This window comes from Coregonus lavaretus (assembly GCF_964263955.1).
Source record: "Coregonus lavaretus genome assembly, chromosome: 22".
NCBI lineage: Eukaryota > Metazoa > Chordata > Actinopteri > Salmoniformes > Salmonidae > Coregonus > Coregonus lavaretus.
The window spans coordinates 27614407-27739027 of record NC_140009.1 but is presented as its reverse complement, the minus strand read 5'-3'; the positions used below and the strand labels follow the sequence as shown (position 1 = coordinate 27739027).

General features: G+C 43.3%; 5 protein-coding genes across 5 annotated transcripts; 3 read left to right on the top strand and 2 right to left on the bottom strand.

Annotated features, from left to right (window-relative positions):
- Positions 1-16126: 16126 nt before the first annotated feature.
- On the top strand, positions 16127-30518 carry LOC311149903 (semaphorin-3F-like; the record flags this gene model as incomplete). Its single annotated transcript, XM_084187135.1, has 17 exons — positions 16127-16238; positions 21112-21272; positions 21467-21529; positions 21699-21818; positions 22022-22115; positions 22245-22364; positions 22568-22713; positions 22959-23073; positions 23202-23271; positions 23489-23633; positions 25382-25604; positions 25717-25805; positions 25932-25973; positions 26063-26220; positions 26570-26637; positions 26797-26924; positions 29377-30518. The coding sequence occupies 17 exons, from the start codon at positions 16127-16129 to the stop codon at positions 29956-29958; spliced, it is 2436 nt and encodes an 811-aa protein (XP_084043261.1). The 3' UTR covers positions 29959-30518.
- Positions 30519-32131: 1613 nt separating this feature from the next.
- LOC311149791 (actin nucleation-promoting factor WAS-like) lies at positions 32132-37047 on the bottom strand. The gene is made up of 11 exons (XM_084187018.1): positions 36849-37047; positions 35369-35509; positions 35043-35129; positions 34810-34903; positions 34502-34537; positions 34219-34251; positions 33911-34106; positions 33535-33710; positions 32942-33405; positions 32724-32832; positions 32132-32575 (listed from the first exon to the last, which is right to left on the bottom strand). Exons 1-11 carry the CDS (start codon positions 36954-36956, stop codon positions 32517-32519), a joined length of 1503 nt encoding a protein of 500 aa, XP_084043144.1. The 5' UTR covers positions 36957-37047; the 3' UTR covers positions 32132-32516.
- A 433-nt stretch (positions 37048-37480) lies between these two features.
- Positions 37481-53641, bottom strand: LOC311150377 (sodium-coupled neutral amino acid transporter 5-like). The gene is made up of 20 exons (XM_084187816.1): positions 53535-53641; positions 51475-51544; positions 50752-51332; positions 49598-49761; positions 47270-47392; positions 44976-45116; positions 44707-44791; positions 44417-44532; positions 43351-43424; positions 43074-43166; positions 41277-41358; positions 41056-41138; positions 40851-40909; positions 40552-40689; positions 40288-40367; positions 40065-40165; positions 39741-39865; positions 39262-39406; positions 38907-39010; positions 37481-38764 (listed from the first exon to the last, which is right to left on the bottom strand). Exons 5-20 carry the CDS (start codon positions 47305-47307, stop codon positions 38660-38662), a joined length of 1569 nt encoding a protein of 522 aa, XP_084043942.1. The 5' UTR covers positions 47308-47392; positions 49598-49761; positions 50752-51332; positions 51475-51544; positions 53535-53641; the 3' UTR covers positions 37481-38659.
- A 5244-nt stretch (positions 53642-58885) lies between these two features.
- LOC311149759 (protein bicaudal D homolog 2-like) lies at positions 58886-92526 on the top strand. Its single transcript, XM_084186978.1, has 10 exons — positions 58886-59152; positions 60167-60502; positions 62626-62838; positions 63119-63271; positions 65078-65560; positions 69667-70587; positions 72644-72820; positions 84369-84520; positions 89115-89442; positions 90539-92526. Exons 2-10 carry the CDS (start codon positions 60260-60262, stop codon positions 90542-90544), a joined length of 2676 nt encoding a protein of 891 aa, XP_084043104.1. The 5' UTR covers positions 58886-59152; positions 60167-60259; the 3' UTR covers positions 90545-92526.
- Positions 92527-92809: 283 nt separating this feature from the next.
- Positions 92810-115008, top strand: LOC311149760 (5'-nucleotidase domain-containing protein 2-like). The gene is made up of 14 exons (XM_084186979.1): positions 92810-93279; positions 97567-97751; positions 97880-97954; positions 98047-98102; positions 98178-98271; positions 100211-100339; positions 100874-100934; positions 101068-101170; positions 101676-101777; positions 101865-101946; positions 102034-102120; positions 113588-113728; positions 113901-113965; positions 114104-115008. The coding sequence occupies exons 1-14, from the start codon at positions 92922-92924 to the stop codon at positions 114363-114365; spliced, it is 1800 nt and encodes a 599-aa protein (XP_084043105.1). The 5' UTR covers positions 92810-92921; the 3' UTR covers positions 114366-115008.
- The last annotated feature ends 9613 nt before the right edge of the window (positions 115009-124621 follow it).

Genomic DNA, 124621 nt, shown 5'->3' with positions numbered 1-124621 from the left:
ATATATATATATATATATATATATATATATTATTGTAGGTGCCTGTAAAGTAACAGGGTTGACGATTAAAAAAAAAAAATTTAAAAAGCTGCCATAAAATCCCTCTTTTAACAGGGAGAATGGAAGCTTGTTGTGTGCAACAGGGAGGGGCAATTGAATGCAAGCTCCACCCCAAAAAATGAAATTGTTAAAACATTTCTAGCCTGTCTATCTATGGAGGAACAGGGTTGACGTGTTATGCTCGACCCGCACAGTTTTCCACCACAAAACACTAGAAAATTGCCAAAAAGAGTAGAACCAGCTCACCTGCTTTTACAATAGGGTTTGACTATAATTATGTTCAATGTTTCTTTTGAAAAAAAATTATTTAAAAAGGAATAGTTTAACCATATTAAAATGAGGTTTCAGTTCATGTAACAGGCTTGACCTTAAAATTAGGGAAATTTTTATTGTTTATTTTTTACCTTAAAATTAATCACTTATCACATTAAATAAATAATAATCGCCAAAAATGACATTGTCAAAGCAACATAATGACTAGGAGGAATCTTGGGGTTAAGTGGGTTAAAATCTTCCTAGACATCACAGAGGGTGCACAGAGGGATATTTGAATGCTGACTTTTGGCACTTTAGCACGTTTTTATTCTTTAAAAATATGATTTATTGAATTTACCATGTGGTCTATATTGAAGTGCACTTCATTTAACAGGCTTTTAAAATGTGTGTACAATTTCTACTTAAAATATCAAAGGTATGCAAAAGGCACTCATTTCGTTGAAGACCCGTATATTTTCGTGTAGTCTGTTTAGTTCTTGAGTCAATCATTCAGTTTATGACTCATTTACACTTGTTGATCGGGCTAATCATCACAAAATGGAAAGAATACCAATACAATAATATTAAATTAGGTTTGAGACCGCCAAGATTTGAGAGCATCTCTTGTTGCAAGTGGTCCAATAAAACAATCCTAGATCTTTTACTGACAGGTATTAGTGATAACGTCTTCAACTAAATTTGTCTTGAACTTTTCCTATTGTAAATCTGATCTTTGACGAAGTAAAAAGGTGATATTTTTTTGTTGAATGGTTGTAATAATTTCCCGAACACGTCTCGGATGCACTTCGTACTGAACCAAATCTTGTTCTCAGGGATGACCTAGTCGTGGGTGTTTTCATGGAAGGAAACTGGTTTATTTTAGAGACCATATACCATATAATTTTTTCTTACACACCTGCCATTGTTTGGGGGTATCTGTGTAAAATAAGTTTACTCTACAGTAGTTTGTTAGTTTAATAAGGTAAATATAGGTAATGTGTCACCAGTGTTTTGCCTTTTCTATCATAAATTACTGTGTAGCTGTACACCCATATTAATTCATATTTACACATTTTCTAGTCAATGTATGCATTTAAATTCTTTAAAGCTGGAATCCTTCATGGTGAAACAGCCACGTTCGTTTGCGATATTACAACAAAGAAGTGACTGCAAACAACAAACACTTTTTTCCTCTTGGACGTCATTGCATGCGCGATTGAAGAGCACAATATGTTCTGCAATTATTTACTGTGCTGCGCAACGCTCCTCAGCTCAGCAACAAAAAAGATAACGGTGGTGGGGTGGCCAGTGGCGCTGTTTCCCCCTACTCCAGATTCCATCTTTAAGTATATTTTAACAAATTCATTGCGATATTTGTGTGAAATTCAAAAAGTGTTTAGTTTTTTTGCTGTTTTTGTGTTAATCTTTTAGAAACTGGTATCCATCACATTTACTTCGTTTTTTTTTGGAATAAGTAAAGTTAAGTCACAATGATGATGTTTGAAAGGTGTGCTATTCATAGCGAATATTTGCATTGATTGTTGCTTCAAAGGCATTGATGAGTATGGTCTGATGAAGTAACATAACTGTAGCCAAGGGCTACTCTTAAACTACTGTAACAATACTGGTGTTTTTATGTTATTTCTTTTCCACACAGACTGATGGCATTGGCATATACATATTTAAAGTTAACTTTGTGTGCAGAGTTCAGATCTGTTCAGCTTAAACCATTATCTGTAGCCATCTGGAATTTGAAATATAGGGTACATTAACAGAAAGTTATATTTTGTGTGCTGAATTTTATAGTATGCTGTAGTTTTGAAGAAAATACGTTTTTTTTTAGTTTTTTTAAGGTAAAGCTAATGTCCACATTTTTTTATCAGACTTAATTAAATAGCAAGTTGTTATTTATTTTTGCTTACTGTTTTTAATTGTTTAAATCTTGGTATTAGAAATGAAGTTAGGGTAACACAATCAGCCTGTAATAGCCATACTCAACTGGCAGACTGTGATCCAGACCCAGAACGGGGTCAATACGGGTCCCAACTTTTTAGGAATAATAATAATAATAATAATATGCCATTTAGCAGACGCTTTTATCCAAAGTGACTTACAGTCATGCGTGCATACATTGTTTTGTGTATGGGTGGTCCCGGGGATCGAACCCACTACCCTTGGCGTTACAAGCGCCGTGCTCTACCAGCTGAGCTACAGAGGAACTCAGTCCAGTTCAACTTACTGCTGTTGAGAGTAATAATAGTAGAATGCACATGGTGCAATTTCCAAATCTGGTGGTGTAATGGCAGTTTTCCTCTTGTTATGTCATTCACTGATAGACCTTTAGAGAGCTATTTATAACCTGTCAGGAAATTCCAGTTGTTCATGGAGCTGATTCCAGTCCTTTAGGGCCTGGTTGTTAAATTAGGTTAACTAGTTATACAGTGAGGGAAAAAAGTATTTGATCCCCTGCTGATTTTGTACGTTTGCCCAATGACAAATAAATTATCAGTCTATAATTTTAATGGTAGGTTTATTTGAACAGTGAGAGACAGAATAACAACAAAAAAATTCAGAAAAACGCATGTCAAAAATGTTATAAACTGATTTGCATTTTAATGAGGGAAATAAGTATTTGACCCCTCTGCAAAACATGACTTTGTACTTGGTGGCAAAACCCTTGTTGGCAATCAGAGGTCAGACGTTTCTTGTAGCTGGCCACCAGGTTTGCACACATCTCAGGAGGGGTTTTGTCCCACTGCTCTTTGTAGATCTTCTCCAAGTCATTAAGGTTTCAAGGCTGACGTTTGGCAACTCAACCTTCAGCTCCCTCCACAGATTTTCTATGGGATTAAGGTCTGGAAACTGGCTAGGCTTCTCCAGGACCTTAATGTGCTTCTTCTTGAGCCACTCCTTTGTTGCCTTGGCCGTGTGTTTTGGGTCATTGTCATGCTGGAATACCCATCCACGACCCATTTTCAATGCCCTGGCTGAGGGAAGGAGATTCTCACCCAAGATTTGACGGTACATGGCCCCGTCCATCGTCCCTTTGATGCGGTGAAGTTGTCCTGTCCCCTTAGCAGAAAAACACCCCCAAAGCATAATGTTTCCACCTCCATGTTTGACGGTGGGGATGGTGTTCTTGGGGTCATAGGCAGCATTCCTCCTCCTCCAAACACGGCGAGTTGAGTTGATGCCAAAGAGCTCCATTTTGGTCTCATCTGACCACAACACTTTCACCCAGTTCTCCTCTGAATCATTCAGATGTTCATTGGCAAACTTCAGATGGGCCTGTATATGTGCTTTCTTGAGCATGGGGACCTTGCGGGCGCTGCAGGATTTCAGTCCTTCACGGCATAGTGTGTTACCAATTATTTTCTTGGTGACTATGGTCCCAGCTGCCTTGAGATCATTGACAAGATCCTCCCGTGTAGTTCTGGGATGATTCCTCACCGTTCTCATGATCATTGCAACTCCACGAGGTGAGATCTTGCATAGAGCCCCAGGCCGAGGGAGATTGACAGGTCTTTTGTGTTTCTTCCATTTGCGAATAATCGCACCAACTGTTGTCACCTTCTCACCAAGCTGCTTGGCGATGGTCTTGTAGCCCATTCCAGCCTTGTGTAGGTCTACAATCTTGTCCCTGACATCCTTGGAGAGCTCTTTGGTCTTGGCCATGGTGGAGAGTTTGGAATCTGATTGATTGATTGCTTCTGTGGACAGGTGTCTTTTATACAGGTAACAAACTGAGATTAGGAGCACACCCTTTAAGAGTGTGCTCCTAATCTCAGCTCGTTACCTGTATAAAAGACACCTGGGAGCCAGAAATCTTTCTGATTGAGAGGGGGTCAAATACTTATTTCCCTCATTAAAATGCAAATCAATTTATAACATTTTTGACATGCATTTTTCTGGATTTTTTTGTTTTTATTCTGTCTCTCACTGTTCAAATAATCCTACCATTAAAATTAGACTGATCATTTCTTTGTCAGTGGGCAAACGTACAAAATCAGCAGGGGATCAAATACTTTTTTCCCTCACTGTATAAATGTTGTAGTTATCATGGCCAGATATTGTGCCCAGGGTCCTCGACCACCAGGGTCACTCAGGTATCATATGAACACGCATAATAAATGGCAAAATATGTAGAATTGCAGGAATTTAGCTTAAAAAACTTATCTGCCAACAAGAAGGGTTTGAACAGTTTGGGTTCCATAGGTTGCTAGGTAGGGGTTTATTACTACGCTGATAAATTACAATATCCATATGGACCTTTGGCACCTAGGAACTTAGTGTGACCAGACCTTCTCAAAAAGGAGAGTGCCCCTGTCCTATTAAAGTCGTTCTGGAAATGCAACCTTCTGGACAGAATATATTGCCAAACCAGAAGATGGCAGTATACAGAAGCAAGGATAAATGGTATCACTACTCTGAACTGCTTTTGTAACCCAAATGATGGGTACAGTCAATTTGGTAAAAGAAAATAACAAATAGTACTTTGACTTCGAAATAAAGGCCTACTGTGTATCCAAGGTAACAGCATCCCTGAGCTTACCTTTCTTTGCTCAATGATGATTAAGTATGTATAATACGGTGGATCTCAGCATGAAAGAGCTTGATACCCAGCACCCAAGATGAGATACTCAAATGACAACTGACTTTGACATTATGACAGCAAAGACATATCTATTGTATTTACAATATGTTTAGGTTGGCCAATTCTTATAGGAACAGGCAAAGGGGCTTTGAAGACACCAAACAATATCGGTGTATCATTTATGGTTTAGATGTCAACCTGTATCCCAGTTTAGACATGACGCAGGTGACAGTATGTGATATCACTTAAACATTTGGATTCACATGCTAGCTCTTGGCTCTGAAAATAGCCTCAGGATGGACATTTTTGGACAGGCCCGGACAAAGGAACAGCGGCAATGGTACACTTAAACCCTTGATTCCACTTTTAATGCACAACTATAAATATTCCACTAGCTAAAACCTGTCCTGCTGTTAGCTCCAGAACATATGAGGCATGCATTCTAGGAGGAGCACTTACTATTAATAATAGCTCTGGAAAAAACACAGCATACATACGCCATCAAATGATCACACAACGACAAACACTATCTCGGCCTCATCTTGTTTAATCTCTGCCCACTTTTATTCAGCCCAGTGGATTACTGTACCATCTCTTGGGCTTTAGTGCAAAACCACAAATGCTTTTATGTGTACGAATTAATTATGGAGGTGGTTTCCACAATATTGATCATGGCAAACAGACATACAGATTACAGAGAAAACCATGTAAACCAGAGACGGTTCTGGAGCTTGTTTGTGGTTGCAGCACCATGTGTTAAGACTTTGTTTCATAATGAGTGGCAGATAGAAGAAAAAAGCTCTGTTAGATTCCAACTGGTCTCAAGTCAATGTGATTACACAAATCTCCCTGTTATACAGTAAGTCTGATGTCTACCTTCTCTGGTTTTATCAGGAACGTTACCGAACTCATCAGGCACTTGTAGTGATCCTTGTCCAAAGAGGACCCCCAGCATGTGTGACGGGATAGGCTAAACCATGATCCATAAATTATCTTTGCATCTTAGTACAACATGGTGCCCGGGAAATACCAGCTACTTGACAATGTGTATGCTTGTGTGTGTCACCACCCGTCATAGTATGTACTATGCTTAATTTGTGGTGAGTAAGAGAATTTACGAGAAGTTCTACTGAGCAAGAGAAGGCGTGGAGTAAGAGCGAGGGAGTGAGAACGGAGAGCAAGAAGGAGTGTTGGAGACGCTGAGTGGAGGGAGATAGATGATTGGAGTGATTAGGCCCTGACAGATATGCACAGCAGATGGATGACTGTTATCTGAAAGATCCCAGAGAGCATGGTGACTGCTCTGCTCTGCCCAGTCACAGAGAAAGAGGGAGGCATGATCTCACTAGACTGATGAGTGTGAGCACCCCCCACCACACACACGCTTGTACACACATACACGCCTGCACACACGCTTGCATGCATGCATACACAGACACACACTTCCATGCACACACACAGGCTAAACAGACTCCTACAGTACATGCTGTGCACACCACAGGCTGTAGTACACAAAGAAAGAAGCATCTTTGTACCACAATACCTCCTTGGTTTGCCCTCACTGATTTCTGTTGGAGGACAATTAATTTATGCAAATTACAATGCAGGGACTATTGTCTCGCTATAACAATGAAACACCTGGGGAGGGATGATTGGAGAAAGAGACTGAGAGCGACAGAGACGTTGTTACCCAGGAATAATTGGTTGATTTTCAATTTGATTGAAGTAGATGAGAAGAGAGCTGATTGAAGTGGAAAATGCTTATGTTTGCCTAATGCTGAATATTGTTTGAGAATCTGACTGAGTATGTCTGGTGTCTGTGCATGCAAGTGAGTGCTATTCTCCCTTCAACAGCTTTACTGACTTCACAAAGCGGATCTCCACTCTCCAAATGGAAGAAGAGAAAGGTAAACATGGGAGGTGATTATGGCACCACCAGTAAAGATGGAGAAGAAGTGGAGGTTTTAATGTCTGTTCAAAAATAACAGTCCCTTTATTGCCCCAAAATCCGCCATAGAGAATCCATATTTAATGAGCCTTAGGAGCATTAGCACGCTCATCCATTCTGCGCTTACCAAAGTGGTGACAGATACACTGTACATTTACTCATCCCTGTAGCATTTTTCTATATCCTTCATTTTTTCACCACCCCCCTGTATTTTTTTATTCTCTTTTTTAAAGAATTATTCTAAAACAGCTGTCTATTCACCCAGATGCATTTTATAGTGAGGGAGAGTGCCAGTGTTGTCTTCTGTGCAGATGGTGACTGAATGGCTGGCTAAGGCTTGGTGAACACGTCATACCGCCAGCCGTACATATGCAGAAAGACGGCTTCAGAGAGGGAAGCTGCCGCCTTCCTTCACTGTAAAAACCTAGAATAACCCGGCTTCCAGTTCCAATATTGTACAAGTATTGACTGGAATGTATGAGCGCCACATATGCACTCTTCATGTCAGGGATGTTTTCTTAACTTGTTCTCTTTTGATATTAATTTGAGCATGAAATGTATGCATGTCACTTACAGCACCTGTTCCCTATCATCTAATTATCATTGTACTTTTAATTAAAGGTTTTTTTTTCTTTCTTGGCAAACGCCTTTTATTCTTTTACATTCTGACAAGTGTGAAGCTCTTGTAGGTGTGAATATTCTGAACAGTCCTAAATGATAAAAACCTGAATAAAATATCGTCCTAAATCTGGTTCATATTCAGACCATCCGTCAGTGTAATAATAGGATGTATTTCCTCTTAGGGCCTTGGTTTTGTCCTTGGACATGTTGTTTTGATTGATGTATCTCGGCCCCCTCTCAGGGTCAGAGGTGCTGCTTCAGGCTCTGTGGGCTGTCTGTCTTACAAGGTTTTCAATTCCATAGTAATCACATAGCACATTACCTGAGGGTCAGATGGAGAGGTCCAGAGACATAGACAGACTATGAATACAGTACATGTTCACAGATGGGCCCCATTGTCCGTTGTACGTGTTATGTTTGCAGATGTACTCCTACTTTTATAGGAGACTGTCTACAAATGGAGACTGTCTAATGTACTTGAGATGTGGAATTGAACAGTAAGTCTATTTTGATCATGTGTTTTACGAATTATTGCAGAACCTGCTCTTCCATTGTACTGTTTCTTTTAATAATATTGCAGAAGTGTCCTTTCAAATCAGAGCAATACAAATATAATAGAAAAAGGTATTCCTGTGTACATTCACAGAAGGAAAAAACATAATTCCCACTCACCCAGTGGGTTTAGGCAATAGTGGGTGGACACGGGGCCGATAAGCCCAATAAAAGGCCCATATCAGTGACGTTAGTGGTGCCCTGTAAAGCAGTGGGAGCCAGTCAGTGTGGCGGTGTCCATGGCTGCTCGGGGTACAGAGTACGTAGTACGGAAACCTGAGCTCAGCACTGACTCATGACACATTTCCTCAGCTGGAAAGAGAAGGATGCCTCCCACAGAGAGCAAGACAAAAAATAACACAAAGACCTCATTGCTCAGTCCCACCTAGATGTACTTTACATGAAAGTAACCCAAAGGTCTCTCCTGCCCGATGAGCCAGCCAGAACAATAGGGATGAGTGAGAGTGTAAATAAATGCAGCTTCCAACTGTGCCGACCTGGGGAGCGAACAAGGGCAGATGGAAGGGTACATTGCCCTGAATGGAACGCAGCCCCCGTCAGTACGGACAGTGCACACGGCTGACCATTTATTCGGCACACACAACGGCACTGTCTAAATGTCTAAATCAAGTATCAACTGACTCATCTCCCTCAACCCATGACACCATGATGTGCAAATCAAACACACTATCTGAAACGGTTAAATCCTGGCCTTAAGCTACTTATTTGAATACATCCCTGTGCCTTTTCATCTTCTGTATGCCTGATTTGTCAGTCAGAGCTTTCCACAAAACCAATGGTGGAGAGAGGAGAATGGTGCTTAGTAATTTCAGGCATAGAGCTGGTTTGAAAGAATGAATGTCTTCTTTAAATATCCCCCTCCTGGTTACTTTGTGACCGTTGTCGTGAGCCCAGGGGTCGGTCCATCAGGAATCTGAGGAATCTGTAGGACTCTTCTGGCTCTCATGCGGAGCTAAACAGCTCAAGATGGAGACATCTTTCAGAGCACAGCACAGGGCCTAAATTTACTGTGACATCGGAATGACTACAGTATTCATGTAGGCTACTGCATATGCACAACCAAGGTGTAGAATCCATTAGCCTAGTTGTACAGATGGAGAAGTACTGTATATAGGGGCAATGTATATCATTTGAAATAATAGCCTGAAATTGTATTTTCATTTCTAAATCACCCTGTATTTGGTCCATATATTAACTTTTCAGAATTTAATGTATTTTCATCATTTAGAATTCAAGTTAATTTCAATTACCTGTTTACTTTAGCCTAATATACAGTGCATTCAGAATGTATTTAGACCTCTTGATTTTTTCCACATTTTGTTACGTTACAGCCTTTTTCTAAAATTGATTAAATTACTTTTTTTCCTCATCAATCTACACACAATACCCCATAATGACAAAGCGAAAACAGGTTTTTAGACATTTTTGCAAATCTATTGAAAATAAAAAACAGAAATACCTTATTAACATTAGTATTCAGACCCTTTGCTATGAGACTCGAAATTGAGCTCAGGTGCCTCCTGTATTCATTGATCATCCTTGAGATGTTTCTACAACTTGATTGGAGTCCACCTGTGGTAAATACAATTGACTGGGCATGATTTGAAAAGGCTCACACCTGTCTATATAAGGTCCCACAGTTGACAGTGCATGTCAGAGCATAAACCAAGCCATGAGGTCAAAGGAATTGTCTGTAGAGCTCAGAGACAGGACTGTGTCGAGGCACAGATCTGGGGAAGGGTACCAAAAATTGTCTGGAGCATTGAAGGTCCTCAAGAACACAGTGGCCTCCATCATTCTTAAATGGAAGCAGTTTGTAACCACCAAGATTCTTCCTAGAGCTGGCCGCCTGGCCAAACTGAGCAATCGGGGGAGAAGGGCCTTGGTCAGGGAGGTGACCAAGAACCCGATGGTCACTCTGAAAGATCTCCAGAGTTCCTCTGTGGAGATGGGAGAACCTTCCAGAAGGACAATAATCTCTGCAGCACTCCACCTATCAGGCCTTTATGGTAGATTGGCCAGACGGAAGCCACTCCTCAGTAAAAGGCACATGACAGCCTGCTTGGAGTTTGCCAAAAGGCACCTAAAAGACTCTCAGACCATGAGAAACAAGATTCTCTGGTCTGATGAAACCAAGATTGAACTCTTTGGCCTGAATGCCAAGCATCACGTCTGGAGGAAACCTGCACCATCCCTACGGTGAAGCATGGTGGTGGCAGCATCATGCTGTGGGAAAGTTTTTCAGAGGCAGGGACTGGGAGACTAGTCAGGATCGAGGGAAAGATGAACGGAGCAAAGTACAGAGAGATCCTTGATGAAAACCTGCTCCAGAGCGCTCAGGACCTCAGACTTGGGTGAAGGTTCACCTTCCAACAGGACAACGACCCTAAGCACACAGCCAAGACAACGCAGGAGTGGCTTCGGGACAAGTCTCTGAATGTCCTTGAGTGGCCCAGCCAGAGCCCGGACTTGAACCCGATCGAACATCTCTGGAGAGACCTGAAAATAGCTATGCAGCAACGCTCCCCATCCAACCTGACAGAGCATGATAGGATCTGCAGAGAAGAATGGGAGAAACTCCCCAAATACAGGTGTGCCAAACTTGTAGCATTATACCCAAGAAGACTCAAGGCTGTAATCGCTGCCAAAGGTGCTTCAACAAAGTACTGAGTAAAGGGTCTGAATACTTATGTAAATATGATATTTCAGTTGTTGTTTTTTAATACACTACCGTTCAAAAGTTTGGGGTCACTTAGAAATGTCCTTGTTTTCGAAATAAAAACAATTGTTTTGTCCATTAAAATAACATCAAATTGATCAGAAATACAGTGTAGACATTGTTAATGTTGTAAATGGCTGTTGTAGCTGGAAACGGCTGATTTTTAATGGAATATCTACATAGGCGTACAGAGACCCATTATCAGCAACCATCAGTCCTGTGTTCCAATGGCATGTTGTGTTTGCTAATCCAAGTGTATCATTTTAAAAAGCTAATTGACCATTAGAAAACCCTTTTTCAATTATGTGAGCACAGCTGAAAACTGTTGTGCTGATTAAAGAAGCAATAAAACTGGCCTTCTTGAGACTAGTTGAGTATCTGGAGCATCAGCAATTGAGGGTTCGATTACAGATTCAAAATGGCCAGAAACAAACTTTCTTCTGAAACTCGTCAGTCTATTCTTGTTCTGAGAAATGAAGGCTATTCCATGCGAGAAATTGCCAAGAAACTGAAGATCTCGTACAACGCTGTGTACTACTCCCTTCACAGAACAGTGCAAACTGTCTCTAACCAGAATAGAAAGAGGAGTGGGAGGCCCTGGTGCACAACTGAGCAAGAGGACAAATACATTAGAGTGTCTAGTTTGAGAAACAGACGCCTCATAGGTCCTCAACTGGCTGCTTCATTAAATAGTACCCGCAAAACACCAGTCTCTACATCAACAGTGAAGAGGCCACTCCGTGGATGCTGACCTTCTAGGCAGAGTTGCAAAGAAAAAGCCATATCTCAGACTGGCCAATAAAAATGGGAAGTCTGAGATATGGGCCTCTGTATGCCTATGTAGATATTCCATTAAAAATCAGCCGTTTCCAGCTACAATAGCCATTTACAACATTAACAATGTCTACACTGTATTTCTGATCAATTTGATGTTATTTTAATGGACCAAAAAATTGCTTTTCTTTCGAAAACAAGGACATTTCTAAGTGACCCCAAACTTTTGAACAGTAGTGTACATTTGCAAAAATTTCTAAAAACCTGTTTTTTGCTTTGTCATTATGAGTTATTGTGTGTAGATTGATGAGGGGGGAAAAACTATTCAATCCATTTTAGAATAAGGCTGTAACGTAACAAAATGTAGAAAAAGTAAAGGGGTCTGAATACTTTCCGAATGCACTGGATTGTTTAAATCAGACTTATCCCCTTACCAGAATCAAGAGGGTTAAAAGTGGGACATCTTGAGCTTTACCCTAGTACTGTAATGATCACAGGAGTAGGAGGGAGGGAGCAGGAAGACGAGGGGGGAGGAGAAGAGGGAGCCAGCGCCCCAAACACCTGCAGTCACAGACCTTCACAGCATAGGACCCTCATGAGGAGACGACATACGGACCTGTATTATTCTCTTATTTTCAGGTGGATGGGGGCAATGAGAATACAACCAAAACAGTTGAAATGATCATTCTATAATTCTTGATCTGAAATCTATGGGATATTTTTCATGTGGTTTGGAAATAATTCGAGAGAGACTAAGAAACTCTGTGGCTCTAGGCTATAGGGTTAGAATTGAGTGAACGTTTAAGCATTTAAGACCTTTTCAAACGGATTTCGTTGTTTTCGTGTGGGACTTCAGTATCTTAAATTGTTGAGCGAGACGCCCGAGGAATGTAGCGATAACATCTTATTATGTGAGTTTCGGGTTTCCTACACCAGAAAAAGAAAAAGGTAGGCTACGTTGGTAAGTTTTCTCTAGACACTTTTTCAAAATCACAAGTATTTGTTTGTTTGTTTTAGTCAGTGTGTTGAGGGACCAATGTAATTACCAAGAACGAAGGGGGTAGCCTACATCTGGAGAGAGCGTCTACTCGCTCTGTCTTTTGATGTGTGAGTTCACAGGTAACTGCGATGTTATCAGGAGCCATTGATGGACGTCATGGTCATGAAATTAATTCCTGCATAGTATGATTTTTCCCCCCCTCAAACAATTCCAAGATTAAAACATTTACAATATAATACATTTTAAAATGAGAAATAATTGTTTTTATAATGTTCACAGGACACAAATGTACACAAGTCAAATTTGTAGGCAGAGAAAAAATGGGCCATGACAAAGGTTAGGTAATGTTAGGTTTATCATTGTAGAATAAGTGCTTTATAAACCACAGCCTGATATTTATTGCTGGACACAAATTTCCCCACTCAAGGGAACAGATTTTTATTAATGTATTTATATTCTATTTATGAAGTTCTATGAAGTGCTTTAAATAATTTGCTATTTAATTTCCTCCCTTTTGTGCAATATTGTAGCAGATGTAGAAATACTCTGTGGCCTACTTGATATTTTTTGTCAAAAAAATAAGAGCATTTCAGGGCGCGTCTGATAAGTACACCTTTGGGGAGACAATTTAATGGATGTTATGGACTCAGCTTTTAGTATTCATAATTTATAAACAATCCTTTTCAGCAAAGTGCAGATACTACATAATGAATGCTTACATAAAAGTAAAACAGTTACCTGACAACACCCCTAAACTGTCAGAAATGGTTTTCAGATGTTCAACTGTTTCTTTTTCAAGCAATGTATTTTGAATCATGCATGAGGCATGAAATTCACTGTAACTGTGTGTCTCAGTATAACTGTCGAGCACAAACAGGTCTATGAATTCTGTCTCCCATGCCCTCACTCAGACACTCACAATCACGCATCACACAGTGATAGATGTCTCTCTCTCTCTCTCTCTCTCTCTCTCTCTCTCTCTCTCTCTCTCTCTCTCTCTCTCTCTCTCTCTCTCTCTCTCTCTCTCTCTCTCTCTCTCAATTCAATTCAATTTCAATGTAATGGCTTTATTGGCATGGGAAACGTATGTCAACATTGCCAAAGCAAGTGAAGTAGATAGTAAACTAAAGTGAAATAAACAATAAATATTAACAGTAAACATTACACTCAGAAGTTCCAAAAGAATAAAGACATTTCAAATGTCATATTATGTATATATACAGTGTTGTAACAATGTGCAAATAGTTAAAGTACAAATGGGAAAATAAATAAACATAAATATGGGTTGTATTTACAATGGTGTTTGTTCTTCACTGGTTGCCCTTTGCTTGCGGCAACAGGTCGCAAATCTTGCAGCTGTGATGGCACACTGTGGTTTTCCACCCAGTAGATAAGGGAGTTTATCAAAATTGGGTTTGTTTTCGAATTCTTTGTGGATCGCTGTAATCTGAGGGAAATATGTGTCTCTAATATGGTCATACATTTGGCAGGAGGTTAGGAAGTGCAGCTTAGTTTCCACCTCATTTTGTGGGCAGTGTGCACATAGCCTGTCTTCTCTTCAGAGCCAGGTCTGCCTACGGCAGCCTTTCTCAATAGCAAGGCTATGCTCACAGAGTCTGTACATAGTCAAAGCTTTCCTTAAATTTGGGTCAGTCACAGTGGTCAGGTATTCTGCCACTGTGTACTCTCTGTTTAGGGCCAAATAGCATTCTAGTTTGCTCTGTTTTTTTGTTTGTTCTTTCCAATGTGTCAAGTAATTCTTGTTGTTGTTGTTGTTGTTGTTGTTGTCCTGGGGCTCTGTGGGGTCTGTTTGTGTTTGTGAACAGAGCCCCAGGACCAGCTTACTTAGGGGACTCTTCTCCAAGTTAATCTCTCTGTAGGTGATGGCTTTGTTATGGAAGGTTTGTGAATCGCTTCCTTTTAAGTGGTTATAGAATTTAACGGCTCTTTTCTGGATTTTGATAATTAGCGGGTATCAGCCTAATTCTGCTCTGCATGCATTATTTGGTGTTTTTCGTTGTACACGGAGGATATTTTTGCAGAATTCTGCATGCAGAGTCTCATTTTGTGAATTCTTGGTTGGTGAGCGGACCCCAGACCTCCCAACCATAAAGGGCAATGGGTTCTATAACTGATTCAAGTATTTTTAGCCAGATCCTAATTGGTATGTCGAATTTTATGTTCCTTTTGATGGCATAGAAGGCCCTTCTTGCCTTGTCTCCCAGATCGTTCACAGCTTTGTGGAAGTTACCTGTGACGCTGATGTTTAGGCCGAGGTATATATAGTTTTTTGTGTGCTCTAGGGCAACTGTGTCTAGATGGAATTTGTATTTGTGGTCCTGGCAACTGGCCCTTTTTTGGAACACCATTATTTTTGTCTTACTGAGATTTACTGTCAGGGCCCAGGTCTGACAGAATCTGTGCAGAAGATCTAGGTGCTGCTGTAGGCCCTCATTGGTTGGTGACAGAAGCACCAGATCATCAGCAAACAGTAGACATTTGACTTCAAATTCTAGTAGGGTGAGGCCAGGTGCTGCAGACTGTTCTAATGCCCTCGCCAATTCGTTGATATATATGTTGAAGAGGGTGGGGCTTAAACTGCATCCCTGTCTCACCCCACGGCCCTGTGGAAAGAAATGTGTGTGTTTTTTGCCAATTTTAACCGCACACTTGTTGTTTGTGTACATGGATTTTATAATGTCGTATGTTTTTCTCCCAACCCCACTTTCCATCAATTTGTATAGCAGACCCTCATGCCAAATTGAGTCAAAAGCTTTTTTGAAATCAACAAAGGATGAGAAGACTTTGCCTTTGTTTTGGTTTGTTTGTTTGTCAATTAGGGTGTGCAGGGTGAATACGTGGTCTGTCGTACGGTAATTTGGTAAAAAGCCAATTTGACATTTGCTCAGTACATTGTTTTCACTGAGGAAATGAACTAGTCTGCTGTTAATGAAAATTCAGAGGATTTTTTTGAGGTTGACGCATATCCCACGGTAGTTATTGGGGTCAAATTTGTCTCCACTTTTGTGGATTGGGGTGATCAGTCCTTGGTTCCAAATATTGGGGAAGATGCCAGAGCTAAGGATGATGTTAAAGAGTTTAAGTATAGCTCATTGGAATTTGTGGTCTGTATATTTTATCATTTCATTGAGGATACCATCAACACCACAGGCCTTTTTGGGTTGGAGGGTTTGTATTTTGTCCTGTAGTTCATTCAATGTAATTGGAGAATCCAGTGGGTTCTGGTAGTCTTTAGTAGTTGATTCTAAGATTTGCATTTGATCATGTATATTTTTTTGCTGTTTGTTCTCTGTAATAGGGCCAAAAAGATTGGAGAAGTGGTTTACCCATACATCTCCGTTTTGGATAGATAGCTCTTCGTGTTGTTGTTTGTTTTCCTATTTTTTTTCTCTCTCTCTCTCTCTCTCTCTCTCTCTCTCTCTCTCTCTCTCTCTCTCTCTCTCTCTCTCTCTCTCTCTCTCTCTCTCTCTCTCTCTCTCTCTCTCTCTCTCTCTCTCTCTCTCTCTCTCACACACACACACACGTGACAATTAATTATTATCTTTCAGACCTGTTTCTGCTATGGATAGTGCCAAGACAGTGACTCGCACTCTACTCCTCCTGTTGGGTCTCTGTGTTTGCAGTACCTCAGGCCTCCAACAGTCTGCTCCAAGGATACGCCTGTCTTTCAAAGGTGAGTCACTTGACCAGAACATTTAGTGAACTTTTCAGCAATCTCAGAAAGTCTTGTGGTTTACATGCACACAATCACGTGCAGGCACGCACACATGCACATACACACACGCAATCACACAAATACACACACACACATACACACACACATACATATGTTTCCTCTTTTATACATATGCAAAAAGCTTATATCCTGCCTACTGGCAAACAGTTCATGAGAGAAAACAAAAGGTGGATGTTGCCATTGAGTGGGTGGTGGGGGTGGTGGTCTCTAGTGCCCTTCATAACAGTTGAGCCCACTCCCTAAGCCCTCATTGCGATAGTACAACATTTTTATTTGATATATGTTAATGATTCAATGACAACATTTAACTTTAGAGATGAGAAAGATTTCCTCCAAAATCGGTTATTCGATCGGCTAGACTAGTGTGAACTGCTTGGTGAAACTGTACTGGGTGAATACAGGTTAGGGCATTGTGTTTGTGGGGTCATTTCTGTAAGAGTTAGGGATATTCCCACGTTGCCTCCTCCGAGCCGTCATTAGCTGTAATTGTATAGTATAGGATTCCAAATACCTGGATGAAGGCTTTGATCAAAATAATACTGAAAGATTACAGTGATTACCCCATGCACGCTGTCATCACTCCTCGGCTCACAAACGTGCGAACATACACACCTTTGATTTCAATACAAGATGTACTGAAGGGTGACTCACCTGAAATGCCTGTAAATAAGAATTAACAGTAAGATTCAGGCACGGGGAAAATCACTACTGTTCTGATATACCACAACATCAGGACTGACGTGTTGGGAGCAGGTTGAGTCCCTCTCCTTCAGAATTATAGGTCTGGTCTGAGAACCAGAACTGTTAGGTTCTCTATTAGAAAGCAATTGGGTTTTGCATAGTAGCGATTATGCCAATACTGACAAGGCTGAGAATTTTTTTGATTTTAGTACTTTAGAATATAATAACTCATGTTTGAAGTATGTGGCGCTGAAATAAGGAAGAAAATAGCATGTACAGTACACTGTGAGTACACTGTGAGTACACTGTGAGTACACTTTAGAGTATTATAACAAAGTTAAATAGGTCTGTCGCCTGACTGGCCTCACAGCTGAGCCTTCTGATGAAAACTACCCCATTGAGTGTATAAGCTATTTGCTGAATGAGATTAGGGTTAAAGGAAAATACCACTCAAAAACTATCTTTTGGTATTTGTTTAATTAGTCCACTGTTGAAACAGTCCCAAAATGTTTTGCACGTCATCAATCAAGTTTTCAAGACATAGAACTTTCAAAATACAAAAAGTGTCACCATATGGTGCGTTTTGGTAATGAAACAAATACCAAAAAATACAAAACGTTTTTGAGTGGTATTTTCTTAAGGGTCAAGGGCCGTATTCATGAAACGTCTTAGAATAGTACTGCTGATCCAGAATTGGTTTTCCTTTTAAATCATAATGAATAGATCAGCACTCCTACTCTGAGATGCTTTGTGAATGCAGGTCCAGATCAGCAAAGTATTGTGTTTTCATTCAAGCTACAACATTAGGCCCCTTACCATAAAACTTCAATTAAACGCAGTCTCAAATAGCTGCTTGTCCCTTTTAAATAAATGCCTGTTTCAAATAAACGCTGTGTCTAAAGGAATTATTACCATGAATTACCATGAATTATTTATGGGTTTAGTGTTTGATTTGTTACATTAAATAATTAAGTAATCGCCAGTAAGAAACTGCTAGCCTTTGGCTACTAACTGCTGAGAACTGCTAGCTAACTGGCAACCACAAAAACAGTCAACAACTTCGGGAGTACAGACCCCCAGAAATAGTCTGATTGCCCTCTAGTGGCGAAAGTAATAACTGCCGAAAATGAACAGTGAAAGAGGAGAATAATTATTCTGTCAAGAAAACAAAAACAAATTTGAAGTAGAGGCATACTAAGACAAAATAAACTTGAAATAGTGTGTAAATGATAACACATTAGTGCAGGAAATTAAGACTGATTAAAATGCTGGAAGGGAATGCTGGAATAAAATAAATGAGCAAAGGCTATGTGCATTAAGGAAATAGAAGCCTGGCTCAAATAGCGTGTCTCTAATAAGCGCCTGTTTTGTTCAGGGATTTAGGCAAATAAACTCCTGGGGTATTAATTGAAGTTTTACGGTAGTTCAGGTACATATAAGCTTAGTTGGTTGCAATGTGATGTGGTAGAGTTTGTCACAGAAGTTGAGCCCAAACACCAGTGTTTGCATAATGGTCGCTAATAGTAAGGGTAAGCCTGAACTGGTGGTGAACCAACCAAATGGTATTATATTAGATTGCTATCATACTGGATTGTATTGGATTGCTGTGGATGATATTACATTTCTTGTTTCTTGTAACTGTCTCTCACCCATTTCCATCATACACAGAGTGGTGTTGGTTTCACAATGAATGCAACCACTGTGTAAAAATCTCACTGATATATTTTGTCAGTCAAATCCGTGTAAAGTTCTCACTGATATCGTTTGTCAGTCAAATCCACCCACTCATCCACTCACCCCTAGAACCCAATCATCTCCTCCTAATTTCCAAGAATAGGTGGAAAATTGGGATTTGCTCCCCTGCTCTGTGTTTTCTGACATTCCAAAGATTGATTGTTCATTGTTTGCAACAGGGACTCTCTTTGTTCCATAAGGCGCCTGTGGAGGAGGGTTTTTTAGGGAGGGGGGCATGAGACTCCCTCCCATGGACGTGATTTAGAGACTGGGACTGGGACTGGGACTGGGTGAGTGGGGCAGGAGGAGAGGAGGACCACTGGAAAGATGCCGGATCAAGATCGTGTTTCCTGGTTGATGGGAACTGTGTCTGAGGAAGGGACAAAAAAAAGTTATTCCATTGACCTAGGACAGGGTGTCAAACTCATTCCATGGTCATAGTGTCTGCTGTATTTTGGTTTTTCTTTTTAATTAAAATCTAGACAACCAGGTGAGGGAAGTTCCATACTAATCAGTGACCTTAATTTATTAATTAAGTACAAGGGAGGAGCGAAACCCCGCAGACACTCGGCCCTGAGTTTGACATGTGTGACCTAGAATGCCAGGTAGAAATATAGCCAGAGAAATATAGATTTTAGGTTGTCTTCTGCATTATGGAGGCAATGGTTTAAAGCCTCATTTTGACTTATTTTACACTTTAATATGGTCAGATCGGGACATTTGTCTCAGGTCTTTCATGTCTGGACCTGGTTTACCTGAATCAAATGAGGTATGATGATACATTAAGTGTTTTCTATCAGATTGTGCCAACACATTGTTATGGCAAAGAGGATGGGCGCAGCCAGGCACGGTGTCAGGATCCGGGGTTATGTTGTTGTTGGCATTTTGCTAGTTTTAGCCTGTGCTGTCCACTTTGCTCCAGTGGACGAATCAGATGGAGGTTTGCCAGAGAGGCTTGTTATCCTATGTTTACCTCGGAGGAACAGAACCGGACCTTGCCCCACCTTTTAAGAACCATCCCGTGTCAGCCAGGAGCAGATCCGATTGCGCAGCAACTTATTTTAGCAGCACATTGACTGCATCCTGTTAACAGTATTCAGACAAACAGTCACCCCAAAGGAAGACGGCAGAGCACTTTGATGTAAACACAGATGTCCTTACTCCGGCCAGGCTAAAACAGTATGTGCACTTTATGCTGATGTTTGTTCACAAACCTTTGTCAAATGCCATGGGACATTTATCATATGTCCCACATGGACAAACTGAGTGATTTTGTACAGATTACACATCTGTGTTTCTACGGTACTTATTAAATACATCATAGTACATACAAGTTTAAAAGCTATTGTACATAGGTCCGTTTTATTTAACCTTTATTTATCCATTAAGGTCAATATACTTTATTTTACAAGGGAGACCTGGCCAAGAGGGCAGCTCCAGTAAAAATAGTAATTATGATGACCAGATACGAGGAGACGTGACGTCTCTTGTCTCTGAATTAATGGGTGTAAAACTCACTCATGGTGCTTTTCCATTGAGACTTACCCTCACACCAGTGTTTTATGTTAATGTAAGCTCTAGTGTTATTGTGTTTCCATCAGGAGTGTGACACAAAAGATTTGTGGCGAGCAGAATCAACAACCTCTGCATCATTCAAGATTGTGTGAAAAGGTTTTAATGTTCAGTTGGTCATTATTATGTAAATGCCAGCTGCCTTGGCTCCAAGTCAGAGCAGGACCGCCAGAGCCATGGCTCAGTGCGACATGGGTGCCGTTCCGCATAGATGGAAACAGAAAAGTCTGAGCCTTTTGGGTAAAACACTCGGGTGGAAGAGAGAGACGGAACACTCCGGGGAAATGCGCCATCAGAGAGTGGGTCACAGAACAGACCTGGTTTAAAGGGTTTACTCAGAGTTCCTGTTACCGTGTGTCCTCAGAGACCTGCATTAGCATCCATAAAGTTGCACAGTACATTCAGTCAATGCCACAAACTCAGTCAGAAGCTTGCAACACATGAAATATTGAATTCTTAAAAGCCTCTGGAATACGTCCTGAGATAAGTTACATATTTAGTCATTCACACATTTTCTCTTACTCTGAGGATGGTGTTAGTCTATGTTCTGTAAGTGCTGCTGAGAGTGAGAAATGAAGCACTTGTAGTCTTTATCAGGGAAACTGCATGGGACAGATTCAAGGCAATAATCAGAAATAACTCATGGCTCCCCCTGCTGGATATTAAGATTTTACCATTCTCATCTGGTACAGAACTTATTTTGCATATGATTTACACTAACGTTGTGTCCCTGTGTGCGTGCGTGTGTCTATGCATATGTGTGCATCCATGCGTGTGTGTCTGTGTGTCTATGCGTGTGTGGGTGGGTCTCTCTCCTCCCAAGAGTTGTTGGACACCAGAGCAGCCCGTCCCTTCTCCTTCTCCTTTAACACCAGTGACTACCGCATCCTGCTGATGGACCAGGACCAGGGCCGTCTCTACCTGGGCAGCCGGGAGTACCTGGTGGCCCTGGACATGCACAACGTCAACAAGGAGCCACTCATAGTAAGAACACGCATAACCACAACTCCCTCAAAAAGGCCAATGAGACAGGAGGAATCTTGAGGGGATTCTTTCCTGTGTATGCATAGCTTCATGACAGTTTAATGTGGTAGTACAATGTGGTAGTACAATGTGGTAGTAAAAGACCTCAAGTAAAATGATCCTTTAATGTGTTTGGTATCATTTGTCCCTGACAGATCCATTGGCCAGCATCTGACAAAAGAAGAGGGGAATGTCGGATGACAGGAAAAGGAGGACAGGTGAGAATGCCTTGTCTTTGTAAAAGAACCCTGGCCCCTTTACTTTACAGTATTAACTAATGATGTCCCACTTTCATGGGTCTTATTTCACAGCTTTGAAAGCGATAGCCTTGAGAATTTTCATACGGCAACAATTGATAGCATTCCCATGTCTGTGTACACACACCAGGGTGAGTGTGCAAACTTTGTGCGTATGATAGAGCCATGGAACCGCACCCATCTGTACACCTGTGGGACTGGAGCCTACCAACCCATCTGCACCTTCATCAACAGAGGCTGGAAGGCAGAGGTGAGAGGTTCAATATGCCCAAATTCATTCTAAAAGACAATTAACTGCAGCATATCTGTGGATATTTACGGCCAGCAGCTCGGATTACTAAAAACTGTAGTACTCAAAACTAGGGCTCAGATATTAGCTATTTTTCCCTATACATTTTTGCCATTTCAATACATTTGATCCGTATATGGTCTTTCTGGTCTCTCTCTTTCCAGGACTATGTGTTCAGGCTAGTTCCTGGATTTACGGAATCAGGGAAGGGCAAATGTTCCTACGACCCTTCCCAGGAGAACATTGCTGCTCTTATCAGTAAGCTTCACCTCACTTGTGCATACACTTAGACTGCCCAAAATTGAAAACAACAGGTCCTCCCACTTTCACTGTTTACTAACCTCTCCTCTCCATCTCTTTCTCTTCCTCCTCTCTCCTCCTCTGCAGATGGGAATCTGTATGCGGGGGTCCATGTAGACTTCATGGGGACAGATGCAGCCCTCTTTAGGACCATGGGGGGTAGAACAGCAGTCAGGACGGAGCAGTATGACTCCAAGTGGCTCAATGGTGAGTTACTACACCTGAAAAAGACTGCCATCTTGTAAGGGTGGATTCCAAAAATGGTGCCATTTTTTTTCATGGTCCTTCAAGCCAGATATGAACCAGCGAGATCTGGATCTAAGAAAACATGGCAAACTGCTGCTAATGCTGCATGATTCTCTTTCTTTCATCACTCCTTTCCTCTCTCTCTCTCCCCCCGTCCGTCTCAGAGCCCGTGTTCATTCAGATCCAGCAGATCCCTGACAGCGCAGAGAGGAATGATGACAAACTCTACTTCTTCTTCCGTGAGAAGAGTCTGGATGCAGGGGGAGGGTCCAGCCCCAGTGTCCTGGCCAGAGTGGGGCGAGTGTGTCTGGTGAGAGGGCCTTGCTCGCACCTTGCGGGTTGCCCCGTGAAACTGCGCTACGCCACTGTTCTATAGACTATTTTTAACTCTATTACATTAATTACTCACATATTTATAGTCTGACTGCAACATTATGGACAACATTGTGGATGGGGGAATGATTAAGGGTAAAATAATTAAGTGTCTTCCACTGAAACAGCCTTCCATTACCTCTTCCTTCCTTTACATTACTTCCTTCCCTTCCCTCTTCCCAGAATGATGAGGGGGGTCAGAAGTCCCTGGTGAACAGATGGACCACCTTCCTGAAAGCCCGTCTGGTGTGCTCTGTGATTGGAGAGGATGGGGTGGAGACCTTGTTCGACGAATTGAGTGAGACAGACCTCAATGAAAGATTTAGTGATTTAGATACAGATTTAGAGATCATTAGTTGTCTATGGAACTGAATCCTTCATCTATTCTACAGGAAAATAATTTATGTCTCTTTCGTCATCCTTCAGGGGATGTTTTTATCCAGCCCACGCAAGATGAACGCAACCCTGTGGTCTATGCCCTCTTCACAACTGCTGGGTACGTCATCATTGTATCTGTCTTACATCACCTTTTATAGTTACCCTCTCTCCAATTTCCCTTCTCTCTAAAGGCCTGCCCTGTTCTCGCTCCTCAAGGGTTTTCAACTCTCATCTAGCACCTGTTGGTTTGCCTCTCTCTCCTCCCTCTTCCACTTCACTGGTTGATGCTGACTGCATTCCCCCTCCTCTCTTTTTTTACCTTCTTTCTCTCCCAGCTCTGTGTTCAAGGGCTCAGCAGTCTGTGTGTACTCCATGGCTGACATCCGCAACGTCTTCAATGGACCCTTCTCCCACAAACATGGCCATAACTACCAGTGGACAGCCTACACCGGCAAGATTCCCTACCCTCGCCCTGGCACAGTAGGTTTAGACCATTTACTCACTGAAAACAATCCATATACAGTGGGGGGGAAAAGTATTTAGTCAGCCACCAATTGTGCAAGTTCTCCCACTTAAAAAGATGAGAGAGGCCTGTAGTTTTCATCATAGGTAAACGTCAACTATGACAGACAAAATGAGGAAAAAAATTCCAGAAAATCACATTGTAGGATTTTTAATGAATTTATTTGCAAATTATGGTGGAAAATAAGTATTTGGTCACCTACAAACAAGCAATATTTCTGGCTCTCACAGACCTATAACTTCTTCTTTAAGAGGCTCCTCTGTCCTCCACTCGTTACCTGTATTAATGGCACCTGTTTGAACTTGTTATCAGTATAAAGGACACCTGTCCACAACCTCAAACAGTCACACTCCAAACTCCACTATGGCCAAGACCAAAGAGCTGTCAAAGGACACCAGAAACAAAATTGTAGACCTGCACCAGGCTGGGAAGACTGAATCAGCAATAGGTAAGCAGCTTGGTTTGAAGAAATCAACTGTGGGAGCAATTATTAGGAAATGGAAGACATACAAGACCACTGATAATCTCCCTTGATCTGGGGCTCCACGCAAGATCTCACCCCGTGGGGTCAAAATGATCACAAGAACGGTGAGCAAAAATCCCAGAACCACACTGGGGGACCTAGTGAATGACCTGCAGAGAGCTGGGACTAAAGTAACAAAGCCTACCATCAGTAACACACTACGCCGCCAGGGACTCAAATCCTGCAGTGCGAGACGTGTCCCCCTGCTTAAGCCAGTACATGTCCAGGCCCGTCTGAAGTTTGCTAGAGTGCATTTGGATGATCCAGAAGAGGATTGGGAGAATGTCATATGGTCAGATGAAACCAAAATAGAACTTTTTGGTAAAAACTCAACTCGTCGTGTTTGGAGGACAAAGAATGCTGAGTTGCATCCAAAGAACACCATACCTACTGTGAAGCATGGGGGTGGAAACATCATGCTTTGGGTCTGTTTTTCTGCAAAGGGACCAGGACGACTGATCCGTGTAAAGGAAAGAATGAATGGGGCCATGTATCGTGAGATTTTGAGTGAAAACCTCCTTCCATCAGCAAGGGCATTGAAGATGAAACGTGGCTGGGTCTTTCAGCATGACAATGATCCCAAACACACCGCCCAGGCAACGAAGGAGTGGCTTCGTAAGAAGCATTTCAAGGTCCTGGAGTGGCCTAGCTAGTCTCCAGATCTCAACCCCATAGAAAATCATTGGAGGGAGTTGAAAGTCTGGGTTGCCCAGCAACAGCCCCAAAACATCACTGCTCTAGAGGAGATCTGCATGGAGGAATGGGCCAAAATACCAGCAACAGTGTGTGAAAACCTTGTGAAGACTTACAGAAAACGTTTGACCTGTGTCATTGCCAACAAAGGGTATATAACAAAGTATTGAGAAACTTTTGTTATTGACCAAATACTTATTTTCCACCATAATTAGCAAATAAATTCATTAACAATGTGATTTTCTGGATTTTTTTTTCTCATTTTGTCTGTCATAGTTGACGTGTACCTATGATGAAAATTACAGGCCTCTCTCATCTTTTTAAGTGGGAGAACTTGCACAATTGGTGGCTGACTAAATACTTTTTTCCCCCACTGTACATACATCCCATCAACTGTCACCTCTTTCCAATAGTGAAATGCATTGCTTACACTCTCTCTGTCTCTGTCTCTGTATCTTACTCACTATATAATTCCTCTCTTCCTCCTAGTGTCCAGGAGGAACATTCACCCCAGGCATTCGCACCTCTAAGGACTTTTCAGACGAGGCTGTGAACTTCATGCGTGCCCATCCCCTCATGTACCACCCTGTGTACCCTATCCACCGCCGCCCCCTGGTGGTGAGGACCGGCGTGGACTACCGCTTCACAGCCCTGGTGGTGGACCAGGTGGACGCAGTGGACGCCCGATACGAGGTGCTCTTCCTGGGCACAGGTGAGTGTCTCTCTGTCACAGGGCAATAGGCTGACTGAAGGACTTCATTGCATGTTGGAATTTCACATTTGGTTTTTTGTCCAAATTTGACATCAGACCTCTCTTGTTTCAGATCGTGGCACAGTCCAAAAGGTCATAGTTTTGCCCAAGGACCCGAGCACCATGGAGGAGCTCACCCTGGAGGAAGTGGAGGTTTTCAGGGTATGTCTATATGATTATCTAAATATTGTTTACATTATAGCAAAGGTCTCTAACTACTGTCCTTGGACATTCATTCAATGGTTATGCTCTGTTGATCCTGAGGTGAGACATTACATTTAATTACAGACACGTGCTGCGGTCAAAACAATGAAGATATCATCTAAAAGGGTAAGCTGAACTCTCTCTTTCTTAATCAACAGGAAATACTAAAGAGATATTGTTGATACTGAGCTCTTGTTTTCATTCTGTCACTATAGCAACAACTGTACGTGTCATCGGAGGCAGGGCTTACCCAGGTATCTCTGCATCGTTGTGGGGTATATGGGAGGGCCTGCTCCGACTGCTGTCTGGCACGGGACCCTTACTGCGCCTGGGACGGGGAGAGCTGCTCCGCTTTTACCCCCGCCACCAAGAGGTCAGGACCACAACACAAACCCTCATCTGATATTGACAGGGAAGGAGTGTCATAAAGCTTTATTAATCCTATTTTTTTAGTCATTTAGTAGACGCTCTTATCCAGAGCGACTTACAGGAGCAATTAGGGTTAAGTGCCTTGCTCAAGGGCACATCGACAGTTTTTTCACCTAGTCGGCTTGGGGATTAGAACCATTGACCTTTCGGTTACTGGCACAACGCTCTTAACCACTAAGCTACCTGTTGCCCTTTACTGTGTCTGTCTGTCTGAATAAATGTGTGAATGACTGAATTAATTTCTTTACTTGTGAAATGTGTTTGATGAACTCTGCTCTGTCTCTCTCACTCAGGAGGAGCAGAAGACAGGATGTGAAACATGGGGATCCACTGCGACAGTGCAGAGGCTTCAATGCCAAAGGTTAGATAAAACACGATCTTTTATCAGAATTCAGTGACACAATCAAATAATCTAATTTTAATAATATTAATAATAATCTAATAATGCAAATAACTGGCATTTAAAATAATCTGTCCCTCTCTCCCTCTCTCCCTCTCTCCCTCTCCCTTCCTCCTTCAGTGGAGAATCGTCCGAGAGAGATAGTCCAGTTTGGTGTGGAGGGGAGCAGTACCTTTCTGGAGTGTCAGCCTCGCTCTCCTCAGGCCACAGTCAAGTGGCTCTATCAGAGGGAAGGAAGGAGGAAAGCGGTAAGGAGGAAAATGCATGCATCTATTTCTGCTCTTTGAAAAGAGACCAGTATTATTAAAATATCAAATTCATACCACATTAATAGGTTACGCTTGAGCTGTTGGAGCAGTTTTCACAAAGGGGATATCCATGTTTGATTGACTGAATAAACATCAGTGAAGTGTTTCCTGTAAATATTAATAGTCAGCCAATGTTATTTCAGTTGGAAGAGGAAGCGAAATATTGACATGACCTTTCAGCGTTATGGATGTCATACAGTGCATTCGGAAAGTATTCAGACCCCTTGACTTTTTCCACATTTTGTTACGTTACAGCCTTATTCTAAAATGGATGAAATACATGTTTTTCCTCATCAATCTACACACAATACCCCATAATGACAAAGCAAAAACTGGTTTTTAGAAATGTTTGCAAATGTATTAAAAATTAAAAAACAGAAATACCTTATTTACATAAGTAATCAGACCCTTTGATATGAGACTCGAAATTGAGCTCAGGTGCATCCTGTTTCCATTGATCATCCTTGAGATGTTTCTACAACCTGATTGGAGTCCACCTGTGGTAACTTCAATTGATTTGGAAAGACACACACCTGTCTATATAAGGTCCCACAGTTGACAGTGCATGTCAGAGCAAAAACCAAGCCATGAGGTCGTAGGAAATGTCCGTAGAGCTCCGAGACAGGACTGTGTCGAGGCACAGATCTGGGGAAGGGTCCCAAAACATTTCTGCAGCATTGAAGGTCCCCAAGAACACAGTGGCCACCATCACAAGAACACATTGGCCACCATCATTCTTAAATGGAAGAAGTTTTGAACCACCAACACTCTCCCTAGAGCTGGCCGCCGGCCAAACCGAGCAATCGGGGTAGAAGGACCTTGGTCAGGGAGGTGACCAAGAACCCGATGGTCACTCTGACAGAGCTACAGAGTTCCTCTGTGGAGATGGGAGAACCTTCCAGAAGGACAACCATCTCTCCAGCACTCCACCAATCAGGCCTTTATGGTAGAGTGGCCAGATGGAAGCCACTCCTCAGTAAAAGGCACATGACAGCCTGGTTGGAGTTTGCCAAAAGGAACCTAAAGAACACTCAGACCATGAGAAACAAGATTCTCTAGTCTGATGAAACCAAGATTGAACTCTTTGGCCTGAATGCAAGTGTCACATCTGGAGGAAACCTGGCACCATCCCTACGGTGAAGCATGGCGGTGGCAGCATCATGCTGTGGGAATGTTCTTCAGCGGCAGGGACTTGGAGACTAGTCAGGATCGAGGGAAAGATGAAAGGAGCAAAGTACAGAGTGATCCTTGATGAGAACCTGCTCCAGAGCGCTCAGGACCTCAGACTTGGGCGAAGGTTCACCTTCCAACAGGACAACGACCCTAAGCACACAGCCAAGACAACGCAGGAGTGGCTTCGGGACAAGTCTCTGAATGTCCTTGAGTGGCCCAGCCAGAGCCCAGACTTGAACCCGATCGAACATCTCTGGAGAGACCTGAAAATAGCTGTGCAGCAATGCTCCCCATCCAACTTGACAGAGCTTGAGAGGATCTGCAGAGAATAATGGGAGAAACAGGTGTGCCAAGCTTGTAGCGTCATAACCAAGAAGACTTGAGGCTGTAATCGCTGCCAAAGGTGCTTCAACAAAGTACTGAGTAAGGGGTCTGAATACTAATGTAAATGTGATATTTCAGTTGTTTGTTTTTAATTAATTTGTCAACATTTCTAAAAGCGTGTTTTTGCTTTGTCATTATGAGTTATTGTGTGTAGATTGATGAGTGTAAAAAAAACAATTTAATCAATTTTAGAATAAGGCTGTAACGTAACAAAATGTGGAAAAAGTCAAGGAGTCTGAATACTTTCTGAATGCGCTGTATATCAAGTGATCATGGAAAATATCCATAGAGCAATAGTCAATCACTTTTGAATGACAAATGAGTCACATGTGGATCTTGTTCTCCCTCTCACTACCATAACACTCTCTCTCCCCCTCACTACCATAACACTCTCTCCCCCCCTCGCCACTCCCTCACTACCATAACACTCTCTCTCCCCTCACTACCATAACACTCTCTCCCCCTCACTACCATAACACTCTTTCTCCCCCTCTCTCTCCCTCTCACTACCATAACACTCTCTCTCCCCTTCACTACCATAACACTGTCTCTCCCCCTCACTACCATAATACTCTCTCTCCCCCTCACTACCATAACACTCTCTCTCCCACTCTCTCTCCCCTTCACTACCATAACACTCTCTCTCCCCCTCACTACCATAACACTCTCTCTCCCCCTCTCTCTCCCCCTCACTACCATAACACTCTCTCTCCCCCTCACTACCATAACACTCTCTCTCCCCCTCACTACCATAACACTCTCTCTCCCCCTCACTACCATAACACTCTCTCTCCCCCTAACTACCATAACACTCTCTCTCCCCCCTACCCCTCAGCTCAACCGGGACAGAGATCTTCTGAAGACGCCCCACGGGATCCTTCTGAAGTCCCTCAGCCAATCGGATGCCGGGCTGTACCACTGCTTGGCCACGGAGAACAACTTCAAACACACGGTGGCCCGGGTGTCACTGCGTATCCTGGACCGAGACATCGTGCTGGCCCTCACCTCCCCTGACAACGACCCCATGACCTCCAACAGCCCTCCCACTGGATGGGGGGGACAACGTGACCCCCAGCAGCAGAGGGTCCCTCCAACCCCCCCTCTCACAGACACCCTGTCCCAGCCGGAGATCAGGCTGATCCACCAGTACTGTCAGTCTTACTGGGAGCAGCTGGGGCTCAAGCAGCAGCAGCCCAAACGCACCTCCAGGAGACACACAGAGAGCCAGGAGCAAGAGCAGGAGGAGCAACAGCCCAAACGCACCTCCAGGAGACACACAGAGAGCCAGGAGCAAGAGCAGGAGGAGCAACAGCCCAAACGCACCTCCAGGAGACACACAGAGAGCCAGGAGACCCAAGGAGGATCGAGGACTGGACTTCCAGCACTAGCCAGCCAGGACACTCCTATGGTAGACTAGAGATCCATGAGTTTCATCTCCCTTTGTACATTGAATGACATGTGATACCGACCCTCACACAACCCAGTATCTCAGTATAGAAATGTAATATATTGATACGTGTATATATCATAGGATCATAATAGATCCTTGGTTTATTAATGTATAATGATTATGATATAAAAAAATATGTATATATAAACATTTGCCTTTGCACGCTTTATTCGGTTGGAAATGTGTAAATTTTGCTGTTCAATGTTGAGAGATAATGTTATGGTGTGATGTACAGTGCCTTGCAAAAGTATTCATCCCCCTTGGTTTTTTTCCTATAATGTTGCTTTACAACCTGTAATTTAAATGGATTTTTATTTGGATTTCATGTAATGGACATACACAAAATAGTCCAAATTGGTGAAGTGAAATGAAAAAAATAACTTGTTTCAAAAAATTCAAAAAAAATAAATAACGGAAAAGTGGTGCATGCATATGTATTCACCCCCTTTGCTTTGAAGCCCCTAAATAAGATCTGGTGCAACCAATTACCTTCAGAAGTCACATAATTAGTTAAATAAAGTCCACCTGTATGCAATCTAAGTGTCACATGATCTGTCACATGATCTCAGTATATATACACCTGTTCTGAAAGGCCCCAGAGTCTGCAACACCACTAAGCAAGGGGCACCACCAAGCAAGCGGCACCATGAAGACCAAGGAGCTCTCCAAACAGGTCAGGGACAAAGTTGTGGAGAAGTACAGATCAGGGTTGGGTTATAAAAAAATATCAGAAACTTTGAACATCCCACGGAACACCATTAAATCCATTATAAAAAAATTGAAAGAATATGGCACCACAACAAACCTGCCAAGAGAGGGCCACCCACCAAAACTCACGGACCAGGTTAGGAGGGCATTAATCAGAGAGGCAACAAAGACACCAAAGATAGCCCTGAAGGAGCTGCAAAGATCCACAGCGGAGATTGGAGTATCTGTCCATAGGACCACTTTAAGCCGTACACTCCACAGAGCTGGGCTTTGCGGAAGAGTGTACAGAAAAAAGCCATTGCTTAAAGAAAAAAATAAGCAAACGCGTTTGGTGTTCGCCAAAAGGCATGTGGGAGACTCCCCAAACATATGGAAGAAGGTACTCTAGTCAGATGAGACTAAAATTGAGCTTTTTGGCCATCAAGGTAAACGCTATGTCTGGCGCAAACCCAACACCTCTCATCACCCCGAGAATACCATCCCCACAGTGAAGCATGGTGGTGGCAGCATCATGCTGTGGGGATGTTTTTCATCGGCAGGGACTGGGAAACTGGTCAGAATTGAAGGAATGATGGATGGCGCTAAATACAGGGAAGTTCTTGAGGGAAACCTGTTTCAGTCTTCCAGAGATTTGAGACTGGGACAGAGGTTCACCTTCCAGCAGGACAATGACCCTAAGCATACTGCTAAAGCAACACTCGAGTGGTTTAAGGGGAAACATTTAAATGTCTTGGAATGGCCTAGTCAAAGCCCAGACCTCAATCCAATTGAGAATCTGTGGTATGACTTAAAGATTGCTGTACACCAGCGGAACCCATCCAACTTGAAGGAGCTGGAGCAGTTTTGCTTTGAAGAATGGGCAAAAATCCCAGTGGCTAGATGTGCCAAGCTTATAGAGACATATCCCAAGAGACTTTCAGCTGTAATTGCTGCAAAAGGTGGCTCTACAAAGTATTGACTTTGGGGGGGGTGAATAGTTATGCACGCTCAAGTTTTCTGTTTTTTTGTCTTATTTCTTGTTTGTTTCACACAAAAAAATATTTTGCATCTTCAAAGTGGTAGGCATGTTGTGTAAATCAAATGATACAACCCCCCAAAAATCAATTTTAATTCCAGGTTGTAAGGCAACAAAATAGGAAAAATGCCAAGGGGGGTGAATCCTTTCGCAATCCACTGTGCATGTCTGTATGTATTTGTCTACTAATACCATATGTGATATTGTAATTGTGGTGACTCTCTTGTTCTCTCTAACACCTTTGTGACCTATGTTTGTTTGAGGACTTATAGCTATACAGTATTCTTTAAATTATTTTGAGCGTTGATGGTGTTGGATTGAGAGGGAAATGAGGGATCTTTCCACAAAACAGATAATATCTACATCATGTGTGTGCATAATCTTTGTATTATATTATAATACTACATTCCAGCGATATCAAATTGTCACTTTTAATGGGAACGGGTATAAAGAAGACTTTGTGAAGAAGACCTCACCATCTTTTCTAATAATATTGAGCAATATACTGTAATGTGTTGTACATATTCAGCATAAGTCCTACACTGGAAATGTTCAAACGATAAATATAAAGATATGTGATCCCATCAAACCTTTCTCTGTCCTACGTTCTGTTGATTTCTCTCACATTTGGGACTTTCACATCATCCTTATCTGTAGCATTCTTCAGGTGTACATCTACATGAGTCACCTTCCAGTCAGCAACTGATACTAAAACACCAACACAAAAGAGATGAACCAGATAAACCAGACTGTGGAGTCCATGGTTACAGAGTGGAAAATAATACAGTAAGGAATGCACTCATCAGTCTTCCCATTCATCATCATCTTCATCATCATACCCTCCTTCTTCTTCACCTTCATCTGAAACAGAAGAGAGTTATGTCTGTTATGCAGATTTGTAATTCTAGATTCATGAGGACGAATCACAATGCATTTGATTTAATTTACACATTTGTAGATGGAATATAATAAATGAATGAATGAGAGATTAGGATGAGAAGGTGTTTACCAGAGGAGTGGATTACTTTACTCCTCTTCTGCATGACCATCATCAGAGCTCCTACGATGCCCTCTGAGTCTGTCTCGGCAGGCGGAGGTGGCTCAGGACTGTCTGGGACCTGGGACACACAAAGGTCAAAGGTCAATGATCATGTAAACTGAAATATATAGACTTCACTCTCATTGACAAAGACAATTTCTGTATTTGAGCAACAAAGTTTAGTTTACGTTTTTGAGCTTCCTCCCCAGGCGGATCTGGTCCAGCAGAGCTCCTCTTTCACCTCCTTCACATCCGCCCCCTCCTCCTGTAGATGCAGGAGCAGGAGGCGGGGGAGGAGGTGGAGGAGGCGCTGGGCCTCCTCGGCTGTGGGCGGATGAAGCAGGCGGAGGAGGGGCAGGCATGGAGTGCTGGTAGCCAGGGGGAGGGGGAGGGGGAGGAGAAGTATAGGACACAGAGGGTGGAGGGGGTGGGAGTCCGCCTCGGCCGCTTGGAGGGGGTGGAGGTGGCAGGGCTCCACGTGATAGAGGGAGATGGGAGGGGGGCGGGCCTCGTACTGGCTGTCCTGGGGGAGGGGGCAGGGGGCCAGAGCGACCCCCCCGTGGAGGAGGGGGGGCAGGAGAGGAGGAACAGCTGCCTAGTACGGGGGGTAGAGGACCCAGCCTACCAGGCGGAGGGTGAGGAGGCCCAGGATCTATATGCCATGGGTTGAAAAAATGCCAATTTATTGGATTACAAAAACGGATTGATTTACAGTTAGTTATAAAAAGTGATGAAGTTGGTAACTCTACACCAGTAGGCGGACACTCAGAATGACACTCACCAGTGTTCATGGCCTTTTTGACTGCCTCCATGCCGCCTGAGTTCTCGATGACTTGTTGAATGAGTTGGGAGGTCTCCTCGTCCTTCAGCTCAGCCTCACTGATCCCAGCACAGGACAACAGCTTCTTCAGGTCAGGGTCCAGGTTGTTGGGATCCCAGCCCACATGACTGACGTGTCTGAGGAGGGGAGGGGAGAGGGAGTGGAACATACACCTGAGTGAGTACCTTAGAAAGGTATGAGTGGCAAGCTTGGATTCTATCTTGGTTTGTAAATTAAACAAATTGAGGACAGTGTCATGTAATTACATGTATCTTGATAGCTTATGAAGGCTTTATTTAACTGCCTGCTTATATGTTTGTGCTTAGTATCCACTCACGTGAACCCACTGGGCGCTCCAATGTCTGCTTTGGAGAGTTTGCTGCCCTTCTTCTTGTCCTTTTTTTTGTCCTTCTTTCCCTTACTGACAAAGGCAGGGGCGGGCACAGGTGTGACGGAGCGGTAGCGTGAGGCCTGGATGTCTGGGTTCTGGATGTCTATGGTTGCCATGGAGGGAGAAGTGGGACTCCCAGGTCCTGGATTACAATTGACGTGTACATGTATGAAACACATTGCATGTTTACATATTGGGTCAGTTAGTTATGGTGCCTGAGGTATAACACGTCCAAAGGGATAAGGGATACTCACCTTTACCAGGGGGTGTAGGCAGCCCCCCTCTGTCTGTAAGTAAAACACACAGAATAAGAAAAGGAAAAGGTTTATTTTGTGATTACTTGACTTTATGTTTTTTACCCCATATGTAACTCTGTGTTGTTTTTATTGCACTGCTTCGCTTTATCTTGGCCAGGTCGCAGTTGTAAATGAGAACCTGTTCTCAACTGGCTTACCTGGTTAAATAAAGGTGAAATAAAAAATAAAAAAATAAAAAAAGTGCATCAAAATGTCCATAGTATTCGTATCTCAGTCTTACCATTGGAAAGCAGGGGGCGCTGTTTCTTCTCTGAGACTATGAGAAGGAAAAAAGGAGGGAACAGGAAACCAGAGGATGCCAGTTTAGGTAATGTCTTCTCATCTCCACCACAACCTTTTCCTTTGAAAAGCCACAGCTACCCTCTATGGAACCGCATCTTATAATATCTGTTATGTTTTCCAGTATCAGAGATATATTAGTTCAAATATGACAAACAACAACCACAGCTCACAACAAACAGAATTTAATTGACTACCAAATAACTCAACACAATGTTTCTGTCCTGGATCCTACAACAATGACCTGACCTTGACGGTTTCTCTGGTTTATCTTGTCTTCCACTGCATTTAGGAACGTTTCAGCCTCTTGTTCATTCACAAAGTTCAGCCCCACTTGGCAGTCCTGCATTGTATTGGAGTGAACTATGACATATCTTGGCATACATTTGGAGAATGATAAATAAAAATGGACAATCACTCAACTTTGGATTTACAGTCAAGCCATCATCATGAGTATCCAGTGCATATACATGTTTGCTTACATCTGCAGCAAATGCGTGGAAGAAGGGTCGGGGGCAGTGGTAGACCATTTGGTTATAGAGCTCCTGATCCCAGGTCAGCTGTCCTTTCTGGGAGAAAACAACTGTTAGCATAACTGTAGCATAAACTGACAGTGGCCGATATTTCAACTGAACCTTCAGGCTCTCAGCTCATGGTAAACTCAACAGTGGATCAACAAAGGATCCTTATCTAGACTGGGTTACTATACACACTTTGTGACAACTGCTAAGGTAAAAATGGCTTTATAAATAAATATGATTGATTGATATTCTCCATCATTATAGCTGACGTTACATATTCCTGTTACCTTGACATCGAAGAGGCGAATGAAGTAGGAGCGGCGAACGTTGTCCTTGACGAAGCAGGCCACCCCAGTGTGCTGCAGGCTCCAGCAGGTGGGACTATGTGGCAGGGCCATAAACAGCTGCACTACAGCCGTGGCCAGGGACTACACACACACACACACACACACACACACACACACACACACACACACACACACACATACACATACACACACATACACACACACATACACACACACACACACACACACACACATACACACACACACACACACACACACACACAGGGTATGGAATTAGTTTATATGTTGGCTTCTGATAAGTGCACATCGGAAAAGTGCAAACTCAAATACTGACTGTACATTATTTTCCTTACTCTAGATAGGCTGTGCTCAGGTTAAGAGCAAACGTTTAGGACAATCGCAAGTCATTGCATTTATCAGGAGTCGACTGTACAGAGCCAAGTTACCTGTGATAAGTGCTTACAAGCTGCTGCTTGGTACTCTGTTGTGGTTCGGAAAATTATTGGGTAGTTGTCATAGCAAAGACCTGCCCCATTAATGTCATCACATTTTCTGTAGTAGGACTTTTTAGATCTTGTGTTTTGTTAGAATTATCAGATACCACTGCAGGCTTAGGACTACCTCAGAAACCAGGAAGTTGGTATGTCAAAAAAAAGCAGACTGCACATACTCATATGTGACTGAGTTTAACTGCTGCCTCTAATTCTGTTCCCAGAGGAAGTGGTTTACACCAGCATTTCCTGTCACAAACTCATGTCTGTTTTAAAGTCATTGCGTAGATACTCTTGGTGTACATGCAAAATGTCAGTTAATTGTTTGAATTTCTAACATTGATTACTTTTAAAGTTACCAAATATCCATATTACATTAAATGCCATTGCCAATGCACTATATTAAACATAGCAGGCCACAGAACGAGTGGTTCATTCAGTCCCTGAACAAGAAAAAGTGAAACAATAATGATGAGGCTGAACTACTGGCGACCAAAAGATTGCCCAATCATATCTTGCTGTAAACACAGAAGTTGTAAAAAACTTTTTGGGCCATGGCCCCATGGGAAATTGACAAACAGGGAAATTGATTAAAGGTTAGAATTCACAGATATACCAGAACAACCTGTAGTTATAGGTGCTACATATTCTCTCAGCTAAGCACTCTCGGCTGGCGAACGCTACCGGTGTTTCCGTGCCTTTAAAGTGCCCTCATAACCCCACACCAACCTGCAGTAACACGCTAACCATATAGTTTCCTATACCAGACACCCAAACACCAACCAAAGACTCTCCTACATACCAAACAATCAAACATCAGTCATATTGTTTCCTACATACCAACCATCCAAACACCAACCAACCAGTTTCCTAGTACCAATCATCCAACCAGATAACTTCCTACATACCAAACATCAACCAGATATACCAATCATCCCCTCCCTCCTTGATTCCCAGGAAGGACTTACAGCACACCTCCTCCCCAGGAGGTCCTCCAGCCTCTCATTCTCCTGTGGGCTCAGCAGAGAGCTGGGACTGTACCCCTGAACTCCTTTAGACTTAGATCCCCGACTCATGGTTCCCTCTCAGAATATCCACTTAGTACCAAAGAGGAGCTGATCATTGATGTGCCAGTCTGTCCTCTTCCTCAAACAGTGACTGTTAGTCAGTAACAAGTTGAGATGACGCAGGTGGTTTCTCTTCTGCCTTCTACAATGTGTTATATGCACACCAAGACTCAAAGCAGGAAATTGACAATTACAGTTTCCCCTCCCTTTTATCTTGCTCATAATGCTGATCATGATTGAATGGTGTTACTTCTATTTCATGGTCTGACTATGAAGTCTCTTTTACAGTTTTTTCCAACTGCTTACACACGTTTTCAAAACTATGTCTCCTTTTTTTCAAAACTCTACACACAATTCCCCAAACTGCACTCAGTTTCCTCTACTTAGACCACACATTTCAATGTGATAGATAATAGAAAAGAGAACAAACCAGATTCAAAACATTTCATTACATGAAACTTTTATTGGACAAATAACAAACAACTACATTTTTAAAAGACCAAAGAAAAAAACACAGACTCCATGTTCTCTTAAAAATGTCGGTCCATAGTTAAATTGACCCCATCTTATACAGGACTCCCCTATTCGGAGTTTCTCTCAGACTTACTCAGAAAAGCCAAGTCTAAAGATAGCAGATGAGATCATGCTACTTCTGCTCTCTGACTGACTAGCGACGCTGAGGTCAGAATTGAGTTTGTGTTGAGTGTGCATTTGTTTGTATGATCACACCAACAGCCCTCTCCATGCATATTCATGTGCATTCCATGATGACTTGACAGAGTAAATTTGATATATTTTTTGGTATGTACCACATGACAGATAAAAACAATATAAAAGTTTTAAATATCCATTTCAAGTTACTGGATATAGTATAAATACAGTTCACATAAAAGTTTTTAAATTAATCAGTCATGAAGAATTGGGAGGGTTATCCCTTCTGGCATTATCACGGCTGATAGCTGCACTTATAGGAAAATGTCTGACTGTGTTATGCTAACATGAGCTTGGTACCATGGAAAAAACTAACAGGAATGATCAAACCTTAGGATACTCTAGAGTCAATACACCTAGCAATGTGTATGGGTATAGGGCAAAACACTGCACAAATTCTGGATTTGATTTGATTAAAAATAACACACATTCCTTGATGAATAAATGACAATCATAGAGAAAATTACATAACTGTACAATCTTATTTGAAAATAAAAACTTCCCATAAAGAGAAAAAAATCTGCAACATGCCAGAATAATAGATCCATTTAATTTCTTTTTTTTTCTTCATGTGTAAAAATATCTCATTGAAAATTCAAGGGAGGTAGATAAGGAGGGTAATGATGACTTTGGCAATGATGAAGCCATTCATTGGTACACTTATAACATAAATACTATCATTACCCTCAGAACCTGTTGTCTCTGCGACAACTTTATTAGTGCCTCGAAACAACATACTGAAAGCAAACCATAATGTTTGTCACCTCAGAGCTGTTGCTTTGTGTTGCTGGTTCTGTGTTTCCCACCCCATACATGACCTACCACCACATGGAACGTAATGCCATCTTGTGGGGGAATTTTAATGATATATTATTTTCCATGTCCAGCCGAGGCCCTCTCATTTGGCTATGGTTAAATAATGGGCACGTCGTGGGGAATTTGATGTTTGGGAGAGCTTTGGTTGGCATTTTGCTGGTATTACTGTTTATTGTGGTCTGTTGCTAGTGCCCGCCTCCGCTCCGAGACTCTCCGGACACCCAACCAATGATGATGAATGACATACTCATCACCATGAAGACGAAGCCTAACGCAGCAAAACAGGCAGCCTGCAGAGAGAGAGAAAGGGAGGCAAAAAGAGAGGGATGAGAGCAAATTCTCAGACATTGATTAATAAGCTTGACTGTAATTACTGAAGACTATTTACTGCTACATTGCTAAACAAGATGAGACAACAGATTGAGGTTTTACCATCATCTTTGGTATGGATTTTAAAGGCTCTGTTTCTTCAGGAACAATCCTGATGTAGAAGATTCCCGGGAGGATGAAGATTAGGCTGGGTGCAGAGGTCGCCCCTAGGGTGGGAAGGGGGAACAGGTGGACGAAAGGACGAAAGGAGGGAGTGATGAATGTAGGGGTGAAGAGGAGGAGGGATGGGAGAGGTCGAATGTGAATATTTTCAATAAGAACAAAACTATTAGAGGCCATTAAAGTAGTACTCATTTTAGTTTCCACTTTGGATAACAATAGTCCCTGAATCTAAACTAGGTTTGCAATGAAACCACAACCAGTCATTTTACATGTCTCCGTCTTTCTGCACACTTACCAATGACGCCGAAGATGTCTCGAATGGTGGGCACGAAGATGACCAGTAGGTTGACGATGATGAGGAGACACACGGCGATGGAGATGTGGTGAGCCCAGTGGAAGGGCTTCTCAGGGAACAGCAGCTGCAGCAGGGCCCTGCGGATCTGCAGAGGGGGGAGGAGGGACAGAGAGGTGTCACCAGGCCTGCATCACACACCGTGGCTGTGTCCATTTGGGATGCAGACTATGTCTCAGGAGAAGCAGGTCAAATACGTTCTTGAAACCTGTTAGCCAATTAGCGACCTAGAAGGAGGGTCTTGAGGGGTCTAGAGCTTAATTATCCTCATGCTCATACTGCAGTAACTTAAGTGCTTATTTTGTAATAAAGATGAATTCTTGTAACATTACTGGGCCCTTCAAGACAATAGGAGAATACATAAACAAAAGGCTAGCACGCACTCATACTGTTCAGGGCTGCATGACAGATTTGAGTCTCACCGGAAAGAGTACCACAGGGACAGTAAGAGTAACAGCCACCAGCACAGCCATACGCACACACAGGATCAGGGTGTCTAAGGGGTTCACTTTAATGTATGTATGAAGGAGCACTGTCTCTACTCCACCTGAAACACAGAGGAACAGAGAATGGTGGTTATACTTCTAGACACAGATGCCTTAAAAAGGTCATAACCATAAAGATACGTTCATTTACCAGTTCTCCAATTCCTGACTTCTCAATACGGTTGCAACATGGTAACAAAATGAGTGAACAGTCTGAACAAGTACTTCAAAATTCTCATTGCTTCAGGAGCAGTGTCTTACCAAAGAAGGTGAGGTAACCGAAGATAGCGGTTAGCCCGTACATGACGAACATGGCCAGAATGGAGATGTTGGCAACCGTCTGCATGCGTTTCTTGGTGGCGCTAAGGTCAAAGTGGACAGACAGAGATAGATTAGTAGCTGAATTTGGCAGTAACTGTATGTGTGTGAACCATGCAGATATGTGTTGCATCTCTAATCTGAATTGAGTCAAGTCATGACTTACTCTCGTAGCTCTGTGTAGATGGGAAGCACCTCAGGATGGCAGACAAAAGCGAAAGCCAGGATGGGGATGGTATATGCTGTCTGACAACAAAACAGACCACGAATTAAATGGTTAAAAACTACAAACAGAGCTTGCAGCTCATTGGAGTATAATAAACACATACTGTATATTGCCACAACAAATCCTTAACTCCATACAGTATACCATTATCTTATTTAATTTTAAATATAATATCTGACTGTATAACTTGTCTTCCTCTCTGACCTGCATGTTGATGGTGAAGAACTTTGGTTCACAGAAGTCCACATCAGAGGTGCCGTACGCTGGGGAGACGAATGAGTGGTTATCATGACTGGTTATCTTCTCCAGTGGACACGGGATGTTGAACTTCTTATAGATCACCTAGTGGGAGGGACCAACTGACTTTTTAGTCAAGCAAGCACTGTATTGACCATTACAACCATGGGAGTTGGCAAGACAGCACAAACAGATCTGGGACCAGGCTATGTATTGTTGAGTTGGTTGGGAGATTGGTTTGAAGGTTGAAGACAAAGAAGACTCACGGAGATAAGGAAGAAAACCATACAGCAGAGAGAGAAGCCACTGGTGTAGCCCAGGTACCCTGTGAAGTAATGACAAGAACACACTGTGTTAAATAGAGCCATGTCATGTTACTCTGTGCATGTATCATTATCATTACATTATGTTACAAAAAGTATGAAATATGAAAAATGGAGACGAGAGAAATTAGTGATAGAGGAAACATACCAAGATGTCGCATGAGTGAGAGTGGTAAGATGATGATGACGCTTACGGTGATGATCAGGTACTTTCCATCTAAGTACCACTCTCTGACAGACAGCAGGAACATTAGACAACATAGAACAGGTCAACTTTCATAGCAATCTATCAAATAACACTAAAAAAGGACCTGTTTTATAGCCTACATTATGAAATAACAATAACAACTGCCCTCTAGAAACACTTACCCAGTATTTTCCGTCAGGCCCAGAAAGGCCTGCATGACCAACGGGAGCTCAGACTTTACAATGAAGAGGTAGCTGGACATCGCTATGGGAAATGGAAAACAAAACGCGTTTACACACACACAGTATGACGGAAGCATTTTCAATGACACTTGTACTTGCACTTAAGTGAGTACATACAGTACCAGTCAAAAGCTTGGACACACCTACTCATTCCAGGGTTTTTCTTTATTAATATATATTTTTTTGCATTGTACAATAATAGTGAAGACATCAAAACTATGAAATAACACATATAGAATCATGTAGTAACCAGAAAAGTCTTAAACAAATGCTTTGCCTTGATGACAGCTTTGCACACTCTTGGCATTCTCTCAACCAGCTTCATGAGGTAGTCACCTGGAATCCATTTCAATTAACAGGTGTGCCTTCTTAAAAGTTAATTTGTGGAATTTCTTTCCTTCTTAATGTGTTTGAGCCAATCAGTTGTGTTGTGACAAGGTAGGGGTGGTATACAGAAGATAGCCCTATTTGGTAAAAGACCAAGTCCATATTATGGCAAGAACAGCTCAAATAAGCAAAGAGAAATGACAGTCCATCATTACTTTAAGACATGAAGGTCAGTCAATACGGAACATTTCAAGAACGTTGAACGTTTCTTCAAGTGCAGTCGCAAAAACCATCAAGCGCTATGATGAAACTGGCTCTCATGAGGACCGCCACAGGAATGGAAGACCCAGAGTTACCTCTGCTGCAGAGGACAAGTTCATTAGAGTTACCAGCCTCAGAAATTGCAGCCTAAATAAATGCTTCACAGAGTTCAAGTAACAGACACATCTCAACATCAACTGTTCAGAGGAGACTGTGTGAATCAGGCCTTCATGGTCGAATTGCTGCAAAGAAACCACTACTAAAGGACACCAATAAGAAGAAGAGACTTGCTTGGGCCAAGAAACATGAGCAATGGACATCAGACTGGTGGAAATATGTCCTTTGGTCTGATGAGTCCAAATGTGAGATTTTTGGTTCCAACCGCCTTGTCTTTGTGAGATGCACTGTGGGTGAACGGATGATCTCCGCATGTGTATTTCCCACCGTAAAGCAGGGAGGAGGAGGTGTTATGGTGTGGGGGTTCTTTGCTGGTGACACTGTCTGTGGTTTATTTAGAATTCAAGGCACAATTAACCAGCATGGCTACCACAGCATTCTGCAGTGATACGCCATCCCATCTGGTTTGGGCTTAGTGGGACTATCATTTGTTTTTCAACAGGAGAATGACCCAACACACCTCCAGGCTGTGTAAGGGCTATTTTACCAAGAAGAAGAGTGATGGAGTGCTGCATCAGATGACCTGGCCTCCAAAATCCCACCAACCTCAACCCAATTGAGATGGTTTGGGATGAGTCGGACCGCAGAGTGAAGGAAAAGCAGCCAACAAGTGCTCAGCATATGCGAGACCTCCTTCAAGACTGTTGGAAAAGCATTCCAGGTGAAGCTGGTTGAGAGAATGCCAAGAGTGTGCAAAGCTGTCATCAAGGCAAAGGGTGGCTATTTGAAGAATCTCAAATATAAAATATATTTTGATTTGTTTAACACTTTTTTGGTTACTACATGATTCCATATGTGTTATTTCATAGTTTGGATGTCTTCACTATTATTCTACAATGTAGAAAATAGTAAAAATAAAGAAAAACTCTGGAATTAGTAGGTGTGTCCAAACTTTTGACTGGTACTGTACATGAGGCTTACATATAATAACATATGCCAATCATGGCCTGACGGTCACATAATATACTGTACCTCCAATGTTGTGCATGGTGATGATGGAGCCAGCCAACACTTTGCCTGGTTGTCCAAAGGCACGGTGCCCTAGCTGCTCATAGGCACGGATGCCTGAAATAACACATACACATGCATGTTAATATTGTCTCTGTGGTTGTTGCTTTCAGGCGAACCATTACATCCTTTAGCCACGTACTGTAGTTCCTTGGACATATTAAGTAATGGTAGGCTATACTACAAATGTTCTTGGTTTCAATAAAGAGATAGGTATCTTGGTGAAATACCAGCATCTTACCTACAACTCCTGCACTTCTCAGGAGGAGGTGGATGGAATAGGCTGACAAAATGGCGATGCATAGCAACAGGATACTGAAAACAAACACACACATCAATCAGAACCCTGATCTCGTAACAGGGTAAAGATCTGTAATTAGTCTAACTAGCTAAATCAACATATCAGTACTACATTTGGCACGGCCTCATCAATGCCTCAGTAGTCTCGCGGTTCTAGACAGCTTAACGGCTGAAGTTAAGGCTAATGACTCAGTAACTCTGCCGCTGACCCAATTTCTCTCGCTGTTGTACTACTACAGTACGCCTAGGTTATATGAATGACCATCACAAGTGTGATTTGTTTGTGATGCAGCTCACTGGCCTGCCAGTCCAATGGACACGCAGGACTGATCCAGGCAGACCTACCGTGGATCTGTTCTTATCACTACAAGCTATTTATAACCACAAATCTGATTTAGGAGAGCATCGTGTGTATGAGCACTAATATACACACACTGATAGGCCAGCCCACATACTCAGACACAGGCAGCGACCGTGAACACACACAAACGGTGACACGGACGCACAACACAGATCAGGCTAAACCGTATCCCTCGATCACCCCTTGTGTGTGCACCCTTGGCTCCACCCATCTAACAAGCATGTGACTAGTAGAGTCAAGTGTTTATACCAGTAAGTGAACAGGTTATACACTCAACAGACTTCTCAATAATGTACACACACACACAGCCAGAAAGTCACACCCACAATAGCCCTACTGTTTTCTTGTAAAACAAACAAACGTTTCCCTTGATGGATCTGCTGGCGAACATTGGGTCTGGTATGGCCTGGAAAGTGTATTCATCATAGTGTCATCCCAGTGTAATGACACTATAAAAATAACCAGTGTCATTCTTTAACCCTATTGGGTATATAGCCTGGACCCAGACACACACACATCGTTCAGCTCAGATCTGTCTGATCTGAGGTCATGGTAGGGCTGTGACATCAAGCCTTAAGGAACCACAGTGATATTGCCAAAGAAGGAGGACTAGTGCGACTTGTGTTGTGTTGGCATGGTAACTTACAGGAAGAGGACGATTCCGGTGTTTGACATAGCGTACGCTAGTCCCAGAATTCCACTACCCATGATGGCATTGCTGAGATTAAAGATGGACATTCCAAATGACGTCTTCCCCTCAAACTATGGCCAAGAAAGAAAGGAAAGAATCACACACACAGAATCGGCTGTAGAACATCTAGTTTTAGTTTACATTTGCTCTTATACCTGTGTAGTAACAATGTAATTACTCTAGTAACAAGAGACTGATTTCCCATGCTCCCACGTTTGACCTTTGAACTAAGGCTGAGCACTCACATCAGTGAACTGAGGTGCTTTTATTCCTGGGCTCTTCCCTGGCAGGAACTCATCCCGCTCTGCTATGAACTCCAGTCCATCAAACCTAGAGAGAAAATAAACACATTTAGAAACAAGAAAGCTCACGTATACAAAGATTAAGGGATAGCAAAATCATATGTTCATTACCCGTCCATTAGCATTGCTGTGAGTAATGAAATGCAGACAGGTAGCCTGTTGATGCACTTTTGTGTTCAGTGTTAGGGTATCTGGTGTAGCAAGAGACTTACCCATCTTCTAAATTGAGCTTATCTGGACCAAGGTCCCTGCTATGTTGCCCGTTCATCTTTTGGAGCTCCATACTTCTCCCTACATCAATGGCTGTGCTGGGGATGATGATCCTGTGGACTAAGCCAAGTCTCAAATGCAACCTATGGAAATAAATATAACTGATGTGTCTGAAGAGGGTTCTAAAGACATTATACTGATGCTGATGATTACACATGGTGCTATCAATCACTAGCCTAATTCTAATAAAAGTAATGTTAAACACTATGTGTTCTTTAAAAGCTAAATAAGATAGTAGGACTAGACTTTGTTAAACATACTCCTGGAGGATAACTGTCTGACAGTCTATATTTGGCTCTTAGAATAAACAAGACGTTGTTGGGTTGTCCAGACAGAAAGTCTGTTGTGGAAAGCAGAGATGTAATGTGGAAAGCATGGTACTGGTGTAATGAGATGAATATAACAGCTGACCTCAGGACAGACCTAATGACTTTAATAAAGTCATGATGACACTGGAGTTAGCCTAAACTCTCCTGACCATGGATGCAGTCACTAGGCTTCACGTGACTAGGTAAAGGAAAGCCACTGGGTTCGGAGAGAAACGCTGGACTGAGAACACAATGAACAATTGTATATTAAAAAGACTTGAGAAAAGGCTAAACATTATCTGTGTTAATTGATTTGAGCTTAATCTGGATAACCTTATTTTCTGCCCTATAATACAGCTTTGTGCTCTGGATGACCATTTAAGATACTTTTTATCCAGAAATGTAATAAAGGCTGCATGAAGGGCTACTCTCAGACTGTTGACCTAGGACAACCAAACACATTTTCTTTATTAACCAATGCGTGTCCACAATATTTAAAACCCATTGACAAGATAAAGGGAAATACTGTTGAAGCATGGGGGGAAATGTAAAGCTATTTAAATCGTATGTGCCAGGAAAGGCTTTAAATAACAAATGTTGTCTAAGGACTTAATGTTGTGCTAATCTTCTCTGGGCAACACAAAGCAAACATGGAGAGTAGTTTCTGTGTTCACAGTTCACACTCCCTAGTCTCACTGCCACTGTGTCTGAGTTCCATCCCAAATGGGACTGTATTCCCTGTAGTGCACTACGTTTGACCAGAGCCCATATAGCTTTGGTAAAAGTAGTGCACAATGTAGTGAATAGGGTGCCATTTGAGACGCAGCACCTAAACTATCAACTCTCGGCTCTCTCTGAGGGTCAAGCTGCCCTCTGACAGCAAACCCATAGGGACTGACTGCTAAGGCACTTCACATGAATCTCATTTGCCTTTCTATACTCCTTACTAATCGTTGAAAAATTCCTATTCACCAGAAACAGAGCACATTACTGGCTGTGGTTCAACAGTAGTAATCTATCAGGAAGGCAAGTATAGGCTGCTGTGAAAAGACAGCCCCATGAGCCTGGTTTCATAGCTTCAGGGAAAACCTTCCCCCAAATGGTGGTCCAAACCAAAATAGCTTCCTAAAGCCAAATGTTTCACTACTCAGGAACCACAATGACCAACCAATAACATAACAAACAAGGCGCTGGATTGGTCTCTAGTGTCTAACCTAAGGGAATGGGCACTTAAAATCAATTGTCTGTCTGTAATTTACTTACCTTAGAGTTTCTCTTTGGCTTTTAGTCAATTTGTAATATTAGCATCAAGATTTTGGGTGGTTCGCCATTGTCATTCAGCTTGTTGTCGTTACTGTTAATAATGAGCTATACAACACTCTCATTTGAAAAGGCAACAGTGAGTTTACTATGGGTTATATACAGTATGCTTTGCATCGTTTTGTGAATGAGAATAACTAGACAGAACTGGATTGCTACCAGTTGGTTTGCTACCAGTTCTGTTTTAGAGGAGTTTTGATCAGGAAAGACAGCATGCCTCCACCCTTCATTGGGTTGAACTCGCCCAAGGACTATAAAATAACCACATCTGAAATAAAGTTGCTTTAACTTACAAACATAGCTCATAACCTATTCCTCTAAATAGCTATTGCCAAAATATGACAATACAGCATATAGTCTAAGTGAAAGGTTGATAAAACAATGGCTGATACTATCAGTTTACTAAGCCTTTATGTCATAGACCTGAGTAGAACAGACCATCAGTGTGTCATGAGCCTCCCAGTCCACCACAGTAGCAGTGCTGTGCTTCAGACTTCCACCACATGGCCCTTGTCTGATGCAAAACCGCCTCTATTGACAGTTACCCTTCCCTTGTTTCAACAGCTCACACACTACTACAACACACTACAACTCACACAGCTACTTACCCAGATAGTGGAGGGGAACTTCTGTTTCCTTTTACCATAGGATGGATATCCTTTTCGAATCCACCACTGTCTGTGTTGTTGATATCCACTGAGGACTTTATTCCCTCTCTAAAGCTCCTTGGGCTGAGGAAGGGAGACAGAGAGAGAGCTTAGGACATACTTGAGAGAGAGAGAGAGAGAGAGAGGGAGAGGGAGAGGGAGAGGGAGAGGGAGAGGGAGAGAGAGAGAGAGAGAGAGAGAGAGAGAGAGAGAGAGAGAGAGAGAGAGAGAGAGAGAGAGAGAGAGAGAGAGAGAGAGAGAGAGAGAGAGAGAGAGAGAGAGAGAGAGAGAGAGAGAGAGAGAGAGAGAGAGAGAGAGAGTCTGATAACACACCTCCCCTCTTTAACCCTTTGTTAAACCTGTCGGTCAGATAATGTTGAGTTACAGTCTGGTTGTGAATGGAATGTAGTGGTATGTCTACATTCAAATAGATCATGTTTAACTTGATGGACGTGAGCCAAACATTTACTGTATGTTTTTCATATTTCTGGTCCCAAACTATGAAACAACCAGGAAGCTAACAGTACAGTCTAATAATGGGTAGCCATCTCCATATCTCCATAGTAATACTATCAAAGTTAGTAGTTAGGGGTGGCTATTTAACATTGCCATTTGAGCTATTCTGAAACAAAACCTGGGTGGTACTGGGTAGACGGGATCAGCGAGGGAGTTGCATCCTGCTCGATTCAAGGCCACAACGCCTTAATTAGCTTAGGCGATAAGTGCATTTTTTTAAGGTTACCTGCATGTGCTTCTGCTTTAAGACTGTAAACATTCCAAACGCTAACATTTTATCATGTGCTTGAACACAGATGGACACCAGTTAGGTCTACATAGACAGAGACAGGCAGTGTTGAACTGAATAAATATAAAATTGTCAAACAATCATTGGGTTCTGCTTGGGATAATCCCCACTCTCATTAAGCCTAATGTTTACACTCATAGAAAGATGTGTAGTAAAAGACATACAAAATGTAGGCCACTAGTTGTTCAAAGGGGGTTTGACCATGTCTATCTATTCTGTCTATGTTCTGGTTTGTTAATAAAGTACAAACTAAGTCAGTTAGATATGAGTTTGGAATGCACACCCCCAACCAACACCTACATCTACCATGACACGTCTTTCTCCAAGAAAGGCTTGAAAGGAAGAAGGTCACAGCTACCACCAACACAAAAAGATGACAGTTTCCATTGACTGAAAATAGTGCTATAGATGGGAAAAGTAGCCATAAGCCTTCCATAACCATAACAAAAATATTTCACTGTTCAGGTCCAGTACATTATGTCCTTGTAGTATTTTACAATTGTAAATTATCCTTCTGAAATTTGACTGACATCACCACTGTATTTCTTAATTGTACTGCAGTGGGCTAAATCAGGGTCACACAAAGTGTTTCTTGGTAGTCTTAAACAAATCTACTTTGAAACAAAGGTATACATCTCACACACATGATTATGGGCTTAAAAAGAAGAAGACACCTGTACCATGTCAGATATAGAGTTAAAATGTCTTCAATTTTGAGTTTACATCCCAATATTGCACTTTATATACATCACAGAAGACTGAAATATAAGAATATAACAAAACCGTTTGACATACAAACACCAGATTTTCGGCAGGTTGTTTGAAATAATGTTGATTAATTATGAAATTATGAAAACTATTAATAACATTTCACCCATGAGGCCAATAGAGGGAGATTTGGTCATTTGACTGCAGGAAAGGCCTATGACTATTTACATTTAAGTCATTTAGCAGACGCTCTTATCCAGAGTGACTTACAGGAGCAATTAGGGTTAAGTGCCTTGCTCAAGGGCACATCGACAGATTTTTCACCTAGTCGGCTCGGGGATTAGAACCAGCGACCTTTCGGTTTCTGGCACAACACTCTTAACCACAAAGCTACCTGCCGCCCCGGCTATGGCTGGTATTCAATTAAAACTGCATTTTGGTTAACACGCCATGAAGATGAATGACACTGTTATTTCGATTAAATTATGCATGATTTTTCCCATTGCATGTTTGATTGAAGGTCATCTCAGTACTTATAGCCAAATTGAATGTAAAATAAAGAATTACTTGAGTTAATCTCAACACTAAGTTTACAGTATAAATGTAATCTTACTTTTAATCTTACTTACTTTTAAGTACTTTTACTTTGAACCTTACTTTTAAGGTTGTTACTATTGCTACATTCAAAAGTGAAAGTACTGTACATTTCATGACCCACATGGCAGACAGCAGAATGGTGTCAGATAGTAGACAGCAGGATATGTCTTTGTACTCACCTCTCTACTGGTCTGTAACAGACAGACAGGTCTCCTCAAGAGCAGAAAGGTCAGCATCCACCAAGGAAGAATGGCCAATATACTGTAAATGCTTCAGTTGCAGGTAATGCAGCTGCTCATCAAGTTCCAAGTGAAGCTGGTAAGCCAGGGAGTCCTCTTTGGAACTGCATGAGAGGAGATGGGGGGGGGGGGGAGAGAAAATGCGCGGGAGTTGAAGGAGATACTTCTACTTAGCCACTCCCAGTACTTACAGTAAAGCCTTGAGGTGTTCTGTTCCTTAGCACAATCAAGAGATCATCACTATGAGGAGTACATAATAGGGGAAAGTTCACTCAGGGGGAAAACTATTATCTACAGCAGGTTTTCAAATTCTCTACTACAATAGATACAACGAAAAGACACTGAAGCTCTGTGCCCTAAATATACAGTACCAGTCAAAAGTTTGGACACACCTACTCATTCCAGGGTTTTTCTTTATTTGTACTATTTCTACATTGTAGAATAATAGTGAAGACATCTAAACTATGAAATAACACATATGGAATCATGTAGTAACCAAAAAAGTGTTAAACAAATCAAAATATATTTTATATTTGAGATTCTTCAAAATAGCCACCCTTTGCCTTGATGACAGCTTTGCACACTCTTGGCATTCTCTCAACCGGCTTCATGAGGTAGTCACCTGGAATGCATTCCAATTAACAGGTGTGCCTTGTTAAAAGTTAATTTGTGGAATTTCTTTCCTTCTTAATTCGTTACAGGGGGGCGACGGGGACGGCCCGCACAGGACTGCCTTCCAGAACCCCCTCAGTGACCCCTTCCTGGAACATGAGGGGTCTACAATAGGTTCTGAAGCCAGGGCCTCGTCCTTCCCCTTGTTCTGACTACTGACACTGACATTCTCTATGGTGCTGCCAGATGCAAGGACTCCCATACAGACACCCAGGGGATATTCTGTGTCCATGCCTGTAATTGAGGGGACATTTTGTCTTGCAGAATATCCTCCCCTGAGTGTCTGTGGCTGTGATGGGGTCACTTCATTCCTCTCCTGTCCCCTTTCACTCTAACTCCCTGGGGCTTCCCTGGTTGGGGTTTGGGCTTGAAAAAGGCTAACAGGCTGCCTTGAGGCTTTGGGCCAGCCTTTAGTGTCTTACTCTTTTTGGGACAAATGACTACCGCTAACATCCTCTTCTTTCCAGAGCTTGTCCCTGCTCTCAGTGGATTCAGGTCTTGGGTCTCCCCAGCCTCCTGAGATCCTGGTCCCTGCAGGCCTAAGGTTGTTGTTGGTCCACCTTGACCAGGAAGCGTGAGAGTTTCTGCTGTCTGCCAGCGAACTCTGGTAGGTGGCGGGTACAGAGGAGAGGCAGCTTGGAAGGAGGGGGCAGCTGAGTTTCCCCCAGACAGGGCAGTGATCAGACTCCTCCACCTCTGGCCTGATGTCTGCCGCCACAAACCCAATCTTAACCAAGGGATGGTCAGTGAAGATGTAGTCGATGCGTGTGCTATAGTTGGTCTGCCTGGCTCCAGTCATAGTGTTTCAACAGGTGAAAGCCTTGGAACGTGTTGGGTGAAAACGGCAGAAGGTGTCCAAACTTTCCGCTGCGGAGGGGTTTTATTGAGGTTCTCTCAGACTCTTCCTCATCGTTATTCTCTTGTTCAAACTTCCTTTCCTTCACTGTCATCAACGAGGAAAACATTTAGCCATTTCCTCCTTGGGTGATCCTCAAAAATCATCCTATTCAAAGTAAACAGACAGCAGGAGTAACAATATGACAGCTATTAATAAACAGATGTCAAAACGCAAAAGTAAATATAATTATGTCTGTGAATGAGGACATCAAACCATCACCTGAAAGATTTCTGATTACTTCACTTACTATTTCATCTGGGTCACAGTGATCTATGGGCCGGTGGGATGTATTCACATCTTCCAAGACGATATCATGGCTGGGTGGAAGAGTCAGAGAAAACAAAGAAAAATGAGACTTCCAATAAAATTAATTGAGCAAATCTCCTATCAGTTTGTCCTCTTTCATGACACCCACACAACCCAAGTCCCCCTGCATATAGCCTACTCACCTCCCAGCTTCCAAAATGGCTAGAGCCCGATATTGAAGCAGCTTGTAAAACTGCAGTTTGAACATGTCACGCCCTGGCTCTGGGGACTCTAATATGTTGAGCCAGGGTGTGTAAAGTATATGTGTTTTGTTCTAGGTTTCACATTCTAGTATTGTTTGTCTATGTTGGCCAGTGTGGTTCTCAATCAGAGGCAACGTGATTCAGCTGTTGCTTGTTGTCTCTGATTGAGAACCATACTTTAGCAGCCTGTTTCCCCACAGAGTTTGTGGGATCTTGTTTCTAGTTTGGTTTGTGTTAGACCGTGAACTGTCACGTTATCGTTTTGTTTATTTTGTATATCTATCGCCTAATAAAGAGTATGTTTGCCTGCAACGCTGCGCCTTGGTCCTCATCTCTAACCAACGATCGTGACAGAAGATCCCACCAGAACTGGACCAAGCAGCCTAGTGAGGAGCAGAGAGGGTGGACTTGGGAACAGTGGAGGAAGAGCTTCGACTGGGTCAAGCCGAATGAGGAGCTGAATGGTGGGAATTGGAAGCAGAAGAGCGAGAGTTGGGCGAGAACCATAGAGGCCTGGCCCACGGGGAAGAGAGACTCCCAGAAAAATTTTAGGGGGGGGCTCACGACGTCGGGGCAGCAGGAGGCCGCGATAGAGCGGCCCAGCGGGTTGGCAGAGGAGGCCGCCAGGTTACGGGGGCCACTGGTCGAAGAGGGGATGGAAGGTGTAGAGGCACGGCGAGAGGTACTGGGGTGTGTTGCCAGTCCGGTCCGGCCTGTTCCTGATCCCCACGTAGGGCCAGTGGTGTGTGTTCCCAGTACGGTCCGGCCTGTTCCTGCCACTCGCACCAAGTCTACGGTGCGCGTCGCCAGCTCGGTCCGGCCCGCTCCTGCTCCCCGCACCAAGTCAGTGGTGCGCTTCGTCAGCCCGGTCCGGCCCGCTCCTGCTCCCCGCACCAAGTCAGTGGTGCGTTTCGTCAGCCCGGCTCGGCCCGTTCCTGCTCCCCGCACCAAGTCAGTGGTGCGTTTCGTCAGCCCGGTCCGGCCCGCTCCTGCTCCCCGCACCAAGTCAGTGGTGCGTTTCGTCAGCCCGGCTCGGCCCGTTCCTGCTCCCCGCACCAAGTCAGTGGTGCGTTTCGTCAGCCCGGCCCGCACCTGCTCCCCGCACCAAGTCAGTGGTGCGTTTCGTCAGGCCGGCTCGGCCCGCTCCTGCTCCCCACACCAAGCCAGTGGTGTGCGTCGTCAGTCCGGCACGGCCCGTGCCTGTTCCACTGGTGGCTGGTCCGGCACCGGTCAGATGCTTCACGCCGGAGCTAGAGCAATCCGCTCCACCAGTGTGCAGTCCAGTTCCGGCCAGCGGGGCCAGACCGGACCAGGGGTACTTTGGGGGGTTGGAGAGGGAGCGGGGATCAGGCCCGGAGCCGGATCCGCCGCCTAAGCGGAGTGCCCACCCGGTCCCTCCCCTGTGGTATTTGGTGGGCGCGGTCGGAGTCCGCGCCTTTAGGGGGGGGTACTGTCACGCCCTGGCTCTGGGGACTCTAATATGTTGAGCCAGGGTGTGTAAAGTATATGTGTTTTGTTCTAGGTTTCACATTCTAGTATTGTTTGTCTATGTTGGCCAGTGTGGTTCTCAATCAGAGAACGTGATTCAGCTGTTGCTTGTTGTCTCTGATTGAGAACCATACTTTAGCAGCCTGTTTCCCCACAGAGTTTGTGGGATCTTGTTTCTAGTTTGGTTTGTGTTAGACCGTGAACTGTCACGTTATCATTTTGTATATCTATCGCCTAATAAAGAGTGTTTGCCTGCAACGCTGCGCCTTGGTCCTCATCTCTAACCAATGATCGTGACAGAACAGTTTACATTCAGGCTTTTCTGGGTCAGCTCGTGGGATCACCGTAACTGTTTCATGTCAGTCTTCACACCTGTGAAAAAGCAAATGGGCACACAAACAGAAAGAAACAATCAGATCACATGAGAAACACATGACGGCTTTTCAGTACAAGAACAAGTTAACAATTGATACATTCCATGACAATATTTCTGAAAATATAGAAAGTCATGGGACAAATCATATAAAATTATTTTTTCTCCCCTGTGCCGTGTGAGAACAGCCCTTCCCTCATTGTCCAGGACATGCTGCTCCTTACTGGAGAACTCTCCCTGGTCTCCATAGCATTCAATGGTCCTCTTGTGGTTGGTGGTCAGCAGGCCGGTCAGGCCCTCCTCCGCAGCAAATGGGGTGGCACTGTCTTTGCAGTAAGTATCAACTCCTATTTAATAAACAGATTAGGAAGGTACATACAGTGGGGAGAACAAGTATTTGATACACTGCCGATTTTGCAGGTTTTCCTACTTACAAATCATGTAGAGGTCTGTAATTTTTATCATAGGTACACTTCAACTGTGAGAGACGGAATCTAAAACAAAAATCCAGAAAATCACATTGTATGATTTTTAAGTAATTAATTTGCATTTTATTGCGTGACATAAGTATTTGATCACCTACCAACCAGTAAGAATTCCGGCTCTCACAGACCTGTTAGTTTTTCTTTAAGAAGCCCTCCTGTTCTCCACTAATTACCTGTATTAACTGCACCTGTTTGAACTTGTTACCTGTATAAAAGACACCTGTCCACACACTCAATCAAACAGACTCCAACCTCTCCACAATGGCCAAGACCAGAGAGCTGTGTAAGGACATCAGGGATAAAATTGTAGACCTGCACAAGGCTGGGATGGGCTACAGGACAATAGGCAAGCAGCTTGGTGAGAAGGCAACAACTGTTGGCGCAATTATTAGAAAATGGAAGAAGTTCAAGATGACGGTCAATCACCCTCGGTCTAGGGCTCCATGCAAGATCTCACCTCGTGGGGCATCAATGATCATAAGGAAGGTGAGGGATCAGCCCAGAACTACACAGCAGGACCTGGTCAATGACCTGAAGAGAGCTGGGACCACAGTCTCAAAGAAAACCATTAGTAACACACTACGCCGTCATGGATTAAAATCCTGCAGCGCACGCAAGGTCCCCCTGCTCAAGCCAGCGCATGTCCAGGCCCGTCTGAAGTTTGCCAATGACCATCTGGATGATCCAGAGGAGGAATGGGAGAAGGTCATGTGGTCTGATGAGACAAAAATAGAGCTTTTTGGTCTAAACTCCACTCGCCGTGTTTGGAAGAAGAAGAAGGATGAGTACAACCCCAAGAACACCATCCCAACCGTGAAGCATGGAGGTGGAAACATAATTCTTTGGGGATGCTTTCCTGCAAAGGGGACAGGACGACTGCAGCGTATTGAGGGGAGGATGGATGGGGCCATCTATCGCGAGATCTTGGCCAACAACCTCCTTCCCTCAGTAAGAAGCATCTCAAGGTCCTGGAGTGGCCTAGCCAGTCTCCAGACCTGGACCCAATAGAAAATCTTTGGAGGGAGCTGAAAGTCTGTATTGCCCAGCGACAGCCCCGAAACCTGAAGGATCTGGAGAAGGTCTGTATGGAGGAGTGGGCCAAAATCCCTGCTGCAGTGTGTGCAAACCTAGTCAAGACCTACAGGAAACGTATGATCTCTGTAATTGCAAACAAAGGTTTCTGTACCAAATATAAAGTTATGCTTTTCTGATGTATCAAATACTTATGTCATGCAATAAAATGCAAATTAATTACTTAAAAATCATACAATGTGAAATGTTTTGGTACCATTCCCCAGATCTGTGCTTCTACACAATCCTGTCTCGGCGCTCTATGGACAATTCCTTCGATCTTATGGCTTGGTTTTTACTCTGACATGCACTTTCAACTGTGGAACCTTAAATAGACAGGTGTGTGCCTTTCCAAATCATGTCCAATCAATTGAATTTACCACAGGTGGACTCCAATCAAGTTTTAGAAACATCTCATTGATGATCAGTGGAAACAGGATGCTCCTGAGCTCAATTTCAAGTCTCATAGCAAAAAGTATGAATACTTATGTAAATAGGTATTTCTGTTTTTGATTTGTAATACATTTTCTGAAAACCTGTTATCGCTTAGTCATTGTGGGGTATTGTGTGAAGATTGATGAGGATTTTTTACAAATGTAATACATTTTAGAATAAGGCTGTAATGTAACAAAATGTGATAAAAGTGAAGGGGTGGGAATACTTTCCGAATGCACTGTATCTGCAGTAATAGAGAATTGTAGTGTTTATCAAAGTAAAAAAAATAATTAAAAAAAGCCAGACCAGCTCTTGTTGTCAAACTGGCAGGCTGCATTGTATCACCTTTAATACGGACTACTATTTTTGTAGTTCATTATTTTCTTTGTCAAGAATTAGTGATAATGCAACTAATGACCGATGCAATCTATGTCATGGGAACTAATTCAAACAGACGGGCTCACTGTTGGCAGGGGACACAAGGTCACTGTGGCTCGCTCTCTGATATAAAAGAGATTATGTGGGTTTGCCATGTCCGCAGTTTTCTGGAAATATTGGTCTACTTTCAAAACGATGTAGCGGTTGCAAATTTATTGGTTTCGGGTTTTTGGCCTACTTCTAAATCGCACCGCGGCCGCCATGGCAACTTCTTAAAAATATATATTTATTTCACTGTGACCTGCTGCTGCAGACTATCAGGCAGTCTGTTTCTGAGCGAGTAAGTGGTGGGGAGGGGAGGGTGTGTGTGTGTGTTGAGACTGCGCGCTGCAGCCGCTAGCTGAGTCACGTGTGTGAGAGGAGACAGCGCAGCAGGCTTGCACCTCTTTACAACTTTTTACCAATTGTAGGTCGGATATTTAGATTGTCATTATGGAGACACTTATTTCCAACCCTTTTTCCAGAAACATTAACGGGCTAGAACTGATGTGCATCAAGAAATAACGGTGACAAATCACAGGAAAACGACTTTAGTCGCTGTAGAGCGCATTAGAGAAAGTCGCTCGGATGTGGTTTAAACTCTGTCTAATTTGCTTATGGAAAACCATATCAAGCGAAGGGTTTTATGCATGATCAGTTCTTGGGTCTCGAGCGCTCCGCGAGTGGACATTGGAAAAGGAAGTTATGGAACTCCCTTGCGTGCTTCTGTTATGGGGAGAAAAGTCCACAATATAACTGACAATAAATGTGGAGAATGATACATTTGCATATGTTGGCCATCAATTAGCCTGTTAATTTATATGCCTATGTAGGCTACTGTAGTCTACCATTTTATACAATAAATATGTTGAATTGCAAATCAATTTGTGCCACACTAGTGTTGCATACCTGGAGCTTGCAAACAGATTTAATAAATAGCCTATAACTTCAGTTTATTGTTGTTGTATCCTTGTGTTATTATGCAATTATTAATGGGCATGTTTAGCAGTGGTGGGAACAGTACTCAATTGTCATACTTGAGTAAAAGTAAAGATACCTTAATAGAAAATTACTCAAGTAAAAGTGAAAGTCACCCAGTAAAATACTACTTGAGTAAAAGTCTAAAAATATTTGGTTTTAAATATACTGAAGTATCAAAAGTAAACGGAATTGCTAAAATGTACTTAAGTATCAAAAGTCAAAGTATAAACCATTTAACATTCCTTATATTAAGCAAACCAGACGGCACAATTTTCTAGTTTTTTTTATTGACAGATAGCCAGGGCACACTCCAACACTCAGACATAATTGCAAACGTAGCATTTGTGTTTAGTGAGTTCGCCAGATCAGAGGCAGTAGGGATAACCAGGAACCTTCTCTTGCTAAGTGTGTGAATTGGACCATTTTCGTGTCAAAATGTAACGAGTACTCTTCGCTATTCTTGTCGAATGTCAATTTGAACTAAGCAAGCTGCTAAATCGTTACTCTTACATATTGCCTAAGCTACTGTGTAGGCTATCTGCAATTAGATGTAGGCCTATCAGGGGCTTTAGGCTACCTGCATCTAGCTAACCAAACTATGACAAAGTTTAATTACAATCATAAACCCAGGTTTTGGTCAGTAGGCCTAGCCTATGCCTATTGAAATGACAAGTCAATCTCCCAAATAGGCCATTTATAACGGTTTGTAGTCTTAACATCTGGCACATAATAAAGGCACAATTCCCAGAAAATAGCTTAACATTCGTATTTTAAGTTGAAGAAAGGCGAATTATCTTTTCTCTTGCGACATATTCAAACTCCTTTATTAGTCACATTAGCTCACAATAATTATTATTTTGATGGAAAACCGAATTTTGCTTCTTAGGTCGTTAGAAGTTAAATCTAGATTCCTTCTTAATTCGGTTGATAAAGTTATGGAAAAGGGTTTATTGGCTAAATGTGGCAACTCCCATCTTGCAGCGAAACATATATTTTTGGACTAGTTTTCAGGCCTTGTGGGCTGGTTTTTAGTAGCCATTGATCTATACTTTTTTGCTAAACCTTGCAACCCTGGATGAAAACGACTGAATCTGGGTTTGCGTGATCCTGAAGATCAATACTTTGGAAAGTAATGAATGATCCCAACCTGAGTAGCCGCTGCGTCCACGACTGAAGCTGAAATAGGAGTTCTAAACTTCAATAGGAGTTATAAATTTCAACAACAACAGTCCTCCTTTCACAGACAAACACAGAATGACAGATACAGTAGCTTCTGTTATATTGCCAGAGTTCAAATTGAAGCAGAGAAGTGACGTCACGTGTATTGTACAATCACACATTTATGATATTGGTTTATGTTAGATTATCAACCTAGCCTGAGTGCAAGTCTGTTTTTACTATCATGCCAGTCAACTCTTTGTCACTCATTGGCATGCCAAACATGTTTAGCTTGACAAGAGCCTTTTTAATTCCACCTTTGAGTCCTTATGTAATTAATGTTCCAAGTGACAATCTTTAATCATGGTTTTAGAGCACTCGTGACAAACTTTTCACGTTTTTAACATTTTTTGTACAAAATGTGTAATTGAAAATGCAGCCTGAAAAAACGTGCAGACTGGATAACAAGGAAGTAAACCGGAAGTACGTGTATGTATGAAATAAATAAACTTGATATCAAGAAACCCTCAATCAGAAAACGCCCCTAATTGCGGTCTGCAATTACATCCTTCTCGTTATTTTTGACTTTTATTTAACATTTGTTAATTATTCTTGCAACAAAGTAACAATTTATAAAAGTAAAATAATATTGTAAAAAATTAACTATTCTCTGTAGCAATGTAATTCCAAACTAATTCCACATTCCAAACGTTGTTACTCTGGACGTTGCTAGGGGGCAGTCTTTTACTACTCTGTCATAATGGTCTACTACTCCCGTTGCTTCCGCGCGCAATGACTTTCAAAGTGCTCAAGCTAGCAAGCCAAAGAAGAACACATTGGTAGGAAACCTGGGTGGGTAGCTAACCGTTAGCTAGCTAGTCCAAGCAGAAATTCGACTTGAGGACTGGGAAGTGTCAAATAAACTGAACCCTGCCGGTTAGCTTGATTTCGATATACGATTATGAAATAACGTTGACTTTTGGCGACACAAGTGAATCCATATTGGAGGTGAGTGATTTAGCTAGCTAGCGATGCACTTGACTTGTTTTAGCGCTAGCGGCTGATGATGGCTAGCTATCTATCGTTAAATAGCAAACGTTAATTAGCCAAGCAAGTTAGCTAGTTAGTCTGACCACAGATGGCTAGCTAGCTAGGAGTCTTTGTTTTGACAGTTCTGACAACTAACGTTAGCTACCTAAAGACAACTAGTTAGCTAGCTAACATATAACTAAGACAATGGGAACGTTATAGCGCGCTTGCTAGCTAGCTAAAGTAGTTAACTGTTAGCTAGCTGCGAATCTTCGTGTTGGGTAGAATCAACTCTGCTAACGTGACCTTAGTTAATCCATCTTGAACTAACTAGTTAACTAGTTAGATAACGACTGCTAACTAGCTTAAAAAATGGTTGTCAAGTTAGCCTATCTAACGTTGATTGAATGACACCTGCTAGCCAGCCAATTAGTTAGCTAACGTAACCTAGTGTCTGGGAATTGTAGGTAATTAATTGGACAGACTTGAAATTAATTTGTGACAGCCAGTCTACGTTATAGCAGGAGACTGACTGTAAAAGTGATCTAACGTTAGATGCTGCAACAATTCCCCCGCAGATATGCAGATTTATAAATGTATAAATTATGATAGTTAGCTTCATGCTCAAGTGGGAGAATGTTAGGCTAAAAACTGAGCATGTAAACAAATGCTGTAACATCATTTACAGACGTATCTTAGTTGCTTTTTTATTTACACTCATTGGCCTTTACCCTGACAACAACGATCACAATAAATTGACAGGGGAACCGGTTAAACTCATCTAACCACCTAATCTGACTCTTGATGACTGTGACTGGGCTGACAAATGTATTAGTCTCTTTATTTTAGCTAGTTGTCAGCTGTCAGCATCTCTTGTGAGTCAAATTAAATAATATTGTTTTACCTTGGGTTAGTTAAGTTTTCAACTGTAACATCATTGGTTACTGTTTGTGGCTATGAACAGTATGATGATGCCTAAATGCCCCTGGGCAGTGTGTTTCCTTCCTCCACTCCCACAGTGAACAGTAATGATTCAGTAGGTGTCCCGGTGGAGCATTGGGAGACAGCAGGCAGGAGGACGACAGGATGCTGGAGGTAGAGGAGGCAGGCCCAGCGGGGGAGGAGGGAGATGAGGAGGTGGGGGGCAGTGACCTGAGAGCTGAGGTGGTGAGGCTGAATTTGGAGCTCCAGGAGGCCAACGAGGAGAAATTGCAGGCGGCCCGGTATGGCCTGGTGGTGCTAGAGGAGAGCGCCGAACTGAAGAAGAAGCACACCCAGCTGGAGGAGGAGCACGAGACTCTCAAACAGGAGCTGCAGCAGCTTAAAGAGGTCAGCAGAATCCCAGTAATTATCTCTAGAAAGCAGAAACACTGTAGTAATCATAGTGTACCTTGAAGATAAGCAGGCCAGTAAAATAATAAATGTACAATATAGCTATTATGAACCTTACTTGCACACCTATAGCTACTACTATGTGTGCATGGTGGTGACATTGTCTGTGATTGAGTTGAGACAAGACCTTTTGTTCATACATTTCTTATGGCTTTGTCTAACACTAACTACTTCAGTGTGAACAAGTGCCAGTCACACATGGCTATGTATTGACCATCCTGGGATTAGCCAAACAATGGGCTTGCTGTTAGGACACACACGCTTTTAGCTCAGTTGTTCTAAACCAATAAATATTCACAATCATAATGTTGCTAGGTAGCTGTTAATCCAGTGTTGCATAGCAAGTTATTCATTGCCTACTGAACATTTGATAGGTTCCTTCAAGATACTCTTATCATGTAGAAGCATGTTACTAGCTTGGCTGAATGACAATTCCCCAAGACTTGAGATGAGGCCTAGTGTTCATATGAATAATTCAGTTTGTGTGATCAGGAGGACCGGTCAGTTTCTGCTTCTGTAGTGTCATAGGATGTTGATGTGTATAGATGTGAGACTGTTTATCTCTACTAGGGATCTGTGATGAAGGGATGAGAACACATTAGTCAGCATATCCATGTTGGAAATGGGAACCGGAATTACACTCAACAAAAATATAAACGCAACATGTAAAGTGTTGGTCCCATGATTCATGAGCTGAAATAAAATATCCCAGAAATGTTCCATATGCACAAAAAACGTATTTCTCTCAAATTTTGCGCACACATTTGTTTACATCCCTGTTAGTGAGCATTTCTTCTTTGCCAAGATAATCCATCCACCTGACAGGTGTGGCATATCAAGAAGCTGATTAAACAGCATTATCATTACAGAGGGACACCTTGTGCTGGGGACAATAAAAGGCCACTCTAAAATGTGCCGTTTTGTCACACAGCACAATGCCACAGATGTCTCAGGTATTGAGGGAGTGTGCAATTGGCATGCTGACTGCAGGAATGTCCACCTGAGCTGTTGCCAGAGAATTTAATGTTCATTTCTGTACCATAATTCAGTCCAACATCGTTTTAGAGAATTTGGCAGTATGTCCAACCTGCCTCCCAACCGCAGACCACGTGTATGCGTCATGTGGGCGAGCGGTTTGCTGATGTCAACTTTGTGAACACAGTGCCCCATGGTGGCGCTGGGGTTATGGAATGGGCAGGCATAAGCAATTTGAATGCGCAGAAATACCGTGATGAGATGAGGCCCATTTCCTTTAAGGTATCTGTGACCCAACAGATGCACGTCTGTATTCCCAGTCATGTGAAATCCATAGGTTATGGCCTAGTGAATTTATTTAAATTGACTGATTTCTTCATATGAACTATAACTCAGTAAAATTGTTGCATGTTGCGTTTTATATTTTTGTTCAGTATAATTCCAACGCTCAGCTGAGCTGCTCTGTCTGATGCAGACAACATTAGACATTAGAGGGGTGAACAGGGCAGGGAAAGATACTTATCAGAGTCAAAACACATCATTATCACTGTATAAAGGTTATTAAGCGGCATTCATATAAAGAAATAATCGAATTAAACTGAAAATATTGTAATTGAACATAGTCACATTTAGGCTAATTGTTTTTGACCACTCATTCCAACTAGGCCCCTAGCCTAGCTTCTAACAGACCCTTCACAAATAGGCCTACCATTCTGTTTTGAATGCTTCAGCAGAGTTTATAGTTACATATAATGCAATGCATTTGAGTAAATACCACATTTTATGTAACTGAATGTTTTGTGCACATTTTAATTTTGTAAATTACATCATGCAACAACAAGACCGAGAACCCAACAAACTGGTGTTCAATTGTGTAAGTTAGTAGACGCTCTTATCCAGAGCGACTTACAGTTATCAGGGTCAGTAGAGGTAACTGAAGTAGGCCTCAAAGGTTTTAGGTTGATTGCTGCTGTGCTCAGAGAGTCTGTCTCCACCTGCACTCCCAGTATCAACCAATTGACTCTGGATGACACCCAAATAAATGCCGCACTTTTTGCTTTGTCTCTGTCTGTGTGTATAACTAGGCTCTGTCAGACTCTGTGACCAGCCACAAGCGTGCAACAGCATATGGGGAGACCCGGGAGGAGTGCCTGCTGGAGGAGACTGCCAGCAAGGAGGCTGCCATGGCAACCAGCATGGCTGAGTTGCAGGCCGAGTTACGGCAGACGCGCCTCGCTCTGGGCAACGCTCACGCTGAGATAGACCGACAGGCCGGCCTCTCCTCTCAGCTAAAGAAGGTATTAATAGTGTGCCTATCATTCACCGACATACGTAATGCTTTACACACCACTATTCACTTAGATATGGAACAATACAACTATTTAGTAGCATTTGTATATCTCTCCATCTAACAGAGAAATGTAGGTCTAAGTTAAATAAGGAAATAGGCTCATTTTACGCTCTAATTCCTGGTAGTCTCTTGTGTGTGTTCAAATGTCAAGAGCAGTGTGCAGTGCTTCGATAACATTGTGTTATTAGTTCAACTGTATACTGAGAGCACGTGTGTGTGTTTCCCAGGAGTGTGAGTGTTCGGAGCTGGAGAAGGGCCACATGAGGCATGAGATGAAGGAGTATAAGGTGCGGGAGGTTCGTCAGCTCCAGGACAACAGTGAGCTGGAGGAGGAGAACACCTGTCTGCAGAAACAGGTGTCTGTACTCAAGGAGAACCAGGTCAGAGCCCCTCCCTTCTCACCACTCGCCACACTGATAATAACACTCAGGTAACACAACAGGGCCTTGTTCAGTAGGGAGAATTGTTTTTGAAACGGGGAAGTAGTAGCTAAACCTGTCCAGTAAAAACACTGCTTTTAGTTTTCCATTGCATAAAGTTTTGCTACAGTGTGCCCTACTGAACACAACCCTGGTCTCCCATCGGCACCTCCAGTACAACAGCCAGTAGTTGGGCCAAAATACTCCTATTCTTCTCAAAAGGCTCATGGAATGCTTACCTCGAATGACTCAGTACCTTGTGTAACCGCTGAAAAATGTACAATATCATAACAAACATTAGGAGTGTGTTCGTTTTTAATGGCCAATAGGGGGTTTCAGATCATTCTGTGGTAGTGCTGAGCGATTAGTGCTTTTTTAGGTCGTTTCTATTATGAGAAAATAATCGTTTTTTTGTTTCGATTATTTTGGTTGAATGCTGTAACACAGAATAAAACAATACATTACCATGATGGTAGTGACTGCCGATTACTGCTTATCACTTATTAACCATTTATTCACATTACTTTACTTGAATAAAATATTTCAGTTGTGTATATTACATTTGTTATATTTAATGACTTTATTATTTCATTCCAAGTCATCATCTCATCTCTATAGAGCTGCTACCTATGCTGTCTGACAAAATTACTACTTTGTAAATAAGGCCTACTTTTGACTGCTGAATATCAACTATCAATCACTTTGATGTATTTTCAGGTAGAGATACCTTGCGAAGCAACATTTGCTCTCTATATCCCTCATGATCGTGCATTCTTGTCTCTTTTGTAGCAGGCGTAAAAGAAACACAGACCGGACAAGTAGATGTGAAATGGATTATGGTCATTGTAGTTAGTTTAGTGCATAAAATGTGGTAATTATGTAGAATAATGGCCTGTTGGAAACTACATCTCCCTACTACATCACATAGTTCAGGCTGGATCTGATCTCTCTAGAGAAACTGTGCAATGTGCGCATTGAGCTCACAGAAATAAAACAAAGAAAATAGAATTCTAATAATTGAACCGACATAGGTCAATTAGTTGTTTAAAAATAACAGAAATGTAGGTTAATCGCTCAGCACTATTCTGTGGTTAGTAGGTTTCGATTCTTCCTGTCCATTTAAGTCTCCGTCTCCTACTGGGTTTAGTATCTGAGGGTGTGTGATGATGATTCTTTCCCAGTGGTTCATGAGTAAGGGATAGCCTTGTCTGGTGTATGTGTGCTGGGTTTGGGTTTGGCTGACAGTGCCTTCCCCTGTCGATCTGCCTGACACAAACACTCATTGTAGGGGAGTCATCTCAGATGGTGGGAGACAATGGCATCTCTCAAGTGGGAAGTCTCAACGAACAATCGGGACCGATTTGATTCTCATCCTGGTCACGCATAAGCATACTGTAAATGTGATGTAAACTCATCTTACTCATTTGTCAGCTTACTCATCAGTTGGCCAAGTAGTGTAGATCAATTATTGAGAAGGTTTTAAAATAATTTACCAACTGCCAGTCCAAAAGTAACAGATGTAGAACATTCCTGTCTGTGATCTATGTTCTAAGGTCAGAGTAATGATCATCTATGTAGTTGACAGTAACACATTCCTAGTTCAGTTGCACCCAATAGACATAAGATTCATTTGTATTGTCCCTTAAGAAAAAAATATCTGGGACGTTCAACACACCACTCCCACAGTGACCCGTAACATACTCCTACTCAGGCCTACACTCTCTGAGTCTCTGTCCTCACATGCTCTCTCTCTCTTGTCCTCTGCAGGTGGAGTTTGAGGCGGTGAAGCTGGAGCTCACCCACAAGGAGGAGCAGGAAGAGGTTCTCCAGGCCCAGCTGGAAGAGGCGGCGCGGCTAAGGGAGATCGCTGAGCGTCAGCTGGACGAGGCCTTGGAGGCCCTCAAGGAGGAGAGGGAACAGAAAAACACCCTGAGGAGGGAGCTCTCGGCCCTGACCCTCAACCCCTTCGACTCGGTCGGCCACATGGAGATGCAGCTAGATGACAGTGGGGACAGTGGAGGGGGCCAGAGGAGCTCTGAGAACCAGGAGCACGAAAAGGATAGTGGTTACAATAACGGCCCGGGGTCTGGTTGCGCTCCTACTAACCCCAAGGCTAATGGGCACGTCCAGCACTTCTCCACACCCAGGAACCGTGATGTGTTCCTGAGGCCTGCGCCTGGCCTGGTGTCTGACCTGCTCAGCGAGTTGCACCTCTCTGACGGACAAAAACTCAAACAGCAACTCATGCAGGTATGCAATGGGATCAAAACCACATACAGTGAGGGAAAAAAGTATTTGATCCCCTGCTGATTTTGTACGTTTGCCCACTGACAAAGACATGATCAGTCTATAATTTTAATGGTATGTTTATTTTTAACAGTGAGAGACAGAATAACAACAAAAAAATCCAGAAAAACGCATGTCAAAATGTTATAAATTGATTTGCATTTTCATGAGGGAAATAAGTATTTGACCCCTCTGCAAAACATGACTTAGTACTTGGTGGCAAAACCCTTGTTGGCAATCAGAGGTCAGACGTTTCTTGTAGTTGGCCACCAGGTTTGCACACATCTCAGGAGGTATTTTTTCCCACTCCTCTTTGCAGATCTTCTCCAAGTCATTAAGGTTTCGAGGCTGACGTTTGGCAACTCGAACCTTCAGCTCCCTCCACAGATTTTCTATGGGATTAAGGTCTGGAGACTGGCTAGGCCACTCCAGGACCTTAATGTGCTTCTTCTTGAGCCACTCCTTTGTTGCCTTGGCCGTGTGTTTTGGGTCATTGTCATGCTGGAATACCCATCCACGACCCATTTTCAATGCCCTGGCTGAGGGAAGGAGGTTCTCACCCAAGATTTGACGGTACATGGCCCCGTCCATCGTCCCTTTGATGCTGTGAAGTTGTCCTGTCCCCTTAGCAGAAAAACACCCCCAAAGCATAATGTTTCCACCTCCATGTTTGACGGTGGGGATGGTGTTCTTGGGGTCATAGGCAGCATTCCTCCTCCTCCAAACCCGGCGAGTTGAGTTGATGCCAAAGAGCTCGATTTTGGTCTCATCTGACCACAACACTTTCACCCAGTTCTCCTCTGAATCATTCAGATGTTCATTGGCAAACTTCAGACGGGCCTGTATATGTGCTTTCTTGAGCAGGGGGACCTTGCGGGCGCTGCAGGATTTCAGTCCTTCACGACGTAGTGTGTTACCAATTGTTTTCTTGGTGACTATGGTCCCAGCTGCCTTGAGATCATTGACAAGATCCTCCCGTGTAGTTCTGGGCTGATTCCTCACCGTTCTCATGATCATTGCAACTCCACGAGGTGAGATCTTGCATGGAGCCCCAGGCCGAGGGAGATTGACAGTTATTTTGTGTTTCTTCCATTTGCGAATAATTGCACCAACTGTTGTCACCTTCTCACCAAGCTGCTTGGCGATGGTCTTGTAGCCCATTCCAGACTTGTGTAGGTCTATAATCTTGTCCCTGACATCCTTGGAGAACTCTTTGGTCTTGGCCATGGTGGAGAGTTTGGAATCTGATTGATTGCTTCTGTGGACAGGTGTCTTTTATACAGGTAACAAACTGAGATTAGGAGCACTCCCTTTAAGAGTGTGCTCCTAATCTCAGCTCGTTACCTGTATAAAAGACACCTGGGAGCCAGAAATATTTCTGATGGAGAGGGGGTCAAATACTTATTTCCCTCATTAAAATGCAAATCAATTAATAAAATTTTTGACATGCGTTTTTCTGGATTTTTTTGTTGTTATTCTGTCTCACTGTTCAAATAAACCTACCATTAAAATTGTAGACTGATCATTTCTTTGTCAGTGGGCAAACGTACAAAATCAGCAGGGGATCAAATACTTGTTTCCCTCACTGTATGTACTGGTGCATACTGTATGGACTCTAATTCATTTCAAGGAATAATCTATTTGTCTTCTCTTTCAGTAAATAATTATTTGAATGCAAAAATATTGTAACAGAGACGGTCTGTAGACTAGTAGTTACCACGTTTCAATGTATAGATTTAGTTCTCTGATCATCAGTACCTCTTGCCATGGCGGATGTTCTATATACAGTGGGGAGAACAAGTATTTGATACTCTTGCGATTTTGCAGCTTTTCCTACTTACAAAGCATGTAGAGGTCTGTAATTTTTATCATAGGTACACTTCAACTGTGAGAGACGGAATCTAAAACAAAAATCCAGAAAATCACATTGTATGATTTTTAAGTAATTAATTTGCATTTTATTGCATGACATAAGTATTTGATACATCAGAAAAGCAGAACTTAATATTTGGTACAGAAACCTTTGTTAGCAATTACAGAGATCATACGTTTCCTGTAGGTCTTGACCAGGTTTGCACACACTGCAGCAGGGATTTTGGCCCACTCCTCCATAAAGACCTTCTCCAGATCCTTCAGGTTTCGGGGCTGTCGCTCGGCAATACAGACTTTCAGCTCCCTCCAAAGATTTTCTATTGGGTTCAGGTCTGGAAACTGGCTAGGCCACTCCAGGACCTTGAGATGCTTACGGAGCCACTCCTTAGTTGCCCTGGCTGTGTGTTTCGGGTCGTTGTCATGCTGGAAGACCCAGCCACGACCCATCTTCAATGCTCTTACTGAGGGAAGGAGTTTGTTGGCCAAGATCTCGCGATACATGGCCCCATCCATCCTCCCCTCAGTACGGTGCGGTCGTCCTGTCCCCTTTGCAGAAAAGCATCCCCAAAGAATGATGTTTCCACCTCCATGCTTCACGGTTGGGATGGTGTTCTTTGGGTTGTACTCATCCATCTTCTTCCTCCAAACACGGCGAGTGGAGTTTAGACCAAAAAGCTCTATTTTTGTCTCATCAGACCACAATATCTTCTCCCATTCCTCCTCTGGATCATCCAGATGGTCATTGGCAAACTTCAGACGGGCCTGGACATGCGCTGGCTTGAGCAGGGGGACCTTGCGTGCGCTGCAGGATTTTAATCCATGACGGCGTAGTGTGTTACTAATGGTTTTCTTTGAGACTGTGGTCCCAGCTCTCTTCAGGTCATTGACCAGGTCCTGCCGTGTAGTTCTGGACTGATCCCTCACCTTCCTCATGATCATTGATGCCCCACGAGGTGAGATCTTGCATGGAGCCCCAGACCGAGGGTGATTGACCGTCATCTTGAACTTCTTCCATTTTCTAAAAATTGCGCCAACAGTTGTTGCCTTCTCACCAAGCTGCTTGCCTATTGTCATGTAGCCCATCCCAGCCTTGTGCAGGTCTACAATTTTATCCCTGATGTCCTTACACAGCTCTCTGGTCTTGGCCATTGTGGAGAGGTTGGAGTCTGTTTGATTGAGTGTGTGGTCAGGTGTCTTTTATACAGGTAACGAGTTCAAACAGGTGCAGTTAATACAGGTAACGAGTGGAGAACAGGAGGGCTTCTTAAAGAAAAACTAACAGGTCTGTGAGAGCCGGAATTCTTACTGGTTGGTAGGTGATCAAATACTTATGTCATGCAATAAAATGCAAATTAATTACTTAAAAATCATACAATGTGATTTTCTGGATATTTGTTTTAGTTTCCGTCTCTCACAGTTGAAGTGTACCTATGATAAAAATTACAGACCTCTACATGCTTTGTAAGTAGGAAAACCTGCAAAATCGGCAGTGTATCAAATACTTGTTCTCCCCACTGTATAAGTTGTAAAGGTTTCAGTCAGGTAGGTTTTGCATGACTGAGCTGCCCATGTCTCTACTGCTTTCTGCTATAGACCACATCCTGCTACAGATATCATTGGATCACTTAGTGGAACTCTACTGTCAGTAAATGTTTGAAACAGCCTATCAAACACCACATTGCACTTTTCTAGACTTTTATTTAGCTCTACAGTATGCTCTGTCCCAACCCGTACTTTCTTGTCCTATTTCCATTGTGTAAATGTAGCATTTCTAAAGCACTTAGCCGGGGGTTGGTATGCTGCTGCCAGACCCAGCAGATATTAGGAGTACTGAACAAGCATGTTGAGGCTGCGTGTCTCAATTACTGCTCCACGTCATGAATAATACAGAGAGATTGAAGTCACTGGAGGGTGAAATGTGTGTTTACAGTCTGAGAGAACCTCTCCTTTTGTCTCACAGCAAAGATGTATCAACCTGATGAAATGTATTACTGACATCATTTGTCTAGTGTTGAATGTGCTGTTTAGTTCAGCCACCCAGATGTTTGCTACAGTAATCTGGTCATGACGCACTTTGAAATGCCATGGATAATGGAAAATGGCATTTTATGCTTTCTACTATATATTTAGCTATAATGCCTCTTTCAAGCACAGCTGTTTTAGTCTTCTTTTCTGTTTCTCCATGTCTCTTTCCCCAGGCTGAGAGGGAGAAGACTGGTCTGGCCAACACGGTCCAGGACCTCCAGAGGCAGTTGGAGCTGTCTCAGCAGGCCTTCAGTGAGCAGGAGGACAAGGTGGGCTTCCTGACCCAGCAGCTGGAGGCTGTGCAGCTGCAGAAACACATCCTGCCCCAGGAGAAGGCAGCAGGCGATAAGGGGGACGGGAGCACCAGAACCCTGGAGAACGGGGCGGCTGACTACGACTATGAGCTGGACGTGAAGAGCACAGAGGTGCTGGAGGCCCGGATGAAGGCGGCCAGCGAGGAGCTGCTGAAGCTGCGTGGGGAGCTGTCCCAGGCGGGGAAACGTTACTCAGCCCTGGAGCAGCGCTGCCGGCAGGAGAAGGAGAGGTGGAGGGGAGAGGCCCATGAGCTGGCTGAGAAAATCCGCCAGTGCATTAAGTCCAGCCGGCAGGATCAGGAGCGCATCAGCGAGCTGGAGAAGGAGATCGGAGCGACGAGGAAAGTGGCTACTGATTCTGAGGGTCATCTCAGTGTGGCACAGGAGGAGCTGCTGGCCTTCTCTGAGGAGCTGGCCAACCTCTACCACCACATCTGTGTGTGCAACAACCTCACGCCCAAACGCGTCACCCTGGATTACTACCGCGACGGGGCCAGGGTCCAGTCAGGGGGGAGTGGAGGGAAGTCCAACCACCTGCACCCCCACCCCCATCATGGACGTAACAAGCGACGCTCCAATGAGTTGTTTGCGAAAGCAGTGCACGGAGGGGATGGAGACAGTAGGCCTGGTACTCCCCAGGATTCCCGTGACAACTCCCCCTCACCACGCTGCTCCTCCCCCGCCCCAGTCTGCCCCAGCTCCCCCACCATGGACTTCAGGGACCCCTCCAACGTTTGCAATCTGGTGGCTGTCATCCGCTGCCAGATCAAACACCTCCAGGTACGAGTGCCGCCGCCATATTGTCTTCCACTCAACATGCATATTTAATAGCCAGTTCAGTAAGGTCATACAGTGAGGGGAAAAATGTATTTGATCCCCTGCTGATTTTGTACGTTTGCCCACTGACAAAGACATGATCAGTCTATAATTTTAATGGTAGGTTTATTTGAACAGTGAGAGACAGAATAACAACAAAAAAATCCAGAAAAACGCATGTCAAAAATGTTATAAATTGATTTGCATTTTAATGAGGGAAATAAGTATTTGACCCCTCTGGAAAACATGACTTAGTACTTGGTGGCAAAACCCTTGTTGGCAATCCCAGAGGTCAGACGTTTCTTGTAGTTGGCCACCAGGTTTGCACACATCTCAGGACGGATTTTGTTCCACTCCTCTTTGCAGATCTTCTCCAAGTCATTAAGGTTTTGAGGCTGACGTTTGGCAACTCGAACCTTCAGCTCCCTCCACAGATTTTCTATGGGATTAAGGTCTGGAGACTGGCTAGGCCACTCCAGGACCTTAATGTGCTTCTTCTTGAGCCACTCCTTTGTTGCCTTGGCTGTGTGTTTTGTGTCATTGTCATGCTGGAATACCCATCCACGACCCATTTTCAATGCCCTGGCTGAGGGAAGGAGGTTCTCACCCAAGGTTTGACGGTACATGACCCCGTCCATCGTCCCTTTTGATGCTGTGAAGTTGTCCTGTCCCCTTAGCAGAAAAACACCCCCAAAGCATAATGTTTCCACCTCCATGTTTGACGGTGGGGATGGTGTTCTTGGGGCCATAGGCAGCATTCCTCCTCCTCCAAACCCGGCGAGTTGAGTTGATGCCAAAGAGCTCGATTTTGGTCTCATCTGACCACAACACTTTCACCCAGTTCTCCTCTGAATCATTCAGATGTTCATTGGCAAACTTCAGATGGGCCTGTATATGTGCTTTCTTGAGCAGGGGGACCTTGCGGACGTTGCAGGATTTCGGTCCTTCACGGTGTAGTGTGTTACCAATTGTTTTCTTGGTGACTATGGTCCCAGCTGCCTTGAGATCATTGAAAAGATCCTCCTGTGTAGTTCTGGGCTGATTCCTCACCGTTCTCATGATCATTGCAACTCCACGAGGTGAGATCTTGCATGGAGCCCCAGGCCGAGGGAGATTGACAGTTATTTTGTGTTTCTTCCATTTGCGAATAATCACACCAACTGTTGTCACCTTCTCACCAAGCTGCTTGGCGATGGTCTTGTAGCCCATTCCAGCCTTGTGTAGGTCTACAATCTTGTCCCTGACATCCTTGGAGAGCTCTTTGGTCTTGGCCATGGTGGAGAGTTTGGAATCTGATTGATTAATTGCTTCTGTGGACAGGTGTCTTTTATACAGGCAACAAACTGAGATTAGGAGCACTCCCTTTAAGAGTGTGCTCCTAATCTCAGCTCGTTACCTGTTTAAAAGACACCTGGGAGCCAGAAATCTTTCTGATTGAGAGGGGGTCAAATACTTATTTCCCTCATTAAAATGCAAATCAATATAAAACATTCTTTACATGCGTTTTTCTGGATTTTTTTGTTGTTGTGTCTCTCACTGTTCAAATAAACCTACCATTAAAATTATAGACTGATAATTTCTTTGTCAGTGGGCAAATGTACAAAATCAGCAGGGGATCAAATACTTTTTTCCCTCACTGTAATGTGCTGAATTCTGATCCCACAGTACAGAATGTGTTATTTGGCCCCCGAAAGCTTTTAAGCAGCTTGTCTGGCGCTTGGCATTGATCGGGAAGTGGATATCTGTAGACTGTAGAGCGTAGTAGACCACTAAGACCACATATGTAATAATATTTCAATTGTGGTTATTTGTCTTTCCTTATGAGAATCATTGTGGATCATTTTGGCGTCCTTGCTTTATTTCTGTTGATAAACATTGATAAAGGCTGGGACGATAACCAATTCTAACACGTGTTTTGCTGAGTGGTCCATCACTTTAGTGAAAGTAATACCTAATAATGATACTAGCACGATCACTCATCATGGTTGTGTGAACTGCCTGCCCCCCCCCCCCCCACCAGGTGGCGGTGGACCTGTGTCGCCAGAGGGGTACGTTGCCCTATTCGGGAGGGATCAGCTGTGGAGGGGAGCTGGAAAGCGAGGCCCTCATGGAGGAGGTGCTGAAGCTCAAGTCTCTCCTCAGCACCAAGAGAGAGCAGATCGCCACTCTGAGGACGGTCCTCAAAGCCAACAAACAGGTACAGCATAGCAGACAAATCACGCAATGTGCACGCTAAGTTGAACACGCACACATACACACACGATGCAACCAATCAGACTCCGACTAGGGCTGTTGCGGTGACCGTATTACCGCCACACCTGCGGTCACGATTCATGAAGGCAGTTAAATTCCACATGACCGTTTAGTCACGGTAATTGGGCTTCTCCAAGCTCTGATGCTGCTGCTGGTCATTAGTAGCCTACCAAACTTGCTAACTGCCTGGTACTCAGCACTCTACTGTCCCTCTAATCACTCTGACATCAATGCAAATGTATTCAAATCTAATCAAACACTTCATGAGAGCCCATGAACTCATGTTGCGCAACATTTCTATAGACTATGCAATTGCGGAAGAAAACAGAGTGATTTGCTGCTAAGAAAAAGAGGAGGATCCCATCAGCTTTCTATAGGCTAGGCCTACTATATTTATTTCTCAACTTTCCTAATATTAAGCAATTTGCTTATATTTACAACAGGAGTATAGCCTACCTGGCTGGCATGAAAATAAACCACGGGGAAAAGCGTCCTCCATTCGCTATTTAAGTGCATAGATGACATGTATTTTTTTCCGCTGCCCCTGTTTCGGTACAGGTGCATGATAATGGTCCATTCTAAATAAAAACAAATGTCACACATATTATTTAGTATATGTAAAGAGATTAAATCAAGAATAGTCTGATGGGTGACAATATTAGCCTATCACTTATGAAATATATATTGAATCAAATGTTATGTCACATACACGTGTTTAGCAGATGTTATTGTGGGTGTAGCGAAATGCTTGTGCTTCTAGCTCCGACAGTGCATTAATATCTAACAAGTAATATCTAACAATTTCACAACATTTACCAAATACACACATCTAAGTAAGGAATGGAATTAAGAATATACAGTTGAAGTCGGAAGTTTACATGCACTTTAGCCAAATACATTTAAACTCAGTTTTTCACAATTCCTGACATTTAATCCTAGTAAAAATGCCCTGTCTTAGGTCTGTTAGGATCACCACTTTATTTTAAGAATGTGAAATGTCAGAATAATAGTGTATAGAGTGATTTATTTAATCACATTCCCAGTGGGTCAGAAGTTTACATTTAATTAATTAATATTTGGTAGCATTGCCTTTAAATTGTTTAACTTGGGTCAAACGTTTCGGGTAGCCTTCCACAAGCTTCCCACAATAAGTTGGGTGAATTTTGGCCCATTCCTCCTGACAGAGCTGGTGTAACTGAGTCAGGTTTGTAGGCCTCCTTGCTCGCACACGCTTTTTCAGTTCTGCCAACAAATGTTCTATAGGATTGAGGTCAGGGCTTTGATGGCCACTCCAATACCTTGACTTTGTTGTCCTTAAGCCATTTTGCCACAACTTTGGAAGTATGCTTGGGGTCATTTGTCCATTCGGAAGACCCATTTGCGACCAAGCTTTAACTTCCTGACTGATGTCTTGAGATGTTGCTTCAATATATATCCAGATACTTTTCCTTCCTCATGAAGTGCACCAGTCCCTCCTGCAGGGAAACACCCCCACAGCATGATGCTGCCACCCCCGTGCTTCACGGTTGGGATGGTGTTCTTCAGCTTGCAAGCTGCCCCCCTTTTCCTCCAAACATAACAATGGTAATTATGGCCAAACAGTTCTATTTTTGTTTCATCAGACCAGAGGACATTTCTCAAAAAAAGTAAGATCTTTGTCCCCATGTGCAGTTGCAAACCGTAGTCTGGCTTTTTTATGGCGGTTTTGGAGCAGTAGCTTCTTCCTTGCTGAGCGGCCTTTCAGGTTATGTCGATATAGGACTCGTTTTACTGTGGATATAGATACATTTGTACCTGTTTTCTCCAGCATCTTCACAAGGTCCTTTGCTGCTGTTCTGAGATTGATTTGCACTTTTCGCACCAAAGTACGTTCATCTCTAGGAGACAGAACGCGTCTCCTTCCTGAGCGGTATGACGGCTGCGTGGTCCAATGGTGTTTATACTTGCGTACTATTGTTTGTACAGATGAACGTGGTACCTTCAGGCGTTTTGAAATTGCTCCCAAGGATGAACCAGACTTGTGGAGGTCTACAATTATTTTTTATTTTTTTTCTTGGCTGATTTCTTTTGATTTTCCCATGATGTCAAGCAAAGAGGCACTGAGTTTGAAGGTAGGCCTTGAAATACATCCACAGGTACACCTCCAATTGACTCAAATGATGTCAATTAGCCTATCAGAAGCTTCTAAAGCCATGACATCATTTTCTGGAATTTCCCAAGCTGTTTAAAGGCACGGTGAATTATACAGTGACTTGTACGTGAAATAATCTGTCTGTAAACAATTGTTGGAAAAATTACTTGTCATGCACAAAGATGTCCTAACCGATTTGCCAAAACTATAGTTTGTTAACAAGGAAGTGGGTGAAAAACAAGTTTTAATGACTCCAACCTAAGTGTATGTAAACTTCCGACTTCAACTGTATATTATCACTTGTGAATGATGCCCAGCATAAGAAACATTGCCTTTTTCTGAGTCGCACACCTCATGTAGCCTAGCCCATAGGCCTATATGTTTTTAATAAGGTTTGTATCATAACTAAAGTGGACAAATAACTTCTTAAAATTAAGCACATTTAATCCGCTTTACAAGGGATTAGCCTAACTGACACATATAAGCAGCGTGTGAGTTTCAATTTTGGGGAAGATAATGTTCACCTTAAAAATGCACCTTTGTAATAAAAGCATTACATGCATAATTGCATCTGCGGTCACTTTTGACAATGGTGTTTTCCGCTAATGGAACATTTGCGCTTATAGCCTACTACTATGTGCGCATTGCTGCGCTTATAATGTGAAGAAATAGCCTAATAGTATATCAACATTTTTTAAGATGATTTGTTGCGTCAGCCACATTGCATAATTTTTTTTGGGGGATTCTAGTGGTTGTATTAATTTGGGATCTATTGCATCCCACAACTGTCCCAGACTATGTTTGTAATATTTATTTCTTGCACAGAATAGAATAGGTTGACTTTTGTACTGTGGGGGATAGTAGATTGACATAGGCTAGTGCTTTTGCTGTTCATTAGGCCTACTCATCTTGTTGGCTGACGAAAAGTAAATGTGGGCAGTTCTTCCAATATCTTCAATATGCACTTCGGAGTTGCGTCCCCGATATGTCTGTCTTAACTTGTAGCCTGTGAGAAAGACCCGATCACGTGACGGAGAGCCGTGTGAGTGAGAGACGCTTCAGATTGTGCAACACACTCAGGGAGAAGGGCATAATGCAGCACTCCGGGCCGCAAAAGGCATGGATTTTTTTAGGGTGCATTACGGCCACAAAGGGGATGTCGCCGTGAAATTCGAGGCATTATCAAGTGCTTGTCAAATTGTGAATGAGAGACTATTGGAGTGTGTACAGCCTGCACAAAAAACAAAGCAGATCTCATGCCTTTCAAGCAACTTTTTTCAAATCGTCATTAGTCTCATCATGCAGCCTTACAATGTATTAAAAATCAAAACAAATATCCCAACGTTTGTAGAACAACTAAAGTTACGTTAATAACCCTAAATTTAGCAAATAGGAGTACCTATTTCTTTGTTAAACGCTCAACACAGAATAGCCGCATGTGCGCACTCCCTCAAATTGTTTGGAGAAAATATGTATATTTTATTCAACTTTGTTCAATTGTATTCTTCATACTATAAAATAATGCCTCGGAATTATAAGCAAATCTTGTCTGCTAAATGAACTAGTGTAACCCATAGCCATTTGGCATAGCCACATCAGGACCTAACATAACGACAACTCAGAGTATGCTATTATTTTCTTCTGCAATAGACTACATTTTCTTCATATCATGCTTCTTTATACCTGTCTAAAATAAATAATGGATTTATTGTGAAGGTGTAGGCAATATTACATGGATTTATTAGACTTTTTAAAATGGCTTGTAGGCTATGTGTGTAGCCAGTAGATGCTAAATGTGTTTGTTAATTAACGGTCAATTACCGTGAGACCGACAGTTATTTGCTTGACAATCACCGGCTGACGAAATTTCGTGACCGCCACAGCCTTATCTCCGACAGGTCACCGTAAATCACTATTAATCTTGAAATCGGTCATCAATGAGCGGTGTCTATTTTAGTGTTGAAAATAAGTTTCATTCCCTGAAGGATTTATTCTTCCATTGAGGGTCTGGCTGACTGACTCTCAGCCTAACCAGTCCATGACCTGTAATCCTCAGACCAAAGTCGGTAGAGAACATTATAACTCGATATCAACAACATTTAATAGGACTTCCTTTGGTCTTTCTCTACTTTTTGGCTTGCTGTGAAGGTTTTCATCCTGTTCCAATTCCTTGGCTTGTCAATAAAGCCTAGGGTATCTGACCCATAGCAACAACAGTAAAGTTTTGATCCTGTTCCAGTTTCAGGGACTGCTGTCTTTCAATAAACCCCTTCTGACTGCTAGCACCACCAGTCTGCCTGGAGGGGATGTTCCTTTGTTCAATTCAGTCTTTAATCTTTTTTTGCGATCAATATTTCCTTTTTCCATGAACAACTGAAATGATATTCCCTAAGAAGAGGGGGAAGGGGTAGGCTAGACGTCATTGGACGGTCGAAGATGGAGAGCTGTAGTAGGAATAACGGTTCCCTGTAGCTCAGTTGGTAGAGCATGGCGCTTGCAACGCCAGGGTTGTGGGTTCGTTTCCCACGGGGGGCCAGTATGAAAATGTATGCACTCACTAACTGTAAGTCGCTCTGGATAAGAGCGTCTGCTAAATGACTAAAATGTAAAATGAGTATGATGACGTCTTCCTCAGAGATCTTCCAGTACACTGCTCCGTCCTCCCATCTACTCTGTATGCCTCCAGACATGGCTGACCTGATTCTGCTGTCAACCCCCTTCTCACTCTCACTTTCTCTCTCACTTGCTCTCACTCACTCGCTCTCTCACATGCAAACACACACACTGTAAGGCTAATCTTCGCTCGTTTAGGGTAGCCGCTCTGTCACGGGTTAGACACTGAATTCAGTTGTCTGGCTCAATCCTTTTTTCTACTGTGAAAAATGTAGACAGAACTGTAATATTTATTAACTTAATCATTAAAGACTTCTGCTTAAGCTTTCTTTGTTCCCCACAGTAGCACACAGTGCTAGAAATAGTATTTGTCATTCAGTAAAGCCTTGCAAGCCTCATTAAGCAGTATCATGTCTGACTGTACTGATGAATGCCAATTAACTTTAAAGTAAGATATTTACCAATTCATTCTTGGTAATTTGCTTTGACAGGGTACATGCTGTAGTTCTTGTTTCTGTTTAAATAAAGGGTTGATATTTTCATCGCTACAAATATGTCCCCATCTGTGTTAATTTTGTCAATAAAAATAGACAAATATTTGTGAAACACCTATTCAGTGGCAATTGACGAGACTATAACTGGCTAAATAGAACAAGAAAAAACTAAAATTATTTTTCATTTCAGTTGACAAAATTATCTCTTGACTACTAAGTGGACATGACAAGAGTTTTTAGAGAGATTGAGAGCTTTTCAGTGATGAGCAAAATTAATGTTAGCAGCACAGAAGCGCAGCCCACGCCACACCCGGCACACAGCCTACATCAGCTGGTGAGCTGCGGGGGAGCAAGCGATACGTTTGGGCAGACAGACAGGCTCCGGCTCCGATTATACACATCGTGCAGGCGACTCTTGCTTCCCCGTAGCTAACCAGTCACAACCAGCCTTCTAATTAGCTACCATTTCTCTGGATAAAAAACAAGCTGCTTTACGAAATTAAAAACAATCGCAGCATTCCCACTGGGCAAAACCTGGTTGAATCAATGTTTCCATGTCATTTCAACCAAAAAATGTAATGTGATGACGTTGAATCAATGTGGAAAACTAATTGGATTTGCAAAAAGTTATCAACGTAAGGGAATTTTGTCATTTTTTTCACCCAACATTTAAACTAAATTCAATGACAGGGTGACATTTTTGGTTGAATTCATGTTAGTTGACAACAACCAAATCAAAACTAGACTTTGAACTGACGTCTGTGCCTAGTGGATTGAGTTTAATAGTAAAACAAGTCTAGCTACAGTGCATTCGGAGAGTATTCAGACACCTTGACTTTTTCCAAATTTTGTTACGTTACAGCCTTATTCTAAAATGGAGTAAATAGTTATCCCTCAATCTACACACTACCCTATAATGATAAAGCAAAAACAGGTTTTTAGAAATTCTAGCAAATGTATTAAAAATAAAAACTATCACATTTACATAAGTATTCAGACCCTTTACTCAGTACTTTGTTGAAGCACCTTTGGCAGCGATTACAGCCTTGAGTCTTCTTGGGTATGACGCTACAAGCTTGGCACACCTGTATTTGGGTAGTTTTTCCCCATTCTTCTCTGCAGATCCTCTCAAGCTCTGTCAGGTTGGATGGGGAACGTCGCTGCACAGCTATTTTCAGGTCTCTCCAGAGATGTTCGATCGTGTTCAAGACCTGGCATTGGCTGGGCCACTCAAGGACATTCAAAGACTTGTCCCGAAGCCACTCCTGCATTGTCTTGGCTGTGTGCTTAGGGTCATTGTCCTGTTGGAAGGTGAACCTTCGCCCCAGTCTGAGGTCCTGAGCGCTCTGGAGCAGGTTCTCATCAAGGATCTCTCTGTACTTTGCTCCGTTCATCTTTCCCTCAATCCTGACTAGTCTCCCAGTCCCTGCCGCTGAAAAACATCCCCACAGCATGATGCTGCCACATCCATGCTTCACCGTAGGTATGGTGCCAGGTTTCCTCCAGACGTGACACTTGGCATTCAGGCCAAAGAGTTCAATCTTGGTTTCATCAGACCAGAGAATCTTGTTTCTCATGGTCTGAGAGTCCTTTAGGTGCCTTTTGGCAAACTCCAAGCGGGCTGTCATGTGCCTTTTACTGAGGAGTGGCTTCCATCTGGCCACGCTACCATAAAGGCCTGATTGGTGGAGTGCTGCAGAGATGGTTGTCCTTCTGAAAGGTTCTCCCATCTCCACAGAGGAACTCTGGAGCTCTATCAGAGTGACCATCGGGTTCTTCGTCACCTCCCTGACCAAGGCCCTTCTCCCCTGATTGCTCAGTTTGGCCGGGCGGCCAGCTCTAGGAAAAGTCTTGGTGGTTCCAAACGACTTCCATTTAAGAATGATGGAGCCCACTGTGTTCTTGGGGACCTTCAATGCTGCAGAAACGTTTTGGTACCATTCCCCAGAAATGTGGACAATATGGACAATTCCTTCGACTTCATGGCTTGGTTTTCGCTCTGAAATGCACTGTCAACTGTGGGACCTTATACAGTGAGGGAAAAAAGTATTTGATCCCCTGCTGATTTTGTACGTTTGCCCACTGACAAAGACATGATCAGTCTATAATTTTAATGGTAGGTTTATTTGAACAGTGAGAGACAGAATAACAAACAAAAAAAACAGAAAACGCATGTCAAAAATGTTAAATTGATTTGCATTTTAATGAGGGAAATAAGTATTTCACCCCTCTGCAAAACATGACTTAGTACTTGGTGGCAAAACCCTTGTTGGCAATCAGAGGTCAGACATTTCTTGTAGTTGGCCACCAGGTTTGCACACATCTCAGGAGGGATTTTGTCCCACTTCTCTTTGCAGATCTTCTCTAAGTCATTAAGGTTTCGAGGCTGCTGTTTGGCAACTCGAACCTTCAGCTCCCTCCACATATTTTCTATGGGATTAAGGTCTGGAGACTGGCTAGGCCACTCCAGGACCTTAATGTGCTTCTTCTTGAGCAACTCCTTTGTTGCCTTGGCCGTGTGTTTTGTGTCATTGTCATGCTGGAATACCCATCCACGACCCATTTTCAATGCCCTGGCTGAGGGAAGGAGGTTCTCACCCAAGATTTGACGGTACATGGCCCCGTCCATCGTCCCTTTGATGCGGTGAAGTTGTCCTGTCCCCTTAGCAGAAAAACACCCCCAAAGCATAATGTTTCCACCTCCATGTTTGACGGTGGGGATGGTGTTCTTGGGGTCATAGGCAGCATTCCTCCTCCTCCAAACACGGCGAGTGGAGTTGATGCCAAAGAGCTCCATTTTGGTCTCATCTGACCACAACACTTTCACCCAGTTCTCCTCTGAATCATTCAGATGTTCATTGGCAAACTTCAGATGGCCCTGTATATGTGCTTTCTTGAGCAGGGGGACCTTGCGGGCGCTGCAGGATTTCAGTCCTTCACTGCATAGTGTGTTACCAATTGTTTTCTTGGTGACTATGGTCCCAGCTGCCTTGAAATCATTGACAAGATCCTCCCGTGTAGTTCTGGGCTGATTCCTCACCGTTCTCATGATCATTGCAACTCCACGAGGTGAGATCTTGCATGGAGCCACAGGCCGAGGGAGATTGACAGTTATTTTGTGTTTCTTCCATTTGCGAATAATTGCACCAACTGTTGTCACCTTCTCACCAAGCTGCTTGGCGATGGTCTTGTAGCCCATTCCAGCCTTGTGTAGGTCTACAATCTTGTCCCTGACAAGCTCTTTGGTCTTGGCCATGGTGGAGAGTTTGGAATCTGATTTATTGATTTGCTTCTGTGGACAGGTGTCTTTTATACAGGTAACAAGCTGAGATTAGGAGCACTCCCTTTAAGAGTGTGCTCCTAATCTCAGCTCGTTACCTGTATAAAAGACACCTGGGAGCCAGAAATTTTTCTGATTAAGAGGGGGTCAAATACTTATTTCCCTCATTAAAATGTAAATCAATTTATAACATTTTTGACATGCGTTTTTCTGGATTTTTTTGTTGTTATTCTGTCTCTCACTGTTCAAATAAACCTACCATTAAAATTATAGACTGATAATTTCTTTGTCAGTGGGCAAACGTACAATATCAGCAGGGGATCAAATACTTTTTTCCTTCACTGTATAGGCAGGTGTATGCCTTTCCAAATCATGTCCAATCAATTGAATTTACCACAGGTGGACTCAAATTAAGTTGTAGAAACATCTCAAGGATAATCAATGGAAACAGGGTGCACCTGAGCTCAATTTCGAGTCTCATAGCAAAGGGTCTGAATACTTATGTAAATAAGGTATTTCTGTTTCATTTGTAATACATTTGCAAACATTTCTAAACCTGTTTTCGCTTTGTCATTATGGGGTATTGTGTGTAGATTGATGAGGGGGAAAAAGGTAATTTAAACCATTTTAGAATAAGGCTGTAACCAAATGTGGAAAAAGTCAAGGGGTCTGAATACTTTCAGATGTTTTAATAAAAATGTAATGTTTTTCTCTGCCTACTTTTCTATGCTTGAATTTGTAGTCTCGTTCAACCCTCCCACTTTCCCCCACTGCATTTCATAGCCAGATTCTGTATCCAAGTCTCCCTCTTTTCCTCAGAGAAAACGGATTGATTCTAACCCTTACCGTTCAAGAGATATGACCCTTAATACCGCCGCTACTTTTTTTCTTTTTATTGTGCATTGGTTGGCTGGATTTTACATTCATAAAGCATATCGCGGGTCATTCTAAAACTAGACTACTTGCGGACCGGACCGTTTAACCTATTAAGGATCGGACCCTTTTTTTCAATTTTCGCCTAAAATGACATACCCAAATCTAACTGCCTGTAGCTCAGGACCTGAAGCAAGGATATGCATATTCTTGATACCATTTGAAAGGAAACACTTAAGTTGTGGAAATGTAAAATTAATGTAGGAGAATATAACACATTAGATCTGGTAAAAGATAATACAAACAAAAAAACGTGTTTTTGTTGTTGTTCCATCATCTTTGAAATGCAAGAGTAAGGCCATAATATCATATAGGAGTTTAGGCGCATTTCGATTTTGGCCATTAGATGGCAGCAGTGTGTGTGCAAAGTTTCAGATTGATCCAGTGAAGCATTGAAATACTGGACTATTTTGTATCAAGTCTGCCCAAATGTGCCGAATTGGTCAATATATAAATTGATATAAAATACATAACTGTAGAGAACATACAAAAATGATATGGTAATACAAAATCTAAGTTTACACACTCCCAGGAATGTCATACATAATGGATCATGAGCTTATACACTAACTTTCACACATCTAGATGGCGGGGTGGGTGTGGTGCCAGAGACAACAAGGGTTCAAACTGTAGAACACAGTTCCTACATTTTGAATATAAAAATTGATTTTATCAAACAAAACTATGCTACGTTTTATCTCTGGGACCCTCAGGATGACAAATCAGAGCAAGATTACAGAATGTAAGTACTTTATTTACCTTCAGAGGTGAATGTATCAAACCAGTTGCCGTGCTAAGTTTTTTGTTGTTGTTGTGCACTCTCCTCAAACAATAGCATATAAGACATGTCTATGTCCTGGAAGGTTTTCTGTTACTTACAACAGTCATGCTAATCACATTAGTGCACGTTAGCTCAACCGTCCCGTATACGTGACACCGATCCCATAGACGTTAACCATATGTTTAGGCTACACCTTGTTCCGTCATGTTACTTCATTAGCAAGCTATAGCGAACAACCTGGGGTGCGTTCAGCAGGACGCAACGTTTTGGAACGTTCAGATATAAATATTCTGTGTAGAACAAACATGCCTCTCTGACATGTTGAATAAGGAATAACGTCGGCTCGTTTCATGGAATTTCTATCTGCGATGTTCGAAAACGAAATGCAACTGAACATGACCCTGGTAACATTACCAGTAGCCTATATGCAAACATTTGGTGGCACAGAAAGAAAAGAAAAGGGATAGTAAACAATTGATTGAGTTAATTCCTCTTGGCTCTACACTATATCTGACTGGGTAAATCACTTTTATTTTGAGTTAATGTGGACCTAGTGACTCAGACTTGAGCACTTGGACCAGGACTCGAGCACTGGGACTCGGACTTCAGCCATAGGGACTCGTAACTCAGCTCATGACTCAGACTTGGATTCGAGCACAGGGGACTTTGGACTTGATTCGGGCTCAAAGTTTAGTGCAACCCGTACTACTTTGCCAATACTTTGCGGCACCATCTGGTGATTGTGGCGCTGTCTCGCTCTCACTCTCGCGCTCTCTTTCTGCGCATGTGTGTGTCTGTTTGGTTTGTATGTAATGTGCAATATCTATGTAGGCTGAATTAGGAATTTTCATGGGCAGATAATTCTTATATGTTTGTCATATTTCTGCTGTTGTGAAGAGAATAGGGTGTTCTGCAGAACAATATGTTGGTAGGACAAGGTTATATGTTTGTGACCATGGCAGTCAGTGATTTCTGTTTACTATAGGTTAATGAGGCAATACAAATGTGATGTGTCTAAAATGAAAGGGCATTTAGTTGACTAAAGTGGCCCACTGTTTTTGTGATTTTGACAATAGACTAAATCATTATTAAAATGACAAAAATTTGAATGAATGCCAGAATTAACACTGCCCCATCTACGCAATCATGGTCATTTTTTGTTAAGTTGCACTGACAGATGAGAGGTAAACTTTGAAGTTTGTTTTTTACTTGATGTATTCTTCCCAGCTCTAACAATGAGCCATAATGTTTCTATTCCAGACGGCAGAGTTGGCTCTGAGCAACCTGAAGACCAAGTATGAGACCGAGAAGAGCATGGTGTCTGAGACCATGGTGAAGCTGAGGAACGAGCTCAAGGCCCTGAAGGAGGACGCTGCCACCTTCTCTTCACTGAGGGTCATGTTCGCCAGCAGGTACAGTCATTTATATACTGTCCTTTTATACTGAACAAAAATATAAACGCAACATGTAAAGTGTTGATCCCATGTTTCATGAGCTGAAATAAAAGATCCCAGTAATGTTCCATACGCACAAAAAGCTTATTTGCTTACATCCCTGTTAGTGAGCATTTCTTCTTTGCCAAGATAATCCATCCACCTGACAGGTGTGGCATATCAAGAGGCTGATTAAACCGCATGATCATTACACGGGTGCACCTTGTGCTGGAGACTGTAAAAGGCCACTCTAAAATGTGCAGTTTTGTCACAACACAATGCCACAGATGTCTCAAGTTTTGAGGGAACGTGCAATTGGCATGCAGGAATGTCCACCAGAGCGGTTGCCAGAGAATTGAATGTTAATTTCTCTACCATAAGCCGCCTCCAACGTTGTTTTAGAGAATTTGGCAGTATGTCCAACCGGCCTCACAACCCATGACCACGTGTAACCACGCCAGCCCAGGACCTCCACATCCGGCTTCTTTACCTGCAGGATCGTCTGAGACCAGCCACCCGGACAGCTGATGAAACAGAAGTATTTCTGTCTGTAATAAAACCCTTTTTTGGGGAAAAACTCATTCTGACTGACTGGGCCTGGCTCCCTAGTGGGTGGGCCTATGCCCACCCATGGCTGCGCCCCTGCCCAGTCATGCGAAATCCAATAGATTAGGGACTGATTAATTTATTTTAATTGTCTGATTTCTTTATTAACTGTAACTCATAACTCAGTAAAATCGTTGAAATTGTTGCATGTTGCGTTTTATATTTTTGTTTATATTTTTGTTCACAATCACAGAGAATAACACCAATCTAGACCTCCTGAGTTGGAGAAGCACAGTAATGTTTTTTATTGATTCATTTGACAAATTAGAAACAGAATTCAGCCTCAAATGTACAGTCGTGGTCAAAGGTTTTGAGAATGACACAAATACAAATTTTCACAAAGTCTGCTGCCTCAGTTTTGATGATGGCAATTTGCATATACTCCAGAATGTCATGAGTGATCAGATGAATTGCAGTTAATTGCAATGTCCCTCTTTGCCATGAAAATGAACTTAATCCCCAAAAAAGCATTTCCACTGCATTTCAGCCCTGCCACAAAAGGACCAGCTGTCATCATGTCAGTGATTCTCTCGTTAACACAGGTGAGAGTGTTGACGAGGACAAGGCTGGAGATCACTCTGTCATGCTGATTGAGTTAGAATGACAGACTGGAAACTTTAAAAGGAGGGTGTTGCTTGAAATAATTGATCTTCATCTGTTAACCATGGTTACCTGCAAGGAAACACGTTCCGTCATCATTGCTTTGCACATAAAGGGCTTCACAGGCAAGGATATTGCTGCTAGTAAGATGCACCTAAATCAACCATTTATCGGATCATCAAGAACTTCAAAGAGAGCGGTTCAATTGTTGTGAAGAAGGCGTCAGGGCACCCAAGAAAGTCCAGCAAGCGCCAGGACCTAAAGTTCTCCTAAAGTTGATTCTGCTGCGGGATTGGGGCACCACCAGTGCAGAGCTTGCTCAGGAATGGCAGCAGGCAGGTGTGAGTGCATCTGCACGCACAGTGAGGCAAAGTCTTTTGGAGGATGGCCTGGTGTCAAGAAGGGCAACAAAGAAGCCACTTCTCTCCAGGAACAACATCAGGGACAGACTGATATTCTGCAAAAGGTACAGGGATTGGACTGCTGAGGACTGGGGTAAAGTCATTTTCTCTGATGAATCCCCTTTACGATTGTTTGGGGCATCCGGAAAACACCTTGTCCGGAGAAGACAAGGTGAGCGCTAGCATCAGTTCTGTGTCATGCCAACAGTAAAGCATCCTGAGACCATTCATGTGTGGGGTTGCTTCTCAGCCAATGGAGTGGGCTCACTCACATTTTTGCCTAAGAGCACAGCCATGAATAAAGAATGGTACCAACACATCCTCCGAGAGCAACTTCTCCCAACCATCCAAGAACAGTTTGATGACGACCAATGCCTTTTCCAGCATGATGGAGCGTGATAAGGCAAAAGTGATAACTAAGTGGCTCGGGGAGCAAAACATCGACATTTTGGGTCCATGGCCAGGAAACAACCCAGACCATAATCCCATTGAGAACTTGTGGTCGATCCTCAAGAGGCGGGTGGACAAACAAAAACCCACAAATTCTGACAAACTCCAAGCATTGATTATGCAAGAATGGGCTGCCATCAGTCAGGATGTGGCCCAGAAGTTAATTGACAGCATGCCAGGGCAGATTGCAGAGGTCTTGAAAAAGAAGGGTCAACACTGCAAATATTGACTCTTTGCATAAACTTAATGTAATTGTCATTAAAAGCCTTTGACACTTATGGAATGCTTGTCATTATACTTCAGTATACCATAGTAACATCTGACAAAAATATCTCATAACACTGAAGTAGCGAACTTTGTGAAGACCATTACTTGTGTAATTCTCAAAACTTTTGACCACGACTGTATACGCTGTATTGAAAATCTCTGAGGATAACACAAAGTATTTACATTTTGTGCATCAATTAGTGTTATGCTACAATCCAAAATATACATATTGCGTGACATTTGTCTGAAGTCCTGTGGTAGGTCTACTTTTAGATTATCGTTCTAGGCCTATTTTCCACTCGGCTGCACATCCACAGACTAGCCTTTCTCTGCTGCTGCGAGCAGATTTAGACCTAGCAGCGGACAGACTCATTCCAGTGGAAAGAATTGTTCTCCACCTTAAAGCAACTAACGTTAATCGTCATGTTTAGGTTTTGTGCTCTTGTTTAGATGAGACAGTCAGACATGTCATGACATGGTAGACTAGAGTTTGTGTACGTCCTAAATGGAGCCCTATCCCTTTATAGTGCACTACCTTTTAACCAGAGCCCTATGGGCCTTGGTCAAAAGGAGTGCACTAAATGGGGAATAGGGTGCCATTTAGGACACATCCTAGAGATTGTCACTACAGTGTCATCTAATCGGATTAGAGGCCTCTTACCACTCTGCAGTCCACAACAATCCCTCTTCTCACATGCAGATTAGCACACACATGCACTGCCCTGTTTGGAGCCTCAGCCTGGACCGACCTGTGCGTCAAGTCGGGTCAGGGAAAGCGACTCCATGCAACGTTCCCTTCTCCCTCTCCCACCCCTAACAGACTGTAGGGATAGCTGCTAGCAACCAAGAGTGGACCGAGACAGTTAACCTGTGCAGAACGTAGGCTATGCCCTGACTCACATGTGGTGTTCTGTTTGTTGATAGGCAGATACAGTATGTGTTTTTGAGTGTTGGCATGTGTATCCTCAATTAGTGTGTGGCAGGACAAAGCGATTTTGTTATTTGTGTCTTGATGTTGGTTACACAGTTCTGTACTGGACTGTCCTGTACTGTAGTAGCTACTGTTGCTGTGTTTGTAAGGTTTGCCTAAGTGGATGTGGGTGTTTTACCAAGGGTAAAAGTAGATTTAATTTCTTCCCGGTACAGAACCTCCTCTATGTGTGCACACATGCACTAAACATTTTTATGGGCCTAATAACAGAATTACATAATACACTGAGTGTACAAAACACCTAATATTGAGTTGCACCCCCTTTTGCCCTCAGAACAGACTCAATTAGTCGGGGCATGGACACTACATGGACTCTACAATAAGCTCTGTTTCTTCTATAGAGGCAGTAAATAAGCTGAAATTTGATTAGGCCTAGACATCTGATTCTGACTGACAGTATTTAGCACTGACCCTCTTGAAATTTGACTTGCTAAACTTTGTGTAATGGTGCCACCAAATGGACATTTAGAGCAACTGCCCCACAGTGTCATGTTGACCTCACTCAGAAATTTTAACTATTATTCAACGAATTCAGAAATGAAATGTTGCTTTCTTTGTATTTTCTTGGCTTTCTCTCTTCTTGGGTTTGTCCCATGTGATCTTACTGTCGGTCTTCTCTTCTAGAAGCTGAGTGTACAAAATCTTAGAACAGCCTCAATTCGTCAGGGCATGGACTCTACAAGGTGTCGAAAGCGTTCCACAGGGATGCTGGCCCATGTTGACTCCAAAGCTTCCCACAGTTGTGTCAAGTTTGCTGGATGTCCTTTGGGTGGTGGACCATTCTTGATACACACAGGAAATAGTTGAGTGTGGAAAACCCAGCAGCGTTGCAGTTCTTGACACACTCAAACTGGTGCACCTGGCACCTACTACCATACCCCGTTCAAAGGCACTTAAATATTTTGTCTTGCCCGTTCACCCTCTGAATGGCACACACCCACAATCCATGTCTCAATTGGCTTAAAAATCTTTCTTTAACCTGTCTCCTCCCCTTCATCTAAACGGATTTGAAGTGGATTTAACAAGTGACGTCCATAAGGGGTCATAGCTTTCACCTGGTCAGTCTGTCATGGAAAGAGCAGTGTCCTTGATGTTTTGTACACTCTGTATGTCTGTCATCTTCCTCTCTCTGTGTTTTCATCATAGCTGTTGATTTATATGTTTTGTCTGTGTGTACAGTTCATATAACACATTTATCTGTCTAACATGTCTACTAAATGTGTGTTAATTTGTTGCTCTAACATGCATGTGTCTCCAGGTGTGACCAGTATGTCACCCAGCTGGATGAGATGCAGAGACAGCTAGCAGCGGCAGAGGATGAGAAGAAGACCCTGAACTCCCTGCTCCGCATGGCCATCCAGCAGAAGCTGGCCCTGACCCAGCGCCTGGAGGACCTGGAGGCCCATTTGTCTCCCCACAGCCTCTGCAGCAGCCCCCGCCGCGCCAGGGCTAAGGAGCTAGGCACCAAGACGGGCCGGAGCCCCCGCCGCAACAGCCCCCGCTCCAGCCCGGTCCTCACCAACAGCGTGCCCAGCACCGCCACCCACCACCTCCGAGCCCTCACCCGCAGCTTCCACACCAGCCCTGTAAGAACCCTGTCTTCCACCACTACCTCCTTCCATCCTGGCCCTCTTCCTCCCCTATATACCTCTTCCTCCTCTACCCGTACCGCTCCCCGACCACGCAGAGGAGCCAAGCTCCCCAGGGATGCCACTTTCATTAGAAGTCGTAGTGTCACTGATGTGTTCCGAACAGGGCTGAGTCCTTGGGAGGAACAGGATGACATCCACCCTGGATAGTGCCGTCTTTAGCCGTGCTCTTGTAAGTGGCGCCAGACGGGCTTCAGGCCTTAATCATGAAGGCACCTTTTTCACCAATTGCACTTTGTACTCCTCGTCCTCTGCCACCAGAGTAAAGTCTTCCTATTCCAGATCGATAGAGAATCTGGCCTCTTCCAGGTCTTGCTGTGTCCCTTCTGTCAACATATTGGACCCACAGGGCACTGTTAAGCCAGTGTTAAAGCCAACCTTGGAGGTTTCTGTTTGTAGAGAACAACACAACGTTGTTTACAAATCAAGTTCTTCAGAGATGACATCCACAAGCTCTTCCCATTCAAATTCTGCACCAACCAAAAGGTGCCTTACAGCAGCTCCCCCCAGTTAGTCCAGTAGAGCAGGTAGAAAGACCAGACAGGCCCAGGTCATAGAGACACTGAAGAATCACAGAGTAGTTTGAGTAGGCCTGGTTCTAGAGGCACCAGTGATCCTCACCCACAACCAGCCAGGGCTCATAGGTTATAGCCCAGTAAATCAACCAATGACACTTTGGCGTTTCATCAGCATACGTTTTCTCTAGTCACAAATAGTCTGATTTAACCATTACCACTACCTTTGCACTCCTTTAGCAGTGCTCAATAACTTTGCCCAGGTTAGAGAAAGTGAACAAGCAAAATGCAATACACCCAGCCTCAGCATTGGTTTTGTACTAATAGCACCACAGAGTCCCAGAAACTATTGTCAAATGCCAACCTCTTCATACCTGTTGTCTTAATCAATTGTTGTGTTTTGCTATGCTGTTTGGATCAGTGACCATATCCTTTTTCAGTTTGTTTTGGTCCTTTGGTTTATTACTAAATCTCCTTTTTTTTTATGCATCTGCCTCCCCCTCCCCCTGTCTCTGCAGCGGTGAAACCAGTCTTCCATCATGATCACCCCAATCCCCTACTCCTCCATAAGGACCGTATTCTCCATGTTGACCTCCTGAAACAAACACCTTCCCTTCCTCCTGAAGTCATCATTCCTCCCAAGACCACCTCTTCATCCCAGACCTTCTTACTCTACTCATCAGACCCAGTGGACTGGCTGCTCCTAACATATCTCCCTACCTTCTGTATGGACCAAAGATGCCTACCTGCATGCAACCAGTAAAGGAGTGTAAAATAAGCAAAAAGGCTTTGATTTTATTTATAATATTTTTTATGAAGTAAAGGACTGTTTTCCTGACCGGCACAGTATTATTTAGCCTTTATTTTTCAAACTGAAAAACGTTGAAAAGAAAAACCCTGTCCTGCTGTGTTCTCCTGCTGTTGATGTATATTTATGCAAGGTTATATATTCCACTTTGATGCTGCTGCATGTCTTTTGACACTAGTGAAGACTTTTAGCCTAGCAACATGACAAAGCCTGTCGGGAAACAGGCTTCTCCTAGGAGTGTCAGACCGCGTCCCCCTTTAGACAACCACTGCATAGTCTGACCACCATGGCGCCATCTGAAATGGCACCCTATTCCCTATATAGTGCACTACTTTTGACTAGGGCTCTTAGGGATTTGGTGAAAAGTAGTGCAGTAGGTAGGGAATGGGGTGCCATTTCGGACGTGTCCCATGTCAACACAGGTTTCATGGGCATAAAAAAATAAAATGGCAGCCTTACTAACCATATTGAAATACTAAACGCACAGGGAAGAGTGTTGTCTCGCTCTTGTCTTGATGTTTATTTATTCCTTTAGCTCATTGCATTTTCTACCGGCGGTAACTGTTAAATCGTTGTCTTTATCCTTTGACGTTCCTCACTGTTCGGCTTCGGCCTACCAGCCATGCCCTTCAGTCAGGAGATCAATATCACTGATTTGAAACTACAAAGCCGTAGTCTCAGCAGTCAAGGTTAATATTACAGTTTAATTAACTAGCTCAAAAACATATTTGGGAGATATGTGATGAGCATGCTTCATTCCAAACTATGCACATAGTTCAGCAGAGCCTGTGTGATATCACTCCTGCTGAGACTGAAGACCCTGCAGACATCTGTTCTTCAGGACCTCTGTGAAGGCTGGGCCTCTGAGGCTGATGTTTCCATAGAAATATAATTATTACTACAGGCATCTATTAATTCTAATTGTATTGGATGGTTCTCCTCTCTCCTGGCAGCAGAGCTGCAGTGGTCTTGGGCCTTCTTCTACAGGGGCCCTACAGGACCACACTGCCAGCCTCATACAGTACAGGACCAATGGGATGACAGGACAGGAGCCGAGCAGCAGATCCACATATGATCATATCTAGTAGCCTAACCTAAATGTTTTTTGGAGATAGCCATTTTTTGAATATTTAAATAAGGAAAAAAGGAAGGCTGAAGTCAACTCCGTACAATTGGGTTTCCGTCCTGTGTTTAGTGAAGGTCAATACATGATGCTTATTGGTGGTTCTAATTTTTGTAATAGTGCCTTGGTTTTACGGCTCCGGTCAGTTGATTTTAGGCTAAATCATATTTTAAAGTATAAACGGTATGATTCAACACTGTTGAACTGATGAGATGTGTGTAGTGTATTTGTTGTACATTTATTATGGAGCTTTATTTGTTTGATTTTGAGGAAACTAATAGGCTCTTTTTTGGTACATCATTGAGTAGTTTGAGTTTGTACATTTTTCTGCCCTTTTCATCCCCCATTTTCTCACTTTCACCAATGTGTTTGTACATGTATTCTAAATGTAACTGATCATCATACAACATCAATATGTATCATGTGGACGATGTATCTTATCTGTAAATTGATTTTGTGTCGATAGAACCCAAATGGTGTTCATCAATTTCTGTGTATGTAAAGTAAGTTAATTTTATTGACCTGTGCACCACTTATTGTGTGATGGAGAATAAAGCAACACCACTGTCTGTGTATGTAATTGTTGGGTTTATGGTATTCTAATCAAACTGTTTTCCTTTTTTACATTTTTATTTCGAGTTCCCTCCCCTAATATGACTTGGCAATTCAGAAGCAGAGGTAATGGTACTTTTGAAGCAAGTTATGTAGCCAATTTACTTGGTTTCATTCGTTACGTTGTATCTACTGACGTATCCCTTTTGGATTAACGCAATTTATTGTGATTGGTTCAATGAACTCCAGGCCCTTCCCCCTACAACAGGGGGCGTAGCGTGAGAAGGGAGGCCTGTCATATCTACATATTATTTCTTTTCTGTAAGCAGTTACCAAGTGCATTGGTAAAGTTCCGTTAAAGCGATTGTAAACTATACCGATATATTTTTACGCATTGGTTTCGCCGTTTTTTCTTAGAATGGCCTGCAAAAAAGTGGGTACTACACTGGGCCGTGCATTATGGCAAAACGGTAGCAGGACACCACCTCTTTCAAGATCTTCGAAAATTAGAAACTTTTCAACAAGCAGGGAATTGAAAAGTGGAGAGAAGAAATGTAAAGATCAAAGCTGTGAATCAAATTGTAGGTCTGCAGCGATGCCTTTACCTGCCGCTTGCTCCTCTACACCTGCCGCTCAAAGACATCAAGTTGGGGGCAAGAAGGGTCCGGAGGAGCCGTTGACAGTGTCTGGACGATCGTACTCCTCCACCGCCCCAAAAGCAGATCATAGGACATACTTATGGGCACGTTATAATGAGATGAAACGGCTTGTGCACGGTAAGTAGTAGACTGACCTCACAGTTGTCCTTTGTCATAAAACCCCCCCACCCCCCAAACGTACTGCAAATTGAGAAATCATGTGACTAAACTGAATAAAAATAAGAAACTATACTATGAAACAAAGATGAATGATAGTAAAAAGCTTTGAAGCACCTTAAATGAAATGTTGGGCAAGAAGGCATACTCAGCTCCATCATTCATTGAATCAGATGGCTCATTCATCACAAAACCCACTGATATTGCCAATTACTTTAATGATTTTTTCATTGGCAAGATTAGCAAACTTATGCATGACATGCATGCTACAAACGCTGACACTACACGTCCAAGTATAACTGATCAAATTATGAAAGCGTTGTAATTTTGAATTCTGTAAAGTGAGTGTGAAAGAGGTGAAAAAAGTGTCTATCAACAATGACACGCCACCGGGGTCTGACAATTTAGATGGAAAATTACTGAGGATTATAGCGGACAATATTGCCACTCCTATTTGCCATATCTTCAATCTAAGCCTACTAGAAAGTGTGTGCCCTCAGGCCTGGAGGGAAGCAAAAGTAATTCTGCTACCCAAGAATAGTAAAGCCCCCTTTATTGGCTCAAATAGCCGTCCAATCAGCCTGTTACCAACCCTTAGTAAACTTTTGGAAAACATTGTGTTTGACCAGATACAATGCTATTTTACTGTAAACAAATTGACAACAGTCTTTCAGCATGCTTATAGGGAAGGACATTCAACAAGCACGGCACTTAACCAAATTACTGATGATTGGCCTAGAGAAATTGATGATGAAAAGATTGTGGGAGCTGTTTTGTTAGACTTCAGTGTGGCTTTTGACATTATCAATCATAGGCTGCTGATGGAAAAATGTATGTGTTATGGCTTTACACCCCCTGCTATATTGTGGATAAAGAGTTACCTGTCTAACAGAACACAGAGGGTGTTCTTTAATGGAAGCCTCTCCAACATAATCCAGGTAGAATCAGGAATTCCCCATGCCACTGGCTTTGAGTGAAGCCAGTGTGTCTATGTATGCGGATGACTCAACACTATAAGTTAGTCCTAAATATTTAAAAAACTAAAAGCATTGTATTTAGGACAAATCATTCACTAAACCCTAAACCTCAACTAAATCTTGTAATAAATCATGTGGAAATTGAGCAAATGGAGGTGACTAAACCGCTTGGAGTAACCCTGGATTGTAAACTGTCATGGTCAAAACATATTGACACAACAGTAGCTAAGATGGGGAGAAGTCTGTCAATAATAAAGCGCTGCTCTGCCTTTTTAACAACACTATCAACAAGGCAGGTCCTACAGGCCCTAGTTTTGTTGCACCTGGTCTACTGTTCAGTTGTGTGGTCAGGTGCCACAAAGAGGGACCTCGGAAAATTACAATTGACTCAGAACAGGGCAGCACGTGTGGCCCTTGGGTGTACATGGAGAGCTAACATTAATAATATGCATGTAGATCTCTCATGACTAAAAGTGGAGGAGAGATTGACTTCATCACTACTTGTTTTTGTAAGAAGTGCTGACATGCTGATTGCACCAAGGTGTCTGTTTAAACTACTAGCACACAGCTCGGACACTCATGCATACCCACAAGACATGGGACTAAAGGTCTCTTCACAATCCCCAAGTCAAGAACAGACTATGGGAGGCGTACAGTACTACATAGAGCCATGGCTACATGGAACTCTATTCCACATCTGGTAACTCATGCAAGCAGTAGAATCAGATTTAAAAAACAGATAAAAATACACTTTATGGAACAGCGGGGACTGTGAAGAGACACACACAGGCACAGACACACATGCACATGATAAGACACGCACTCTACACACGTACACATGGATGTTGTATTGTAGACATGTGATAGTAGAGTAGTGGCCTGAGGGCACACACTTAATGTGTTGTGAAAAGTGTTATGAAATGTAATGTCATGTAACTGCCTTGGCAGCAGTTAATGGGGTTCCTTAATAAATACAAAATACAAATACTCTCAATGTGGGCCGGGTAAACTTCAAAGGATTCCCATCATTTGTGATGTGCATACACTTATAGTGATGGGTGCTGATGGGGAGTGGTTCAGTATTACTCCCCATCAGCTACTGATGTGAGTCTTGTCATGTCCTGGTTGAAGACATTACTGTATGCACAGGGATTGAATGAGTTCATCCTCTTCTAGACCAGTGCTGTAACAGTTCATCCCTTCCCTAGGTTTGAAAGTGGGTCAAACATGACAGCTGGATGGCAAGCCTGTCATTGGTATTTTCTGAGAAAATGAAAGTGAACCAAATTGTTGTAACCAACATACTCTGTAATTCTACAGGCTAAATTTAAAAAACAAGCTCAGGACCAATCCCAAACCCCTACAGGACAGGTAATGGTCTCTGACTCACTCTTTCTTTCTCATTTACCCACTAGCCATATGATTGCATATTCTGATTCATTATCTGGTCCTTCTTTAGATTGTCATCATTATTTCAGCACACAAATATAAAGACATAAGAAGGATCATACTTGATAATGTAGGTAGAGGCAAAGTTAGAGGAGAGATACAGACTTGAGAATGAGGTTTCAAGCTAGATATGGTACATCTATCACATTGAAGGCCAGCTGCTGTCACTCCTCTCTCATCTAAAAGGTCATGGCCCACTTATCTGTCATAAACAGCTCAAAATGAAACATGGTACCGTCGTCATATTCCAGGGATTTAGTGACAGATTGGGAAACTGTTGGTGAGTCTGTGTGTTTGCTGTGTGGCTGTTATGATTGCTCTGGAAGAACAGGGTTGTAAACACGCAGAGAGCAATACAAAAATATACACTAACCATGTTTCCATAAACTTTTTTGCGAGTTAAGTACAGGCCTGATTGAAAAAACATTTTTCAAAAACGTTCCAAATGTCGACAAAACAAAGTACACTAGACAAGGTGGGCTTTTTTTGTGTCGGTAAAATGAATTCTGCGAGAAATGTCAGTGGAAACGCTTTTATGTGCAAATATTGATATAATAACCATCATATCGAAGTAAACTTGGAGTCACACTATGACATGTTGTGTGGTCCTCCCAAAGCATGCAGTTTATTAGGCTAGAGATTAAATAAATGATGATGAACTTCACAAGGTGGGGAAAGTGCACGGTGATGAGCTTGATGTTCCTTTCCAATAAATATCGAGGATCTTATTCTGATTACATGATAATCAATGCTTGGCTGCAGCTTGACAAATAATAATAATCTCGCTCTTTTATCCATAATAATAATCTCATCATGTAGGCTATATGTGCGTTCTAGCCAACAAATCGCAGATAGCGCTGTTGGCTAGAGCGCACGTGCCAATACCAGAGTGGGCACACTCGCTATATAACGCAAAACATTTTTGTGAGAAAAACATATTTTATTCGGTACATAGGAATTTAACCTCAAAAGGTATTTGTATGTGCACTGGGCCTAGATCATCACGCACAGTCTTTTATCTGCAACGTGTCAATTTGATGGAAACATCTCTGGTGGGAAAATGCGCATATGGTTTTTATGCAGATTTGAGAATATTCGCATGAAAATCAGGGATTTTTCTCAACTTTTAGGTCCAGTGATCTAGTTTATAAACACATTCTGCTATTTGTTTTTTTGTGTGTGCAAAAGTTAATTTGCCTCTAAATCCTGTTCGGTATTTCAAATGTCAAACCCTCTATGATTTCCCTGTAATCCTGTTGTTGCTTGCCTCACTAAACTCAGTGCTTTGCTTCAGGTACAGTGCACTCCTGCTGTACAACTGGAAGCACCTAAAAAAGATTAGTACTTAACATTGAAGTCCCTAAATGGTATCAAATCAAAAATCAAATCACATTGTATTTGTCACATGGCTGAATACAACAGGAGTAGACCTTACAGTGAAATGCTTACTTACAAGCCCTTAACCAACAATGCAGTTTTAAGAAAAATAAGTGTTATGAAAGTATTTACTAAATAAACTGAAGTAAAATAAATATATATATATATATATATATAATAATAATAATAATAATAATAATAATTAAAGAGCAACAATAAAATAACAGTAATGAGGCTATATGCAGGGGGTACTGGTACAGAGTCAATGTGCGGGGGCACAGGTTAAACGAGGTAATTGAGGTAATATGTAGATGTAGGTAGAGGTAAAGTGACTATGCATAGATAATAAACAGAGACTAGCATCAGCTGTTCAGGAGTCTTATAAAGCTGTTGTTATGTCCATTATGTTGTCTCTCTATTATGTCTCTGTGCTGTCTCTTTCCAGACCTGATCCCACCAAGTGTGTGTAACCTGCTCAACTCCTCCACTATCTACGCCAACAACGAGGTCAGCCTAGCGGAGGTGGACATCTATGGGTTTGACTATGACTACACCCTGGCCCTCTACTCCGATACCCTCAACACTATGATCTACAACACTGCCCGAGACTTCCTCATCGAGCACTTCAAGGTGTTTGTGCTCTAACTAACCCGCCAATAGACTAGCACATACTGTATATTCAGTACTCCTGATAATTCCATGTGTGAGTACAGTTGTGGACCATTCTAATCTGATAATCTTCTGCTGTTGTTTGACAGTACCCTGAAGGTATCCGCAAATATGACTACATCCCCAACTTTGCTGCACGGGGTCTTCACTATGATATTCAAAAGGTAAACCCCATAAAGCAGTTCTTCCCCTCTTTTAAACATCCAATCTCAAGGTACAGTGGGTTTACAGTACTGTACGTTTTGTCCTCCCCCAGGGCCTCCTGATGAAGATAGATGCTTTCCATTACATTCAGCTGGGGACTGTGTATCGGTGAGTTCTGTTTATGGGGTAGGTGAATAACACTGCAATGTCAGTCAGTGTACTAAAACTGTGTTGACCCTATAGGGGGCTGAACCCAGTTCCAGATGAGGAGGTCCTGAGGCTCTATGGGGGGACGCACCATGTCCCCCTGCACCAGGTCAGCGGCTTCTATGGAAAGGTCAGTCACTGTGTCCTTGAAGAATACATTACCTCCAGAGTTGCCTGTTAAAATATTCACACTGAGTGCATTAACAGGATCAAGGTATTTTGTTTTAATCTGCTGCCAACAGTTATGAGGAGAGGTCCTACTTAAAATGACATTACTTTTATGTAAGCATTGTAAGCTCAACTTTTGTCACCACATTACCCTTTTAGCAACTGACAAGCAACATTTCACTAATCAAGTAAAAGAGCTCATCTGCAACAGGATGTTATCGTTAAAGCCTTTTTGTAGTTTGTTTGTAATTACAGGTTATTATTGGACAAATCTTAATAAATCTCTAGATGTGGTCTGACAGTCTGACTGTGGCATGGTAGTGTTTGTTAATCTGGTTCAGTCTGTAGGGCCAGGGGCTTTGATGTTTTCACACAGGTTCACATTCTTCTACGTCTATTGAATGCAGCACTGTGGAGGGAGCACACCATGCCTCCCCTGCCTTATAATCTTCCATCACAAACATACGCCCACTACTCACAATCCTCTAGGTCTGGCACTGGGCTCTCTGTCTTCATAAATTAGGGATTAGCTCTGTGTACAGGCCTCGCTCCCTGTGGACACTGGTTTATTTTTTCCTCCTTGGAAAGAAACTGGTTCTAAACATGGTGCCTCATTTGAGCTAGAATTATTGGGTGGTAATATAGTGTTTATACATACAGTGCTATGAAAAAGTATTTGCCCCCTTTCTAATTTTCTCTACTTTTGCATATTTGTGATGCTGAATGTTATCAGATCTTCAACCAAAACCTAATATTAGATAAAGGGAACATAAGTGAACAAATAACACAACAATTACATATTTATTTCATTTATTTCATAAACAAAGTTATGCAACACCCAATTTCCCTGTGTGAAAAAGTAATTGCCCCCTTACACTCAATAACTGGTTGTGCCACCTTTAGCTGCAATGACTCCAACCAAATGCTTCCTGTAGTTGTTGATCAGTCTCTCACGTCGCTGTGGAGGGATTTTGGCCCACTCTTCCATGCAGAACTCCACCATGCTTGACCTTTGGTATGATGTTCTTACTGTGACCACATGGTTCCAGTAATGCCTGGTGAAAACCAAACGCTGCATTCCACAGTAAGAACATCATACCAAAGGTCAAGCATGGTGGTGGTGGTGTGATGGTTTGGGGATGCTTTGCTGCCTCAGGACCTGGACGACTTGCCTTAATAGAAGGAACCATGAATTCTGCTCTGTATCAGAGAATTCTACAGGAGAATGTCAGACCATCCGTCTGTGAGCTGAAGCTGAAGCGCAGCTGGGTCATGCAGCAAGACAATGATCCAAAACACACAATCAAGTCTACATGAAAATTGCTAAAAAGCAACAAATTGAAAGTTTTGGAATGGCCTAGTCAAAGTCCAGACCTAATCCCAATTGAGATGTTGTGGCAGGACTTGAAATGAGCAGTTCATGCTTGAAAACCCACACGTCACTGAGTTAAAGCAGTTCTGCATGGAAGAGTGGGCCAAAATTCCTCCACAGCGACGTGAGAGACTGATCAACAACTACAGGAAGCATTTGGTTGGAGTCATTGCAGCTAAAGGTGGCACAACCAGTTATTGAGTGTAAGGGGGCAATTACTTTTTCACACAGAGGAATTGGGTGTTGCATAACTTTGTTTATGAAATAAATATGTAATTGTTGTGTTATTTGTTCACTTATGTTCCATTTATCTAATATTAGGTTTTGGTTGAAGATCTGATAACATTCAGTATCACAAATATGCAAAAGTAGAGAAAATTAGAAAGGGGGCAAATACTTTTTCATAGCACTGTAAGTATTTTATGTCCATTTTGTAACCGCATTTCTCTAATCACACCCAATTTAGAGTCATGGTAATACTGTATCTTTTTTATAAGCATACAATAAGCAGCTGATTTATCATCCATAGGGACCCAAGGTTAAGCAGTTCATGGACATCTTCTCCATCCCAGAGATGACCCTCCTGGCTGTGGCCAATGATTTCTTCATCTCCAATGACATCGAGTACGATCCTGAGCACCTCTACAAAGACGTTTCAGTGAGTGTCTCAGCACACTCTCATGCCATTTCTCACCTTGTGTAATGTTCTTTCCCTCCGTCTTGCTGGTTTTCCAAACCCTCTGCCAGGTTCATTTGACCGTTTGAGCACAGTGGGGATTTCCAGCACCAGGTTCAGATGTCTGTCCTCCTCCTAGAGAGTTTGCCAGGGATTCAGACATGTGCACTAATGAACAATAGCTGTTCTCATTCCACACTGGGGTCAAAGGGTTTAGATTACTGTTTGGCCTTTTCAGATTCACTTTGTCTGCCAGAAGAAACAGAAGTGATCGAGCTCTGACTTTATCCTCCCTCGTCCTTTTTGTAACCAAGCTCTTCTGCCTGTTAGACTGGGTCGGAGTAGAGAGTGTGAGATTCAAAACCTGAATATATGCAGTATAAGCATGTTGAATTTATCATTATCTATAGGTACATACTGTAACTGAATGTAATTAAATGTATGTGCACTTATTATTTGCGCTCCCTAAAGGCATAATGGAAACATTTATGTTTTTATTGATGTTTTTATTCTCAGGAAGCCATTGGAATGGTTCACATCAACGGCGACATGTATAAATGGATCATGCAAGATCTGGGTGAGCATTGTTGGATTCTGTTTGTGGTGTCTAGTCAAATACCTTATTTTCAGAAGCCTGCAGAATGTAAAGGTTTGACATGTTGTTGTTGTTGTTAATGTTGTTACATGTTCCCTTCATTTTCCATCCATAGAGAAGTACATTCTGGGAGGGGATGAGACTTATGCTGTTCTGCATCGCCTGGTCAGCCACGGGAAGAAACTGTTCCTCATCACCAACAGCCCCTTCAGCTTTGTGTGAGTGTCCATCTGAGGATGAAGACCCATGGTCATGTTGGTTTGAATGACGTATTGATTGGTTGGTAAATTGACCATAATTACAATGGATCGTGGAAGAGGATGAGTCATTCTCCTAATGTCAATTACTTGTTTTCATGATTACCCAACATGATTGACAGAGGAAGCACAAACACTAACGTATCATTCAGTCAGAACAGTATTGATGAATGGGAAGAGTAGGCAGAAGCACAGTATATTTTGGTGAATGGAATGAGCAACAGCTCTGTTGCTTTCTCTGTAAGACTGGTCCAATCCACAGGAGGTTAGTGGCACCTTAATTGGGGAGCATGGGCTCGTGGTAATGGCTGAAGTGGAATGAGTGGAATGGTATCAAATACATCAAACACCTGGTTTCCATGTGTTTGATGCCATTCCATTCGCTCTGTTCCAACCATTATTATGAGCTGTGCTCCCCTCAGCAGCCTCTTGTGGTCCAGTCACTCTCTGATATCTCTGATTGTAGGGATAAAGGCATGAGGTACATGGTTGGGAAGGACTGGAGGGACTTCTTTGACGTGGTCATTGTTCAGGCAGACAAACCACACTTCTTCAATGACTGTGTCAAGTGAGTATGGAGTGTTCTTGTGGACCAGGTTGTCATGTGTTTTTGGGACCATATTCAATTTGCTCTCCAATGTTGCCCCTCTTACAGACCATTTAGACGCCTGGATGGAAATGGTGACCTCCAGTGGGACAAAATAAACAGTCTGGACAAAGGACAGATCTACAAACAAGTGTGTACACCTTCAATATTAAACTACAATGCTTATGACCTCATCTCCCCCTGAACAGAATACTGAGGCCTTTAGTTTGTGTTTCAGGGGAACCTGTACGACTTCCTGAGGCTGACAGGCTGGAGAGGGTCCAGTGTGCTCTACTTTGGAGACCACCTCTACAGTGACTTGGCTGTGAGTGACTATTTTATCTCACTATGATTGAAAAATATGGGTTGGTTACAAAATCGAAGGACCATTCAAATAGATAGAAAACTCAGGTGCTGGTTTCCAGGTCGGTAGTAACCACTACATCAATGTCCATCCAGAACAATGAGGAGATAGTATTTCCAGTTTAGGGGTTTTTAATGGACAGACAGGATCCACACACACACACACAGGTCTGACCACTCTTGAAACTGACAGATTGTGGTTCTGTAAGGGCGATAATAAAAACGTAGGCATATTTTCCTGCTGCATGGCTAGAGTCTATCTACCTACTAAACAGGCTAATGGGCCAGTACATAAACAACAGCAATACAGAAATGTCTACATAATATAAACACCATGAGCGATTTACATGTATAACAAAGGAAATGGCCTATCATCACAAATGACAAATGCTAACAAATGGCTAATGCTACTAGGCATGCTAACATACTAATGCATTCTTAATGTAGATGCTAAAGCTAGCGCTAATGCTAGCGGGAGCGCGAGCTAGCTAATAAGCTCATCATAAATGGCAAAATACAACAGGCAATAGGCTTAGCTCCAAAACCAACTGGACATAAAGATCTTAAGGCACTTACATTTTAGATACATGCATAATAAAATGTCAGACAGCAAGGACATTGTCCACAAGAGGAAAAAGGTGGCAGAAGGGAAAAAGGTGGTGCTTGTCAGGATGGAAAGCAATGTTATCTAAATTCATTAACCTGAAGTCTTGGCAATAGATGCTGCTGATTGGCTAATATAAGAATGACTGGCGTGACCTTGGCCAAAAACAAAACTAAAGGTGGTTAGGGTCTGAAAACTGCCTGACTAAACTAGCCAGAAGGGAGTGCTACAAAGCTGGCCGTTTTTTACAGCCGCCACCAAATGTGTTGAACGAATTTGCTTTAACTGACAGGCCAGCTAAGGGTCAGTAGCTTCTTGAGGAAGGGCGGACAGCTGGATAAGCCGAGCGACAGGACTGAAGTAGGTTCTGTCCTTGACTTGGATCTCCGCTGTCCTCACTTTCCCGTCTGCTTCAGGGATAACTGACTTGACAGTTCCAATTTGCCAGAGCGCTCTAGGAGACTGATTGTCCATGATCATCACAACGAGCCCCACTGCAAGGTCTTCCTTATCCCTGTGCCACTTTTGGCAGGCTGGAAGTGCAGGTAAGTAGTTCCATGTGAAGCAGTGACAGAAATTATTATCTAGAACCTGGCTGTGTCTCCATCTATTGCGACTGAGCAGTTTGGACTCTGGGTAGTGACGAGTCTGGCCGCCTCATGAGAAGAGAGTTATGAGTGAATGGATCCGGAACCGCAAAGTCAGAGGACACATATCCCAAGGGCTTGGAGTTCAAGATCCCTTCTATTTCAAATCAAATCACATTTTATTTGCCACATGCGCCGAATACTACAGGTGTAGACATTACAGTGAAATGCTTACTTACAAGCCCTTAACCAACAATGCAGTTTTTTAAAGAAAAATGTTAAATAAAAAATGTTAATTAAGAAAAAAATAAAATAAAAGCTAAAGAGCAGCAGTAAAATAAAATAGCTGTAGGGAGGCTATATACAGGGGGGTACCGGTACAGAGTCAATGTGCGGGGGCACCGACTAGTCGAGGTAATTGAGGTCATATGTACTGTTACGTTCCCCAGTTTCTATGTTGTGGTTTGTGTATTTACATGTAGGTATTTCAGGAAATGGGTTCCTGAAATTCCCCAACAAGCAGCTGATTGATTTGAAAAACATTGATGATTGGAGAGCTGACACCGCGCCCTCGTCAGGACGCAGCTGTCTCCAATTTACCAACTCCTCCTGAAGCTATATAAGCCCTAGTTGCTCAGAAAAGGCAGAAAAGGGGAACCAGAATTGCTGAGAGTTACAGCATGTTGGTTGTATGCTAAGAGTTTGGTATGTACTGTGTTGTTGTTGCTCTGAGAACCAATTGTAATGTTTTGTGTTAGTTTGTGGCTCAGAGTTTCTTTAATGTCCTGAGTTAGTTTTTTCTCAGGTTTTGTTGTAAACCAGTTTGTGCTATTTTTGTTTCATTTGTTCCCAAGGGGGAAGGGGAAGGCACCTAGGGAGTGATAGGCAAGAGGCCCGCGGGCATACATTACCCGTAGAAGTTGACTGTCTATGCACACTAGGAAAGACCTGGGCGGACCATCCCTTGTATTTTGGTTAGTGCACCAGGTGGTGCTAGTTAAGTAAGTAGTGGGTAGGCAGGTAAGGTAGGAGAGGGGGCTTTGATATTTACTTTCTTTGCTTTGGTTCCGTCCAGCCCCTTTACCCCAAACGTACCGTGCGAAGGAATAAATTCCCTGTTAACGGTATTCTCTGCCTTTTGTCATCCTTACTCACACCTACAGTCCCATACTTCTTTCACACCACGGAGAGTTGAGTTGTAGCAGGGTGTTGCGTTCCCTCTTCCGAGAGGCGTGCGTAACATAATGGGGGCTCGTCCGGGATGTCATTAAACCCACCGGACCCTGCTGCACTGAGCTCTCTGAGTTGTGATTGAGGTGTGATGGTAGGTTGTGAGTTTGGGTGACTTGTTTAGTTTGTGTGTATTCAGGAGGCTGCTGTATACAAGATGGCTGCCTCAGCCATCTCCAAGTTCATTGAAGCGCCCTCTGTTGATAGTTTGGTGAGGTTTCGGAAAACAGATCTTTTCGCTATTGCTCACCATTATGAAATTGTTGTCCCTGAGAAAGCCCTAAAGGCGGAGCTTTTGGTGCTAGTCAGGGAGGGTTTAATGAGAGAGCGAATTCTCTCATTTCAAGATAAGGAGCGGGAGGCTTCAGGAGAGGAGACGGGTAGACCTTCCGATGCCAAGTCGGAGGACAGGACGGAGGAAGGAGTTGCTCGTACCCCCTTTACATTGCCCCGATTCGATCCTTTATATTCTGCTTCAGGTCGTTCAAGCGGGACCGCTAGGCTAAAGGTGAGGCTGGCCCGGTTAGAAATTGAGCAAAAAGATAAAGAGAGACAGATGCAGTTTGAACTTGAAATAAGGAAAATGGAAATTGAAAAGGAAAAGGAGGTGAGAATCCGACAACTGGAGCTAGACGCTGGCTTCAGTGCGACTCCACAAACTGCTTATCATCAAGCCCACTTTGATGTAAGTAAAAATATAGCGTTAGTCCCTCCATTCCGAGAGTCGGAAGTTGATTCCTATTTCTTTGCTTTTGAGCGTGTGGCCGCTGCGCTACATTGGCCATGCGAGGTTTGACTGCTCCTGTTACAATGTAAATTGTCTGGGAAAGCCCAGGAAGTAGTATCTGCTCTCTCCCTGGAAGACAGTTTACAGTATGATACAGTTAAAACTACCGTGTTGCGGGCTTATGAGTTGGTGCCTGAAGCTTATAGACAGCGCTTCAGGAACCACAAAAAAACATCTCACTGTACTTTTGTTGAGTTTGCAAGGGACAAAGAGTCTCTGTTTAATCGCTGGTGTTCAGCCAGCAAAGCTAACACCTTTGCTGACATTCGGGAGTTGATGCTGTTAGAGGATTTTAAAAGCAACCTCCCTGATAGAATTATAGTTCATTTAAATGAACAGAAAGTGGTGACATTGGCCCAGGCAGCAGTGTTAGCAGATGAGTACGCTTTGACACACAAGACTGTCTTTGGTGCGCCTCGTTTTGAAGACCGAACGATTACATCATCAGTGCCTCGTTCAGGTCGCTTTTCCTCTGACAACCCTAAGCCTTTTCATGAAAACCGTGAATGTTTTTACTGTCACCAAAAGGGTCATGTGATTGCGGACTGCCTGGTTTTGAAAAATAAACCGAAACAGTCCCGGTCACCGTCCCCAAAAATGAAAAGTATGGGTTTAGTCAAGTCTTTGGCTCGTCCGTTGGTGATGTGGACACCAAGGAACTTGAAGCTCTCAACCTGTTCCACTACAGCCCCGTCGATGAGAATGGGGGTGTGCTCAGTCCTCTTTTTTTTCCTGTAGTCCACAATCATCTCCTTTGTCTTGATCACGTTGAGGGAGAGGTTGTTATCCTGGCACCACACGGCCAGGTCTCTGACCTCCTCCCTATAGGCTGTCTCATCGTTGTCGGTGATCAGGCCTACCACTGTTGTGTCGTCGGAAAACTTAATGATGGTGTTGTAGTCGTGCCTGGCCATGCAGTCATGGGTGAACAGGGAGTACAGGAGGGGACTGCGCACGCACCCCTGAGGGGCCCCCGTGTTGAGGATCAGTGTGGCAGACGTGTTGTTACCTACCCTTACCACCTGGGGGCGGCCCGCCAGGAAGTCCAGAATCCAGTTGCAGAGGGAGGTGTTTAGTCCCAGGATCCTTAGCTTAGTGATGAGCTTTGAGGGCACTATGGTGTTGAACGCTCAGCTGTAGTCAATGAATAGCATTCTCCAATACAAGGTGAGTAATCGCTGTCCTGATATCCAGAAGCTCTTTTTGGTCATAAGAGACGGTGGCAGAAACATTATGTACAAAATAAATTACAAATAATGCGAAAAAACACACATAATAGCCGGCGCCATCCTGCAGCTGATTTTGATTAGGACAGTCCTCAGCACCTCTTTGGAGATGGTCTGCACGCCAAGGGTGGTTTGCAGGGCAGTCTTGATGGATATAATCTCCCTCTTCCAACATCCTCCAAAGTAAGGCATACTTGGTGGGTTGAAGGCGAAGTAAATCTTTTGACTGGCCAACTGTTCCTGGAGCTGTGGGTGGAGAGCCGTGAAGGAGTCTTGTAGTTCTTGCTCTCCTCCCTTGAAATGTGTTCCTCGATTGGACAAGATCTCAAAGGGCTTTCCTCTGTGAGTGATGAAGCATCTCAAAACCATCAGGAACGAATCGGTATCTATGTTCGACAGTAGATCCATGTGTACAGCCCAGGTGGTCATGCACTTAAAGATGATGCCCCATCTCTTTTAATTTCTTCGGCCAATCTTGATAACATACGGTCCAAAGCAGTCCACACCTGTTGTATAGAACGTGGGCTTGTGGAACCGCAGTTGGGCTGGAGGCAGGTCAGCCGTCCTAGGTATATCTGGCTGGCCTCGCCATGCTGGAAGCGACAGATAGCTGCCCTCCCCTCAGAATCCAGATCCCTCAACGTAACTCGGCAAACACCCTCTCTGGGCTCGGGTACCGCAGCTGCTCGTCATATTTCTTGATTAGTAGCCTTGTGACCAGATCACATCTCCGAAAGCGACCTCCAACACAGATCAGTCCAGTGTCATTGTCGTACTCCGGGGCCAGAGTCACCAGACGGCTGCTCGGAGGTACTGACTTTACCTGCCTCTAGTAGGGAAAGGTCTTCTGGGAAGCTCTGACTGGGCATTTATTTATTTTATTTTATTTCACCTTTATTTAACCAGGTAGGCCAGTTGAGAACAAGTTCTCATTTACAACTGCGACCTGGCCAAGATAAAGCAAAGCAGTGCAATAAAAACAACAACAACACAGAGTTACACATGGGATAAACAAAACATACAGTCAATAACACAATAGAAAATCTATATACAGTGTGTGCAAATGTAGTAAGTTATGGAGGTAAGGCAATAAATAGGCCATAGTGCAAAATCATTACAATTTAGTATTAACACTAGAGTGATAGATGTGCAGAAGATGATGTGCAAATAGAGATACTGGCATGCAAATTAGCAAAATAAAGAACAATATGGGGATGAGGTAGTTGGGTGGGCTAATTACAGATGGGCTGTGTACAGGTGCAGTGATCGGTAAGCTGCTCTGACAACTGATGCTTAAAGTTAGTGAGGGAGATAAGAGTCTCCAGCTTCAGAGATTTTTGCAGTTCGTTCCAGTCATTAGCAGCAGAGAACTGGAAGGAATGGCGGCCAAAGGAGGTGTTGGCTTTGGGGATGACCAGTGAGATATACCTGCTGGAGCACATACTACGGGTGGGTGTTGCTATGGTGACCAATGAGCTAAGATAAGGCGGGGATTTGCCTAGCAGTGATTTATAGATGACCTGGAGCCAGTGGGTTTGGCGACGAATATGTAGTGAGGGCCAGCCAACGAGAGCGTACAGGTCACAATGGTGGGTAGTATATGGGGTTTTGGTGACAAAACGGATGGCACTGTGATAGACTACATCCAATTTGCTGAGTAGACTGTTGGTGGCTATTTTGTCTGAGAACATGTCTGAGAACTTTGAGTTAGGCTTGCTTGAAGTTGTCGGCTGAGGATCTGTTGGCACTACTGGCCGCCTCGTGTAGCGACTGCACTGTGGCTTCCACTAGCTCCTGAAAAGTGTCTTTACTGGGAAACAGAGAGAGACAACTTAGTGTCCGCTGACAGGAGTCCACAGAAAGTAGGCTTCCGCAGCACAAGAATGGAGGACCTTGACTCCAATGATTATGTTCTGAGAGCTGATACAGTGTCTTGCCGCGTGTGATATCATCAGCTGGATTGCTCTCCGTGTCCACGTAATGCCAGGTCTGTGGATCCGTGAGCTCCTGTATTTCTGCGAGTCTTGTGCCTACAAATACTTTGTACCTGCAGGAGTCTGACTGGAGCCAGGTTAAGACTGTTGTAGAATCCGACCAGTATGTGATGTCATGGATCTCCAGGGTGAGTTCTCTTCTGAGGGCCACGGCCAGCTGGGCACCGATGAGTGCAGCGCAGAGCTCGTGTCTTGGCATCGACTGTTGCTGTTTTGGAGCCACTCTTGATCTTGCTGCAAGGAATGCCACCTAGACTCGCCTATTGGCATCTTCAGTGCGGAGGTACGCGACAGCACCGTACGCACGCTCTGAGACATCACTGAAGACATGGACACTTCTTGTACTGGCTGGGAGGTCCATGTTGATGCTGACGTGACACCTTGGCAGTGTGACCTGAGACAGCTGTGGAAGTTTGTTCTCCCTAGTAAGCCATGCTTGGAGAAGATCTTCAGGTACATCTGGGTCATCCCAACCCCTTTTCTTGTCTCAGAGCCTCTGGACCCCGACCTTGGCCTGTGTTGTGTATGGTAAAGGTCTTCTGAAATTGACCTTGGGCTTTCCCAACTGGACCCGATATGCAGAAATACTGTGAGCAAGTGACACAGGGAGCAGGGAGGAGGGAGGAAGAGACGAGAGACAGAAACCAACCAAGCCAGCTCGCGCTATAGTAGACCAATAGCTGCCATAGCTAGGTTATTTATCATCAAATATGATTGTACCTGTCTTGACTGAATCAAACCGGGAGAAACTAGTTAAACTAGCTAACGTTAGCTAGTTAGGCTAATTGAGGCGGCAGTGAATGCGCTTTCTCAATCTACAGTTACAAATAACAACAACAGAATGTTAAGTAGCAGCCTACCTGTTGGCTCTTGGTCATTGTAGCCTATCCTTCTGTTACGCGGAGTGGAACAGGGGAACCCAAGAGCAGACTCAGACGAGGAGACTGGGATGAAGTAACCAAGGTATTTATTGAGACACAGGGGGGAGATGGAGTGCAGGTTTTATTTTTATTTTTTATTTCACCTTTATTTAACCAGGTAAGCCAGTTGAGAACAGGTTCTCATTTACAACTGCGACCTGGCCAAGATAAAGCAAAGTAGTGCAATAAAAACAACACAGAGTTACATATGGGGTAAAAAACATAAAGTCAAAAATACAACAGAAAATATATATACAGTGTGTGCAAATGTAGCAAGTTATGGAGGTAAGGCAATAAATAGGCTATAGTGCAGAATAATTACAATAGTATTAACACTGGAATGCTAGATGTGCAAGAGATTAGGAGAAACTGCTGGAAACCAGGTGCGGAGGCTGCGGCTGGAGCGAGGGAGGTTGAGACAGGGTGAGCAGGTCCGGAGGGGAATCCAAGGCAGTAGTAGAGTGGGGAATCCAGGACAGAGTAGCAGGATGACGAGACGTGGAACTGGAGACAGGGACCAGAGTCAGAGCGGGCAGAACTGTAGCGGAGAGGAAAACAGCGTCAGTCAAGGAAAACAGGCTAACAGGATCTGAATAGTAACAAACGGCTAGAACCGTAGACTGACTGAGCAGAGATTACGATCTGGCAGTGTGGAAGTGGCAGGACTGAGTATTTGTAGAGGTCTTGATTATGGAACAGGTTGCAGCTGGTGGGGATCTGCTCTGACTCCAGCACACCTGTCTCCGCCCACACAATCACACACACACACACAGAGAGAGAGAGAGAGGGAGAGAGTACTGGGGGAGTGGCGGCAGGTCAAGGAGACACAGGATGCGTTGCAGGAGCAGATGTGACACCTTCTCCTTTAACTTTACATTCCGTCATTTTAATTTAATCTTCCATTGATAAGCCTAGATATCTCCTAACTTTTGCCTCACACAGAGGCTCTATGACTGTAGCCTATTGCCGCTTTGATGACTTATGATTGGCCAGCAACAACAACAAGCTACACACGCCACGCTACACTCTCGAGAAAAGCAAGAGCAGCAGAATTAATAATAACATTTCTCTCTCTCTCTCTCTCTCTCTCTCTCTCTCTCTCTCTCTCTCTCTCTCTCTCTCTCTCTCTCTCTCTCTCTCTCTCTCTCTCTTCTACTGCAGCTGTCGCGTTTGGATCTGTACGGGCCCTTCCAGACAAGTCAGTTAAAATTATACATACCCTAGACCCGTGACAATCATATCAGATCTGACCCAAGTGCTCTCTGCTGGCGCCTTTGTGCTGGCAGTCTTTGTAGCATTCGTGTTAGCGTTCTTGGTAGCGGAAGTGCTAGCGTTGACCTCATGGAGAATTTCAAGATGTTTCTTCTTGCACTTAGACTTGAGAGTACACTGAGCTGCTTGATGTTCGCGGCCATACTCCCAACATCTCTGATTTGTCTTGATCCAGGATTCTTTCTGTTCTTTGGAAAGGAGCTGGAAGCTGGTGCGCTGATTCATATAGTGCTGTATGGTGTTGCAGAACAGGCAGTACTTCTTTGGCTTCTCCCATGACCTTTCCTCCGGAGACTGGTTCTGTGCAGGCTTCGGCTTTGTCCTTTCTCTGCTCACCTCCGTGGAGGATGCAGGTGGTCTTGGGGAAAGACTTGTCTTTACGCTGATCTCTGCGTGAGCCAGGGTGGTCCCTGACTTGGTCGCCGCTGAATTGCGTGCCATCTTCTTGCACTCTCACCTCGTACTCGAGCCACTCTGCCAGGTGAAATGTGCCGGGTTGGAATGTGTGTCTTGATTGGGTTCACACATCTCTTGAAGCTGGCTCTTAGGTCATGTGGCAACTTAGCTAAGAGACGGGTTACGTGTGAGCCACACTTAAGTTCTGTTCGTTCATTATTCCCTAACTGATCCAACACGCCAACCAAGGCAAGCACCCTCAGAGCGTTAACACCCACTGTCCATTAATCCTGCGATACGTTGGAGGGCAAGCTGGTGGGGCTGGCCATACAGTTCTGTGAGGGACTCCAAGGTGTTGTTGTATGGGTACGTGCTGTTGTTGTAGGAGTCTGCAATTAGCAAAGCCTCTTCCAACTTTAGGTGGTCAACCAGTATCTGAAACTTGAAGGGCTCTGTTGCATCTACAGGCAGCACATTGTCGAAGGCAAACTCCTGTGGGTCTTCTTTGACGAAGTTGGGGATGTTAGGAGTTGGTCCCGGTAGGTGCGCTCCCAGTTGGGCGGAGAAGGTATGTTGTAACGGACAGGTGCGTGCCGAACAATGGTCAGGTGAGTAGTCACGGTGGTGACGATCAGGTGAGGGCTGATGACAGCAATCAGGTGATGACTGGTCTGGGTTGGGGAGCTCTCTGATCCTGAGTTCTTCAATGAGCTGTTCAATCTTATCACAGTGCCTTTGTGACCACAGTGTGTCCTCTCTGGTTGTCACCAGCTATGCCCGCTCAAATCAAATCAAATCAAATGTTATTGGCCACATGCGCCAAATACAACAGGTGTAGACATTACAGTGAAATGCTTACTTACAGCCCTTAACCAACAGTGCATTTATTTTTTTATAAAAAAGTAAAATACAACAACAACAAAAAAGTGTTGAGAAAAAAAGAGCAGAAGTAAAATAAAATAACAGTAGGGAGGCTATATATACAGGGGGGTACCGGTGTAGAGTCAATGTGCGGGGGCACCAGCTAGTTGAGGTAGTTGAAGTAATATGTACATGTGGGTAGAGTTAAAGTTACTATGCATAAATAATTAACAGAGTAGCAGCAGCGTAAAAAGATGGGGTGGGGGGGGCAGTGCAAATAGTCCGGGTAGCCATGATTAGCTGTTCAGGAGTGTTATGGCTTGGGGGTAGAAGCTGTTGAGAAGTCTTTTGGACCTAGACTTGGCACTCCGGTACCTCTTGCCGTGCGGTAGCAGAGAGAACAGTCTATGACTAGGGTGGCTGGAGTCTTTGACAATTTTGGGGGCCTTCCTCTGACACCGCCTGGTATAGAGGTCCTTGATGGCAGGAAGCTTGGCCCCAGTTATGTACTGGGCCGTACGCACTACCCTCTGTAGTGCCTTGCGGTCGGAGGCCGAGCAGTTGCCATACCAGGCGGTGATGCAACCAGTCAGGATGCTCTCGATGGTGCAGCTGTAGAATCTTTTGAGGATCTGAGGACCCATGCCAAATCTTTTCAGTCTCCTGAGGGGGAATAGGCTTTGTCGTGCCCTCTTCACGACTGTCTTGGTTTGTTTGGACCATGATAGTTTGTTGGTGATGTGGACACCAAGGAACTTGAAGCTCTCAACCTGTTCCACTTCATGCTGACGTTGATCTTGATGACCTCTAGTCGGGGTGCACCTGCTGTGGGGTGCCGGTGAGTTGGCAACCGATGAGGATGAGGCTCCATCCTCAATGCTGCGGGGCAGCCTGGGTGGTGAATTGAACTGCTGGATACTCATTGAAGCGAATGAAGTTAGCTCTTCCTAATAGCTTCATTATCTCATGTCTCAACTTGTCACTTTCCTCTCCAATTAGCTTCAGGCACGTTGTGAGTGTTCTGGAAGAAGAGCGGGTGCTATTCTCATCTTTTGCAGGAGGTTAACTGCTGCTGGTCTGGTTGTGAGAGAAAGTAATTCCTCCCATAGCGACCTCTGCTCGTGGTCCCTCGTTGGAGTGATCTGTATGGTGTTCTCTGCCTTGACTCGTAGCTTACCTCATAGTCGACTAGACGATTTGGGGGGCGAGTCTGACGGCGGGGACGAACCATTACTTGTGGAAGATCTTCTCTGGCGACTGGCATCCTTGGGCTTTAGCAGTTATTGCGTCCGGCTCATAAAGACCATATTTTTCTATGATGAGAATGATAAACTAGGAACCAATATACTACACACATAATGAACTCCTATGAACCCAATTATAACAATTATTAAATGTATGTTCATGCTGCCTGCTGAGAGGTGAAACTCAAGACAGAAGCTCACTCTTTGGTGAACAAAAGAGACTATTCTATTGTATTACATTCTTTCAGTCACTAATTAAACCTTGGTATATGTTTACTGTCCTTTACATGGTATTCTCCCTCTTCAAGGATCTGATGCTGCGTCATGGGTGGCGTACGGGAGCCATAGTGCCTGAGCTGGATCTGGAGACCAAGGTGGTGAACACAGAGCAGTACGCCCAGAGCCTCACATGGCTTCAGGCCCTCACAGGCCTGCTGGAACGCATGCAGGTACACTCCTCTGGGGAATAGACATTGGCATGTTTTCCCTTCTCCCCACATTAACATACATACAAGATCTCTTTGAATTCATTATTTGATAAGGAGCTGTATCTGTACATCTTAAGTATGATTGTCAAGTTTTTCCCATACAGTAGCTGACTCTTGTCATGTCCTTTTGTAGATGCATCGGGATTCACAGTCTAGGGAGGTTCTGCAGGATTGGCTGAAGGAGAGAGAGGAGCTCAGGTTGGTCCCATGGAGTTAGTGGTACTGATTGAGTACCTTTTACTCTGGACAGTGATTAGGATATCACATCTGCAGAGCCTGAAAATAGCTCACTTTTATTTTTATTATCTCTTCCTCTCTTGTCCCTTTTTATTACAGACTAAGAACAAAGAACCTCTTCAACCCCCAGTTCGGCAGCATCTTCCGCACCTGTCACAACCCCACCTACTTCTCCCGCCGCCTGTGTCGCTTCTCAGACGTCTACATGGCCTCCATCAGCTGTCTGCTGAACTACGACCTCTCCTACACCTTCTACCCCCGACGCACCCCTCTGCAGCATGAGGCGCCCCTGTGGATGGACCAGCTCTGCACTGGCTGCATGAAGACCCCCTTCCTAGAGGAGATGGCCCACATCCGCTGAGACAACAATGGGTTCTCAGAGCTGGGTTCTCAACATGGACATTTAAAAAACAGCCCACTAGGGGGCACTGTAGATCAGTATTATTCAGAGAATAAGCTTAGGTTATTGCTCTTACTGTAAGTGAACACTGTGAGTAGTATCATGGCATATATAGGAGTTACTCTCTGGCAGACCTGATGTAAGTTAACTAATCATAGACATGAAGGAATATGTTTGCACTTTATAAACCTTAAACACCCTTCACTGTACATGTTATTAGTTATTAACTAATGGGTAACACCCATCCCTGTGAGACTGGCACACAATACAGCTGGTTGCATTTGATGACCGGCATGCAAAGACTGATGGAGCATGTGCCCATCATGGGCACTGTCTGTTCTATGGAGAAGACATAGCTAGTAATGTATGTTGTTCATTATGTGTGTTTAAAATACTGTAAAACCTGTTTTTGTACCTGTATGCATTCAATAGAATATATGACCAAATTGAAACATATTTGTCACTGATCTAACTTTTTTCATTTGTCATGATGTTGCATGTATTGCCTATGGATTGTTGACTGTCCATAAAAATTGAATTATGCATTGTAAGAACAGTTAGATAATGAAAACGAAATGTATAAATAAAGAAATGTGTATGAACCTTTGAGGTAGGCATCTATTCGAATGGGTTAGAGCTTTCCCCAAGTCTACCACTTCATCAGCTATCACATATGCTAGGTCTAGTCTACTTACTATCATGAAAGCACTTTGTCAGGAAATGTTTCCTAATGCATTTCTACATTTCATTTCACGGCTGTCATCTGCCAGGACTTCGAGAAAAATAAACGGTTCGACTGCCAAGAGCTGGCATATGTTCTTGAAGCTCTTAGTATAATATAAGATGACGGCAGAGGCTATTTTGTACTTTTTTCTTCAAAATGATCTCATTGGCTGTTGATTGCACGTCGCTAGGCAGCACCTCATCACCAGCGTAAGGGTACCAGTGCCACTTCAGCTGCGCACGAGACAGACCAAGCAAGCTCGCAAACTCCAGGCTGCCACTCCTGTCAAAGAAAGAGGTAAGCACCAAAACACGCATGTTTCATACTTATTTAAAGCTTTATTGCGTATTGAATCTGGTTTAGGATACATGCTCGTTTGAGAGTGTTTTTGTATTTAAGACGTGCATGGAGTGAGAATTTGAAAGTGAACATGTTTGAACATTGAAATAGTTTTGTTATTTGCGACATTTCTTTTTCAGTTGTTTTCACTTGTTTCTATAGAACGCTAGAACATTTCCAGAGAACCCATGGAGCCAAGTTGTATTCGCGTAGCCACTAACTATCATGCTATTTCTAATACCCAGGGTAGGTATTGTAGCAAAGGTGAATGGGAGTCGCAGTTCTTTGAATATGTTCTGCCACAGAGGAGAAAGCTAGGAGAAAGATACATGTTATACCTGAATTTAAAGGTACTACATGTAACAATTAAACTCTATTGTTGTCAAATTGACAAGGGCCAGCAAATATTTTGTTGCCAAATTTACTGGTCCGTTGTTGAGTTGACAACAAGAGATTTGTTGGCCCCAGGCAATCTGACAACAAGAGCAGGTCTGTTGAGCAATAAGAAGGCTGCACCATTAGAATGCAATTTGGTGTGGGCCAAAATATTTTTTGGGGTAAAATATTGTGAAACACTATCATTCCACTATTACTGTAGATGCATTAATGACATTTTCTGAAATTACAATGCAAAAATGTTGCATATAGCATTAGTGTCCGAGGAATGTAAACAACAACTTGATGAAAACACATACATCAGGGTGTGGTTTAGGAGGTTGCCTGCTGCCTGCCAGTAAACCAATATAAGGAGCTGTCACTTAGAGACAAAACAGAACTCTCAATAGCAGAAGCATTTTCTTCCCTAATTGAATTCCCCAAGACTCTTTCTGTAGTTTCCCAGCTGGTGTATATGTCAGAATGTGTTGTTCACATTAGCCTTTTAATTGTGTCCCATGTCGGTTAAATTGTTTTTGACTGTAGCAGCATGTTATGCATAGGTCATCTCCTCTGTCATGTATGATGTATTGATTGATATTCTCCTTGTCTCAGCTGTTCTAAGGGAATTGACCCGGTCATAGAGCTGACAGGGCCTGTACATCATGGAACTAAACCGGCCTATAGCCCATTCGTCATATTCACCTCCTATAGCATAGGCGATTCTAGGATTTGAAGACATTTTGGGCTTAGCCCAAAGCCAGTAGGGGGGACCGGGGGCATCCTCCCCCGGCAAAAAAATAAGAATTTCAACTGCTAAATGCATGAATTTGGTGCACTTTGAAATTAACATTGAGAGATTAGATATTTTTCAGGTAACTTGCACCTGCCACAGCAGATACTGCCAGTGCTCAATTACAGTAGCTACTGTGGGTCTGTCTACTCTGGAACACTCTCTACTCGGGAACACATACATCTACAGTGTATTGCCAAAAACCTCCATACCACTCAACAACTTCAAACATAGACTGACCTGTCCAATGAGCCAAACTGTTTAAAGAATTCCACAGTACCCAAACACCCTCTCTCTCAGGCTGCAGGTAGCCTGGCAGGTAGTAGCGTTGAGCCATTAGCCGAAAGGTTGCTGGATCAAATCCCCAAGCTGACAAGGTAAAAATCTGTCGTTCTGCCTCTGAGCAAGGCAGTTAACCCACTGTTCCCCGTGGGCTGATGATGTCGATTAGAGGGGTTGGGTTAAATGACGAGGACACATTTCAGTTGAATGCATTCAGTTGTACAACTGACTAGATAACCCCCTTTCAAGCGCACACACACAATGTGCAGTAATTATAATCCATAGAGCAGCTTTAAGTGACACAGTCTACTGTGTGATCACTCATACTCTGCCTCGCTCCATCACTTTCTCTATGTTGTCTGTTGCTGTCCCTCCTGTCTACCTTCTTCTGTTGCTGTCTCTTGTCTACCCTCTTCTCTCGTCTTGCCCTGTTTGTAAAAAGTGTAAAAGTAAACAATTGTTTTAAAAGTAATTCTAAAGGCTTTTTCACCTCAACTGTAAATTATTTGTAAACCATGTTTTACTTTTTCACTGTCTGTATTTCACCTGTTATAATTTGTGCAAATAAATCAAACTAAATAGAATCTATAGAGCAGCTTGAAGTGATACAGTCTACCGTGTGCTCAACCCACCTCTGTTCTCTCTCCATCTCTTCTGCCACTTTCTCTGTGTCTTGTCTGTTGCTGTCTCAGGTTCTTGTTTGTTACTATCTCTTTTGTCTATTCTCTTCTGTTATGGCCTGTTCTGTTCTTCTCGTGTCTCTCTCCACCATATCCTATTCTTCTGTTGCTGTCTCTGTGTCTTGTCTGGTGTGTCTCTCTCCATCACCTATTCTTCTGTTCCGGTCTCTGTTTCTTGTCTGGTCTTATCTGGTGTGTCTCTCCATCATATCCTACTCTTCTGTTGCTATCTCTGTGTCTTGTCTGGTGTCTCTCCATCATCTACTCTTCTGTTGCTGTCTCTGTGTGTTGTCTGGTGTGCCTCTTTAGTTTTTCAGTCCAAAACAGTCAAGAGGATACTGGGTAGCTTAACTTGTTTTGGGCCTGTGTCTGGGTCACCTAAATCATCCTCATCCCTAGCAGTTGCCCCTGGCTGCTGCTGTTCTAAGTGCTCCACTGTCCTGCTGTTCTCATCTGTCCTCCTCCTTGGCTCTTCTTCAAGGTAGCAAGGTAGAGGTACAACATGTCATTAGTTAGTTTTAAAGGGCGACTGCACTTCCTGATTTGGCTTCGTTTTAGATTTGGTTCATTAAGAAATGCTAGCGCCCATAACTGAATTCAAACGTGAGTTGGATTCGGGGTGTGGTTTGATGTGGGTGTCTCGTGTGTGTGTTCGAACGTGGGAAGAGTTAGCCAAATTATTTTGCCAATTAGCTTCAGCCTGCTGGAGTGCAACCTGACTGACTTTAGCCTATCTCCGGGGCTATGTTAGGGACCGTCAATAACTTACACACTGTAAATGGGACAATATATTTTAGTTGTCTCATTAAATGTTTTCAATATTTTATATGAATTTCTACAATTTATAGTTGGTTTGAGGTTTTTAAGACATTAAAATTTTGAGCTATTGGAATTATTTACATATTGTCCCATGTACATTGTGTAATTTACCAACGGTCCCTTACTAGCCCCATAGGGCTATTCAAAGTCAACCCAAATTTACCATAGGGTCGCCTTTACGATAGGGTCGCCTGCAGCTGCACTCTGAATTGATGATTAGTTGTGTACTGCCAGCTGTGGGCATATGTAGAATAAATGTTTCTGACTCATATCGATACAACATGCTGTTTTCTAAATGAGAAGTAGGATTTTAGGGGCAATTGCTCTTTAAAGTTATTGTATACTGACACAACCAGGGCAACTCAACAGTATAGAACAATTCAAGTGTCTGCATAACAGAGCAACACAACTCCAAACATTACAGATAAGAAGCTACATAGCCCCTAGGCTAAATGAATATAGAGACATGAGCCAAAAAAAATTACCTATGATATACATGGCAATAAAATACTTACTTGCAGGTTAACTTCTCGACAATGCAACAACAATAGATTATTATTTTTATTAAGTTAATAAAAATACTAATAAAGGTAAAAGTTTTATGAAATATTTTCACCAATTTAATAATGGGCAGTTTGTTTTACAAATAGTTACATAGCCTATATGGAAATAACAGATATTAGCCAAGCATGTTTACCTGTAGAATGGAATAGGTTATAAGACCTCTATAATTAATTAAATTTAGTCAGTTCTACCACCTCAACATTGCCAATTTTAACCAGGGTTAATATCAAGTTGTAGTAAAGTTCAGCTTCAGTCCACAGGGAGGCACTGTGTCACTGTCAGAAGATATGTGCTTCAGTCAGAAAAACGTTCTCTCATCTCTTGGGACTCAGCTACCGAAGTGGCTAACCAGCCAAGCTAGCTACAGAAACGAATCCCATAAAATACACTTGCTGGAAATAAACACTTTTCCTAATATCAGCTGAGACAAGGAAAATATCAACATCCTTAGCTTGTCCATTCACTAGATATACTGTTAAATAACTCTGACTGACACCCAATAGTTTAAGGATGCTGAGCGCTAACACGAGCTTATTAGCATTAGCCAACCCCTATTCTGAGGGAGACTAGCTAGTTAGCTACCACTAACCCTGCACAAACCTGTGGCTAACTCTGCTGCTGCTCTTTGACTTTCTGGCTGTTCTGCACTCTCCACCTCATTCACTGCTGCATACTCGTGCTCAACCTGCTAGTTTTTTTTGGCCTATATGTAACTTTTAGGGCAACCCGACCAAATTCTGTCATTATCGTTGAAAGTAAGTCCAAGGAGCGGTAGATCTGTTCTATATGTGCTGTTTCTATGCTTCCCATTCTTAAGTTTCGTATTTGCAGCTGAAAATACAATATTTCTGGTTATTAAAAATATTTTTCACAGCAGTTTAGATGGTACACTGATTGCCTGTTTTGTCACATAAACTTAAATTAGGCAAACTATTAGAGTTTTAGCAACCAGGAAATGGTGGAATAATTTCTGCATATTGCACCTTTAAAAAAAGGTTTGGGGCTGGACCAAAAGCCAGGCCTAATGATGCCATTGTCCTGTAGGCCTATATCTCAGCAGAAATAATCAGGGAGAAACTGCTTTGCGATCGTGATACATAGGCCTAAATGCCGAGACAATAAGAAGACACAGTGGCAGAATAAATTCAACCACACCTTTGTTTTATCACAAAACCGGATAGCAACCTCTGTCCAGTGAAGTCCACAAAGCATATTGCATGTATAGTAACAGACAGTTACATGACCTACAGCATGGTCAAGCAAGTACATTTTTCAGACATTTTGGGACCACTAAACAGCTATTGATTTAGAACCACAGAGAGTTACCGGAAGTCGCAAAGAAAACAGGAGCTGCCTCCACTATTCCAGCACCATTTCAACAAATCACCAATCAACGTAAGCTAAATATGATGTGGCTGTCCATGGTTCTGATTTCTGTGCGTGTGTGTGTGCGTGTGCATGCTCGTTCGTGCAAGTAGAAAAACATGTTGACTCACCCTACGTGTAGAGAAACGACAGTGTCATCCTCCTCTCTTTCATGTTGACGAAACGGTCTACCATTCTGTCATACAGTACACGCTTTTATTTTTTGTTATCCTAGGCTACCTGGCTAAAATGCTTGCTCGCTAGCCTAACTTTCATTCATGGGCAACGTTAGCTAGTTAACATTAGCCTTCTACATCTAGCTACATATTGAACTTCCATCCTCTCAGACCAGGGGCACAACAATGTATGAATTAATGGTTGGATCAGAATCGCGTTATAAAATCATTGGCCAGTAGGGAGAATTAAGTAAAACCACAAGTCCAAATCCCTATCTTCATCCATGGCTAATTTAGGAAAGGGCCAATTTTAGCTAACTGGCTAGCTAGCCACCTGAGGACAACAACACAACGAGATGCAACAATTGAAGTTTTTCTGTCAATGACGTATGCTCTCAATGGGATTTGATAGGAGTGAAGCCAAATCCAAGCTGGCTTCCCTTGACACTTTTTTTTGGTGCGCCAGGACCATTCACAGTTGAGCTCGCTCAGTTTAGCTCAACGCTGATTGGCTAATGTTTTATTTTATTTTTGTCAAAGGAGGCTAGATGCTTGCTGGCTTCCCTTGCATTCAATGATACGGGTGGCAACAATATCATACTCGTTTGGACCAGACAGCATCAGATAGATGGCCTACACATAGAGAGACAGAGTGGCGCTGTTTCGCTCGCTCGGATGCTTTCTCCTGTGAGATACAGTACATTCAGCCTCTTGCGAATTGAAGGAAAATTGTGAAACAAAGAGAGATGGAAGATATTTTTAATATTTTAAACTATTTTTTTGGGAATAACCCTTCCCTTGGCATCCATGAATACAGGCCACTGTATGACACATGTCTCCTTGACTAAATTACTAAATGTCTCCTTTCATACACTGCCATGGATAATATAATAATAATAAAAAGCCATTTAGCAGACACTTTTATCCAAAGCGACTTACAGTCATGTGTGCATACATTTTTACGTATGGGTGGTCCCGGGGATCGAACCCACTACCCTGGCGTTACAAGCGCCATGCTCTACCAATTGAGCTACAGAGGACCACCCATACGCAATGCGTAGGACGGAAGAAAAATGAGGCATTTTCTGGATGTGACATTTTCTGTGCGTCTCGGTGTCTATCGATCCATGACGACCATGTGAGACTCTTTCTGTGAGACTCAGAGTGAAGAGCTTCCTGACTGATGGCGCGTCCCAAATGGCAGCCTATTTCCTATAAAGTGTAGTGCACTATATTGAGAAAAGGGTGCCATTTGGGAAGCATCCTGAATGTTTCCTCGTCAGGCTGCTTCAGAGCTGAGCAGTGTGTGTTTTCCCAGGTTGACCCTCCAGCATAGGTAATGGGCTGCCAGTACAGTGTTCCCCTTGGCCCACTGTGTCAGTTGGCAGTTAGTTGGCATAGTCTAAAAACAGATTCCCCAGTATCTCTCGGTTGACAGTTGCATTTGTGATTCCCTCTCTTGGCAAGGATTTTTTTAATTTAAATCCAAGTGAAAGAAAGAGTTTGAGTATCTATAATTAGTTCTCGGAGAAATTGTTGTCAATTCGTCAGGGCATGGACTCTACAAGGTGTCGAAAGCGTTCCACAGGGATGCTGGCCCATATTGACTCCAATGCTTCCCACAGTTGTGTCAAGTTGGCTGGGTGTCCTTTGGGTGTTGGACCATTCTTGATACACACAGGAAACTGTTGAGCCTGAAAAACCCAGCAGCATTGCAGTTCTTGACACAAACCGGTGCGCCTGGCACCTACTACCATACCCCGTTCAAAGGCACTTACATCTTTTGTCTTTCCCATTCACCTTCTGAATGGCACACACACACACAATCCATGCCTCAATTCTCTCAAGGCTTAAAAATCCTTCTTTAACCTGTCACCTCCCCTTCTGATTGAGGTGGATTTAACATGTGACATCTATAATGAATCATAGCTTTCACCTGGATTCACCTGGTCAGTCATGGAAAGAGCAGATGTTCATCATGTTTTTACACTCAGTATATGTATTATATAAATACAGTCTATATGGTCTCAGAGTGTCATGGTTCTGTGTGGCCGCAGGGCTGACTGCATGCCTGACCCTTTCCATAACCCTATGTCCTCAGGGAACAAGACTACACATGAGTTCCAGGAGCTCCAGATGACAACACTGGTTGCATAAAGAATATATTTATTTTCCCTAAATCTTATCATTTAGGAATTAGGCTATCCAGACCTGATTTACCCAAACAATTTTAGATTAGAGAGAGCCTTCTTTTTAATGAAATAACAAAGTGTCACGCCCTGGCTCTGGGGACTCTTATATGTTGAGCCAGGGTGTTAGTTTCTATGTTTAGTGTTCTATGTTCATGTTCTAGTTCATGTGTTTCTATGTTGGCCGGGGTGGTTCTCAATCAGAGGCAGCTGTGGCTTGTTGTCTCTGATTGGGAACCATACTTAGGCAGCCTGTTTTGCACTTGTCATTTGTGGGATCTTGTTCCGGAGAGGTTTGTGTTTGTTGACCTTAGGACTTCACGTATCGTTTTGTTGTTTTGTTAATTGTTTAAAGTACTCATTAAAAGATGTACGCATATCACGCTGCGCCTTGGTCCGGTTCTTACGACGATCGTGACAGAAGATCCCACCAAATAAGGACCAAGCAGCGTGTCCAGGAGCAAACGCCGGAGGTAACGCTAGTGGATGTCCTCCTCGGTTGGGGGAAGATCACCGAGGAGGAGGCCGTCCGTTACCGGAGGGCGATGAATGGGGAGACCCAGGCAGGAGAGGAGAAGCGGCGCCAACCGGGCCGTCGTCGGACAGGCGAGAGGCAACCCCAATAATTTTTTTGGGGGGGGGCACACGGCATGGACGACAGGGCTGCTGGAGGCAGCCTCAGGGCGAGTTTGTGGACTAGGAGAGGAGGCCACCAGGTTACGGGGGCCATTGGTCAGGAGGGAGAAGGAGAGTGTGGAGGCACGGCGAGATGAACTGAGTAGGCAGCAGAGGGAGCGGAGGTTTATGAGGAAACCCAGTCCCGCTCCTCGCACCAAGCAAGTGGTGTGTGTCACCAGTCTGGTCCGGCCCGTTCCTGATTCCCGCACAAGGCCAGTGGTGTGTGTTCCCAGTACGGCCAGGCCCGTTCCTGCTCCCCGCACTAAGTTAGTGGTGCGTGTTCCCAGTATGGCCCAACCCGTTCCTGCTCCCCGCACTAAGCCAGTGGTGCGCGTCGCCAGCCCGGTCCGGCCTGTTCCTGCTCCCCGCACCAAGCCAGTGGTGCGCGTCGCCAGCCCGGTCTGGCCTGTTCCTGCTCCCCGCACCAAGCCTGTGGTGCGCGTCGCCAGCCCAGTCCGGCCTGTTCCTGCTCCCCGCACCAAGCCAGTGGTGCGCGTCGTCAGCCCGGTCCAGCCCGTTCCTGCTCCCCGCACCAAGCCAGTGGTGCGCGTCGTCAGCCCGGTCCGGCCCGTCCCTGCTCCCCGCACCAAGCCAGTGGTGCGCGTCGTCAGCCCGGTCCGGCCCGTCCCTGCTCCCCGCACCAAGCCAGTGGTGCGCGTCGCCAGCCCGGTCCGGCCGGTTCCTGCTCCCCGCACCAAGCCAGTGGTGCGCGTCGTCAGTCCGGCACAGCCAGTGCCTGTTCCACCGGTGCCTGGTCAGGTACCGGTCAGCTGCTCCACACCGGAGCCTAAGCAATCCGCTCCACCGATGTCCAGTCCAGCTCCAGCCAGCGGGACCAGACCAGGGGCGCTACGGTGGGGGTAGCTAGAGAGTGGTGGTCACGCCCGGAGCCGGATCCGCCTCCGAGGCGGAATGCCCACCCGGCCCCTCCCCTGTTGGGTTTAGTTGGCGCGGTCGCAGGGGGGGGGGGGGGGGGTACTCTCACGCCCTGGCTCTGGGGACTCTTATATGTTGAGCCAGGGTGTTAGTTTCTATGTTTAGTGTTCTATGTTCATGTTCTAGTTCATGTGTTTCTATGTTGGCCAGGGTGGTTCCCAATCAGAGGCAGCTGTGGCTTGTTTTCTCTGATTGGGTACCATACTTAGGCAGCCTGTTTTGCACTTGTCATTTGTGGGATCTTGTTCCGGAGAGGTTTGTGTTTGTTGACCTTAGGACTTCACGTATTGTTTTGTT

Coding starts and splice junctions, on each gene's coding strand:
- LOC311149760 (XM_084186979.1), top strand. CDS start 92,922: ATGGCCTGCAAAAAAGTGGGTACTACACTGGGCCGTGCATTATGGCAA. Junction 113,729..113,900: donor GCCTGCTGGAACGCATGCAG/GTACACTCCTCT, acceptor GTCCTTTTGTAG/ATGCATCGGGATTCACAGTC. Junction 113,966..114,103: donor AAGGAGAGAGAGGAGCTCAG/GTTGGTCCCATG, acceptor TTTTTATTACAG/ACTAAGAACAAAGAACCTCT.
- LOC311150377 (XM_084187816.1), bottom strand. CDS start 47,307: ATGGTAAAAGGAAACAGAAGTTCCCCTCCACTATCTGG. Junction 43,167..43,350: donor GAGAAGTGCAGGAGTTGTAG/GTAAGATGCTGG, acceptor GTGTTATTTCAG/GCATCCGTGCCTATGAGCAG. Junction 40,910..41,055: donor CTCACTCATGCGACATCTTG/GTATGTTTCCTC, acceptor ATTACTTCACAG/GGTACCTGGGCTACACCAGT.
- LOC311149791 (XM_084187018.1), bottom strand. CDS start 36,956: ATGAGTCGGGGATCTAAGTCTAAAGGAGTTCAGGGGTACAGTCCCAGC. Junction 35,510..36,848: donor TCCTGGGGAGGAGGTGTGCT/GTAAGTCCTTCC, acceptor GTGTGTGTGTAG/TCCCTGGCCACGGCTGTAGT. Junction 34,107..34,218: donor GCCTACACCCCCTGGTAAAG/GTGAGTATCCCT, acceptor ATTGTAATCCAG/GACCTGGGAGTCCCACTTCT.
- LOC311149759 (XM_084186978.1), top strand. CDS start 60,260: ATGCTGGAGGTAGAGGAGGCAGGCCCAGCGGGGGAGGAGGGAGATGAG. Junction 62,839..63,118: donor TCTCCTCTCAGCTAAAGAAG/GTATTAATAGTG, acceptor TGTGTTTCCCAG/GAGTGTGAGTGTTCGGAGCT. Junction 65,561..69,666: donor TCAAACAGCAACTCATGCAG/GTATGCAATGGG, acceptor CTCTTTCCCCAG/GCTGAGAGGGAGAAGACTGG.